Below are 144,179 nucleotides of genomic sequence, written 5' to 3' on the forward strand. Positions count from 1 at the left end.
AGAGTAGAAATTCAAGGTATACAGTGTAGTCATTTAGTTCTGTGTTCTAAAACTGTTTCATTTTGCTTTTCATGTGTCGATAATCTTTGGGCCTGGTAGGTGTTATTACTCCATTTTGAAAGTCCTTCTGCGCATGACCAGCAGCAAAGAAGAGTTGAACTCTGTGTTATTGAAATCCAGCCAAGGACAGTCACAGCCGAGATGCGCCTGGGAAGATGACTTCTGACCCGGCTGGAAGAATCTGAATTGCATACAATGTATTTGTTAATAGAACATCCATTGTTAGTTGAAATGAAGACGTTATGTGAACCTGAATTTGATGGGCGGGAACGTAAATTTGAATAAGAGATGGCAAAATACTAAAATTTGGTATGGTGTTACGACCTCTCCTCCTCTTTTGTCCAATAGAAATTGGGGATCCTTACACTTGCAACATTGGGGGGTGGTACACTGACCTGGAAAATAGTATAACTAGCCTAGGTTTAGCTAGCGAAATTGTCTGACTTGTCCGAATATCTGACCTGTCACTGACCCAACGCACTCAATAGGTGACCAAGAGCAGAGGGCTGCGGAGCACTCTGTCAGAGGTTTTGCTGACCCAATCGGGGTCCGGGAAGCTGAAGTGCTGGCGGAGCACTTTGTTGGTGAAATCGATAAACCAATCGGGGTTCTGACTGTAAGCTGCAGAGAGGGAGTAGCGCAGGCGTTGCAACTGAACTGCGGGAGCTTATCTTAACCTTTGGTGGTCCGGTCCTGATACAAATCTGTTTTATCCTGTCCTGATTCTGATCTGCACCTGCTGGCCTACTGGCAACTGCAACTTTCAGGGGTTTCTGTCCGTGGCCAGAGTTGGTCTTCCCACCATTCTAGGTAAATATATATCCATGTGGGTAATTGTCATTATACTTTGCGTCCTTTTCTTTACCCTCCCTTCATCAATAAAAGCTTTGATCATATATGTTCCTTTTTCTTACCCTTCCCGTTTGAATGAAGAAAATCATTATTTGTTTAATTAGCATGTTCCACTTTTTTACCCTCCTATAGATTATGCTGGAATATTTTCATGATTGCATAGTATATGTTTCTTGATCCCTTTCTAACCCTCCCTTTAGAAATACAGAAAGTTTGGTCAATTGATTAAATAGTGTGTTCCAATTTCTTACCTTCCCTTTAGTCATATGCTAAAATTGTTTTCATGATAGCATTTTGTGTCCCTTTATCTTACCCTCCCTTTAACAATTTCCTGAAGTTGTGATATGTAGTATGTCCCATTTCTTTACCTACCCTTAGACAAATTGTGCAATTCTGTTTTAATTTTCAATAGCATGTTCCCTGTTCTTACTTCCCCTTATATTGCTAAATGATCGGCATAATATTTCTTTTGCATAGCTATGCACTATTTCTAATGTTGGTTATTGATAGTTTGATAGCTTTTAATCTCTGGATTATGACCTTTGATGAAATTTAGATAAAGAGTTTAAAACTTTCCCGAGTCTGTGGTTATTACATGAGTGCAAAGTTATTTGGTATTTGACTGCCTTCTTTACAACTAACTCCCTGATCCATTGTGGTCATAGGTACCATTGACAAGGATTGGTAAGTCAATGGTATAGGAATTAGTGGAATAAAATAGACTGGTAGTAGAGTGTGGGTTACCTGATTGAGTAACTGTGAAAATTGAATTATGGGCCTAGGTGAGTATTGGTAAATTGAAGTCGGGTGACCTGCGCGCTCTATCAACACCGCTATCCATATTAGCATGGGAGCGGAAAAATGCATTTCTATGGCAGTGTTGCCGCCACGGAAAGTCATGCGGAATTCTCTTACAGGGGCCCGCTGCGGGCCACCAGGGTATTGAAGGGGGGTGGGGGTGCACATGGGCGTTACCTGTGGTACCCCCCTTCATTGTCATGGATATGGTGGCAGGCACCTTGCGGTGCCTGTCACCTTGTACATGACAATGCACGCATTGCATTCCCAGAATTGTGGCGGGCGGTGCTGTGAGCATCGCCTGCCACAATGCTGGGATAGGAGGATGCCACCGCCACGGTGGCGGTGGTATCCTAATAACAGGTGCAGGACTGCCACACTACTTGCGGCCTGTCCCAGCACCACTAGGGTGGCGGGCGGACGGAAGCCCGCATGTCATCCTAATGGCCCCCTAGAAGTCAGGAGGGCTTGTGGGCACATCAGCGCACACACACCTATATGATTTGACTCAAAGGATGATCTACAAAAAAAACAGACTGAGATTTGCATTAAAAACAAATGCCTACTTGAAGCAGGCACACATAAAGGAAAATATGTTTGCTTCAAAAAACGAATGCATTGCATGTGTGCTGCTGTGCCAATATTAGCAGAGATGGTTCCATGTTGTGCTATCCCCTTTGAGCATTGCAGCAAAGTTAATATGGATTCCGAATTGAGTTGCATAAAAAGTTTGTAAATCTAGACTTTTGTTTATTTGCACTGGTTATGAGGTAAGCCTTAGAACAATAGAGGGGCTATCTGGTTTAACATGCTGTGTTGACACAAATCCAGAAGTACATGGACTTTTATAGCAGAGACATGAGGTTCGGTGGAGTGAACTGCCACTTTGTTGAGGGATCCAATATAGAGATGCTGAGAAAAACCATGGCACAAACAATGAGCACAACTTAAAAAATCATATAAAGAATAAAGGTGGGTGGTCAAAATGAGTGAAAATGGGTAATAGATTTAAAGGACAAGCTCGAGCTCATGAGTGTTATTGAAATAAATAATCACCACATACTTTAAATAGTAATGACTTGGTTGCGGACGTTTATAGACAACAATAAGATAATTTAATAAATAGCATTTATCCCTTGATATTGTTATCGCTGTTCTTGATAATATGGCCCTTTGTCTCTACATTGAAGGACACCCATTAAAACAAGACCATGGTTTGATTTTTAGGTAGATAATTGCACAGTTCACGTATTAAAAGGCAAAGGTTTACACTGGTGAAATGTAATATTCCTGCTGTAGATTACAACACTGTGGCAAATCAATTGCTAATGAGACTTACCCTTATACTTATCCTTATATCTGTTCAGAGTTATGAGATAATTATAATCCAAAGTTTGAATTTTACTCCCCCTTACTTGAGGAAAAAGATCCTAGGTATGGATGAACTAGCACAATTTATCTTAGGCTAAGGACTGGTTCATATTTGGCAAACAAATATCATATCTGATATTGTAAATATACATACCTAATTAAGTCATATAAGAAAAATCTCACAATGTTATTCTTTTGAGCTTCCTAAGATTTGAAAGCTGTATTAAAAAAGACTCACAACTAAGATTATTTTAGTGTCTAAAGATTTGATATATATTTAAATTTAGAAATAGAAAGTGTATTATTTAAAAAACACTCTCTAGTTTGCTTTTAAGTTTGCCTTAAGCGTGCATTCACTCAGTTAAAACTGTAGATCACTGTTGTGCAATTTACAGAATTGCTATTTATCATTTTGAAATAGCCATCGGTGAGCAATAAAATAATCTTAGGAGAATATTGAGGTTACTTGCTCTAAGGCATTTTTTTCCAAGCCTATTTTTTGGGGCAGGGGAAAACATAGTTATTGCTTGCAGTGTCAGTTGCCAAGCAAGGGAACATGAGGAGCAGATGTTGGAAAATTATGTATCCAATGTTAGAAAAATATTAGAAAAAGTGGAAATGTTACCATACATCAGAGAAACTGCATAACATGATTACATTTATTTTGGACAAATGTCTCAGGTATGGAAATGTTTCTTTGGTTAATATATTCTTTTGGGGCTATTTGTCGGATAAGTACTGGACAATAATATTTAGTTATATTCTGTACATTTTCAAAAAACAGTTTCCATTGAATACAAATATTGCTTCTTCGGGGAGAGTCTTTGGAAAGAAAGGGTCTAACTCTGCAGAGCTTCTGTCAGGATCCGTCCTTCTTCCCTTAGTGATCAACGCCAAAAACGATCGTACAGGCTCAGACACCCATGCTGGAAAACTTCGTTGAGGCTGCTGTTGGCAGAATTGCAGCGCGCAGCCATCTTGGAAAGGCAGCGAAGGTTCCGTTCTCAATGGAGGTCAGCAGTCTAGCTGCCCTCATCACTTCACGAGAGTGTCTGCCCTTTGCGCATGCGCGCACTGAGAACGACGCACTTCAACTGACATTCTTCATAGAGAGAGAGCGTTTCCCTCACGCTCTCTGTTTCAGAAAGCAAAAGAAACTTCGAATTTATCGTTTGGCAGCAGTATTCTGTTTATGAGGGAAGTAAGAATTATGCGCTTGGTGTAAGTGACAAAAGGCGCATTCTAATTACCTTTCTTCCCTCAGGAATTTCGTTTTTGGCAATTTTCACCTGGTGAAGTCTTCATATCCAGAGTCCAGTAAGAAGGAGCAGTCAGAGTCGGGTGTCTTCAGTCAAGAGAAGCCCCGTTGTAGTCAAGTAAGAGTATTTTGCGTAAAAGTAACGGCGCAGACATCAAGTTGAGAGTGTTCGAGTTCAGTTACATGAAGGCAAGAGAAATGCATTTTAAGCCTATGTGAATTTTCAATGAATTGATGAGTTCGTGCAAGGAGCAAGAGACTAAAGTTATTTAGAGAGTTCTTTCTTGAGAAATACAAACCTATGAGGTAACAGACATTCTTTGAGAAACCCACTGAAGAAAATCTTCAAGAAATCTTTGAACTATTGAGTTAATCTACCTGCTGTGGATTAGAGACTTTCTTTGGATGAAGGTTTTGAACTTAACACAAAGAGAAGCTTATAAGCTCATTCCCTCAGTGATTCTTCCAATGACTCAGATGGTAAACTAAACATCAGACAAAGCAGATAGAGAGTGGCTAGCTTCTTAGGGCACATTGGTAAGGCATAGGTTCTGCTTAAGGGGGACACTTAGTATAGATAGTCTGTTTTAGTTTTTAAGAGGTTAACCCTGTTCATTCCTTTTTAGAGCGAGAATTGCCAGATTGACCAGAGGCAGGCTCAGTGCCAGAAGAGAAGCAGTCTCTCTTGTTTTGTCTTCCACTTCCCCTTTCCCTTCCCCGGGCAAATTCTCTGGACTGGAACTTATCAAGACAGTCTTTGGAGTTTGGTTGGTGGGGGTATTGGGGCAAGAGCATCTGTTCCTGAGGGGACCGCTTCAACGTATCCTTTATCTGACAGATTGAAGTGCCTACCTCATAATTGAGGGTTAGGTCCCCTCCCGGACAGAATGGCGGAAGGTTTAGATTTAAAAGCATTAAATAACGTTTTAAGTAACATGCAGGAACAGTTAAATTGTGCCCTAGAAGAGAATAAGGCTTTACGAGAGGAGGTTAGGAGATCCAGTCAGGAGTCAAATCAAACACGTCAGAGGTTAGAGGAGTTGGTAACTGCTGGGTCAGTGCTTAGAGGTAATGTCTCGACAACTCAGCAGCAATCTACGTCAGGTATTTCTACCCAGGTCATTCATTCAATCTCCCCTATCGTTCCCTTAGCTTCTCCCGAAAGATATGGAGGGGATCCCATGAAGGCCCAAATTTTTTTGACGCAATGTTCCCTTCATTTTTTGTGCCGTCCAGTAATTTTTGCAGATGATCAGGCTAAAGTGGCTTTTATACTGTCGTATCTGACGGGGGATGCGGCTGCTTGGTCCATGTCTCTGGTTACCAAGAATGACCCCCTCCTGACTAACTATGCGAATTTCAAGGTGGAGTTTACCCGAATATTTGATCGACGTTCTGCCACGCAGGCTACAGATAATGAGTTGCTAGACTTAAAGCAAGGAAGTCGAGATCTGGTTGGGTATTCAGCCAATTTTAATAAATTGGTAGTAGAAACAGATTGGCCAGAAGAGAAAAGAGCGGCCATCTTCTATAGAGGTCTTCGGGATGATCTTAAGGATGCCTTGGCCCAAATTCCTCGAAGACCCACAGAAATCTCTGAACTCATAGACCTGGTTTTACAATTGGATCATAGATTAAGTGAACGACGGCATGAAAAGAAAAGAGAATTTCGTCCCTTCCCGCCACGATTTGATCGTGTGAAGTTTGACTCTCAAAAAGGTTCAGAGTCTACGTCAGTCGAAGAACCCATGCAAATCGGCTCAGTCAGGGGTCCGTTGACAAAAGAAGAAAAGGAGAGACGAAGAGCGTCCCAGTTGTGTTTGTACTGTGGAGGGTCGGGGCACTTTGTAAAGGAGTGTCCAAAAAGACCAAAGGTTCCCTTGCCAGTAAAAGATCGGCTTCGCCCGTAACTCGAGTTGCACGGGTGGAAGCATTATCCAAGACAACTCATGGCAGACTACACATCATGAACACTTTGCAATCGGCGGCACCGCATTTAATAGCAATGTTTGTGTTAAAGTTTCGAAATAAAGAAGTTAAAGAAGTCTCGGTAATGATAGACTCTGGGGCTACTGGAAATTTTTGCGATCTCAAGTATGCCCGGCAAATTGGAATCCAACCAGTTAAGAAGTTAATTCCAGAGTCAGTACGTGCAGTGGATGGGACCAATTTATCCTCAGGACCCATAACCCATGAAACAGAGTTGGTTCGGTTGACAGGGTTACAGGGACACTCGGAAGTAATAACCTTCAATTTAATTGATGCACCCCAATTCCAGTTAATTCTAGGACTCCCTTGGTTAACGGAACACAACCCAAGAATCGATTGGAGTAAAAGAACAATTGAAATGAATTCTTCCTTTTGTGTCGAAAATTGTTTTGAAAATTCTGAGCATCAGGAGAAAGAGTCACAAGTCAGAAGTTTGGCTTCCATTTATCCAGCTCAAATTTGCACTGTAGAATCCATTAAAATCCCGGAGGAATATCAGGATCTATTGGCAGTATTCGACAAGAAAAAAGCGGAAACATTGCCACCTCATCGGCCCTATGACTGTAAGATTGAAATAGAACCAGGAGCCATCTTGCCTTGTAGTAGAATCTATGCCCTCACAGAAACTGAAAATAAATTTTTAAAGGAATATTTGGACAAATTTTTGGCAAATGGCTTCATTCGACCTTCCCAATCTCCAGTCTCTTCCCCCCTTTTTTTTTATTCCAAAACGAGATGGAGATCTTCGGGCTTGCATTGATTATAGAGCTCTGAATCAAGTAACCGTCAAGAACAGGTATCCACTTCCTCTAATTTCCGTGCTATTAGATCAAGTCAAGAATGCCAAGATCTATACCAAGTTGGACCTCAGAGGGGCTTACCATTTGATCAGGGTGGCCTCTGGAGATGAATGGAAGACGGCATTCAGAACTCGTTATGGATTATTCGAGTATCAAGTGATGCCCTATGGGCTATGCAATGCTCCAGCCGCCTTTCAGCATTTTGTCAATGATGTCCTTGGAGAATTTTTGGATCGGGTGGCAGTGGTCTACATTGATGACATCCTAATCTTTTCTGACAGTTTGGAAGAACACATTCCACACGTGAGAGCCATTTTACTCAAATTAATGGAGAATCATCTTTACGTAAAATTAGAGAAATGTGCTTTTCATGTTACTCAAGTCGAATTTTTGGGATTCGTACTGTCACCAGAGGGAGTGAGTATGGACACCACCAAGGTTAAGGCTGTTCAAGATTGGCCCCCCCCTCAATCTGTAAAAGAGATTCAGAGTTTCCTAGGATTTTCAAATTTTTATAGAAGATTCATTCCAGAGTTTTCTCAAAAGGTAGCTCCGATCACACGATTGCTAAAGAAAGATGTAAAATTTCAATGGACAAAAGAAGCTGAAGATGCCTTTCAATTTCTCAAGAATTCTTTCACTCAAGCTCCAATTTTATTACACCCTAGAATTGAAGACCCCTTTTTTGTGGAAGCGGATGCTTCGGATATAGCCATTGGAGGAATCTTGTCACAACGCCATCCAGAGTCCGGTCAACTACATCCCGTGGCATATCATTCGAGGAAACTGAGTCCACCAGAGTGCAATTATTCAATTGCTGACAAGGAGTTGTTGGCGGTGAAGGAGGCTTTTGTGGAATGGCGTCACTATTTGATGGGAGCAAGACATAAGGTTACGGTGTACACAGACCACAGAAACTTGCAATTTCTTAAGTCCGCTCGTACGCTGACAGCTCGGCAATTGCGATGGTCATTATTCTTCGCAGATTTTGACTTCGTAATCACCTTCCGCCCTGGGAAGAGTAATGTTAAGGCAGACGCATTATCCCGAATTGACTCCATTGCCTCCGAGAAGAAAAAAGAAGAGCAAAGTATAATCCCAGAAGAAAAAATCATTTTGGCCATGGAGACTACTGAAATTACAAGTCAATTAAAAGAAGTCATGCCTTTGCAAGAAATGAAAATTTGGTCTTTGGAGGAAGAAGGTCGAGAAATCAGGAATGGTCTTCCTTATCAGGATCAACGTCTGTATTTACCCACACCAGAGCTTCAGGAAAAGGCCTTGGAATCCTGTCATGATCATTTGTTGGCAGGACATAAAGGAATTCATAAAACGACAGAGTTGGTGGAGAGACATTTTTGGTGGCCAGACATGAAACCGCAGATACGACAGTATGTTACTACTTGTGAAAGATGTTTGAGAGGAAAATCAGATAGGAGACCACCTCAGGGCAAGTTAAAACCATTACCTGTCCCACCACATCCTTGGCATACAGTGTCAATGGATTTAATAGTTGATTTACCCTCAAGTCAAGGATTTACTACAGTGTTAGTATTTGTAGATATGTTCTCTAAGATGGCACATTTCATTCCCTTAAAAAAGGTCCCGGATGCCCCTTTTTTTAGCACAACTATTTTCTCAACACATTGTGCGTTTACATGGAATTCCCAAGATTTTGGTTTCTGACAGGGGCACACAATTTGTTTCCCATTTTTGGAGAGCTTTCACTCGCAAATTGGGAATAGACACTCGCTTTTCCACCAGTTACCATCCAGAAACAGATGGCCAGACAGAAAGAGTGAACCAGGAACTCGAGCAGTACCTCCGACTGTACCTTTTGGACCAAAAGATGGAGTGGTCTGAGATGGTATGGGCGGCAGAGTTTGCTTATAATAATGCGGTTCATTCGTCCACTGGTTATTCTCCATTCTATGTGAATAGTGGTAGACATCCCACTTTAATTGTGGAAAAAGAGGAAAGTCCTGTCCCTGCAGTTGAAAGGTTAGTTTCAGAAGTTCAGAAATCCCTTGTTCAGGTTAAGGAAAATTTGATGAAGGCAAAAGAATCCTATAAAAAGTATGCAGATAAAAAGAGAAGAGTAGATCCAGTCTTTCTTCCGGGGGAAAAGGTGTGGTTATCAACAAAAAAACTGAAATTGAAGGTAAACCGAAAATTTCAACCCCGATTTTTAGGTCCATTCTCTGTAGAAAAGATGTTAGGGCCAGTGACTGTTAAACTGCATTTACCTGCATATTTAAAGATTCATCCCATCTTTCATGTTTCTCTGATAAAGAAAAGTCCACCCAATTTAAGAGTTTGTTTAGTGCCCAAGCCAGTTCAGGTAGATTTGGAGGAAGAGTTTGAGGTACATAAAGTTTTAGATTCAAAGATCAAGAGAGGCACACTGTACTATCTGATTGATTGGAAGAACTTTGGTCCTGAGGAGAGATCGTGGGAGCCTTGTGAAAATGTTCATGCCAAAAGATTACTTAAAGAATTTCATAAGGCAAATCCTACCAAACCCCGGCTGGGGAGAACCTCCTTGGTGGGAGGTACTGTCAGGATCCGTCCTTCTTCCCTTAGTGATCAACGCCAAAAACGATCGTACAGGCTCAGACACCCATGCTGGAAAACTTCGTTGAGGCTGCTGTTGGCAGAATTGCAGCGCGCAGCCATCTTGGAAAGGCAGCGAAGGTTCCGTTCTCAATGGAGGTCAGCAGTCTAGCTGCCCTCATCATTTCACGAGAGTGTCTGCCCTTTGCGCATGCGCGCACTGAGAACGACGCACTTCAACTGACATTCTTCATAGAGAGAGAGCGTTTCCCTCACGCTCTCTGTTTCAGAAAGCAAAAGAAACTTCGAATTTATCGTTTGGCAGCAGTATTCTGTTTATGAGGGAAGTAAGAATTATGCGCTTGGTGTAAGTGAGAAAAGGCGCATTCTAATTACCTTTCTTCCCTCAGGAATTTCGTTTTTGGCAATTTTCACCTGGTGAAGTCTTCATATCCAGAGTCCAGTAAGAAGGAGCAGTCAGAGTCGGGTGTCTTCAGTCAAGAGAAGCCCCGTTGTAGTCAAGTAAGAGTATTTTGGGTAAAAGTAACGGCGCAGACATCAAGTTGAGAGTGTTCGAGTTCAGTTACATGAAGGCAAGAGAAATGCATTTTAAGCCTATGTGAATTTTCAATGAATTGATGAGTTCGTGCAAGGAGCAAGAGACTAAAGTTATTTAGAGAGTTCTTTCTTGAGAAATACAAACCTATGAGGTAACAGACATTCTTTGAGAAACCCACTGAAGAAAATCTTCAAGAAATCTTTGAACTATTGAGTTAATCTACCTGCTGTGGATTAGAGACTTTCTTTGGATGAAGGTTTTGAACTTAACACAAAGAGAAGCTTATAAGCTCATTCCCTCAGTGATTCTTCCAATGACTCAGATGGTAAACTAAACATCAGACAAAGCAGATAGAGAGTGGCTAGCTTCTTAGGGCACATTGGTAAGGCATAGGTTCTGCTTAAGGGGGACACTTAGTATAGATAGTCTGTTTTAGTTTTTAAGAGGTTAACCCTGTTCATTCCTTTTTAGAGCAAGAATTGCCAGATTGACCAGAGGCAGGCTCAGTGCCAGAAGAGAAGCAGTCTCTCTTGTTTTGTCTTCCACTTCCCCTTTCCCTTCCCCGGGCAAATTCTCTGGACTGGAACTTATCAAGACAGTCTTTGGAGTTTGGTTGGTGGGGGTATTGGGGCAAGAGCATCTGTTCCTGAGGGGACCGCTTCAACGTATCCTTTATCTGACAGCTTCCCACAAAAATAGATTTCTGCCTACAACTAGTCATAAATCTCTACTTAAATGCAATCCAGATACTTCAGGTGGTGCCTAGCAATAAGAGTATGCATTTTCACGCCCTTATGGGGTGGGGATATGTCCAACTCAAAATATACATGTAAAGTCACTATGAATAACTTTATGGGTGTACTTTAGATGTAAATCTGCCACACATAGTTTTACAAAATGTAGGTAAAAATGTACACCCAAGCTAATAAGAAGTTTAAATCATAAGGTTTGGGGAAGCAGGAATCACCTGAACTAAATAACATATACCTGCAAACATTAGTATAAGGAATTCATCAATATAGCCTATACCCTAGACTCAGCTCTCTTCTCCTTGTGCAAGAAATGATCTATAGCCATCATGGTGCAGATTATCATACTAAAGAGGAATAGGAATTTCAAAATGGAGGAGATTGAAACTGCGATCAACTAACTAATGAACCACTAGTGGGAACTACCTCCCTACTCCCTCAGTGGAGCTGATAGTCCAGCCATGTGGTATGAGGTCACTAACAGAGTGAATATTTTGAGAGTGATGTAAGCACTGTAGATGGCGGCGTTCAAAGAGCGACTGGACAACAACACCAGCAACAGCAAAGAACTCTTCAACATCGTTAAGGAGCTCTCCAACCCCACAACGACATCGCACCATCGCAAGACCTCTGCAATTCCCTCGCCACATTTTTCTACCGCAAGATCGCAGACATACACGACTGCTTCAGCACCCAGACCCCTCCTCCAGCCACCGAACCGACAATCAGTCCCAACACCCTCAGCGCCTGGACCTCCATCAGCACTGAAGACACCACCCAAGTCATGAACTCCATCCACTCTGGCTCTCCCTCGGACCCATGCCCTCATCACATTTTCAACAAAGCCGACGCAATCATCACACCCCACCTCCGGAACATCATTAACAACTCCTTCGCGTCAGCCACCTTCCCAGAAAGCTGGAAGCACGCAGAGATCAACGCCTTTCTAAAGAAACCCACAGCCGACCCAAAAGACCTCAAGAACTTCTGCCCCATCTCTCTCCTTCCCTTACCGGCTAAAGTCATCGAGAAGACCGTCAACAAACAACTGACTGCATTACTCGAAACAAACAACGCACGCGACCAATCACAATCCGGATTTCGAGCCAACCACAGCACCGAGACCGCCCTCATCTCAGCCACCGACGACATCAGAACCCGGATGGACAACGGGGAAACAACCGCTCTCATCGTCCTAGACCTCTCGGCCGCCTTCGACACCGTCTGCCACCGCACCCTAATAACCCGCCTACACAACACTGGAATCCATGGAAAAGCCCTGGACTGGATCACCTCGTTCCTCTCCAACAGAACCCAGAGAGTCCACCTCCCCCCATTCCGCTCCACAGCCACCAAGATCATCTGCGGCGTACCCAAAGGCTCCTCGCTCAGCCCTTCAATATCTATCGCTCAGCTCTTCAATATCTACATGAGCCCACTCGCCGCCATGGCACGCGAACACAACCTCAACATCATCTCCTATGCCGACGACACCCAGCTGATACTCTCCCTCACCAAAGACCCAGCCACCGCCAAAACCAACCTCCAGGAAGGAATGAAGGACGTCGCGGAATGGATGAAGCTCAGCCATCTGAAACTGAACTCAGACAAAACGGAAGTCCTCATCCTCAGACAATCCCCATCTGCCTGGGACAACTCCTGGTGGCCCACAACGCTGGGCACCGCACATACACCCACAGACCACGCACGCAACCTGGGATTCATCCTGGACTCCTCCCTCACGATGACCAAACAAGTCAACGCCATCTCCTCTTCATGTTTCAACACCCTGCGCATGCTCCGAAAGATCTTCATGTGGATCCCCACCGAAACCAGAAAGACCGTCACCCAGGCCCTCGTCACCAGCCGACTGGACTACGGGAATGCCCTGTACGCAGGAACCACAGCCAAACTCCAGAAACGACTGCAGCGAATACAGAACGCTTCTTCACGACTCATCCTTAACATCCCTCGCCACAGCCACATAACTCCCACCTGAGAAACCTGCACTGGCTCCCCGTCAGCAAGAGGATCACGTTCAGGCTCCTCACCCACGCACACAAAGCGCTCAACAACATGGGCCCCGAATACCTCAACAACCGCCTCTCATTCTACACTCCCACCCGCCAGCTCCGCTCTGCTGGCCTCGCCCTCGCCATCGAACCGCGGATCTGCAAAACCACAACCGGAGGAAGATCGTTCTCCTACCTGGCCACCAAGACATGGAACTCCCTCCCCGCACACCTTCGACTGACCCAAGACCATCTCACCTTCAGGAAGCACCTCAAGACCTGACTATTTGAGCAGTAAACAACCCCCCCCCCCCTTCAGCGCCTTGAGACCCTCACGGGGGAGCAGCGCGCTCTATAAATGTGTTGATTGATTGATTGATAGAAAACATCAAGAAGAAAAGTGAGGTAGAGAGGAACAGGTAAAGGACAAGTTTGCCCAGACAGACGTGGCAAATGGTCTGACTTGTGGTAGAACTAGATCCTCCATCTGTCTCCCTCGGTAAGAGTATTGTATATAGCATATAATCTGGTCTGCTGTATGGCCTACCTGCTCCTGGGTACCCAAACATTAAGCTAGGTAAAAGCAACACAACTCTATGTTTCATGCACCTTAAAGCAACTTGTGGCCTACATCTAACCACACCCACCTTCGTGTTCCAGTGTGCAACCTGTTTTTTAACCTATTGTTGACCCAGTGTTGCATAGCCTGGGGTGTGGACAACGCTCCTGTTGATGTGGACAGCAGCCAATATCTCCATGAACAATCCAATCGCCATTCATTCTCCTATTCTCACGCATCTGAACCGTACATATGTGTCAATCCATCCCACCACCATAAATGTTTTTTTACAACTTCCCTGCACATACCTTTCTGCAAAGTTCTACCTCATATTTACCAGTATCTAAAGATGGGAGTATTTTATAAATTAAATGTAATGTGTGTAATGAATTATGTGCCCCAATCCTGGTAATGTACTAATTACCCTTAGGGTATCACATACATCTATTAGCAGGTATTTTCATATAGAATACACACAAAAAAACAAAGTAAATTAAGACTTTGAAAGGAAGTATCTTTAGAGAAAGCAATACAAAATCAAATGAAAAAACAATGCTAAAAGAGAAACTTGAAACATAATTGTAAATCCAACTACAAGGGGTCTGAAATAGGTGGTGAGGGTTGTAAGAAATCTGTCCTGGAGGATGGAAACACCTAAATGAACTTTATTCCATGAGTTAACTTGTAGGGTAGGGCAAACAAAGGTAACAACATAGGAGTGAGGAACAGTTAATTAATATGGTCCAAAAGAAACAAAGTATGTAAATTAACCCCGGGCAGAGCTGGCGCAGTGCCACTATGCGGAGGTCCACGGAGTTGGGAAGAAACTCAGTGGAACTCCACTTCGCCACCCGCATCCACCCCCCAATAAAAAATACTTAAAAAGTAATTTAAAAAGAAATAAGGTCACTTACTTGTACAGCGGCGTCCCCGGGCTACCCTCCTCCTCCGAAGTTCTCACAAGATGTACGGTGAAGAGAAGAAAGGTAGCATGGGGATGCCTTAGTACATCTAAGTGACTTTCTTTTTTTTTTATTACTTTTAAGTATTTTTTATTGAGGGTTGGAGGCGGGGAGCCAATTTAGCAAGGGGGGGCTGGCTAACTTCGCTCTGCTGCGGAGTCTGAGTTTTGCCCTATACTCCGCGTTCTCAGCGGCGTAGGCAAATCTCTGTACACTTAGCTGGCAGAGTGGAGTTCTCTACCCGCCCTTAATGTAAATTAAACACAATCATCAAAATGAGATGTCCAAACAGTATTCCAAAATAAAAGTCAATTGAAAGCAACATTTCTAAATTGTCCAAATCAAAGTAGGAGACCATCTGAAATAAGCTTTCCTTGCCAATGTCTGAGGTTGGGGTCACAAGCACCTGCCTATCCTTTTTGATGCAGGTTGGGTCACTTTGTCCCTCCTCCTTAGCAGGAGGCGCTATAGGTAGTGGTGTTAGACCTGACACCTCAAGCGTACCTTGACACAATTGATGAAAGGAAAGGGCATGGCTGGTCACCAAGCAGGGGTTGACAATGGCAGTGGATGGGGAGAAATGGAATGGATAAAGATAAAACTGGTTTGGTGTCCAGGAGAAAATCAGGTAGGTGGGTTTTTGGTAGTGAATTAGCTGGTCATTTCACAGGACCTTCAGTACATCAACACTGCTTTGACCTGCAGGCCCTGTGAGGTAGTCTGCTGCCCAGACTCCACCCACTTTATGATCTCCTAAATTCCTCTAGAGGCTCACAAGTTAAGGACTGTAGAAGGAGAACATGTGATGTGTTAGGGATGTTGGAGGCAAAGCGTTCTCACTGCTGCTGTTGTTGTTCTGGGAGGCCACTCTGAGTGCGGAAGAGTAATGGGAGAGTAAGGGCCAGATGTACAAAGAATCAGGTTTGTGATTATCTAATAACGTTTGTGTGCAATTTGCTATTATGTAATCGCAAACAACTAAGTAAAATGGTGTGTTTACACTGTTTGCAATTCCCAGTAGTTCGCAAATTGACCTAACGCACCAATATTCATGAGCTAGGTCTCCATTTGCGACCCATTGGGAATCGCTAAAATCACATAGATGGTGGCCTGATGGGGTCAGCAGACCACCATGTCTGTGATTGCTTTTAAATAATGCTATGGTTTTTTTTTATTTCAATACAGCCCATTTTTCTTAAAGGAAAATGGGATGTGTTTCAAAAACAACAATGAAACGTTTTCTTTTCATTGTTTAAGAGTAAGGATTGGTCTGTCGGACCACTGCCTGCTCTTAAAAAAACATTTTTTGACCATTCACAAAGGGGGCGGATCCCTTCAGGATCCCTTACTGTTTGCGAATGGGTTACCACCTACTTGAGGTAGGTGGTAAATTGCAAATGTTTTGCAATCACATTTCAGTTGCAAAACATTCACACATAGCACCACAATTCGCTTTTGGGAAGGGACATCTTTAACACACCCTAATACTGAATCGCTAACCCATTTTGAAGTTACCAAATCATAAAATAGGGTTTGTTACATGGGAAAATGCTATTTTCTGGTCACAAAGGGCCCAATCTAAGTCTCAAGCCCTGATGTTAGAGAGGTTAGGTCAGTGGACCTGGGTTGGTCTCAGAACCCTAGTTTTGAAGTGGGCCCATACTTCAGACTCCACAATTTCTTCATCCTAATCGGAAGGACCACCATCATCAGACTCCTCCCAGCATGCTAAGTTGTTGTAGCATCCATCCAGAATCTATTTGATTGGGAACATGTCTTTCTCCGATTTGACCCACTCTCACAATCAGTAGAATAATTCCCCCTTCTTCTCTGTGGTAGTTCATTTACATACCAACCTTGTATCTGTGGTCCATCTTCTCCTCTTCCCAGACTCCTGTTGCTCCACATCAAGGTTCTGGTTGCCCACTGTCAAAGGATAGGAAGGTCATAGAAAACTGCTGAGTTAAATTGTTCGTTTCTTCAAGGGCATCAAAGATTATGATGTTAAATTCACTTTAATTCATATGACTTTGACTCCTATTCTACACTCCTCTGTGCTCTGCAATGGTGGATTTCTTATATGTCCCATTTTTCAGTATATATCATTGGACAAGGTTCAACAGAGCAGTTGTTACACAGTTTTTCCACCTCCTACATTGCCATGTAAAAAGCGTCAACATGAGCAAAAGTCAAACTGGCAAATAAAATTGATCACTCAAGCCATGTCACACATGGTTTTCCTACCTCCTACATAACCATGAACAAAGTGTCAAAATTAGCAATAGTCAAACTGGCAAATAGAATTGATCACTTAAGCCATGTCACACTTACATACTATTATGATAGCACAAAGAATTGTAGGCTTACTTAGAGGTTTATATAACGCAACAGAAGATAGTTGAATGCCATACTGTTTGCTTCACATGCAACACACGTTTTGAATGAGACACCAGTATGACCTATTTGTGATTTACTTGTCATAGATTGATTGCTGACTTCTGAAATCATAGGTATTCTATTTATGCGATTTGTGCACAACTAAAGTTAAATGACTGTCATCTTGACTGGACTGGACTGTAGTGCAGGATGTCATGGTGACACTGTTCTAATCAAGACATACTCTGCGGACACCAGTCTTCTCTGTGCAACCATCACTTTGGCGAAAAATCATCTAAACTAAAGTAGTACACCACATGCTTCTGCTAACTACTCGGCTATTCTGACAATTCATACATTACACTCTGGCTTCATGACAATATGGACATAAAAAAAAACTGAGTGTTGGACTTTGCCCTTTATGCAGGGTCATCCCCAAACCTTTTGCCTCCATCCTCTGATGTTCTGAACCCATTTTCGTTAGCTTTTAGGACTCCGCACACTTTACCACTTCTAACCAGGGCTAAAGTGCTTGTGCTCTCACCCTAAAACATGATAGAAATGGTTTATACACAACTGGCATATTAATTTACTTGTAAGTCCCTAATAAATTGACATTTCATGTGCCCAGGGTCTGTACATTAGATGCTTCTATCGGGCCTGCAGCACTGATAGTGCCACCCACGTATGTAGCCCACAGATGCCAGAGAGATTTATTCCTCGAATGCACTGGGAGTGCTATTTGGCCAATTTGTTTCCCTTGTACTAAGTTAACTTGGGAGTTAATTTAATCCATTTCCACTATCTGGGGGCAATCGCTTGTTACTGAAACTGTTTGGCATCTGCTCTTGTGATTATTTAATTCATACATTCTCTGATGGTAGAGCATCTCATCTCTCTCGAGGTTTCATATTGGCCTTTTCATCTTGAAATCATTTGCACTTGTCTTGGTGACCCACTGAGCTTTCCCATGATATACACCTATACACACCAGCGTTAGTCTCTCGCTGTTCCCTGTAATACCTTTAGGCAGCAATCTTTCTTTTTGTATTGATATTGTCCTGCGGATGACGTCCATTCATGAAGGTCGAAATGCCCTCGACACTTGCCAGCGAATTTATGAATCTTAAATGATGACATGATTTTGTGAAAATATTATTGTATCTACAATATTCATGCATAATAATTAACTAAATATTAACTGCTTCTTTATTTTCCCACTTACGTGTTTCACTTGTGCCGTTTATTAATCCCCCATAAGCATTATATGTTCAGTTTGCACGTAACACACACTCTTTATTCAATACTGATGTTTCTTTTCAAAATTGTTATTTTTGCCTTTTGACAAAATACAATTGATTGATGAAAGTTTGGGGCAGTATGTTGTTGCTTCTTCCATAATTAAGCTACTATCAATCTTTGCCTTGTCCAGTGTTACCCATTGAGACATTGTTGCTTCATACTATTACAGGGATACTCAAAGAACAGCCCAAGGGCCGCATGCGGACCTCCTGACCTTTACTTGCTGACCCTTGGTGAACAGCAGCACTGCGCTACTGATCACTTGACAGGGCAGGAGCATTCAGGCAGCTGTGAAATGGGCATCATTATTTAGACGTAAAGTAAAGATAAGGAAACAACAAAGTTGGACAACTTATCTTTAGTAACACCTTTAGTTGTAAAGACATCTTGCACTAAGCATGTACACTCTCTGCAAACCTCAAAAAGGTATATTTTATTGACATGAATGAGCTTTTTACCTGGGTAGAACTGATTATATCTCTGCAGTGAGAGGCCTTTATTAGCAGTGATAGTTTTCAAAAATGATCTTGGAAACAATCATGCTACTCCCTTTCTGAAAACAATGCTATTAGTGAACCAAGTGGCAAGTCATTTGTCAGTTGCACCTTGGCTGTAGCCTAGGTTCTTATGTAATTGGAACATTATAGATTATTAAATAAAACACAAGATAATGCTTTGTACATCACCCCCCCTGAACTTGTACATTTTAATGGGCACTCATAAGTGGTAATGAAGAAAAATGAGGCAAAGTAAAATTAACCAATTGCCTAGGATCACACAATTTGGTCAAGTGGGGAAGCCAGACTGATATAAGGTTTTCTGCTTTCACATTTTCCAATTCAGCCACCAAATGACTATCTCTTTTTCTCTCACGTTTTACATTCGAAGTTAATGTTTTATTTAATTTTTGGTGCATGAGAATTTATTCTTGGTGGCACACAAAAACGTCACATGAAGGATTGGGTCGTTGTTCACACCATGCATGTCCCCCTATACCCATCTTTCCTCGCCCGACTCTCGCCCTGCTTGCATAGGTATGTCATAAACAGTTCTTTGTGGCCCCAGGTGAATTGTTTGCGAGTACCCATGTCCTATAATTACCAAGGTCTCAACTGAGAGACACCTACTTAAGTAGCTCTTTAAACATGTCTCAGGCCTGCCATTGCAGCCTGTGTGTGCAGTATTAAAGTGCAATTTCTACCTAACAAACTAATTCATCTTCCATGCCAAAACGTTCCCTTTTTATACATATACTTTACCACTAGGGTAGCCCCCCGGAGAGCCCAAGATGCAATGTATTTCAAAGGTAGGACATGTACTTTTACTTTTTACTGGTAGTGAAAAAACTCATAACTACATTTTTCACTACTGCAAAGCATACCTCTCCCATTGAATAACATTGGAGTTACCTTACTACATTTTTTAAGTGTAATTTCATTTTTTTATATCTATTATTAAGAATTGGAGCGGTACAGCCCATACAAATTTAAAACATTCAGTAATACAATCAATGAAATGTTCACTGGAATAGCAAGCCAGTATACAAAAATAGAAAAAAAAGAAGAAAAAAGAAAGGCAAAGGGCTAGGGGGCCATCATTTTCAAACTATACATTACCTTTCCATCGCTAGACATTACTCGTTAAGATATCACCAGGAGAATGTAACCAAATGTTAATCAGGTAAAGATAGGGACACCAGAGATTCTACGGACTTCACTTCCCAGTACCCCCTTGGGCCGCGCACACTGCTGACGTCGTCCCACAGCGCCCGGAGGTGCTTAAATCATTGCGGCGCCTCCCGCGGCGCAGGACGCTACACGCAGTTTATATGGTCAACCTGTTGCTGTTCCTGGGGTGTTTAACGGCTGCTGGGCTCTTGGAAGCTGCATAATTCACCCGGTTTTGGTGATATATAACTGCCGAGGGTGTTGGCTGATTCGGACACCAGAGATTCTACGGACTTCACTACCCAGTATCCCCTTGGGCTGTGCACACTGCTGACGTCATCCCACAGCACCCGGAGGCACTTAAATCATCGCGGCGCCTCCCGTCCTTCGTAGCCAGTAGGAGGCAGGGCGTGGCCACCCCCTTTTCAAAGCTGCAGAGGTGCCCCCAAAGACTTGGTTAGTGATCTTGAATCTTTTTTACATGGTGACTTTGATTTATAACTGTTAGATTTTGGATACATCTACTCGCTTTTATTTAGTAGCCTTGACCTGAGGGAGCCTATTGGCAAATTTGTTGTATGATATTTATTCTTGGGGTCTTATTTGTTCAAGTTAAGCCGAGGTCACTATTCTTGTGCACCAATGATGGGGAGGCGCAATACACAGGCAAATCAGGATGGGGTTCTGGGTAATGCAAGAGTAACTGTGACCACTATCGATGCCTTCCTGTCCAGAGCTGCGACAGTGATAGACAGGGAGATTGAGTTGGTAAATAGACGCCTTTCTAGATCACCAACTGGCGGCTCCTTACCGCTTCTGGAGGGGGATATAATCGAATCAATTATCTGTACAGATGAGACTGTGAGCACCATTCTTACACAGGGGTTGGGGAATGGTATCCTTGACTCGGTTGTGCTCTCCCCAGTTTTGGAGGCCCAGCAGGACATTTTTAGCTATGCCCCTATTTACTGTTGTTACTGTGATAAATAAGCAGGGGCTGTCCTTCCAGATCTTGGCAGAAAGGGTGTTGAAAAAAGTCCGACCCCTACCACTCGCAGCAATACTCAAGCTGCTAATAAATCTAATTCACTGCAACAACTGGGGGGGGGCACGTCGCTCAACTAGTAGTACTAATAGAAAAGGAAAAGAAATATGCAGACAAGCAAAAAAGTCAAAATCTATTGCACCATCGATAGCAGCATCAGTAATTGGGTCAATCCCGCCTGCGATTGATATTCCATTAATAGAAGTGTTTAAATCTACTCTATGCAGCATATTGGACGATAAATTACGCCCAATCATGATCAAATTACATAATATTGAACAAAGTATAGCAGTTCAGCAAAATATTATACAATCCTTTTTAAAACCGTAGTTGTACAGCAGCAGCAGCCCCTACTGTTTCAAATATTGAATTGTCGAAGGCGCCTATTGAGGGGAAGGTTGGAGTCCCCTGTCCATTAAATAACTGTGCTCCATATGTCACAGATTCGATTACTAGTAGTGCTGGGGGGCTGAATGATAAGACTCCTGATTGTTTGCCAATAGACGGAACTCATGCAGTAGAGAAACCTGGTGTAGTTCTCAATGTTGTGGGAAAGAAAGGGGGCATGTTGCAGGATTACACCAATGATGTACAACAGAACTTACCAGTTATTGATTTACCCCCACAATCAACCCCGCTGGTGGTAATTTTAGGGACTGTGCCTTCTCTCCCAGTTGGAACAAAGGAGGATTATGCCCAACTTAAAAATAAGGTAACTCACTGGTTGTCCTGCAATACTGTTGCTGGCCCAATGTCCGTACATAACATCATTATGGTCCGTCGTGTTGCCTGGTTGGGAAGTTCCAGGAAAACAAGGAGGGGGGATTGCATTGTGGTGAATTTTAGCAACCCACTGCCCGTAGAGAGAATCTTCAGAGAGGTCAATGCTGGTCTGGCATATAGGGGCCAAGGTATTCAGATACTGCCCTTGGGATTCTTTTATAAGGCGGAGAACCCTAGACAGAATAATCTGAATTTAGAGCATTATACTTGGCCCCATAAGCCTGTGGAACAGTGTAGGAACGGTATTTTTAACCCCTGGGTAGAAAGGGATAATCCTTAGGGTGACTGTCATCTCTCCTCCTTTGCTCAGGGGCAAAATAGATTTGCAGGTCTCTCAGGGTTGAATGACTGTGACTGACTGAGTAAAAATGAAGCTCACTTGCAGCAAATAGCCCAGATGTCTGCGCCTGTTGATTTAGTTTTGTCGGGTGCTGGGTTCTCAACTGAAACGCCAACAGTGTTATCAAATGCAGAGTCATTAGAGGTCATAATAGGCGAAGAGCCAATGGAACAGGAGCTGCCAGGAATACCACTTGTTGTTCCACCGCAGGATCTACCTATTGTACGCCCTGAGGACCAACTTAAGATCCAGGATCATAATGTGCTGTCCTGGAATATTGCGGGGTTGGCAGAGAAGATTGTAGACCCATTATGGGTGCAGTTTGTTAGTCACTTTCCTGTGATATGTCTCCAGGAGACATGGTTGGTTAACTGTAATCTTTTATTTGAGGGGCATAAAGCTTTTTTTGTCCCTGCAACTCCAGCATTTAGTGGAAGAGCAAGGGGTGGCCTGGTTATTTTTATTTCCTTGTCCCTGAAATGCAGGATTAAGGATATCTCCTCTGCTTATAGTGATTTTCAAGCAATCGTTTTAATGCGAGGAAACTTTAGTCTGTGTCTGATCAATTTTTATAACGCAGTACACAAACAAGGGGTATGTAAGATAACCCAGCTGGACAACTTTGTCAAGCAGTATTGTGGCCCCTTTAGAAATAGCCTTATGATTGTAGGAGACTTTAACCCTCACCGGTGTGGGGATCCTGAATCTACTAACATGGGTGATTTGGGATGTCCAAGGATCCGGGGCCTCTATTTTGAGCACTCTCCACAGGGAGATGTTCTTAACGATTTGCTCAATGAATATGACCAGTTTTCATCCATGAGCTTTGTATCGCCATCTAGTAAACAAAAGGTCCCGTCTTTTAAAGGTCGCAGTGATGGATCCTTTATAGATCACGTTCTGATCTCTACAAGCGTTCAGCCCCTCCTATTGGGGTTCACAATATTAGCGAGTGCTTTTAGTGACCATAATCCTGTGTGTGTGTGCTTGGGGGGGGAGTATTTTGAAAAAGCAGGACATGGTGATAGGTCCAGGTACGCTGAAGCTTACTGATGGTAGGCGACGCCTTAAATGGGCCCAAGTAACACCGTCCCTTTTTTATGAAAAGCTTTATGAATCCTGTGCGGCACAATTTTCCTACTGTGTGAAATCTCATTCTACTGCTAGGGGTATTGTTAATGCTTTCAATGGGATCATCTCCAAAGTGGGGATACTGTTATCTGCCCCGGCCCAAAGAAGGATTATCGGTGACTCTAAGTGGTTTAACCCATTATGCTCCAAAGCTGCCAGAGAACTAAAGGCAGCTTTGAAAGCAAACCCTAGGGATCAATCGCAGATTCGTATTCTTCGCACTAACTATAAAAAGATACTGGCCAATCGCAAAATGGAATTGAAGGAGGCCACATGGCAGGAACTTTTAGATCCTTCTACTCTATCTAGTAGTTCCAGATTTTGGAGCCTTATTATCAGACCACTTTTTGAAAGGGAGAGAGCTGAGGATTTTGGCACTAATATAACGGAAGAGGAATGGGTGTCTCACTTCAGTATTATATTTAAAAGCGCTTCAACCTTACCCCGGTTGCAAGCGAGAACCCAGAATAAGGACATAGTTGTATTTACCCAAAGAGAAGTGGAGGAAGGCATCACCAGTCTCTCATGTAAGAAGACACCAGGTCCGGTATTCAACCGGACCTTTTTAAATCTAATCCCTCCCTCTGGGCATCAATTCTGGTGGTGGTGCTTAATGCCGCCGCCAAGGAAGGGTGTCCAGAGTCATGGGGTGTCTCCACAATTGTTCCAGTGTTTAAAAAGGGAGATCGTAACAGCACCATGAATTACAGAACAATCTCCCTTATCGACTCCGTGGTTAAGGTTGTAGGCGGAGTCGTATTAAATAGATTGAAAATATGATTATTTCTGATATCCAGTATGGGTTCCGCCCAGGTCACTCTACCATGGCACAATGCCTTAATTTCTATCTGATCCTCGGAAAGTACACCGTTGCCCGCCAGGGGACAATCTACATGGCCTTCATGGATTTCTCCTCAACTTTTGACGGTGTCAATCGGGGGAAGTTGTGGCGGTAAACAACCTTTACAATGCAACTTTTACATCGCAGAGCCTTTACAACGCAACCATTACAACGCAAACTATTACAACGCATTGCTCTGGGGGGCGCTCTAGGATAGGGAATAGGTTAATTTACTATCCAATAACCTTCCCTAGTGTCCACGGGGACTGGAGTTGGAATAGTAAATTAAACTATTCACTATCCAGCACCCCAAAGCACTATGCGTTGTAATGGACTGCGTTGTAATACTTGCGTTGTGAAGGCATGCGATGTAAAAGCATGCGTTGTAATGTCATACATCCGTTGTGGCAGTCCATGAGGGCCATGGGGGTGGAGGCAAATTTGGTGGACTTTCTGTTGGACTTACATAGAGATACTAGGGCAAACATTAGATACACCCAGGATCTGAGGGTCACCAGGGATTTTAACACATAAAGGGGCGTACGGCAGGGGTGTATATTAGCCCCTTTTCTCTTTAACCTCTACATCAATGACTTAGATAAGACCTTGTTGGAAACTGGGGCTCACTTTCCGTGTGTGGGACGCAGGAGCCTGCCCGTCTTGCTATATGCTGATGATGCGGTTCTCCTGGCACGTACCCCTAAAAGCTTACAGATCCTGCTTGACACCTTTTGTAGGTTCATGGCCGATCGAGATCTGGCCATAAATAATTGGAAATCCTACACAATGCAGGTCGGGCTGCGGCCCCAAGAGGCAGCACACCTTTAAGGTGAACGGAGAAAGAGTGCCAATAACCTCGACCTTCTCCTATTTGGGTGTCCTACTGGATGATCGTCTGGATTGGGGCGCTCTACTTAAGAAGAAAAGGGGAGAGGTGACCAGGTCCAATGCAGGGATTTTTAACTTCGCAACTAAAATGGTCAAGCGCCCAATAGCTGCAATGTTAAAGATCTATCAAGCCAAGAGTGTATCAATTGCTAGCTATGGCAGCGAATTGTGGGGATATACAGGTCTGGAGGGTATCCAGGTGACAGAAAACTATTTTTTAAAGCAGTTGCTGGGGCTTCCTAAAGGGACCGCGAATTTAATAGTTCATGAAGAAACTGGCCTTACATTCATCTGCGATATTCTGGCTATATGCCCATTGCTTTTTTGGCTCAAATGCTGCCTGAACGAAGATCTTACCCTTACACAAGAGTTATTGAAAGAGATTTTGAGCCTGGACCACATGACCGATATACCGTGGTTAAAGTACCTTAAGGGGTGCTTTAGAGAGTTGGGGCGTCCGGGCCTTTTTTTAATACCTAACCGTATTACCAGGGCAGACGTGGCTTTTGTTAAACAATCTTTTATCATGCGTAAGAAAGCAAAAAGAGAGGAGGTGGAACTGTCGGAAAATAGTGTCCGTAAGCACATGATGCTTAAATCCTCTCTTGATATGGAGCCATATCTCTCGTGGCCTTTGTCGGCTCACGAGCGCTTCCTACTGATCAGGTTCAGATTGGATTATTTCCATATTTTATTAGCCGTACCAAAGGGGAGTCACAAAGGACAAGTGTTAGCATCCTGTGGCTGCGACAGTATATCTCCACAGGATCTGCTGCACTTTGTGTTCTTTTGTAATTTTTATGAAGCCCCTCAGAGGCTCTTTTTAAAATCTCTTTTAAAAAAGTTACATTTTTACAGGTTTGCCCTGCCCTCTTTTTTTTTGCAAGTATTAAAGCCAGAATGTATTCCGTTTGTGGTTGGCTTTCTGAAATGTTCCCTAAGGTACATAAACTGTCTGGAACCCTAAAAGATTTGGTTGCTGTATTTTATGAATTCATTTTTAAATTGAAACAATGTGATGTCCTCTTTATTCTATAATCTTTGTATATAAATTGGAATATTTGTATTGTACGTCCAGTCATGTATTTATGTGCTTTGTACATTTTTTGATGAATTGTAACTTTTATGTTTTTTTATTATGTAAACCGAATAAAGTATATTATTAAAAAAAAGGTAAAGATAGGTGCAATGTATTTCAAAGGTAGGACATGTACTTTTACTTTTTACATGTCCTGGTAGTGAAAAACTCTTAACTACATTTTTCACTACTGCAAAGCCTACCCCTCTCATGGAATAACATTGGAGTTAACTTATTACATTTTTTAAGTGTAATTTCCTTTTTTTTACATTTTTTCTATTAATAAGAATTGGAGCCGTTACAGTCAATACAAATTTAATTCATCTTCCATGCCAAAACGTTCCTTTTTTATACATATACTTTACCACTAGGGTAGCCCCCCGGAGAGCCCGAGATGCAATGTATTTCAAAGGTAGGACATGTACTTACTGGTAGTGAAAAAACTCATAACTACATTTTTCACTACTGCAAAGCATACCTCTCCCATTGAATAACATTGGAGTTACCTTACTACATTTTTTAAGTGTAATTTCATTTTTTTTATATCTATTATTAAGAATTGGAGCGGTACAGCCCATACAAATTTAAAACATTCAGTAATACAGTCAATCAAATGTTCACTGGAATAGCAAGCCAGTATACAAAGATAGAAAAAAAGATGAAAAAAGAAAGGCAAAGGGCTAGGGGGCCATCATCTTCAAACTATACATTACCTTTCCATCTCTAGACATTATTCAGTAAGGTATCACTAGTAGAATGTAACCAAACGTTAATCAGGCAAATATAGGAGCCCAAAACTGAACTATACTTCTAGCCCCTTGTTTTTGCCCTAAGACGAAGGATTGCCACCTGTCTCATATATCTGGCTGAAAAATACCTACCACTGATAGACTGCGAAAGGCATTGAAGTTGTCCAGTCCTTTGCGATAAATACACTTTTGGGCTGTTACAATAGAATAGAGATTATTGTGGAAATATGTCTACCCGCTTTCCGTTTATAGCCCAGCATAACATTCCCTAAATTAAATTGCAATCATCACTGGAAATTTTGAGACAGAAGATAAGCTATGTCCTTTCAATACTGTGCAAGGTGCGGGCAGCTAACAAAAAAGTTCACAATATCTGGAGCATATAGACCACATCGAGGACGGCTGCTCCTATTACTAACTTGGTTCCTATCTCATTTGTCTATATTCTTTGGGATATAATATAACATACATAGGTTTTTAAATTGTTGTCATTTTGGATTGACCAAGGTCACAGATGGATCAATAGCCTCAAAAACCTGTTGGGGTCCTGTAAAAATGTAATTTTCATTTTCAAATGGGAGCATGTAATCAGTTAATAATTGGTGTCTTTGAAATTGCAAAGAAAAATCCTAACTCATAGTGAAGTCAGATTTTAAATTGTAATTTTGAAAATGCCACTTTTAAAAAGTTACAGGAACAATTGGCATTTTCCTGCCTTTGCCATTAGGAGCCTTCAGCTTGTCTCTGGGTCACATGACTGGGTGCAGTTGACAGTTACAATTTGTGTATTCCTCCTAGACAGCCATACATAATGGGGGGCATAGGTGTGACAGTACGGGCCATCCCTGGCAGGATGAGGGGAGGAGCTAGGCCCAACTTCACTTACACTTGAACAGGCTGTGTCCTGCCTGCACACACCCCTGTAGTCTGGAGCTAGGACCAGGAAGGCATTATACCTGTTCACTTCGAAGGCATGCCTCTAGAGGTTTCTCCCCAACTCAAAGCACAACTAGGTGTAAAAACTGGCTCGCAGACACCAACTCTTCTGTACACTTCTGGAACTGTTGATACTCAGCCAGGAAGAAGAACTGCTGAGCTGCTGATAGGACTGCCACTCTGCTGGTCTGCTGCTCTGAAGGAACTGCAAGCTCTGCTGTACCGAGGTGCTGCCTTCTTCCCTGAGTGAGAATGACTGAACCCAGAACCCAGAGTGACACCAAGGGGCTAGTTGGCTGGCCTCCTGTTCTGCAGCCTCAGATAAACAACAAGCACCCAACAACCTGGCACTGGCACCTTGACTCTGCCATCTGTCTACCCTGCCAAGTGATCCCACCCCCGTCCTGGACCATTGGAAGCGAGATTACGGTGCGCTACCAGCTTCTGTGGATCCAGTGGAAGAGACATATCACCTCTGCTGTGCAGTAACAATCCAAGCAAAACTGATGCATTGCTGCTGCTGCTGTGTGAATTGGGCCTGTCGCAAAATCTTGCATTGCCTTCGCTGCCCCATCTGAACTGCAGCTTCTTGACACATCCTCAGCACAAGCCCTTTCATCCCTCGTCAACAGCAGCCACAACAATGATAATGGACTCCACAAAGGCTGAACCACAGCTGGCACTACCTCAGGGATGCTACACCTGCAGTCTAACTAGTGAGTTCATTGCAGACTGTGAAAACAACATCTTTAAAATCTTGCCAAATTGCAGCTTTACTCTATCAGGACTGCTTTTTTACTGCCCCCTCCCCGACCCTTCAAAAATTTCATGGAAGCCCTCATCAATTTAATCGCCATTTTTGTAGCTAAGTCTGATAACTTTAACATTGTGGGGGACTTGAACCTCCATTTGGAGGCTAGTCAAGTTGAGCAGAGCACTATTTTCTGGATGGATCTCATAGCCTGCCAACTCTCACAATGTGTCTGTAATCCAACACATTCAGCTGCTCACCTGTTAAACCCGGTTTCTCCAATTTACCAACCCTAAACGTTCTTTGCCCCTCCCCATGGACTGGACCAACATTTTCCTTGTGTATATGACGCTCCAGGGGCCTACTCCACCATTGCGCGCCCACCTCAAGTCTAGGCTGAAATGACCCGGGCACAAGTTAGATGCCATTCTTTTTCGTAATACTTTATAACTCAGATGCCTCTATTGCCTGCTGACATTGAAGCAGCTGATAGCCTCTTCCAGAATTGGCACACGCTTTACCTTGACAAATGCATCCCTAAGAAATACACACATAGTCGTAGAACAAAGTCCTGCCCCTGGTTTAATGAAGCTTTAACTCCAATGAAAAACAATTGCAAAGTTTTAGAACGTACTTGGAGATGTCGACATGACCCTACCCTCAAAATGCAATGCTGTCTAGCTATTAAAGCTTATCATAAATCTTTACGTAAATCGCAAGCTGATGACTTCACTGAAAAAAATCAAAAATAGCAGCAATGCAGCTCAAAGTATTTTCTCTCTGTTGAATGATATTAGGAACCCCCACTCAGAATGCACATAGGTAACATCTAATGCTCAATGTGAAACTTTAGCCACTTTCTTTGTTAAAAACATTGAAAACATCTACTCTTTTCCCCTCTTCACTAACACTCTAGGTGTCGCAAATCTGTCTAGCTGCTCTGATACCATGCTATCAATCTTCCCGGCCCCATCCTGTGACGTTTTAAGCACCTTGTGCAACAAACTCATATCTGGATCTCCAGCTGATCCACTTAAACCTGATCAGCTGCTGAAATTCTTACCTCAGCTCCTCCATACTATCTGCGAGTTGATAAATCTGTATTTGGTATCAGCTGAAGTACCAGCTTCTTGTAAACATGCCAAGGTTATTCCTTTACTAAAAAAACCCACCTAGGATGCATCTAAACCTGAAAACGTCCAACCTATTTCTCTGCTCCCTTTCGTGTGCAAATCACTGAGTCCTACATCAATTCTATCTTGACCAAGTTTGTCGAGTCCAGTGGTTTCTTGGACCCCAATCAAAATGGCTTTAGAGCCAGCCACAGCACTCAGTCAGCTTGATTGGCAGTCATGAAACGCTGTTGCAACGTTTACTGGATCGGCCTGGATGGCGCCACTCTAAACTGGTTTGTATCCTTCTTTTCAGATAGATCCTGTCAAGTGATCACCCCACCCTATGATTCACAGGTATACTTTGCATAACATGGGTCCTGCAGGGCTCGGCTTTGGGCAAGACTCGATTCAATATATATATATAACCCCTAGGAGGAGTCTCAAAAAACAGGGGCCTTCACATGGTCTCCTATGCTTATGATACTCAGCTTATGATACCTCTCTCGAATATCTCGAATATCTCAGAACAACATAGTTTCAAAACAACATGAAAGCCATCGCTGATTGGATTGCTGCTAATTGCCTACAGTTGCATGCAAGTCAATCCGAGATTCTCCTTATGGGCAGAGACAAACATCTATGGAGCGATAGTTGGTAGCATGCCCCCACCCCTTAACAAAACCGTAAGAAATCTGGGCGTCTGGGTCAACTGTGCCTTGACTTTTCAGACACAGACTAAAGCTGTGGCTGGTACACCCAGACTTAGGACGATACTTGGGTTCTTTGATGCCCAGACCCGGCAGACTATTAGCCAGTCTACTATACTATTCATATTGGATTACTATAATTCTCTCTATCTTGCGGCCAACACAGCTGATAATATTACTCGCCTTCAGAGAGCACAGAATGCTGCAGCCTGGACTCTCCTTTCCCTCCCTAAACGTTGCCCTACTTCCAAATCTCTTCGTAAGCTACAATGGCTCCCCGTCGTGAAGAGTATTCAATTCAAGACTCTGTGCATTTCTCATAGAATTCTTCATGCCCAAGACCCTCCTATCTTAGCCAACCATCTTAACCCTTATGTTCTGAAATGCGCCTTGTGCTTCTTGAACCACTTGGCCACTGTTCCCTGTGTTAAAAGAGCACGGGACGGTGGTCCGTCATTCCGTGCTCTAGCCTCTTCTTTCTGGTACTCCCTTCTTTGCACCACCAGAAGTTTACAAAATCATGGGGCTTTCACGGAGACAGTAGGGACCTGGTTCTTCCCTGCCTAGCCTCTGCTTCACTCCCCCTCTTCTGTCCCGTTATCGATGGAATCAGCGCTGGGTCGCGCCATTGCTGGGGCAGCCATGCGTTATGCAAATCCGATAACATAACTTAACAATGAGGACTCTTAGCTCCTCTGAACCAACACATCGCCGTGACTCAGCAGCGGGCTTTACATCACAAGCCCCATTGATGAAATCCTGAATGATGATGCAAGCCCTCATACGCCATTAGATGTTCCCAGAGCCATGATTGTTTGTTCTCCACAGCCCCCCTTTTAATTGATTGGAGCCAGCAAGAGGGCTCTGATCTGCATGGATGTGCTTTACACAGAACCTCTTGCATCAGTCTGTTCAATTCTTCTATCTGGCTGACCCCTTGAAGTGACTTGAGTGGTAAAGTAAGTCTGTGAAAAGGCATAATCATTGAACAGATGGATCTCGGGTATTAATGACTGTCAAGACACCTCATACATGGGATCCAGAAATCTTTTTTCCTCTTCCGGGTAGCCCTATCTAATTTCAGCGTATACTTAATCGAGTTTACCCAGTCTAAAAAGGTCGGAGGAGTACTCTTGATCCAATATTTACAAATTTCTCTCCTGACGAGGAGGATTAAATAGAGAGATAGCTCACTTCTGAGGCGGAAGCCTGGAGCGCTAGGCGTGTTGTATTTTAAAATTGAAAGTCACTTGATTACTTTGTGTTTTTAACCTCACGTTATTCAAGCCTACTCTTGAGGCAGAAGCCCTCACTTTGCCAACTCGCACAGCCGATGTAAACACTGTTGCGGACTTTAGTCAAAACTAACCTTAGCTGCCGCCATCGCCGGCGTGCACCCTGGCCACGCCCCTTCGAGGCCACGCCCCCCGCCCAGCTTAAAAAGGTCGCTGAAAACTAGCGTCTAATTGGAAACTCACTCCTGAGGCGGAAGCCGGGAGCGCTAGGCGTGTTCTATTTTAAAATTGAAAGTCACTTGATTACTTTGTGTTTTTAACCTCACGTTATTCAAGCCTACTCTTGGGGCAGAAGCCCTCACTTTGCCAACTCGCACAGCCGATGTAAACACTGTTGCGGACTTTAGTCAAAACTAACCTTAGCTGCCGCCATCGCCGGCGTGCAGCCTGGCCACGCCCCTTCGAGGCCACGCCCCCCCCACCCAGCTTAAAAAGGTCGCTGAAAACTAGCGTCTAATTGGAAACTCACTCCTGAGGCGGAAGCCGGGAGCGCTAGGCGTGTTGTATTTTAAAATTGAAAGTCACTTGATTACTTTGTGTTTTTAACCTCACGTTATTCAAGCCTACTCTTGGGGCAGAAGCCCTCACTTTGCCAACTCGCACAGCCGATGTAAACACTGTTGCGGACTTTAGTCAAAGCTAACCTTAGCTGCCGCCATCGCCGGCGTGCACCCTGGCCCCGCCCCTTCGAGGCCACGCCCCCCCCCCGCCCTCCTCCCTTCTACGATAAAATGTGCATCTATCGGAAGCGCAGCGGACGAGCGCAGCGGGAGCGCCATTTGCGCACCCAAGGCGCGCCTAAGGCAAGCCCGTCTGCGCCCGTCCGCGTCCGGCCGGGGACAGGGGCCACCCCCCCTGATCCTTCTCACTGGATGCAATACAACTCTGCCACCCTTTTCACATTAAAACCCCCCTCGAAGGACTGCTGCCTCCACCGATATTACCCCCTTAACCTTCCCACTTATTGCCAACACTGTAATGCGGCCCTAAAAATGACTCCATCTAAGCAGCTACAGCAAAACTTTACCCTATTGCTTCTAAATTGCAGGTCTATGCCAAAGCATAAAATAGAAATCTCACTTCTTCTAGATGAATTATCCCCTGATGTCCTCTTTTTAACCGAAACCTGGTTAACCCTAGACTGCGACCCAGATATAATTCAAGCCCTGCCATCGAACTATCGAATCGAACGCCGGGACCGCCCATGCGGGAAAGGAGGAGGCATCGCCATTATCTATAAATCCACCTATCAATGCCATTGCACCTCTGACCCAATCCCGGACTGTGAAAGTTTGTCCTTCTGCCTCAAGCTCACTCCTAACGACAGCTTAACAGGGGTTCTTATCTACCGCCCGCCAGGCCCGTTGAACAACTTTCCCTCCTTTTTACCTTCGTTCGCTGCAGAAACTGCCATGTCCGCCTCAAACTTCACGCTGTTGGGCGACCTCAATATTCACTTTGATGTCCGCACCGACTGCATCGCCAGCGAGCTCCCTTCTAGTCTAGCCGCGATCCAACTACAACAACTATTAAAGGCGCCTACTCACGACAAAGGTCACTTACTTGACCCAGTCTTTACCAACTGCCCCACTCTAACAGTCGGCTCCATTACTCCCCTATCATGGACAGATCACCATCTAATCCTCCTTAACTGGTCCACAGAGAAAGCCACCCCGCCCCCCCGCTCCCACAACACGGAAGATGTGAAATTGGTCGAAACTTCCGCTAGAGTCGTGGTCTGGCCTTCTCTCTAATTCCAAACCTATCCTTTCCAATAACTCTGAACAAAATAACATAACCTTCAACAAAGGGTTGGAGGACTCCATTGACACCATCCTCCCCGTGAGAAAAACCAAATTAAAAAGAGCCTGAGAAACCGCCCCTTGGTACTCGGACAAACTCAGGGAATTAAAACGACAGTGCAGAAAAATGGAGAGAAAGTGGTGCCTGGGATACGCCTACAACGACAAAAAAAGATACAGAGAAAATATCAGAGCCTATAAAACAGAAATAAACGCCGCGCAATCCATCTACTATAATGAGGAAAATCGTGGCAGCTAGGTCCAAACCTAAAGAAATTTATCAGGTAGTTAAAACCCTTTCCAAAATCCCCCCACCTACATTCACAGCCCACGATTCCATCTCCCATTGCAACGAATTAGCTGAGTTCTTCTTTCAATAAATAAATAAAATATACTCTTCATTTGCAACCCCCAACTCAGAAGCTGTCTCACTACAACCCGCATGCGCCACCGAACATCCTGCGCAAGTTCACCTGAATGAATTCCCATTATTACACCTGGAATCACTCAAATCTCTTGTACTCCAGGTAAAATCTGGTTCCCCCCTCGACCCTGCACCCCCTAAGATGATGAATATGGTCAACCCGATCATTCTTCCTACTCTCCTGGACTTACTCAACAGTTCCATTTCATCAGGGGTGGTCCCCCCGCCTGGAAAAAAGCAATGGTGAAAGCATTGTTAAAAAAAACGACTCTCCCCCCATCAGACCCTAATAACTACCGCCCAATCTCCCTGCTACCATGGGCAAGCAAAATCTTAGAGAAGCACGTCAACCTCCATCTTACCAACTACCTTGAGGAGAACCTCCTACTGGACGCCTCCCAAACAGGGTTTCGCCCTAGACACGTCACAGAAGAAGCCAGGAAGATCTTGGATCGAGGGGGGGACAGTGGCAGTGGTCCTCCTCGATCTAAGCGCGGCATTCGACACAGTATGCCACAAAACCCTGCTATCCCGACTCTTCGATCTCGGCATCTCAGGAAACGCCCTAGACTGGCTGAGCTCATTTCTCAATAACAGAACCTTCCAGGTCTTTGATGGCGATCCCTACTCAAAAAGCCGTCCCTAAACTGCGGCGTGCCCCAGGGCTCTTCACTGAGCCCCACGCTGTTTAACGTGTACATGAGGCCACTGGCTGGGGTCGTCCAAAAATACGGTATCAAAATCATATCGTACGCGGACGACACCCAGCTGGTGGTCTCCCTGACACAAAAAAGCAGCATGCTCCCCCTATCCGATCTGGCAGCTTGCATAGAGGATGTCAAAAGATGGATTACAATGTCATCCTTAAAACTCAACGGTGATAAGACCGAGATTATGATCCTCGGCCCTTCTCCTCCCACCACCCATGACCAGCTGTGGCCCGCAAGCTTGGGACCAATGCCAACTCCGAAGGAAAATATAAAAATGCTAGGAGTATGGCTAGACAACAAACTCACTTTAAACACTCAGGCAACAAAAACAGCTGCAACCTGCTTCGGGATTATCCGAATGTTGAAAAAAATCCTGCCATTACTACCCTTTGAAGCCATGCAGGTGGTCATCCAGGGCCTTGTACAATCTAGGCTGGACTTCAACAATGCTCTATACTTAGGAGCCCCAGAGTATGTGTTGGAAAAACTGCAAAGAACACAGAACTGTGCTGCCCGCACTCTCCTCCAGATCCCTCGCAGACAGTCAGTCAAGGCAGGGATCAGATCTCTCCACTGGCTCCCCGTGAGAGAAAGAATAAAGTTCAAAGCTCTATGCATATCGCATCAAGCATTTCACAGAGCGAGCCCGGAAATTAATCACTCACTTCTCTCCCCCTACTGTCCCGGTAAAACCCTTCGCTCCATGAATGCATTTCTCGCCGTAGTCCAAAGAATTAAAAAAGCTAGAGCAGGAGGTAGGTCTTTTTCTCTGAACGCCGCTAAACTCTGGAACTCTCTCCCCTTCTCACTTAGATCCAACCCTACCCTCCTGCACTTCCGCAAAGAACTTAAAACACTTTTATTCAGAATCTAATCCCCCCCTGCTCCCTCTTACCATTCCCCTCCTGTTCCCTCCTTTTTCCTTTTCCTCTCCTCAGAGTCTTTTTCCAATACCAGCGCTTGGACGCCCTCAGGCAGCAGACGCGCTCTATAAAATCCCCTTCACTTCACTTCACATATCTGGAGACAATAACTCATAGTTCGGGAAAATTCCCCAAAATACCAAAGCTATGCTAACCTGGATTTCCAAAACCAAACGTAGCTTCCATGCCTTCAACAACCACTCCCCAGAACTGCTGCAGGATTGGGCAGCTTAAAAACATGTGAGCATCGTCTGATTTTTCCTGCTGACACTTCGGGGAGAAGGGGTAGATCCCCTTGCAAATGTAGAAAGCCTGAGAGGAGACCAGTATTTCCTATGGCGAGAGAAGAGATGATTTCTCTTTAAATTGGCAGTATATACTGTAGAGTATAGTAAATCATAAGATACTTGCCAGATTTCTTCTGTACTGTAACCAGGCAAGCATTTTCCCCACAGCTGTGATGGTAAGATGGTAAGATGAAGTCGCCATCCACGAGATCGGTCAAGTTCCAATACAGGATAGCTGTCTCCTTCTTGTTCCGCTTGCTCGTGTTCAAAGCCGTCTCCAGTTCGTTTGAGGCACCCACTTCTTTTCCGATTGCTTGAGTCCAGCTTTTTATTTGTAGATATTTAAATTTTGTTAGCCCAGTTTCCGTCAAGTTGCTTATTTCTTCCCATGATCAAAGGGAACCCTCTGGGCCAAGTTGGGCCCAGCACTGTATCCCGGGCCAATTTTAGCATAGTTGTCAATGAATCTTTAATCCACTTTGGTGAGCCTGGGAGTCCCAAATAGGTACCGTGGCACTATAGTCACTGATTTTTAAAGGTTTTTCGATTTTGAACCAGTTTGTGTCCATAACTTTTAGAGACTTAAACCGTACCTTCCTATAAAAGCGTAGATCTCCAAATTTGTATATGAAATTTTTATCTCCCGAAGCATCTCTTTAAACATTTTACCTATATCTTAGTCATCTGGTGAGCCCATAAACACTTTCCCTGCTCTCTTTAAAAACACCCATTCATAGTAATTTAGATCGGGCGCACATAAGCCTCTCTTATTTTTCTTTCTTCGTAATCTTTTCAAAGAGATTCTTATACCCTTGGATGCCCATACAAAAGCGTTGATTTTTGCCTGGATTTTCCTTAGGCCATCCTCCTTAAAACATAGTGGGATATTTTGGAATAAAAATATAGGTTCAGGTAAGAGCATCATTTTCACTATGTTGACTCTTCCTATTAATGTCAGTGGCAAATAAGCACACCCCTTTAAAGAGTTAGACAATTCCTTATCAATCCTACACAGATTTGTATAAGTTATATCTTCAATGTTTTGTATGATTCTGATGGCCAAATACCTTATCTCCTTTTAAAGTATGGGAAGACTATCATTCAAATTCCAAGCCATACATTCAGTTTTTGACTTATTAATCCTGAGATTAAGCCAAATTGTTGTGCTGCACTATATATTATTGGAATTGACTTGACTAGATCAGCCGTATATATGTAATAGACCTCCTATAACCCCATTTAATCTCTCTGCTAAGATCTTAGCAAAGAATTTATAATCTAAATTGAGCCAAGAGATTGGTCAATATGAGTCGCACTACTTAGGTGACTTTGATGGTTTTAAAATCAGTACAACAGTAGCTTCGTTCCAGGAGGGGGCAGATTCCCATCCTTTTTCTAATATTTGAGAAAATAGCTTACCCATCACAGGGCAAGCACCTCCACCAGAGATCTATACAGCTCAGCCGGTAGGACATCGGGTCCCAGTGCCTTGCACTTTTTCCCTGTCTTGATTGCCTTTTTTTTTCATTTAGGCTTATCGAGCTATTGAGATTGTTAGAACTTACTTTGTCGATTTTATTTGGTGGAAATTCATCAAGCCAGGCCTCCATCATTTTGGCTTGTGGGATAAGACCATCTCTATAAACCTTTTCGAAATGGTTTTGAAAAGCTGCTTTAATATCTGTGGGGCTCTCAACTAACTTCCCAGTGGCATCACAAACTATTTCTCTTATGTTACTTTTTTACTAATTCCTGTTTGGTTTTCCAGGCTAGAAGCTTCCCACTGTTTTCCCCATATTCAAAATGAGACAACTTACTAGCCTCCCACCTTTTCTTCAATCTTGTATCCAGCACTGCCATCAGATCTGTTTTGCTGGATAGCAAATTCTCCTCCAGCATTATGTCTCCCTGAATAGTGAGCTCATGTACTAATTTCTTTATTTACTCTCAATTTCTCCCACCTCTGCCCTATATCTCCTCTGCCTAGCAATTTGGATGAATGTTATGTATCTTCTCAGTAAAGCCTCATAGAGATCCCGTACAATTTCTATTGAGGCGAACTCCAAATGAATCTAGAGGAAGTTCTCTGTTTCTGCTGTTAATTGTTCTATTAATTCTTCCTCTAACAAGATTGTATGATCTAAGGTCCATCTCTTATTCGCTGTTTTACTTGGAAGTTTCAGAACTAACGATACTGCCAAATGGTCAGACAGGTGGCCGCCTAAGTGTTTCGTATCTTTCACACATCTCTTCAGGTCTATGCTAATTAAAAAGAAGTCTAACCGGAATTTATGTTATGAAAGGTATGCCCCCTTCTTCTTCCCAGTCCGTTCATCCATATATCTATCCAATCCAACTGTTTCATTGCACTTATTAAAGAGGATTACATTTTACAGTTTTGTGCTGATCTACTGTTATAAGTTCTATCTAGCAGAGGGTCTAAAACCAAGTTAAACTCTCCTGCCACTATTAAAGGGTCACTAAATATTAGCAGCTCTGCAAAGAGTTCCTTTAGCTGTGCTGGAGCTCCGTAATAGCCTGCCACTGTAAATGTATGCATATGAAATCTAATACTCACTATAACCCATCTACCTATCTTGTCGACTTTGAAGCTGGCCACCAATAGGGCAGAGTTTGTTTGATAACTATAGCCACCCCCTTTGCAGTTGTCTGTTGTGTAGTGCAAATAACATCCTGAATCCATCTTTTGTTTTTACACAAAGTCCTCATCTCCTTCGCTTTTAAGTGTGTCTCCTGAAGAATGAGAATCTGTTCAGGAGTATCTTTTAGGTATTGGAGAATTCTCTCTATCCTATGTTTCACCCTCAACCCATTTAAATTCCATTACAAGGCCTTCAGATATATTGCCTGCTCAATTGTGTCTTTCGTCATTTCTTAATATTTGGAAGGTATATAGTTTGAAGAATTTGTTTAGACTGCTTCGGCAAATTGGATTTTTTTTCTTTATCTCCCTATGCTCCCCACCCCATGACCCCCCGCTCCCCCTCTCACTCACCCTTGTGCTCCCCTGGAGAAGCCCCACTCTTTTCCTATGGCCCTACCCCGGACTTGAGGCTTCCCTCTAGGCGTTCAGGATGGTAAGGAAATATACGCTTTAAAAAACAAAAATTAAACACTGCTTACTATATCTAATCGGAAGATCCTCTTCCAATCCTATAAAAAAAAATTTACTTAATATATAAAGACAGAGGAAGGGCTAGTCATGGTGACAAACTATTGCTCCAGAAGCAGGTCCTGCAATTGACTGTTGGAAACTTTCCTCCTCTTCCACCTGCTTGAAAACCCAAATTTTGGTATTAAACATTACTTTTAATGTAGCGGGAAATTTTAGCTGAGCAGCTGCACCTAGCTGCCTGAATGGATCTAATAACTGACCTAGTTCCTGTTGTTTAGAGGCAGTTATCGATGAAAGATACGATCTAATTTGGAAAGTTACCGTGTCTACCCTCAATACATTCCTCCTAAGAGCTTTGTTTAGCATTTAATCTTTCAGACTATGAGTCAAGAAGTGGACCAGAATTTTTCTGGGTCTAGTTTTGTTAGGGTTTAATCTAAATGGATCTCTGTGGACCCTCTGGGTGTCAGTCAGAAGGATTTTCTCTGAGATATCAATTTGAGTTGATTGTTTAATCAATTTAACCACAAACTCCTTGATGTTGTTTCCTTCCGCTCCCTCCTGTACTTTAAGTATACAAAGCTTATTCCTTCTGTGGGAGTTTTCAATGAACTTAAGCTTCTCCTGGAAACCAATTTCACGTTCCTTTAGTCTAGAAAGTTCTTTTTTATTTTCCTCGGTTTTAGCTGTCAGCTCTGCCACTGGGGTTTCCAAAACTGTAGCTCTGGCTGCCAGAGAGTCAAGCTTATTTTTCATTTTCTCTCAATTTTTTCTATTTCCGCTTGATTTTTTTCAGAAACAAGGAATCTACTCTTCATCTCCTCTGTTAAAGATTGCAACAAGTATGGACTGATAGAGGTGTTGGTATATTCTCTAAACTCTTGCTTGATCTGACTGTGTTCTCTATCTTCTTAAGCATAGTTTGATTTGTCTTAGATGCTATCCCCTCATTAATCCGTGTAGCTGTGTTTGGTATTTTGGTATATTGTCTCCTGCGTTTGACATCTCGAGATATACTGGTCCACCTACTTCTGTCTCTCCCTCAAATAGTTGAAAGCTATTAGGGCTTATTATGCCCTCTGGATACTGGGGTAGCACCTCTAGACTGGCCCCTTGATTATTTGCCATGCAATCCACTGGCTTTAGTACCAGGGTGGTAGGCACCACTTAGTGAGGGCGAAGGTCTTGTTTTCGATTTGTTTTGTTGTATTTGGGGAATCGCTTTTTATTTTCTATTTCTCTCAGGCTTAACCTTAGACTTTCTAGCTTGACTTGATTCCTATTGGCTAGACCCTAGGACTCCAACTTCTCTGAAATGGCCAGCCCATCTAATAGTAAAATTTGAAGATGATCAACTGAAGTGGGGCTGCAGAAAAATCAAAGATCTAGTGTGAAATGACACGTTCAAAGTACCTCAGTTTGAGTTTTTACAGCACATTCTAGTCTAATAAAATGAATAGGATTTGAAAGAATAGTTCAGAAGGATATTCTTACTTTGATTAGTTGTGTATCGCCACCTTGACAGGTCATGGCAATACAGCATAATTTAGAGATTCTGGAGTATGGCCTCCTGAATGTTGGAAAACCCTCATGGAGAGCGGTAATGTAGCCAACTGAAAAGCATTCATGTTGGAACCTGGGCCACAAAAGAGCATTAATGCAGTTCTTGTCAGTGTTCATCTTTATAAATATTTTAATGTTCTGCTTAGTCTACATCAATTTTGTAATGTATCTTCATCAGGGGGAGCTAAATTATGGTGTGTGAAAATATGATGTGGCTTGGAAGAAACGGCAGATAGACTGAGGGAATTGAATACAATTGAAGGAATACAGAGAAGTGAGGAAAAGAGGAGTGCAACAATAAAGGAGGGGGGTTGAGAGACCCAGAAAAGAAGAGAATTTTTGGAGGATGTAGTTAGAGAGTAAAATTATCAGGGAATGGGGAAGTGTGCTTACAGTTTCATTATACGCCCCAAACATTTAATTCAATTGACCTATAGATTTTATGGGTGAGCAAAGGCTTTCCCACATCACAGTCAAACACATGGTTCACAGTATGCCTTCTATTACTCTGCCCATTGCCATGTTAAAACATGGCAGTAGCTTGGTTAATGTTAATGTTATTGCCATTTCTAAAGCACAAACTGCTACCCGAAGGTGTCCTGGTGCTGATTGAAATCCTACCTGGGCCCCACAAGGGAAGACAAGGGGGTAGCACAAAGATTGAGTTTAGCCCGCAAACAGCCATGTCTTCAAAGCCTTCCTGAATGTCAGCAGGCTTGGCAAGGCTCCAAGATGCTTCGGGAGGCCATTCCACGCCTTAGCAGCTCCCACCACAAAGCTTCTTCCCCCCCATTTAGCTTTTTTTGCAAAAGGTACCGCAAACAGTTTAGCATCTAAAGAACGTAGATTTCTAGTTGGTGTGTACCATTGAAATGGCTTTTAGGGCCAGTTCTATAGAGTAACTTGTGTACTCTACACAGAGCCTTAAACTGAACCCGTTTTCGCACTGGCAACCAGTGGAGCCTTCTGATTTCTGATGAAATAGAGACATGTTTGGGAGTGCCTGACAGCAGTCTAGCTGCTGCGTTCTGCAGGAGTTACAATTTGTTCAATAGTCCTTCCTGGATGTTGACACATAAACTGTTACAGTAATCCAGTCTGGACATTACCGGCGCCGTGATGATAAATTGATGACTTTCTTGGGCAGGATTGGCAGGATTTTCCTACAGGCTTTTAGGATGTAAGAGGTGGAAGAGACCACTGTGTTCACCTGATCCTTAGGCTTAGTTTGTTGTCTATTCAGACTACCAAGTGTTTTGCCTCTTTGACAGGAGTAGGAAGGGGTGCTGGTGTGTCTGGCCACCATTCCGGGGTCCAGAAGTTGATATCATTACAGAATAAAACCACCTCCGTCTTACTAGAATTCAGCTTCAAGCAGTTTTGGGCCATCCAGCTACCTACTGCTATCATGGGTCTGCATCCCACATGCCTTATGAATCACACAGTGCAAAGACTCGCAATGTCCGACGACTGAAATTTAAATCCTATTATATCCAATGGGATTTATATTTGGGGGGACGGGATTGTCCATTGTCTTTGTGATGAAGTAACCCGTCCTCCAAGATCATAATCAGGCCTTTAGTCTTATTTTCTGCAGGAACTTTCTCATTAGCATAGCATGCTGCTGACTGGAGCCAACAGAGGGCACAACAGCTTCAATATGCTGCCCTGTGAAATTGTCACTTATACATTTTTCTGGAAGTCGAGCTGCTTACATTGGGGCAAACCAGCAAGTTAATGCCAACTGGCTGCTGTGTTTCGTGGTAGACAGTGGTTCTTTTATGAACATGTTACAAAAAACTTTCTAAGTGTCCCCTTTTGCAATCTTGAGGGAGAAAAAGTACAATCTAACACCAGCCAAAGACCTATCACCTCTTTGTGAGTCAGGACTCAACCTCCCAGAAGCCATAAACAGGGTCAAGGACAACTTCATTTACAACAGGTCAGCTAAGCTCTTTTGGTAGCAGAATTCCTACAGATTTTGTGTTCCTGCATCTTAACAGGAGGTAATCCAGTTAGCCCTTGGAATCCACTGTTTTGTCCTGGATTCAAGTGGGAGCAGGTCCTGCCCCTGGGGTTTCGCTCCACAGTTAAAACAAAAGGCTTTTTCCACAGGCCCAGCAATGTTCTGAGGTAGGAAAAGATGGGTGCCACTTTTATACCTGGCACTAGCTTGTGGTTGGGTAAAATTCCCTGGCCAAGAGGAGTACAATTCCTACAAGCAACAGTATCCACTCTAAACTTCTTGGGGCTTTGGCACTAAACAGTCCCACAGTGCACCTCTCTGACCAAATACAAGATGTCAGAATCGTCTTTCACTGGGGCAGAGCTGTGGCTACATCTCTGAGGTTTCTAGGGAAATGAGGAACTCTTATGTAAAACCAATTCTGGGACACTGTTTCCTCCTGAAATTTTGGTTATTTAGACTATAGCAGGGGGTAGGCCTACATGTAATTTAAGATGGCCTATGACAGGGCCTTTACCTTTGAAGCTTGCAAATTTGGCAGTCACATCCTTCTGGACATCCTGTTATGTTATGTTATGTTATTTATTTTCTTCTATAGCGCACGGCTACTCAAAAGAGCATCCCGGCGCTTTGGCGAAGAGAACTAAGTGCAGAGTGACAACACAACAGCTAAAAACTGAGGAAAAACCAAAACTACTATTAAGCAAAAAGCCAAGTTTTCAGTTCTTTCCTGAAAGCTAGAAGGCTGTTAGCCTTTCTTAAGGACAGAGGTAGCTCGTTCCAGCCCCGCGGAGCCAGATACCGGAATGACCGGCCTCCTATTCTAGAACGCTTGATGGCAAGCACAACCACTTTAGCCAAAGAAGCTGACCGCAAAGCCCTACTAGGCAGGTAGAAAGATAGGCGTTTCCCAATATACTTGGGACCTACACCGTGAAGGGCTTTAAAGACCAAGGTCAGGCTTTTAAATAAAATTCTCTTGGAGATGGGCAGCCAATGTAATGCTTTGAGTAACTCAGCGGCGCTGGCCCATCTCGGGAGCCCAAAGATGGCTCGAGCCGCGGAGTTCTGCACCACTTGCAGGCGGGTCAAAAGATATTTAGGTAGACCCAAGTAGAGGGCGTTCGCATAATCCAAACGCGACCCTATCAGAGCCTGCACAATGTTTTTTTTGTGGTGGAGTGATAGCAAAGGAAAAAACTTCCTAAGCATCCTGAGAATGCCAAAGCATTTCCCTGAAAGCCCGATGATATGGGGTCTGAAAGATAAGTCACAGTCAATCAGAATTCCAAGGTTTTTCGCCTTGAGAGGGACATTGTCCGGGGGAAACATATCCTGTGGCCACCAGGCCTTCCAACTGGGATCAGGGGTACAGCCCAAAAAAAGTAGCTCCGATTTGTCGGAGTTGCATTTTAGGCCATGCCGCCGGAACCACTCGAAGACAGCACCTAGACAGTCCCTAATCCGAGTGCCGTTGAAAGCCCCGCCCCTGTCACACGTGAACTGAAGCGGGGTATCGTCAGCATAAGATATGATCTGGGCGCCAAAGGATTCCGCCACCACCGCCAGAGGGGCCATAAAGATGTTAAAAAGCATGGGGCTAAGAATGGAACCCTGAGGCACCCCCACCTCTAGCAGCGACATATCGGCGGAATAAGGGGGCGCCCAGATCATTTGCCGGTGGCCGGTAAGAAAAGATTTAAACCAGCTCAACACCGTCCACGTAAGCCAATTTCCCAGAGTCTTAAAAGGAGGCCTTCGTGGGGAACGGTGTCGAACGCCGCCGACAAATCAAGCATAACCAACATGGCCTTACCTCCGGAATCAAAACCTCCCTGATGGCGTCGGTGACCTCGAGAAGGGCAGTCTCCATGCTAAAATTAGCACGGAAGCCCGATTGAGACATGTGTAGGAGGTCGTTCTCCTCGATGAAATTGGAAATCGACCGATGCACATGCTTCTCGGTCACTTTCGCCAGCGCAGGGAGGAGAGAGATCGGCCTGTAGTTCGCATGAATGAGGGGATCAAGGTTAGGCTTTTTAATCAGCGGTAAGATCAAGGCACATTTCCAGGCCTGAGGGACCACACCAGTGGACAAAGAGGAATTAAGAAGTGGGTTCAGTAAGGTGTTAAGAACTGGCGCCACTCTCCCCAGACACTTCGCCGGGCAAGGATCCAGCGGCGAGCCAGACTTCAACCGAGACAAAAGGTCTAAAGAGATGGTAGGGGACATAGGGGGAAATTCGCAAAAAAAGGGACAATTCCCATCTAGAGAAGGCAGGGAAGACAGACAGCTGACGTCCGGCAAGGGACAGGTAGGAGGAAAGGAATCCTGAATGGATTTGATTTTATGCACAAACAACTCAGCTAGTTGATTTATCCAGATCTCAGAGTGCATGTGAGAAGGAGTATTTAGGGAGGGAGAGATAAAATCCTTTACAATTCTAAAAATCTCTTTACTAGCGTTTTCGGCCTCATCTATTCTGTGCTCCAGATAAGCTTTTTTCCCAACCCAGATCTGCCTGTGGTATGATCTCGTCACCACTCTATAATGCAGTCTCTCAGCTGGATCATAGGCTCGTCGCCAGGCCCTTTCGCCTTCTTGCACTCCTGAGGTAAGGCCCTCAGATGAGGAGTAAACCATGGGGCGGAGCTACGCCTTTCAGTGGATTTAGCCCTCCTCTCAGGAGCCAACACCTCCAGTCTGGCCGTAAGCCATTTCTGGAAGAGAGTAAGATTCTCCTCTAGGTTGCCAGAAAGTTGACAAGGGAAACTATGGAGGGCTTCAGATAACATGTCAACAGAGATCAGGTGAAAAGACCGAGAGGCCCTCGTGGTGTCTCTTAGAGGCCTCGTCCGTGTTGTAGCAGTGGAAAGCAGCCCAAAATAATTAAAAAATGGTCGGACCACAGGACAGGCTGCGGAGGAGACACAATAAGCGGTCTCGTAGAGAAGACCAGGTCCAAGGTGTGACCTTTGTTATGAGTCGGCCCCTAAATAAAAGGGAACAGCCCTAACGGAGCCGAAATATCGACAAGGTTTATAACATCTGGGTCCAGATTATTATCCATGTGCAAATTAAGTTCACCTAGTAAAATACACTGTTCTGACCTAAGACACGGCACAGAAAGTGCCACTTGAAGTTCGTTGAAGAAAGACCCAAGAGGTCCCGGCGCTCTGTAGAGAAGAATCCCAGTGCAAGCTTGTGAGGGAGAAAGGAAAAAGGTAAAACCTAAGGACTCACAACCCTGAATATTATCTACAGGAAAGGTCGTGCAGGAAATGTGATTGTCCACGATCAACGCCACTCCTCCACCTCTACCAGTCACTCTGTCCCTCCTGAAGATATTATAATTAGGAGGTAAGGCATTAGCCAAATCAGGGGCAGAGCCTTCCCCCAACCAAGTCTCGGTGAGGAATAAACAAGATGTGTTAGACTCCCGCAACAGATTCCAAATGTTAAGGGAGTGACAACTCAATGACCTAGTGTTGAGAAGGAGACAGTGGTAGTGGAGCGAAGGAATATCCGGCGAAGAGCCCGACCCCCCGGAAAAACATGATGACAAGTGCCGCGTAAACCACGCAGAGAAAGGAGGTCCGCCGAGGAATAGGAGAGCATACTTACCTCGGCAGCAGGTAGCGACGTGAAGCCAATAGAATAAGATAAGCCAGCCGTCCCACTCCTACTGCCTCCGAGACGCTGACGAGCGCAGACGGGCAGGACTCTGGCACGACTCAGGCGCAGGGAAGGCGCGCCCGCTGCGCGTCACCGCTGCACGTCACCGCTGCGCGTCGGGAGGTGGAGCTTTAAGTAGGCCGACGCTGCCTGAATGCACGAGCGCCGAACCGCTCCAAGATGGTGGCAGATAGCTTCAAATACTATCCTAAGATGGCGCTCCCCCACACCTCCCCGGAACCGGACCCGCAAAGCTGCGGTGGGTTTAAGGATGGATTATGGTGCAAGTGAGGGGCCGATGCGGCGCTTTAAAAACAAGGGAAATGAAACACAAAATAAACAAAATATAAAACAGGCAATTAAAAAAGTTACAGGTAAGCGCTCTAAATGCGCGCGACTAGTCAGCAATAGCGCAGAGCACCACTCTGACCGAGGACACCTTCTCCAGGCTGACCTCGCAGAAAGTTCCGCCTTAAGTAGGCCGACGCTGCCTGAATGCACGAGCGCCGAACCGCTCCAAGATGGTGGCAGATAGCTTCAAATACTATCCTAAGATGGCGCTCCCCCACACCTCCCCGGAACCGGACCCGCAAAGCTGCGGTGGGTTTAAGGATGGATTATGGTGCAAGTGAGGGGCCGATGCGGCGCTTTAAAAACAAGAGAAATGAAACACAAAATAAACAAAATATAAAACAGGCAATTTAAAAAGTTACAGGTAAGCGCTCTAAATGCGCGCGACTAGTCAGCAATAGCGCAGAGCACCACTCTGACCGAGGACACCTTCTCCTCCTGTCAGGAGGAGGTCACACGTCCTCCCAGCCAAGGCCCATTTTTTCCCTTTCCAGTTCACCCCTCCCGGCAGGCTGCCAGGCAACACCTTGGGATTATCTCTAAAAGGTTCACTTGAACTTTAGGCAAAAAAGTGACACATTTCTAAAAATAGCATTTTCAAAATAATAACTTTAAATATGATTTACCATCAGTTTGGACTTTAAATTACTCTTAATTTGAATACTTGCACCATGGTTTCAGCTATTCCCAAACAGTGGTTATATATTAATAAGTGTTATAATGTAACTCAGTGGAGAGCCAGCCATGCCACATGGAAAAATGAGAGTGTTCATTGTAAGGACATGTACAAATTACACAAACAAGTCCCACTTTTACTTTTGCTACCTTGTGGGCGCTTATGGCATACCTTATGAAGGACATATAGATCCCTGTGTTCACTTTGTCACTGTAGTGGTGGCAAAATCTGTGCTGCAGTCCACTCATGACATTTAGCTTACAAGCTCTAGGCACATAGAGTATCATATACAAGTGACATATTGGTAAGTTAAATATGCCAATCAGCCAATTGCACATATACTTTAGGGGTCAAAGCACATACACTGGATGATAGATGTCAGCATCCCAATGTTCAGAAGCAGTAACTACCAAAAAGTAGGGCCAAAATGTCGGGGTGATCCTGCAAAAAGGGAATGTCTAAATAATTCTTTACTTGGTATCCCTCACCTGGTTCCCCAGACAGCACCATAGCTGTGGTGCACTTCTCATTAATGCCCCATGCTGTACTACTGACTATTGTTCCATGCAGCGCATGTCTACAGAGCTTAAGATTCTGTATGACCCGCAGCATAACTGATTAAAACAGGAATAGACAGCAATGTCTGCACTGGAGTAAGTGGCACCATTCTTGCTATTAGTCGCCTGGCACAAGACACAACCACCTTTTCTCCCCACACTGCTAAGTGTCAGCAGCATCTCAGCTAGATGCGGCTTACATGTGTGGTAAAGCAGTAGTCGCTGTGGTGCTGCTGAAATTGTTGGAGCTAAAACATGAGCTCACAACAAAAGAAATCCTTAGAAGGAGCAAACTGTTACATCCTAACATTGCATGTCACGTTCAAATTATCCTGATTTGCAGCAAAACTCTCTAGAAAGAGAAGCACCTTTTCAGAGATACATTTTTTTTATGTACAAAAAGGGTGTATTTAGTTACACAACCTGAACTGGTTCTTTCTGATTCCGTATGTAAGATTTATAGCAGGAACATCCTTAATGTGAAAAGTAATGATTGGTTACATTGGCACATCTCAAATGCTCTTCCACAGCATGTGCTTCTTTACGTGTGGTAGATAGTGGGATTGGATTTCCTTCCACAGTCCGAATCTGACACTGTAACAATGAGGCCATTTTGTGTTGCAATATTGTGCAGAATGGCACCTGTAGCTACAATTTTGCAGCTGATCTCTGGACAATATTGCAGGGCACCACCGCTCTTGTGCAGACATCTAAAATTACTTTTTAGTGTTCAAAATGTGCATTCTATAATGCCTCTATGATGCCTCTGGTTCTATGGTGAGCCTCATTTTAGCAAACATTCTTTGGGAGTTGTAGGGACAGATATGGTTTAATTAGCCATGGCTGTAAAACAAATACACAATCACTTACAAATAGAAAAAACATATTTAGCTATGGAATCAAAATTTAATTTAAGCTCTCTGAGACATACGTGTATGTGTATTTACGCAATAAATATCTGTCATCAAAATCTCCCCTTTGTAGCTTTGGGAAATTCTACTATGTCAGAATATGAAAGAGCTGTGAGTGCTGCCTGGAAACTGGGCAACTAAATCTGTTGTGAATTTTTTTTCATGACGCACAACTTAATTGTTCACTGAACGTGTAGTTTGCTTATTCCTGAATACTCAATGTCAGATGGTGTGAATATAGGCACATGTGTACCATCTATACATCTCATGACATACCCTCACTAGAACCCCCTGCTGCTGGTCAGTGCCTCTTCCTCCTGTGCTGCTAGGCTGCTACTGCCAAGCTGGGAGAGCCGAGGTAGGCGGCCTGACAACCAGTTCATAGCCTCCTATGCTGCCAGTCACAGACTTTAGGCTTGCCCTTAGGTTCCTATGCTCATGCTTTTGCCCACTTGCTCGCCGGCCGCTTACCCACTTCCAACCACTCGCTTCCCACCCACTTCCCACCACTGGTTTCCTGCCACCCACCTCCTCAGCGTCCCTCCCCCTCCTCTTCCCAGGTCCTACTTCATGGAGCCAGCGGCACGGCCCCATTGAGCAAGTACTCACCAGCTCCCCCTGCTGCCTGTCAGTGCCTCTTCTTCCCATACTGCTATCCTGTTCCTGCCCTGCTGAGAAAGCCTAGGTAGGAAGGTTGACATCCTGCTCGTAGCCTTTTCCGCTCCCAGTCACAGCCCTTAGGTTCAGCCCTTAGGACCCAGTGCCCAGGCTATTGCCCACTCGCTCACCATTTTCCAACTTCAAGCCACCAGTTTCCTGCTGCCCTCCTCCCCAGCGCCCCTCCCAGGACATACTTAATAGAGGCTGCAGCACAGCCACACCACTGGTGCACCAAAGGTAAACATGTCTGCACCCATCCATGCCTGGACCAAGCCTCACACCAGGAACACTGGCTCTTTGGACAGCCACAGGTATTCCACTGCAGATCTCTAAGCCCTGGATGCCACAACTACTGCTTCCTCGCATCTCCTCACTCCACAGCAGGGCCATTCTCCTGCAACCATTATCTCATCTGCAACCTAGTACTCTCTGTTCTCACAGACACCTGCACTGTGCGCACACCGCAGATCGATGCCTCCCCTCAACCACTCCATTGTCTATTGATCAATGCCAGATCACTCTGCAAAAACACCACGGACATCCGGTACACCATTTCCACCCCTGCCCCTGAGGTAACCTTCATCAAAGAAACTTGGCTCAACCCCTACTCTGCCCCCAACAACTCCACCGCCATGCACCATGGCCAAAAGATGACCCACGAGGACTGCACCACAACACCATCACAGACTTCATCGCCCCTCTTGCCATCGAAACCAGGCACTGCATCTTCCTCAATATCTCAACATCCACCTGGACGACTCCACAGATACAAACTCTGACAGCCTCTTGGAATAAATGGACAGCATCGTCCTCACCCAGCTGGTCACAGACCCCAGAAACAGGGCAGGACACACACTGGACCTTATATTCACATCCAGCAACTGAGTCAAATACAAGCATACCATGGAACTCATCTGGACGGACCACTCCATCATCTACATCACCATCACAGGAGCACCTTGCACCACCCCAATCCTCCCAGCACCCCCTTCCACAGCTGTAGCAAAGCGACACTGACCCGATGGATGGACACAATCAACACCCCCAGTCCAATGCCGCAAGCAGGCTGAAACGGGCAGTAGAAAACTTCAACACCTAGATCACCAAAGCTGCAGACCGAGTAGCCATCATGAAACCAGCCAAAACCCGCAGAAGCACCAAACAAGCCAGCTGGCACACACCGGAACTCAGCACAGTTCAGCATAGCTACAAACAACTAGAAAGAAGATGTTGTACCAGCAGAGATGACTCAGAACAAGCCAACTTCAGGTCAGCCCTCAATAGATACCACCAATGGCTCAAAGACGCAAAAGAGGACGCCCTTGCAGTCCCACCCAGGCTAGTGTCAATTACACCTCGGAACCCTTCACTTTAGTCAGAGAGTTCTTCTGCGCTACACCAACTGAGAACACAATCCTTCCATTGCAAGAACTCTGCGACACACTAGCAAATAACTTCCTCAACAACATATCCACCATCTACTGGAACTTCGACCCCAACCCACTGACCTTCTAAGCCCCCTCACTCCAACTAAAGCCTCTCCAGACCAACTACTCAACATATGGGAACAGCTCGCTACACCAGACACCACAGACATGGTGAATTCCATCCACTCGAGAGCACCCAAAGATGCCTGCACCCTCCACCTCTTCGTCCTAGGATGCAACAAGATCAGCCACCAGCTTATCACCGTCCTCAATGCATCTATCACCAAAGCCACTTTGCTCCGCACATGTAAACACTCAGATGTGAAACCTCTCTACAAAAAACCCTCCGCAGACCCCAGTGAACAGCAGATCTACTGCCCTTTATCACTGATCCCGTTTACCACCAAGTCTTCCAGCACTGTATCCCGGGCCAATTTTAGCATAGTTGTCAATGAATCTTTAATCCACTCTGGTGAGCCTGGGAGTCCCAAATAGGTACCGTGGCACTATCTATAGTCACTGATTTTTAAAAGTTTTTCGATTTTGAACCAGTTTGTGGCCATATCTTTTAGAGACTTAAACCGTACCTTCCTATAAAAGCGTAGATCTCCAAATTTGTATATGAAATTTTTATCTCCCGAAGCATCTCTTTAAACATTTTACCTATATCTTAGTCATCTGGTGAGCCCATAAACACTTTCCCTGCTCTCTTTAAAAACACCCATTCATAGTAATTTAGATCGGGCGCACATAAGCCTCTCTTATTTTTCTTTCTTCGTAATCTTTTCAAAGAGATTCTTATACCCTTGGATGCCCATACAAAAGCGTTGATTTTTGCCTGGATTTTCCTTAGGCCATCCTCCTTAAAACATAGTGGGATATTTTGGAATAAAAATATAGGTTCAGGTAAGAGCATCATTTTCACTATGTTGACTCTTCCTATTAATGTCAGTGGCAAATAAGCACACCCCTTTAAAGAGTTAGACAATTCCTTATCAATCCTACACAGATTTGTATAAGTTATATCTTCAATGGTTTGTATGATTCTGATGGCCAAATACCTTATCTCCTTTTTTAGTATGGGAAGACTATCATTCAAATTCCAAGCCATACATTCAGTTTTTGACTTATTAATCTCATACCCTGAGAGTAAGCCAAATTGTTGTGCTGCACTATATATTATTGGAATTGACTTGACTAGATCAGTCGTATATATGTAATAGACCTCCTATAACCCCATTTAATCTCTCTGCTAAGATCTTAGCAAAGAATTTATAATCTAAATTGAGCCAAGAGATTGGTCAATATGAGTCGCACTACTTAGGTGACTTTGATGGTTTTAAAATCAGTACAACAGTAGCTTCGTTCCAGGAGGGGGCAGATTCCCACCTTTTTCTAATATTTGAGAAAATAGCTTACCCATCACAGGGCAAGCACCTCCACCAGAGATCTATACAGCTCAGCCGGTAGGACATCAGGTCCCAGTGCCTTGCACTTTTTCCCTGTCTTGATTGCCTTTTTTTTCATTTAGGCTTATCGAGCTATTGAGATTGTTAGAACTTACTTTGTCGATTTTATTTGGTGGAAATTCATCAAGCCAGGCCTCCATCATTTTGGCTTGTGGGATAAGACCATCTCTATAAACCTTTTCGAAATGGTTTTGAAAAGCTGCTTTAATATCTGTGGGGCTCTCAACTAACTTCCCAGTGGCATCACAAACTATTTCTCTTATGTTACTTTTTTACTAATTCCTGTTTGGTTTTCCAGGCTAGAAGCTTCCCACTGTTTTCCCCATATTCAAAATGAGCCAACTTACTAGCCTCCCACCTTTTCTTCAATCTTGTATCCAGCACTGCCATCAGATCTGTTTTGCTGGATAGCAAATTCTCCTCCAGCATTATGTCTCCCTGAATAGTGAGCTCATGTTCTAATTTCTTAATTTTAGTCTCAATTTCTCCCACCTCTGCCCTATATCTCCTCTGCCTAGCAATTTGGATGAATGTTATGTATCTTCTCAGTAAAGCCTCATAGAGATCCCGTACAATTTCTATTGAGGCGAACTCCAAATGAATCTAGAGGAAGTTCTCTGTTTCTGCTGTTAATTGTTCTATTAATTCTTCCTCTAACAAGATTGTATGATCTAAGGTCCATCTCTTATTCGCTGCTTTACTTGGAAGTTTCAGAACTAACGATACTGCCAAATGGTCAGACAGGTGGCCGCCTAAGTGTTTCGTATCTTTCACACATCTCTTCAGGTCTATGCTAATTAAAAAGAAGTCTAACCGGAATTTATGTTATGAAAGGTATGCCCCCTTCTTCTTCCCAGTCCGTTCATCCATATATCTATCCAATCCAACTGTTTCATTGCACTTATTAAAGAGGATTACATTTTACAGTTTTGTGCTGATCTACTGTTATAAGTTCTATCTAGCAGAGGGTCTAAAACCAAGTTAAATTCTCCTGCCACTATTAAAGGGTCACTAAATATTAGCAGCTCTGCAAAGAGTTCCTTTAGCTGTGCTGGAGCTCCGTAATAGCCTGCCACTGTAAATGTATGCATATGAAATCTAATACTCACTATAACCCATCTACCTTTCTTGTCGACTTTGAAGCTGGCCACCAATAGGGCAGAGTTTGTTTGATAACTATAGCCACCCCCTTTGCAGTTGTCTGTTGTGTAGTGCAAATAACATCCTGAATCCATCTTTTGTTTTTACACAAAGTCATCATCTCCTTCGCTTTTAAGTGTTTCTCCTGAAGAATGAGAATCTGTTCAGGAGTATCTTTTAGGTATTGGAGAATTCTCTCTATCCTATGTTTCACCCTCAACCCATTTAAATTCCATTACAAGGCCTTCAGATATATTGCCTGCTCAATTGTGTCTTTCGTCATTTCTTAATATTTGGAAGATATATAGTTTGAAGAATTTGTTTAGACTGCTTCGGCAAATTTGATTTTTTTTCTTTATCTCCCTATGCTCCCCACCCCATGACCCCCCGCTCCCCCTCTCACTCACCCTTGTGCTCCCCTGGAGAAGCCCCACTCTCTTCCTATGGCCCTACCCCGGACTTGAGGCTTCCCTCTAGGCGTTCAGGACGGTAAGGAAATATACGCTTTAAAAAAAAAAATTAAACACTGCTTACTATATCTAATCGGAAGATCCTCTTCCAATCCTATAAAAAAAACATTTACTTAATATATAAAGACAGAGGAAGGGCTAGTCATGGTGACAAACTATTGCTCCAGAAGTAGGTCCTGCAATTGACTGTAGGAAACTTTCCTCCTCTTCCACCTGCTTGAAAAACCAAATCTTGTTATTAAACATTACTTTTAATGTAGCGGGAAATTTTAGCTGAGCAGCTGCACCTAGCTGCCTGAATGGATCTAATAACTGACCTAGTTCCTGTTGTTTAGAGGCAGTTATCGATGAAAGATCCTATCTAATTTGGAAAGTTACCGTGTCTACCCTCAATACATTCCTCCTAAGAGCTTTGTTTAGCATTTAATCTTTCAGACTATGAGTCAAGAAGTGGACCAGAATTTTTCTGGGTCTAGTTTTGTTAGGGTTTAATCTAAATGGATCTCTGTGGACCCTCTGGGTGTCAGTCAGAAGGATTTTCTCTGAGATATCAATTTGAGTTGATTGTTTAATCAATTTAACCACAAACTCCTTGATGTGGTTTCCTTCCGCTCCCTCCTGTACTTTAAGTATACAAAGCTTATTCCTTCTGTGGGAGTTTTCAATGAACTTAAGCTTCTCCTGGAAACCAATTTCACGTTCCTTTAGTCTAGAAAGTTCTTTTTTATTTTCCTCGGTTTTAGCTGTCAGCTCTGCCACTGGGGTTTCCAAAACTGTAGCTCTGGCTGCCAGAGAGTCAAGCTTATTTTCCATTTTCTCTCAATTTTTTCTATTTCCGCTTGATTTTTTTCAGAAACAAGGAATCTACTCTTCATCTCCTCTGTTAAAGATTGCAACAAGTATGGACTGATAGAGGTGTTGGTATATCCTCTAAACTCTTGCTTGATCTGACTGTGTTCTCTATCTTCTTAAGCATAGTTTGATTTGTCTTAGATGCTATCCCCTCATTAATGCGTGTAGCTGTGTTTGGTATGTTTGGTATATTGTCTCCTGCGTTTGACATCTCGAGATATTCTGGTCCACCTACTTCTGTCTCTCCCTCAAGTAGTTGAAAGCTATTAGGGCTTATTATGCCCTCTGGATACTGGGGTAGCACCTCTAAACTGGCCCCTTGATTATTTGCCATGCAATCCACTGGCTTTAGTACCAGGGTGGTAGGCACCACTTTAAAATAGTTTCTTAGTGAGGGCGAAGGTCTTGTTTTCGATTTGTTTTGTTGTATTTGGGGAATCGCTTTTTATTTTCTATTTCTCTCAGGCTTAACCTTAGACTTTCTAGCTTGACTTGATTCCTATTGGCTAGACCCTAGGACTCCAACTTCTCTGAAATGGCCAGCCCATCTAATAGTAAAATTTGAAGATGATCAACTGAAGTGGGGCTGCAGAAAAATCAAAGATCTAGTGTGAAATGACACGTTCAAAATACCTCAGTTTGAGTTTTTACAGCACATTCTAGTCTAGTAAAATGAATAGGATTTGAAAGAATAGTTCAGAAGGATATTCTTGCTTTGATTAGTTTTGTATCGCCACCTTAACAGGTCATGGCAATACAGCATAATTTAGAGATTCTGGAGTATGGCCTCCTGAATGTTGGAAACCCCTCATGGAGAGCGGTAATGTAGCCAACTGAAAAGCATTCATGTTGGAACCTGGGCCACAAAAGAGCATTAATGCAGTTCTTGTCAGGGTTCATCTTTATAAATATTTTAATGTTCTGCTTAGTCTACATCAATTTTGTAATGTATCTTCATCAGGGGGAGCTAAATTATGGTGTGTGAAAATATGATGTGGCTTGGAAGAAACGGCAGATAGACTGAGGGAATTGAATACAATTGAAGGAATACAGAGAAGTGAGGAAAAGAGGAGTGCAACAATAAAGGAGGGGGGTTGAGAGACCCAGAAAAGAATAGAATTTTTGGAGGATGTAGTTAGAGAGTAAAATTCTCAGTGAATGGTGAAGTGTGCTTACAGTTTCATTATACGCCCCAAACATTTAATTCAATTGACCTATAGATTTTATGGTTGAGCAAAGGCTTTCCCACATCATAGTCAAACACATGGTTCACAGTATGCCTTCTATTACTCTGCCCATTGCCATGTTAAAAACATGGCAGTAGCTTGGTTAATGTTAATGTTATTGCCATTTCTAAAGCGCGAACTGCTACCCGAAGGTGTCCTGGTGCTGATTGAAATCCTACCTGGGCCCCACAAGGGAAGACAAGGGGGTAGCACAAAGATTGAGTTTAGCCCGCAAACAGCCATGTCTTCAAAGCCTTCCTGAATGTCAGCAGGCTTGGCAAGGCTCCAAGATGCTTCGGGAGGCCATTCCACGCCTTAGCAGCTCCCACCACAAAGCTTCTTCCCCCCCATTTAGCTTTTTTTGCAAAAGGTATCGCAAACAGTTTAGCATCTAAAGAACGTAGATTTCTAGTTGGTGTGTACCATTGAAATTGCTTTTAGGGCCAGTTCTATAGAGTAACTTGTGTACTGTACACAGAGCCTTAAACTGAACCCGTTTTCGCACTGGCAACCAGTGGAGCCTTCTGATTTCTGATGAAATAGAGACATGTTTGGGAGTGCCTGACAGCAGTCTAGCTGCTGCGTTCTGCAGGAGTTGCAATTTGTTCAATAGTCCTTCCTGGATGTTGACACATAAACTGTTGCAGTAATCCAGTCTGGACATTACCGGCGCCATGATGATAAATTGATGACTTTCTTGGGCAGGATTGGCAGGATTTTCCTACAGGCTTTTAGGATGTAAGAGGTGGAAGAGACCACTGTGTTCACCTGATCCTTAGGCTTAGTTTGTTGTCTATTCAGACTACCAAGTGTTTTGCCTCTTTGACAGGAGTAGGAAGGGGTGCTGGTGTGTCTGGCCACCATTCCGGGGTCCAGAAGTTGATATCATTACAGAATAAAACCACCTCCGTCTTACTAGAATTCAGCTTCAAGCAGTTTTGGGCCATCCAGCTACCTACTGCTATCATGGGTCTGCATCCCACATGCCTTATGAATCACACAGTGCAAAGACTCGCAATGTCCGACGACTGAAATTTAAATCCTATTATATCCAATGGGATTTATATTTGGGGGGACGGGATTGTCCATTGTCTTTGTGATGAAGTAACCCGTCCTCCAAGATCATAATCAGGCCTTTAGTCTTATTTTCTGCAGGAACTTTCTCATTAGCATAGCATGCTGCTGACTGGAGCCAACAGAGGGCACAACAGCTTCAATATGCTGCCCTGTGAAATTGTCACTTATACATTTTTCTGGAAGTCGAGCTGCTTACATTGGGGCAAACTAGCAAGTTAATGCCAACTGGCTGCTGTGTTTCGTGGTAGACAGTGGTTCTTTTATGAACATGTTACAAAAAACTTTCTAAGTGTCCCCTTTTGCAATCTTGAGGGTGAAAAAGGAAAATCTAACACCAGCCAAAGAGCTATCACCTCTTTGTGAGTCAGGACTCAACCTCCCAGAAGCCATAAACAGGGTCAAGGACAACTTCATTTACAACAGGTCAGCTAAGCTCTTTTGGTAGCAGAATTCCTACAGATTTTGTGTTCCTGCATCTTAACAGGAGGCAATCCAGTTAGCCCTTGGAATCCACTGTTTTGTCCTGGATTCAAGTGGGAGCAGGTCCTGCCCCTGGGGTTTCGCTCCACAGTTAAAACAAAAGGCTTTTTCCACAGGCCCAGCAATGTTCTGAGGTAGGAAAAGATGGGTGCCACTTTTATACCTGGCACTAGCTTGTGGTTGGGTAAAATTCCCTGGCCAAGAGGAGTACAATTCCTACAAGCAACAGTATCCACTCTAAACTTCTTGGGGCTTTGGCACTAAACAGTCCCACAGTGCACCTCTCTGACCAAATACAAGATGTCAGAATCGTCTTTCACTGGGGCAGAGCTGTGGCCACATCTCTGAGGTTTCTAGGGAAATGAGGAACTCTTATGTAAAACCAATTCTGGGACACTGTTTCCTCCTGAAATTTTGGTTATTTAGACTATAGCAGGGGGTAGGCCTACGTGTAATTTAAGATGGCCTATGACAGGGCCTTTACCTTTGAAGCTTGCAAATTTGGCAGTCACATCCTTCTTGACATCCTGTTATGTTATGTTATGTTATGTTATTTATTTTCTTCTATAGCGCACGGCTACTCAATAGAGCATCCCGGCGCTTTGGCGAAGAGAACTAACTGCAGAGTGACAACACAACAGCTAAAAACTGAGGAAAAACCAAAACTACTATTAAGCAAAAAGCCAAGTTTTCAGTTCTTTCCTGAAAGCTAGAAGGCTGTTAGCCTTTCTTAAGGACAGAGGTAGCTCGTTCCAGCCCCGCGGAGCCAGATACCGGAATGACCGGCCTCCTATTCTAGAACGCTTGATGGCAAGCACAACCACTTTAGCCAAAGAAGCTGACCGCAAAGCCCTACTAGGCAGGTAGAAAGATAGGCGTTTCCCAATATACTTGGGACCTACACCGTGAAGGGCTTTAAAGACCAATGTCAGGCTTTTAAATAAAATTCTCTTGGAGATGGGCAGCCAATGTAATGCTTTGAGTAACTCAGCGGCGCTGGCCCATCTCGGGAGCCCAAAGATGGCTCGAGCCGTGGAGTTCTGCACCACTTGCAGGCGGGTCAAAAGATATTTAGGTAGACCCAAGTAGAGGGCGTTCGCATAATCCAAACGCGACCTTATCAGAGCCTGCACGATGGTTTTTTTGTGGTGGAGTGATAGCAAAGGAAGAAACTTCCTAAGCATCCTGAGAATGCCAAAGCATTTCCCTGAAAGCCCGATGATATGGGGTCTGAAAGATAAGTCACAGTCAATCAGAATTCCAAGGTTTTTCGCCTTGAGGGGGACATTGTCCGGGGGAAACATATCCTGTGGCCACCAGGCCTTCCAACTGGGATCAGGGGTACAGCCAAAAAAAAGCAGCTCCGATTTGTCGGAGTTGCATTTTAGGCCATGCCGCCGGAACCACTCGAAGACAGCACCTAGACAGTCCCTAATCCGAGTGCCGTTGAAAGCCCCGCCACTGTCACACGTGAACAGAAGCTGGGTATCGTCAGCATAAGATATGATCTGGGCGCCAAAGGATTCCGCCACCACCGCCAGAGGGGCCATAAAGATGTTAAAAAGCATGGGGCTAAGAATGGAACCCTGAGGCACCCCCACCTCTAGCAGCGACATATCGGCGGAATAAGGGGGCGCCCAGATCATTTGCCGGTGGCCGGTAAGAAAAGATTTAAACCAGCTCAACAGCGTCCCACGTAAGCCAATTTCCCAGAGTCTTAAAAGGAGGCCTTCGTGGGGAACGGTGTCGAACGCCGCCGACAAATCAAGCATAACCAACATGGCCTTACCTCCGGAATCTAAAACCTCCCTGATGGCGTCGGTGACCTCGAGAAGGGCAGTCTCCGTGCTAAAATTAGCACGGAAGCCAGATTGAGACATGTGTAGGAGGTCGTTCTCCTCGATGAAATTGGAGATCGACCGATGCACATGCTTCTCGGTCACTTTCGCCAGCGCAGGGAGGAGAGAGATCGGCCAGTAGTTCGCATGAATGAGGGGATCAAGGTTAGGCTTTTTAATCAGCGGTAAGATCAAGGCACATTTCCAGGCCTGAGGGACCACACCAGTGGACAAAGAGGAATTAAGAAGTGGGTTCAGTAAGGTGTTAAGAACTGGCGCCACTCTCCCCAGACACTTCGCCGGGCAAGGATCCAGCGGCGAGCCAGACTTCAACCGAGACAAAAGAGATGGTAGGGGACATAGGGGGAAATTCGCAAAAAAAGGGACCATTCCCATCCAGAGAAGGCAGGGAAGACAGACAGCTGACGTCCGGCAAGTGGCAGGTAGGAGGAAAGGAATCCTGAATGGATTTGATTTTATGCACAAAAAACTCAGCTAGTTGATTTATCCAGATCTCAGAGTGCATGTGAGAAGGAGTATTTAGGGAGGGAGAGATAAAATCCTTTACAATTCTAAAAATCTCTTTACTAGCGTTTTGAGCCTCATCTATTCTGTGCTCCAGATAAGCTTTTTTCCCAACCCGGATCTGCCTGTGATATGATCTCGTCACCACTCTATAATGCAGTCTCTCAGCTGGATCATAGGCTCGTCGCCAGGCCCTTTCCGCCTTCTTGCACTCCTGACGTAAGGCCCTCAGATGAGGAGTAAACCATGGGGCGGAGCTTCGCCTTTCAGTGGATTTAGCCCTCCTCTCAGGAGCCAACACCTCCAGTCTGGCCGTAAGCCATTTCTGGAAGAGAGTAAGATTCTCCTCTAGGTTGCCAGAAAGTTGACAAGGGAAACTATGGAGGGCTTCAGATAACATGTCAACAGAGATCAGGTGAAAAGACCGAGAGGCCCTCGTGGTGTCTCTTAGAGGCCTCGTCCGTGTTGTAGCAGTGGAAAGCAGCCCAAAATTAATTAAAAAATGGTCGGACCACAGGACAGGCTGCGGAGGAGACACACTAAGCGGTCTCGTAGAAAAGACCTGGTCCAAGGTGTGACCTTTGTTATGAGTCGGCCCCTAAATAAAAGGGAACAGCCCTAACGGAGCCGTAATATCGACAAGTTTTATAACATCTGGGTCCAGATTATTATCCATGTGAAAATTAAGGTCACCTAGTAAAATACACTGTTCTGACCTAAGACACGGCACAGAAAGTGCCTCTTGAAGTTCGTTGAAGAAAGACCCAAGAGGCGCTCTGTAGAGAAGAATCCCAGTGCAAGCTTGTGAGGGAGAAAGGAAAAAGGTAAAACCTAAGGACTCACAACCCTGAATATTATCTACAGGAAAGGTCGTGCAGGAAATGTGATTGTCCACGATCAACGCCACTCCTCCACCTCTACCAGTCACTCTGTCCCTCCTGAAGATATTATAATTAGGAAGTAAGGCATTAGCCAAATCAGGGGCAGAGCCTTCCCCCAACCAAGTCTCGGTGAGGAATAAACAAGATGTGTTAGACTCCTGCAACAGATTCCAAATGTTAAGGGAGTGACAACTCAATGACCTAGTGTTGAGAAGGAGACAGTGGTAGTGGAGTGAAGGAATATCCGGCGAAGAGCCCGACCCCCGGAAAAACATGATGACAAGTGCCGCGTAAACCACGCAGAGAAAGGAGGTCCGCCGAGGAGTAGGAGAGCATACTTACCTCGGCAGCAGGTAGCGACGTGAAGCCAATAGAAAAAGATAAGCCAGCCGTCCCGCTCCTACTGCCTCCGAGACGCTGACGAGTGCAGACGGGCAGGACTCTGGCACGACTCAGGCGCAGGGAAGGCGCGCCCGCTGCGCGTCACCGCTGCGCGTCGGGAGGTGGAGCTTTAAGTAGGTCGACGCTGCCTGAATGCACGAGCGCCGAACCGCTCCAAGATGGTGGCAGATAGCTTCAAATACTATCCTAAGATGGCGCTCCCGCACACCTCCCCGGAACCGGACCCGCAAAGCTGCGGTGGGTTTAAGGATGGATTATGGTGCAAGTGAGGGGCCGATGCGGCGCTTTAAAAACAAGGGAAATGAAACACAAAATAAACAAAATATAAAACAGGCAATTTAAAAAGTTACAGGTAAGCGCTCTAAATGCGCGCGACTAGTCAGCAATAGCGCAGAGCACCACTCTGACCGAGGACACCTTCTCCAGGCTGACCTCGCAGAAAGTTCCGCCTTAAGTAGGCCGACGCTGCCTGAATGCACGAGCGCCGAACCGCTCCAAGATGGTGGCAGATAGCTTCAAATACTATCCTAAGATGGCGCTCCCCCACACCTCCCCGGAACCGGACCCGCAAAGCTGCGGTGGGTTTAAGGATGGATTATGGTGCAAGTGAGGGGCCGATGCGGCGCTTTAAAAACAAGGGAAATGAAACACAAAATAAACAAAATATAAAACAGGCAATTTAAAAAGTTACAGGTAAGCGCTCTAAATGCGCGCGACTAGTCAGCAATAGCGCAGAGCACCACTCTGACCGAGGACACCTTCTCCTCCTGTCAGGAGGAGGTCACACGTCCTCCCAGCCAAGGCCCATTTTTTCCCTTTCCAGTTCACCCCTCCCGGCAGGCTGCCAGGCATCACCTTGGGATTATCTCTAAAAGGTTCACTTGAACTTTAGGCAAAAAAGTGACACATTTCTAAAAATAGCATTTTCAAAATAATAACTTTAAATATGATTTACCATCAGTTTGGACTTTAAATTACTCTTAATTTGAATACTTGCACCATGGTTTCAGCTATTCCCAAACAGTGGTTATATATTAATAAGTGTTATAATGTAACCCAGTGCTTTTTTATGGGAGAGCCAGCCATGCCACATGGAAAAATGAGAGTGTTCATTGTAAGGACATGTACAAATTACACAAACAAGTCCCACTTTTACTTTTGCTACCTTGTGGGCACTTATGGCATACCTTATGAATGACATATAGATCCCTGTGTTCACTTTGTCACTGTGGTGGTGGCAAAATCTGTGCTGCAGTCCACTCATGACATTTAGCTTACAAGCTCTAGGCACATAGAGTATCATATACAAGTGACATATTGGTAAGTTAAATATGCCAATCAGCCAATTGCACATATACTTTAGGGGTCAAAGCACATACACTGGAAGATAGATGTCAGCATCCCAATGTTCAGAAGCAGTAACTACCAAAAAGTGGGGCCAAAATGTAGGGGTGATCATGCAAAAAGGGAATGTCTCAATAATTCTTTACTTGGTATCCCTCACCTGGTTCCCCAGACAGCACCATAGCTGTGGTGCACTTCTCATTAATGCCCCATGCTGTACTACTGACTATTGTTCCATGCAGCGCATGTCTACAGAGCTTAAGATTCTGTATGACCCGCAGCATAACTGATTAAAACAGGAATAGACAGCAATGTCTGCACTGGAGTAAGTGGCACCATTCTTGCTATTAGTCGCCTGGCACAAGACACAACCACCTTTTCTCCCCACACTGCTAAGTGTCAGCAGCATCTCAGCTAGATGCGGCTTACATGTGTGGTAAAGCAGTAGTCGCTGTGGTGCTGCTGAAATTGTTGGAGCTAAAACATGAGCTCACAACAACAAAAATCCTTAGAAGGAGCAAACTGTTACATCCTAACATTGCATGTCACGTTCAAATTATCCTGATTTGCAGCAAAACTCTCTAGAAAGAGAAGCACCTTTTCAGAGATACATTTTTTTTATGTACAAAAAGGGTGTATTTAGTTACACAACCTGAACTGGTTCTTTCTGATTCCGTATGTAAGATTTATAGCAGGAACATCCTTAATGTGAAAAGTAATGATTGGTTACATTGGTACATCTCAAATGCTCTTCCACAGCATGTGCTTCTTTACGTGTGGTAGGTAGTGGGATTGGATTTCCTTCAACAGTCCGAATCTGACACTGTAACAATGAGGCCATTTTGTGTTGCAATATTGTGCAGAATGGCACCTGTAGCTACAATTTTGCAGCTGATCTCTGGACAATATTGCAGGGCACCACCGCTCTTGTGCAGACATCTAAAATTACTTTTTAGTGTTCAAAATGTGCATTCTATAATGCCTCTATGATGCCTCTGGTTCTATGGTGAGCCTCATTTTAGCAAACATTCTTTGGGAGTTGTAGGGACAGATATGGTTTAATTATCCATGGCTGTAAAACAAATACACAATCACTTACAAATAGAAAAAACATATTTAGCTATGGAATCAAAATTTAATTTAAGCTCTCTGAGACATACGTGTATGTGTATTTACGCAATAAATATCTGTCATCAAAATCTCCCCTTTGTAGCTTTGGGAAATTCTACTATGTCAGAATATGAAAGAGCTGTGAGTGCTGCCTGGAAACTGGGCAACTAAATCTGTTGTGAATTTTTTTTCATGACGCACAACGTAATTGTTCACTGAACGTGTAGTTTGCTTATTCCTGAATACTCAATGTCAGATGGTGTGAATATAGGCACATGTGTACCATCTATACATCTCATGACATACCCTCACTAGAACCCCCTGCTGCTGTTCAGTGCCTCTTCCTCCTGTGCGGCTAGGCTGCTACTGCCAAGCTGGGAGAGCCGAGGTAGGCGGCCTGACAACCAGTTCATAGCCTCCTATGCTGCCAGTCACAGACTTTAGGCTTGCCCTTAGGTTCCTATGCTCATGCTTTTGCCCACTTGCTCGCCGGCCGCTTACCCACTTCCAACCACTCGCTTCCCACCCACTTCCCACCACTGGTTTCCTGCCACCCACCTCCTCAGCGTCCCTCCCCCTCCTCTTCCCAGGTCCTACTTCATGGAGCCAGCTGCCCGGCCCCATTGAGCAAGTACTCACCAGCTCCCCTTTCTGCCTGTCAGTGCCTCTTCTTCCCATACTGCTATCCTGTTCCTGCCCTGCTGAGAAAGCCTAGGTAGGAAGGTTGACATCCTGCTCGTAGCCTTTTCCGCTCCCAGTCACAGCCCTTAGGTTCAGCCCTCAGGACCCAGTGCCCAGGCTATTGCCCACTCGCTCACCATTTTCCAACTTCAAGCCACCAGTTTCCTGCTGCCCTCCTCCCCAGCGCCCCTCCCAGGACATACTTAATAGAGGCTGCAGCACAGCCACACCACTGGTGCACCAAAGGTAAACATGTCTGCACCCATCCATGCCTGGACCAAGCCTCACACCAGGAACACTGGCTCTTTGGACAGCCACAGGTATTCCACTGCAGATCTCTAAGCCCTGGATGCCACAACTACTGCTTCCTCGCATCTCCTCACTCCACAGCAGGGCCATTCTCCTGCAACCATTATCTCATCTGCAACCTAGTACTCTCTGTTCTCACAGACACCTGCACTGTGCGCACACCGCCGATCGATGCCTCCCCTCAACCACTCCATTGTCTATTGATCAATGCCAGATCACTCTGCAAAAACACCACGGACATCCGGTACACCATTTCCACCCCTGCCCCTGAGGTAACCTTCATCAAAGAAACTTGGCTCAACCCCTACTCTGCCCCCAACAACTCCACCGCCATGCACCATGGCCAAAAGATGACCCACGAGGACTGCACCACAACACCATCACAGACTTCATCGCCCCTCTTGCCATCGAAACCAGGCACTGCATCTTCCTCAATATCTCAACATCCACCTGGACGACTCCACAGATACAAACTCTGACAGCCTCTTGGAATAAATGGACAGCATCGTCCTCACCCAGCTGGTCACAGACCCCAGAAACAGGGCAGGACACACACTGGACCCTATATTCACATCCAGCAACTGAGTCAAATACAAGCATACCATGGAACTCATCTGGACGGACCACTCCATCATCTACATCACCATCACAGGAGCACCTTGCACCACCCCAATCCTCCCAGCACCCCCTTCCACAGCTGTAGCAAAGCGACACTGACCCGATGGATGGACACAATCAACACCCCCAGTCCAATGCCGCAAGCAGGCTGAAACAGGCAGTAGAAAACTTCAACACCTAGATCACCAAAGCTGCAGACCGAGTAGCCGTCATCAAACCAGCCAAAACCCGCAGAAGCGCCAAACAAGCCAGCTGGCACACACCAGAACTCAGCACAGTGCAGCATAGCTACAAACAACTAGAAAGAAGATGTTGTACCAGCAGAGATGACTCAGAACAAGCCAACTTCAGGTCAGCCCTCAATAGATACCACCAATGGCTCAAAGACGCAAAAGAGGACGCCCTTGCAGTCCCACCCAGGCTAGTGTCAATTACACCTCGGAACCCTTCACTTTAGTCAGAGAGTTCTCCTGCGCTACACCAACTGAGAACACAATCCTTCCATTGCAAGAACTCTGCGACACACTAGCAAATAACTTCCTCAACAACATATCCACCATCTACTGGAACTTCGACCCCAACCCACTGACCTTTTAAGCCCCCTCACTCCAACTAAAGCCTCTCCAGACCAACTACTCAACATATGGGAACAGCTCGCTACACCAGACACCACAGACATGGTGAATTCCATCCACTCGAGAGCACCCAAAGATGCCTGCACCCTCCACCTCTTCGTCCTAGGATGCAACAAGATCAGCCACCAGCTTATCACCGTCCTCAATGCATCTATCATCAAAGCCACTTTGCTCCGCACATGTAAACACTCAGATGTGAAACCTCTCTACAAGAAACCCTCCGCAGACCCCAGTGAACAGCAGATCTACTGCCCTTTATCACTGATCCTGTTTACCACCATAGTCCTCAAGAAAGCTCACTGAACACCTCGAGGAAAACAACCTGCTAGATGCCTCCCAATCCAGTTTCTGAACCAACCACTGCACAGAGACCGCCATGATCGCCACCACAGTAGACATCCGGGCCCTACTCGACAGAGGAGAATGAGCCGCCCTTTTCCTTCCCAACTTCGTCGCAGCCTTCAATACCATCTCTCACCACACACTCATCAAGAGACTTTACCAGATAGGATTCAAGGGAGACACACTCAGAAGGATTAAATCATTCCTCACAGGATGACCACAGAAACTCTGCCTCCCCCCTTTCACCTCAGAATCCACAAACGCCATTTCCGCCATTCCTCAAGGCTTATCACTCAGCCCCACACTCTTCAACACCTACATGATGCTTCTAACTGACATCGTCCGAACCCACTATATCAACATCATATCATACACTGACAACACCCAGTCCAACCTATCAGCAGACCTTGCAACCAAAAAGACCAACTTCCACAACTGCATGAAGAATGTCCCAGTCTGGATGAAGGACAACTGTATGAAGCTCAACATAGACAAGACCTAATTACTGATCTCTGGCAATTAGGCCTCCCTCTGGAATGACACCTGGTGGAAGGTGGAGCTCAGACCCAACACAGCAAAAGACCACACCGGCAACCTCTGCATCATCCTTGACTGCAAACTCTCCATGAAACAACAGTTCAAATTTGGAACCTGAAATCCAAGTGAATAGAATCCCATTACAAACCTCATATTATTGAATATGCACTACAGAAAATGCAAAGAAATCAATTAAATCAGTGGGCAAACGTGCATATTAGAGTTTGGGTGTAGGCTCACAAAAGTACCACAGGATTTGAGACTCACTGAGTCTCTTTAATGAGATAGGATCCACCTACGTGATTGCGGTACACCAGTGCAGAGCGTCGCCAAAAAGTCAATTCTGTTGCCGTGCAATTGATTGCATTGCATTTTTTGTAGTGCACATTCAACACTATGAGGTTTATAATGTGATTCTATACACTTGGATTTTGCGATTGCTTGGCTTGAGTTGCCACGCACCAAGTACCTTCAGGTGATCTGATCTTGAATCTGTACCTTTTCTGAAATGACATACTGTAAATCAGACAAACCCCTGGTAGTTTGCTATTCATTGAGTGTACCATTAAGAAGTCAACCTACATACTGGTTCTTGTTCCACAGCCATTGGACCATTATTGGACCCTTCCTCTATTTAATGGATTCTTTTATTTATTTTACGGTTCCGTGAGCTATTGCCTGTGGATGCTTTTCTGAATTTAACGTTGGGCATTTGCTGCAGGAATACTCTACAATTAGTGTTTCCCTTCCTCCGTCCTAATGATAATCCTGTACAAAGAACACTAGAGGCTTAGAATGTTGACATTATAATAATGTATTGTATGATTACAATTCAGGAGCCTTCAACTCTGTATTAGAGTATAGATTGAACAACTATGCAACCTCCACAGTCACTGTAATGTACATATAATTTAAAGCACTAGCGCAACTCTCACTCACTTAGTTCACACTCACTGCACAGTTGGGTTGTTTGGAAACTACTGCGCTAATTACAAACTGTACATGTTATGAGCGCTCTAGGAGTTTGCCTTCCGACAACTGTACATAATTTGTATTTTAGTAGTGTTTCTGTGGAAGTTGAGGTTTATGCTTCCACCCTTTAGGGAGCATTGTTTCCTCTATCATTGAACTCTTGGGTAACCCTATTTAATGTAAAGTACTGTTGACAATTTTCCATCACAGGATTTTCCCTGTACCACCTCGAGTCACGAGTGTTCTCACAACTTTGAGAAAATATCACTCTTCTGGGTATGAAAAATATGACAGATATGAGACTCCATAAATGGCACTAAGCAGCATATGATCCACGGGCGAGAAATGATGTGACAGACCTAGGAGACAATGACCCGCATTCACATCTCATTGCAGAGATCAACTTCCTGATCGTCATAAATAGGCTCTGAAGTGCTCAACTATATGTTGACACTTTAAAAATTAATAAACTGAAACAAATGTGCAAATACCTTTCGATCAATATATGTATTTCATTTTCTTTGTTAAAATTTTTGTACCCATCAAATTTATAGGCCAACCTTGCATTCTGCATTTGTCATACAAGCGCTCACATATAAACATATAAAACACAAACATTTAGCATATGTCACAAGGAAAGATTTATCGTAAGATCGGAAACAAGGCCGGACTGGCCTCACCGGGTCTTGAGCGTTTCCCCAGGAGGCTGAAAGGGTGGGGGGTTTGTTACTGAGGACCGGTTTTGTAGCAATGCAGCAGTTTTAAAAGGACCCTCTGCAGAATTCCTTATAGATCCAGCATTTTCCTGGCAACAATAAAAGTGTTAAGATTACACTGGTGATTAATGTACCTGCTAGAGAGAGATATGAGTTTTGTCTAGTGGCTGTTTTGACACATCTAAGGTAAGGAAAGAACATGTGCCATGCACATCAAAGAATAGTATTTTATGTGCAGAGCTTAGTTGGTTACTGCATTTATTACGAAGATCCTCTTGTTACTGTGCAGTTCATAAGTTAGGATCGTATTCAAGCCCAGTGAGCTTTGATCTGCCTTCAAAGAGTTGCATCCAAACTGCATGGCACACGTTAGAAAGTCATGCTTCTCCCCATTCTTTATTTATCCTAATGTTGCTACAAAAGAGTTTGTTTGGGTAGAAATAGACTCTTACTAGTAATGCCAACCCGAGCTACTGTTTTTTTGTTCTAAATCCTGAGTTTGTGCTTTTCCAAACCAAGTACTCTTAAAAGATGCCCACATGTATGAATAACGTGTGAATCCTACACCTTGTAGTCCTCTTTGTCTTAAGTCACATTTTCTAAACACGTAGGGGCAGATTTATGATAACTGGCGCATCCCCAGGGATGAGCCAGTTATCTTGCGCCGCTGCTCCGCCACCCATGGTGCACCGCATTTACAATGCGGCGCACCATGGGGCAAAAACGGCACAGATTCGTGACGCATCTGTGCCGTTAAGGTGGCGCATTGCTGGAGTTGCGTCGCAAGCGCGACGCAGCTCCAGCAAGGCTCGGGGGTGCCCCATCTTTGCAAGGCTGCATCAAGACCTACGCCTGCTTCAAGCAGGCGCAGGGTTTTGACGCAGCATTGGCCTGAAAGTGACTGAGTGAAATCTTATAGATTTCACTCAGCCACTTTTGCGAGGCGCACTTGCCCCGGAACTCCCACCCTGCGCCGGAACGCCCACAAGCGGCACAGGGCTTTACAACGTGACGCATCTGCCTAGATGCGTCACGTTGTAAATCGGTCGTATGGATGCGCCACGTTTACGCCGCCTTGCGTGACACAACAGCTGCGTAAACGTGGCGCAAGGGCCTCATAAATCTGCCCCGTATTATTCATTGTCTCTGCATATGTGTGTGATGTAATAAGTTCAAACGCCCTACGCTGGTATGAGCAGCCATATAAAACAAATAAAATACATGTGAGAGGGAGGCTATGGAGAGAGGAGAGGCACTGTTGGAGGATGATAGTGAGGGAACCATTGAAGAGCCCCAACAGAGATTGGCATATCATTGTACACTGTAAGGTCATCATTTGCTATGCTTTAAAATCTAATACAATTGAATATGTAATAAAAACTGTGTTTTTACCCAAATGTTCTTGGAGGGTGAACACCCCCACCCCACATGTGGTATACAGGTTCACTGGCTTATCACCATACTGGAGCTCATCTGACGAATTTGCCAGCACTGCTGTGGGTTCCCAGTCTAGCCCTGAATGGAAAACAAAAAACACTTCCAGGAACTATGCATTTATTTCAAAGAAATCTGCTTCCCTCTGATAACCAACAGACTGCAATTTATGAAAATAGTTGACATGATAGCTTCGGCCCCAGTGTAAAATCTTTTTAGTATAAGAGGTTAACTCTACATGCACAGTATCTAAGAGTAAAATGTGACCCAATATAACATTAATAGCATTGCCACAAGGAAAGGAAAAAGGATGAACAAGAACAGTTTGTACTTTGGGCCATGAAAGACTGCATTCCAAAATACATGCTGTTAGCTTCAGACTACCTAAGTTGCCCTCCAGTCTAATAACAAAAGGAAAGGAGAAGGGAGATGAAAATAAAGCTCTACCCAGTGTTATACTGCAGTCTCGGGAGACTATACTAAGTCTTTATGCTAAAGGGGAAATCTTTAGCCACAAAGAAGATGCAGGCAAGAAAAATTATTTTTGAAGTGTATTTTTTCATCTCCAGCAAGGAGCCCATCTGTTAAGACCAAAACCGATATTTCTTCAGAACAGCGAGAAAAGAACAAAGGTTGCATTGACAAGCTGACTGGTTCTCACTCTTTTATGCTCCAATCTGTTAATAAATATGTACTATATTTCAAATTACTTCTGATGATACCATTTTATTTAGCACAATTGAAATTTAAACTGTAAAATTCTATAGATAGGCTAACTTAATGCAAAGGGTTGAGCATCAGTATTTGTGATATTGTATAGATGATGAATAAGGTTATATATTTATGAAGACTAAAATAGTTTCTTGAAATAATGCAAATATAGGGCAATATCAGGACATAGGGACTGACTTAGAGCTTGGCGTTATATCCTAATGCACTTGTAATAGGGTGGATGGGATATCTGTCATATCTGTGATGAGGTACTGTCTGCCAAACTGCTGATAATGTTTTAACAGTTTGAGGCATATCAAGCAAAAATTCTATTGCTATCCACTGTGATGATACAGTCACATTGTAGAGTATATTTACAAACATTTATTGTTTTTCATAATAATCTGGTATTTCCTGATTACCAACACATTTGCATCACCATAGTCACTCATGAAAGCAATTACAATGATCCAAAGAGAGCATAAATCAAACAAAATGGACTAACACATAAATCATAAGTGTACATTGACGTGAACACGGGCACGAGGTAGATCACATCAAAATCATATTTATTACACCTTCCAATCAAAATATGAGCACACATAATTCAATTTGCACAGACACCTAGATAACGCATAGGTGTCATTATGAGCAAAGTAAATACAGGTAGTAAAACCGTTAAATAAATGAATACAGCATACCAAGATGGCAGCTCAGGCCTGATCTTTGGAGGATGCAGAAAGCCTCTGTGAAGTATTCATGACCATACAATGGCGATCTGATCCCATGTGTGTGTGCCGGCTCTAGCGGCATTTGGCGGAGGGAGCGATGGAATTAAAGAGGATTACCAGCAGTCTCCGCAGGCGATAGTGGCAATGACTCACCTATGAGATGGCTGACCCAGTACTAATGGTGGCAAAAATGGTTACTTTCCTGAGTGCTGGGTGGAGGATGCCAACCCCAGCACAGAGGAGCGAGGCTGACAAACTGGCAGTGTCAGCACAAGTCTACTATCTGTTGGCGTGGGTGTCAGTATTCAGCTCTAGGAAACCTGAAGAGCCTAAAGTGTCTCCTTGCATCACATAATTTCTAGAAATATATGGGTCAATTTTTTGGACTCACACACGTTTTGGTTAAATGGGTTGTTCCAACAAGGAAGAAAAAGAGCTTAGCCTGGCTAATGATTGCTTGGAATAAGGGGATCAACCAGCTTTTTACTGGAGCGTTCATTCCTCCAAAGGATAGAGTCTTTGGGGGGGAGCACTGGTCGCAGTGCCTCTGCAAGGTGTTCCTTGCATACACATAGTGCTGGGGAAGGAGAGCTAGCATTCAGAGAATGATTGGCTCCAGCATGGTGGAGAAGGTAGAAAGACAAAGTACTCCAGTGCATTAGCTGACTTGCCCATGACTGTTCCCCTCTTAGAGCTGCCAAAGTGGAAGATTGCAGTAGTTTGCAGAGCATAAAAGGCAGACCCCCATTCAGGAACGTAGAGCAACCCAGTTGTCTCAGATATCTCAGACACTCGTAGTGAGCACTAACTCACTATCCCTTTCTCTGTAAACTATGGATGAATGTAATGCTCCAATATCATGGTATTAGCAGTGGGTCTGAGTGGGGTTGAGACTTTGACGAACAATCTAAAAGTGTTCATTCTGAGAGAGCTGGAGCTTCAGCCTTTCAATTCATTCTGGCTCTTGGTCTGGGAGTTACTACAGTGCCTTCACTCAAGGAGGATGTATATGTGGAGAAGGCCAAACCTTATGGCTGCAGGTGCCTCTCATGAGGATATTGGGAGTTTTACTGGTGTTGTCTGACTCAGACTTGATACTGGATGGGGGTGAGCCCTATGACCTTTTTTAGTCAGTAGGCATTTAACTCAGTGCCTGTGGAGAATATGGAGAAGACACCAGGAGGATATCTATACATGTGACATTTAACAGGACTCTGAGAGTGGCTTCATCTATCAGACAGGTTCCAACCCACAGGAAACTGTTGAGGCTTTTTACTCACTTTCAGAGGTAGGCAGCCTGCCTGGTGTTGATGATTGGGAGCCTGGCTCAGGCGTGGAAGGGGATTATGCAGAATCTCACCCTGGCTCTACCCTGGTTGGTAATGTAGCTATCAGTAGTGAGCCAAAATATATCAGGAGTAGGCCTTTTTCTTATTTGGAGTTTTATATAGTGCAAAATTGACCCAAAGGTATCAGGTATCAGAGTCATTTTAATGGGCAGCAGTTGCATTACACAAGGACACATGCATTTTTGTTAGGGAAACAGAAAATAATGATTTGCCCAGAATCACAGAAAGTTAAGCATTGCTGGGGAGACTTGAACTTTGTTCCCCAGACTTGAGGTTGACCTCCCTAGTCATTACACCACATTCTTTCCCCTTTGACAGCAATGCAGGTGGAGGATTTGGTCACTAAGGTTTTTGCCATTGGAGAACTGGGATGTCTCTATTATAAGGAGTCAGAAGAGCTGCCAGAGGGTCTGGAACTCACACCAATGAACTCCTCACACTCTCATTTCTACAGGTAATGTCTGTATCCTTCCAACCTAGCGTTCTGGGGGATTGTGTTGGTTGACCTTGATCTAGCACCCTCTGGATGATGAGATTTAACACTAAAGAGGTAGCAGGTGGAAACGCATTAAGTTCAGCTCCTGCCCCCACTATACCAGCTATCTATGGTCTTTTTCAGCTTCATAGGTAGGAGTATAGAAAGGACTGTCTCTACCTTAAAATGGAACATCTGAAGATGCTGAGAATGTTATCCAGAAATATGGACACTCTCCATATCCATCTTGGGGATCTGGAAGGATCTCCAGGAGGCTGATAGAAAGACTGAGGTAGGTGTTCAAAAGCGCGAAACCAAGTTGGATGTTTTTTCTTCCAAACTAGAAGATGCAGAAAACAGATCTCAGAATACAATAAACAACTTACCTCTGACACCATATATACAATAAACAATTATTTTCCCAAACGATTTTTTATTTAGCGTTGGGTTGTGCGTATCACATTTTTACTTCTTTTTACTTTTTTAGCAGTTGCAAAACAACACGGCCCATCAAAAGGACCCCGCAATTGACCAAAAATCTAACTGTTTTTTCAGACAAGATGCAGTGTGCCCGTGAATTATATACAGTGCAGTATTAAATACTCAAGTATTATGTACATTTCTAAAGTGAAATAAATATATACATTAAATCGAGAGGTACATAAACACTGAAAACGTTATATTCAGAAGGGGAGAAGTCCTATTATTTTTTATATATATATCAAGGCAGTGTATTGTATTGGACTGTCCTCAAAGCTGTCTGACTTTTTCTTTGCCAAGTGAGAGGTCTTAGGGAATTTTTCTCCGAGCACGAAATAAACACCGTTCGTTTGAGAAATGGTTTGGTCCAATTAAGGACCTAATTCCAATTCGGCTCGGCTGAGAGCCTCTCTCCAAAGAGCCAACGCGTTTCGACCTTCTTATTGGCATGTTTTTTGTGAAGGACTTCGTCAGGGAGAATATGTTTTCCAAACCAGGACTTGTGTACCTTGCTCTTTCTTGTAGTGCCGCCATGGATCCTCAGGGGGTGAATTCTTGATGTTACTCATGTGTGCTCACTGAGTCAGGGAGTTATCTTCTTTTCTTTACGGGTTTCGGCGGAGGCTCACTACTCGTCTCCGGGTCTGCGAAGTTGCTCCCGGTCACAGATCTCAGAGCATGAATCTGAGAGAAGTGAGGGAGACTATCCTTGAAGTTATTTTGACCATCTCTTCAGAGAAACCTTCCCTTCGTTGAGTGACTGGGACATCGATTCCATGATCCAGAGGGCATGTAATTTTTCATTCCAGCTTTCAAAGAAGGAAAGAGCTTTTTGAAGCCCTTTGGCAATCTTAATCTATCTAGAAAACTTTATTCTGTGGCAGTCGATCTTAAGGGTGCCCCATCCCTGATCTCTGATTAGATCTTGTGTCATGGAGTTCTTTGTCCAGTCTGATTTCAGTCATGAGATGTAAGCTTATTGCTGGAGGCTCAATGAGCCAATACTGCTGCTTCAAAATATTGGGGCAATGATCTCACTGATGGAGCCTTCAAATTTGAGAACTAACTTCAAAGTCATATCTACTTTTGCGAGGATGCATCTTAAGTTCTAAAACTGCAAAAACAATTGGGTACGGGATAAATGATTCATCATTCAATTAAGAGGTTATATATCTGGATTTAAGATGTAATTGGTATATATGTTGAGTTTCTTCTGGCAATCCTATTTTTAATTGTGTTAACTTCCTACACTCTAGTATGTGTTAACCGTAACAATACCAGAAGGCTTAGCAATCTCAGAAGGCACCTCGGGTAGCTTCATGGGTTTAGCGCTTATAGTCATTTGAGTAGGTCTCATTAGACTAGTTGTCATTGCAGTTATGTTTTTTTTTCTTTTTGTTGTGTATTGTCTTTATTTTTTTTCTAGGTTCAAGCTTAGTGGGTCTTTTGATAACAGGGCCATGAGTCTATTTGTGGCATTATTACTGGTTCAGGGGCGGTTTATGTGTTCAAATCATGATTTAGCGAGTGTTTTCCCAGTGGTATGCAGGGATGTTGGTCCAGTGTCTGGACCCAGAAGGTGGAGGGAGAGTTTGTATTGTGGGAGGGTGGGTGTTGTGGATGTTGAGGGGCAGTTTTCAGGGTGGAGGATCAAGGAGAATTTGCATGTCTTACAATGACTTTTAATACACTGGGAGAGAAAAGAAGGAAACAATTTGGAATAAAAGTGTGGAAGTAGGTGAAGCTTACCCAAAACAACAAAGAAGGTATTATTATTATTATTATTAAATGAAATTTGTGGAGCGCGTTAACACCATGGGTTTCCTGGCGCTAAGGGACATCGAATTCTTACAGCTGAGGATCGGTGCAGGTTAGCAAGGTGGGGGAAAAAGAAAAGTTTTAAGCAACTTCCTAAAATGGAGAAGGGAGCTGCTTGATTTGATGTTCAAGGGAAGGGAATTCCAGAATTTCGGAGCCAGAGAGGCAAACCTTCGACCATCAAATTTGTTGGTTCTGATTTTGGGTGTAATAAGTGATTTAAGGTGGGCAGAGCGGAGGTTGCGGTTTGGACAGTAGGGAGTGATAAGGGAGATCAGGAAGGCGGGGCTGGGGCAATTGAGGGCTTTGTACGTGAGGCAGCCCAACTTGAAGGCCACCCTTTGCTCTATTGGTAGCCAGTGAAGTTTGTACATCATGGGTTTAGCCGACTGCCACTTTGGAGATTTAAAGATGATCCGGGCTGCCTGGTTTTGGACCACCTGAAGACGGTGGAGAAGGGTTTTGGGAAGTCCATGATAAATACAGTTGGAAAAATCCAGGCGGGAAAGCACAAGGGAAATGATGACCTGAGTCAAGGCAGGTGTGGGAAGCAAGTGGCTGACCTTCCGGATTTTTCTGAGCTGGAAGGAGCAGGATGAGATTACGGAGCCGATATGAGGTCAGAGGGAAAGTTCGGCATCAATTATTACGCCAAGGCTTTTTACGGAGGTGGAAGGGGTCGGCGGGGGGCCCAGTTCGGGAGGCCAGAACTGGGAACCCCAGGAAGAGAGGCTAGAGCCTGGGAGAAGGAGCTCAGTCTTCCCGGGGTTTAGCTTCAGTTGGTTGGAATTCATCCAATCTTGGATATGAAGCATAGCAGAGTGAAAATTATCTATTGCATTGGGGGAGTTGAGTGGAAAGATGATCTGCAAATCGTCTGCATAGTTAAAGACTGTGATGTCCCAGTTACGGAGTGAATGAAGTAGGGGCCGGAGGTAGAGGTTGAACAGGAGAGGTGATAGGGAGGAGCCCTGGGGGACTCTGCAGGTTGTGGGGGTCTTGGGTGCTGTATATGGGCCCAGGCGGACGGCTTGGGATCTGTCAGACAGGAAAGACCGGATCCAGTTGAGGGCAGAGTCCTGGATGCCAGCCTGTTCGACACGGTTGAGCAAGATGTTGTGGTCAACCGTGTCGAACGCCGCCGAGAGGTCCAGGAGGACGAGAGCATGGGGGGTTCCTGAGTCAGCATTTCTCCTCAGCATGTCGAGGACAGCTAGGATGACGGCTTCAGTAGAGAATGAAGGCCTGAAGCCGGCCTGATTGGGCTCCAAATAGCAGGAGGACTCAATGAAATTGGAGAGGCATCTGGTGACATGTGCTTTGAGGAGTTTTGAAAAGTAAGGCAGAAGCGATATGGGGCGGTAGTTGGAGAGTTCCGCTGGGTCCACGCCAGGTTTTTTTTGTAGCGGGACAAGAATGGCTTCTTTGAAGGATCTGGGGACAGTACCTGTGCTAAGTGAGCTGTTCAAGAGAGGTAAAATACATTCAGGTAAGGAGTGACATACTCTTCGCAGGACTGAGGGTGGGCAGTCGTCGTTCGGGGAACCTGATGTTATCCGGGATGCAAGCTGTACTAGGGAGATAGGGTTGATGGGGGGGAATTCGGTGAAAACAGAAGAGTTATTAGAGAGAGGTTCCGGGGTGGTGATCTGAGGGACGATGGAGATCGATGCCTTAATTTTATTGATTTTTTCAACGAAAAAAAGGTTGAGGGCGTCACAAGTTTCTTGGGTGGGAGTCTGGCCTGGGAGGGTTCTCTCGTCAGATGTCAGTTCGTTCATGATTTTAAAAATGTCTTTAGATTTGTTGTCCAAGGAGGAGATTCTGTCTGGAAAGTGAGTAGATTTGGCAGAGACTATGGCAGTTTTATAGTCTCTGCGAGCTGAGATGTATTGTGATCTAGCTAATTCGGAGTAATTACGTCTCCATACCCTTTCTGATTGACGTACCTTCAGTTTCAGTTTTTTGAGGTCGTCCGAGAACCATCTATGAGAATTTTGATGTCTAGTTGGGGGGAATTTAATAAGGAGGGCGAATTTGTCACTGGCTGACTGCAGCCAGGCGGAAATGTCATTGTCTAGTTCATCCACATTAGGTACAAGGGACGTTATACCTGCATGAGGGAATATTGCCTCATGATAGTGTGATGAGTGTGGCCGGAACATTCATATCTTATCTGTGGAATATCAATGGCATGAAATTGATAAATAAGACGTTCTTCAAGGGCGAACTCCATACCCTCAAACCACCCATCTTGTGCCTCCAGGAGACAAAGTCCTATCTAAAGTACCTCATTTACAGAAACTGGGCTATGGAGTTCTGGTCTATTCTAGTGTAATCCCACATAACAGGGGGTTGCCTGTTAGTGTGGAATAAAATGTAGGTGGTATTAAATGCAGAGGTGGACACAGGAGGGGAGTGGTGGCTAATAGTTGTAATAAAGAAGTGGTACATTCAACTCACTGTTTGCCAAGTTTACAGACCAAATGAGGATGGCTAATCAATGTTTGATTATCTTCCAGGGGAACTTCATCAATGGTCAGAGCCGTCTTTATTATGTGAGGACTTTAATGTTGCATTACATCCTTGTCCTGTCACTGCATCAGAGGGTTAACAATTCTTACAGCAGGAAAAAATCTTCGGGATGCCCTGAAACTAAATTGATTTTTGGCGTAGCTGTAGACCACAAGAGAATGGCTCTACCTTCTATTCAACCCCCATAAATCTCTTTCATGAATAGAATTGTTTTTGATATCCACTCACTTCAGTCTTTTGTTCATATTCAATTAAATGCAAAAATAATTTATGATCATAAAAATTAGTTTAAGTTAATTTGTAAATATTGAAATTGTGGGAAATAGGTTGGTTGAGCCAAGAACTAATACTATTCACAATTAACATGTTCTGCACATTGGTGAAGTAAGTAATAGTAGTACTGTCAAACATATGTTTTCTACATTTATGATTTTACTTGCACATGAGCACTTTAAATACTGGGTACAGCATGGCACTCTGCTGTGTAGTGAAGGCAGTGCACACAGCTGAAGCACGTCACACCAGACTCTGTGAATAATAAAAAAGAGCTAAACACAACTAGTGGTGTTGGTTCCTTTTGGGACAAAAATCAGGAAGATTTGCATATTTTAAGAGGAGCGGGCTGACTCCTTTTCTGGTCACACCCCCCTCCGATCAGGAGCACAGCGATTGTTCAGCCGCAATGAGAATTACCGACTGGCTCATAATCTTTGTTTATTTAGCCAGATTGGTGCAGACAGCTTTCCACTCCATGTCGCTGGACCTTTTGGGACGTTGCTGTAAGACAACTAGCATATCCGAGAAACAGAGGATGAGATAGGAGATGTGAGACAATGGGTTCTGTTCATCTAATCCACCTGGATTCTATGCTTTTTAATCACCTGGTTTTTGACATTTTACTGTGTTGGAGCACCTATGACTCACCCACGGTAATCGCATGGCAAATGGACTGTGTATGTTTACCTCCTGTTTCGGCCTTTTAAGATAAGATAACACAGCAAATTCAAGAGGCACCTAGGTGCTTACATGTGATAACAGCTGTGCCAACGCGTGTACACACCTGTGAGGGCTTCACATAGGAGACTCCTGTCATGGAAAGCACAGTAACTGCACACAGGTAGCCTAGTGCAGAAGGAACTCTGCAGGATTGGATATTGACATGAAGGAGGCAGCATATTCTTAGGGTACACTCTTAAAGAAAGTCATTGTGATTTACTGTCTTCTCAGCAGGGACATTCCATTATGCACCTATGGGGAGTGCTGCATAAGAGTGCATCTTAGCTTCCCATTGGCCTACAGAGACCAGTGACACCTCGAATTGGGGTGTAACCCATGAGAGAAATTCAATTATGTAAGTTACAAAACAATATCTGTACAGCTTATTGGTCATCAAAGAATGTCATATTTCTATCGCTCAACTCAGGAGCAGAGCCCATGGCTTTTGTCACCCTGCTGTGCTAAGCTAATTATATTTCTATCCAGTGGCAGGAACAATGGCCTCTCCACGCAAAGGAAGCACTTAACATTACTTGACTCATATCCTGAAAGGAAAGGAGTGTGTATGAAGGGTTTACATTATTCAAGCCGCTGTTACATTGTACCAGGGATGGGCCTGCCCAAGCTCAGTAAACAAAGGAGGAAGCTCGGATCTCTGGAACCAACACAGAAGGGAACTCCTGTCGAAGATTTTCTGGGAAAAGACCTGGCAGTGATGTCAGTGAGGGTTATAGCTGAGGCCCCATGAGCAGGCGTGGTAAGTGACTCCTGAGTGACATCCTTTTCGGAATGTCCCAGCAGGCTGTGCAGTAAGGTTGGCACCGGGGCGAAGACATAATGTGGCACCCCAAGATAGGTCAGAGGTGCCTCACTGCTATCCAAGTGGGCGAGCTTTTTTCTCCCTTATGATTTCTCTATGCTTTGCTGCTGGACCCTAGGACCACTATGGAGAAATGGAAGAAGGACCTCCCTGATGCCCAGAAGGACTAAGGACTCTGCCTAGTTGACCACAGGACCAGTGGTCCCTCCAAGGACCAGTGAGGCTAACATGACTGATTTATGTCATTTTAAAGTTTGGGGACCTTTCTCTGACAATAGAGTGTGTGGAGCTCAAGTGCTTCACAACAAATTACCCCCACAGTCGGCCAGAGCCAGGTAGTCAGCACAGAATGTATTTCATTAATTTAATCACAGAGGGGGTGTGCATGAGGCACCCTCCCTGGACACTCCGCTCGCACGGGAACCCCATCCCCTGGGCATTTTTTCACAGAAAGGGGGCTGGGACTCACTCCTGATAACTATGACGTGTCTAGGGAGAGAGGAGTGGCCACTGCCGCAGAATGTACCCTGTTCCCCGGAGCTGATATGAAGAGAAATGCTGCAGGCTGAGGCTCCCGTGGGCGCACACCCAGGTGTAGTTGTGAGGGAGTAGGCAAGTCCAACAGGGGTGAGCTGCTGATGTTCTCCCAATGAAGGAGGCATGTGGGGTTTCTCAGGTGGCACCGGGCACCCCAGGATCAAGTTAAACACACAAGAAAAGACATGCAGGCTTCCGGCATGGGAGACCCACTGGTATAATGGTCATTGCTCTGGCTGAAGCGCCCCATTAACTTGAGGGGCTTTATCATGTATTCATGTTTTTTCTTTCATGGTAGCCCCAGGATGACAAGGGCAACACCAAGAAAATGCAGGATGTGTGTGGGGTGTGGGGGGGTTGCAGGAATGCAGCAGCTCCCCCCTAAACAGTGTTTTTAAAGTACTGACAATATGTAGATGGAGGCTAGTAATCAAGGACCCCCATAGAATTTTCAGTAATGTTTCTAACACTCCCAGGGTGTGAGCTTTGCTTCTCAGCTGGGATTGCAACACCCTCTAGGGGCTTACTTCATGTTTGCACTTATTGTGCCCTAAAAGTGTATAAAGGTGACACATGGAATGAAGTGCCCTCTAGTGGTAAAGTTTATCATTACAGTATAATGTAATTAAATTGTGATCGCATCTAGGTGCTGCTTGCATTATTGAATTTTTATGGTTGGTAAGTCTATAAAAATTATACTGACGCCTATTTTACTCAATTCAAATGCTTTATTGAGATACTGTTATTGATAATGATTTTTTCACAAAGTGAATATGTATTATTAACAAGAATTAGGTTATTTACATATGTTTATTATTATTAAGAAATGCATTTGGGCACAAAATAATGCCTTTTATATGTGGTTTGCTTAACTTGAACTTTTGACCAAGCCACTAGACTTACAGTATATATTTGTGTGACCCCTTTTGGGGGGTCAAAGGTGATTATGCACTGCCATCTATGGTGTTTTCCATCTACCAGTGTAAATATGTGTAAATGACTGCATAGTATTGACTAGTGAGTGTAATAAATGTACTTTTCCTTTTTCAAAAGACAAGCACAAACTGGACAATTATTTTTTGAGTGTTATTATTGCGTGCCAGTGAACAGTGATTACTATTCCCCACCACCTCCCTTGAGTAGGCCTTGGACTGCTCTGCTCCTCTACCCTGAAAGAGTCAAGCGCTACAGTAGGGTGTTTGGTTCCCAGGGGAGGACAAATCTGGACCCATTTGTTGTTCTGGTCACACTATTAAAGACCTGTTTCCTTACAGGGGCATATTTAGATACAAAGGTTTGGCATCTACAACTTCAGTTTAGGACGCATATAAGGCCTAATACAGAAGACAGACTCTGTGTTTTACTATTCAAGTACAGACACTAGGGAGCCTAGCCGAAACTCACTTACGGCTTGTCCTTAGTTAGATTGGGGCAGGTTTAGCATGCAGTATATTTGAAAAAGAGCCGTTCAAACTAGCCATGGCCTTGGATAAGCAGGTGGTCTTACAAACCACCTCAAACAAAACTATGTGGGATAGAGCTAATAAGAAGAATGCAATTGTCATGATTTGAGGATAATGAGGAGGTGGGTTGGTTGTTGCCTTTATAAATTAAAGCAAGAAACAAGTAGTAACATCATCCAAAAGATTGTAAAGGATAGGGGGTAGCAAATGACGGAATATTCTGAAATTGAAGTGGAGTTTTAAGAAATGTTATCTGAATCTTTTAAGTGATGATTGTCTATCCTCTGTAAAATCTATACAAAACTATGTAGAGAGATTCCAACAGCTGACACAGAGACATCAAGAGAGACTAGAGGTAATTGTGACCTTGGCAGATTTTGAGATGGCTATTGGATAGAGGATAAGTTGTAAGGTATCTGGATCTGATAAAATTCCATTAGAATTTTGCAAGACTTTTGTAAGGGCACTTACACCAATCCTCAGATATTTGTTAAATTCTTCTAAATTTTTCTGTGGGGTCCCTAGCTACTACTGAAATTTTCCCCCAAAAAGGCAAGGATCCCACAAGTTGTAGTTCCTATGAGCTAATATCCTTGATTGATGCATATTCAAAGATATATATGAGGATATTGGTCAACTAGGTATCTGCAGTAATCTCTGACCTGGTGAATTCAAATCAACATGTGTTCATTCTGGGCAGTGATACAACCTTAAATGTCAACACAGCTGTAAATGCATATTTTTTTGATTGCCTTATAAAATGATCTTAGAGGCCGATATTGAAGGGAAAGCCGATATATTCCAACTTAGAGCACATAAATGGAGTAGACACTTGGTGCCAACGTAGCATACGAATAAATCAGTAATTGCAATATTTATGCATAGACGGTTGTGATTTTTTTTTATATTAAGGTGCACAAGTTTATATTTCTGCATGATCTTTATTATATCCCATACCTTCTGTGCAAAATGAGGATAAGGAAAGATGGAAAATGCTTTAGGTGTGGGGATGAGGAGTCCTAAGAGGTACATATCTTTGCCACTTGTTCAAGGATGGATAGGTATTGGAATTACATCTTCCAAAAAGTGTATGGGGAAACTGCAAACTGATGTTGTGTGGGATTATAAAACATTCATATTCAGGTATTAATCCTCTATTTCTGCAGGTGTTACTGTGAATAGTTTTTTTCACTGTTGTGCTTGCCAGATTTGTATTGGCACGACACTGGTTGATAAGCAAGACACCGCACCCACAGTTATGGTGGCATGAATTTGTAAAAGCCTGTGCTTTTGAAATGTCTATCCTGGAAAGCGGTGTTCGGCATTCCAGACTGATGCTCATTTGGTACCTGAACCAGCAGTGGTCGGCGCAGGTAAGCATGGTGGGGTGGGGTGGGGATGGGGCGGTGTGGGATAGGAGGAGGGGCATTCGGCAGCTGACGGAATAGGTAAAATTAAATGAATAAATAATACCTATTCCATTGTCATATCGACTTCCCCTGAGCCCTCCACCACTCCACTGTGCCTACCTGCACCAGCAATGACTTACTCGATCAGCGCTAGTATGTCTGAGGTTTTATATGATATGAAATTTGTTGACTAGATCCATTTTTCAATTGCAAGTTCTGCGCAGTATATGATGCACTTTTTTCTTAGTATTTTTTATATCATTAATTGGATTTTCTGTGTGTCATTGCTTTGCTCTATGAATTTGTATATTGTTATGTACCTTCAGTTGCTGAATTTAAAAGAAAATAGTGCACTGAAGAAAAGTGAAAGAGGAAGGGGCAAATGCCAGCAAAATGGAGACACCGGTTTCATCACAATAAATGCGTTAGAGCTTACTACATGGCATGCATGTGGGAGATACCGGCAAATTACATAAAGGCATGAACAAAGATATGAACACTCTTGTTAGCATAATCTCAGTTTCACACACACATGTAGCTCAGAGTGGCACATACAAAATGGAAACTCTTACGATGAAAACACACAGTAACATTAAAATCATATATTTAAACTCCTGAAACAAATAGACGAGGAATGCAAACAAAACTGATATCCTGCAATGCCATGATCATCTACCACACATTTCATTTCAGTGCCCACAATATAGCCATAAAACAGATCCCATCCATGACTTCAGAAACAAACCTCATTGTTTCTCTATAGCCCTGTTCCACTATGCATTTCTGCAGACATACATGATTTCTCACCTTCATTCATCCACAGGATTGCATTACAGGTCACTGGTGCACTAAATCCCCCAGAATGTTGTTAACTGGATAATATATAGCCAAACTCCAAACTTCATTCTGCAAAACATTTCATACATGTATTACTTTCAACTTCTAACCAATACTTTTTTTGACACACATATAATAGGGGTACACAACAGCAAAAACTTCCGAATGTCGTGAAACATCAAGTGGGCAATTTGGTGCTCACAAAATTATATGTATGCCTGCATCCTTAAATATGTCATGAAGAGCAATAGAGTGCAAAGAAGATAAGCAGGTCTCTCTAATACACCATAACATTACAGTGAACGCTAAGGTGTCCCTCGCTGCACAAAAACAATCATGTTAACAATGCAGGCACCCTTGCACTATGGTGCAGGGGTGCCTGAGTTGACACTAGGCAGCCCATTGTGGGTCAGCACTGGGGAATGATAGGCATGCACCATATATTGTTAAATATAGCACATTCCTGCCCTTTCTCTATCAAATGCAAAAATAACAATTGATGGATGGAGCACTAAAGAATGTCAAACTCTCACCCCCTGTCTATAGATCTGGGACTAAAGCCATTGTTTGTTTACTCACCACGCCACCCCAGTTTGGACCCGGATTGCCACTGGATTGAAGCTAACTTCACTGATGAGGGGTGGTACCCTGAAACCGGTCCCATGCTTGTTTTTGTTCCAGGCAGGACCTGGCTTGACAGTTTGGCTGGACTGTTCCTATGGGGAGCAGGGGAAAGACTGATTTGAATATGGCTGGGTCCAAACTGGAATGGCCTGGCAAGCAAAAAAGCAATGGATTTAACCCAGATCTGTGACTGGAGTGAATATTTGATTTGTTCAGCTTTCCGTCCATTATCTGTTCTTTTTGCCCATTTCCCTATCTTGCAGCTCAAAAAGGTGACTTGCTGCGCTGCATGATAAGCTGATGAATATACCACCTAATATGCAGCTATTTGTGCTAATCTTACATACAGATTTAAATAATGGTGTTATTACATGAACAGGTCTTTTTCTCTGTGGCTCAGCATGGCTGGCTTGTTGCGTTTGCCTCCATTTTGGCCCTTGTTTCAGTCTGAGATAAAATCAATGGGCCTTATTTATGAAGGCCTTGCGCCGCCGGTGCGCCACTTTTAAAATGGGAAAAAGTGGCGCACCGGCGGCGCAAGGCCTTCATAAATAAGGCCCAATATTGTTATGTGAAACAGAGCAGTAAATAATATGCGTCTCCTACATTGTCCTTGTTTCGTACCCAGCTGATAGAGGAAGAAAAGAAAATGTCTTAATTGTTAACAGTAATCTTCATTGCTCTGATTCCTTAATCCTCATCCCAGTCTTATACACGGAGGCGGCAATGCCTTACAAAGGTCACATCTTCTGAAGCACCCCACACTCATGCATATATATTTTACAAGAACCACCTGCTTAAGTATTTAAAACGGATGTCCCCTTTAAGTCATGCTCTTGTTCGAACAACCTATAGTCAAGGTGTAAATGTGAATACTGCGATGAGGAATAACAAAAGGTCTTAAGATATCTTAGCAGAACGCAAATGTTTGTACCAATACCTAGCTCAGACTCTTGTACCAAATGTAACCTGTAGTGATGAATGAAGACTTACTACCCTAATTGGCCTAGCCAATATTGGTGAACAGATGTTCACATTTTCAGATCCAGTCAATCTTTTAAGATAACGCTTGACTGGTCTGATGATATCCATCTAATACAACAGCTGATCTGTCAGAGAGTTAGTACGTAAAACTGAAATAATTATTGAGACTTATACAAAATAGAATTTCTGTTTGGTACAAATTTGGAGGCTTATTTACAAGCCCCATGCGCCACCGGTATGTCATGTTGTGTGTCCTTATACACTCTTTTTAACCTCCAAACTTCCAATTTGAGATGGATGACAGAGGCGTAAAATGGACTAAGAAGTATTGATCTAGAGGGAGAAACTAATTCTGCTCCGCAAGAATTTTCTTTAAAAAAGGAGGCCATTGCTTCCTAGGCCAATAGAGACACACTAAAATTACAACTGCCCCTCTCTCCGAGTTTGAGCCGTGGAATTAGAGAAATAGGAGAGAATGCATATGAGAGAGATTTTATGTATTCATCAAAAATGTATCCTGTGCTGAGCAAGTAATCTACACTCCAGTTCGCATCTGTACATGGGTGTGATGCTATTGCTTTTCAAATCCTCTTAATAGTTCCTGCTAAAGTGCATTTTCCTGACTTATGCTAACTAGGACTCAGCTACACATTGATGCCAGGTTGTTCAGAATAGATGTCACATTCACTGTTTATTATTTCTGCTGCACGTAGTCAAGCAAGTCATGTTTGTTTATTTCTGAATGACACTGTTCTCGAAGAAGACTCTCTAGCATTAGCTCACATGTAGCATTTCTTCTTTCACTTGTACGCAGTAATACATTCATTCACAATGGTTCACAGTTGTTTATGCAATTTGATTTTCTGACACCTCCTGTGACATTAGGTCAGAAGCTCTAAATCAATAATCATGTAGTGGATAATGGTTAGTCGGCAGGGTTGTATGACGACTTTGAATTCTGTATTCTGATGAGTTGACAATGTATTTCTTTGCTCACACCATGATAATTCTTAGTTTTCATACTGATAAACGTTCTTATATAACCCCCTCGATTTTGAGGGTAAATCCATGTTTTTTCAATGCTTCTAGGGATGCTGTCCAATTTCGTATGATTTTGCTGCATATTTGGGAATTGGTCTGTTTTTGATTTAGCTCTTAATTTAATATACTTACTTGTGCCTCATCTTAGAGACACATTGCCTCATGAAACCGAGGTTAACACCATCCCCAATACTCCCAAACAGTGGGTGTGTTTCTGATGTGTAGGATGTTAGGGGGTATAGCGCACCCACACATACAACAGAGTCATGAGCCATTAACAAGTAAATGCACCCACCCCATGCCTGGTGGGTTGTGAAACCTGCAAAAGAACCGAGGAAGGAGATCATTCAGATGAGCTGCAAATGAATCAGCTCTGAACCTCATTTAAAATTCCCGTATGATGTGTCCGGCTATACTGAGATTCTGCAAAGAGGCAAAACCACTACTACATTGTTCTTCTCCTGAATATGAGTAATTATGAAAGACAACAATGTGGCTTCTTCCCAATCTTCAATTGTTTGTGACAGAAGACTTCCATTAGCTCTCACCGGTTTGAGGACTGTAAACTACCCTTACTTGCCCAGTCAACTCTTTCTGACATCCAATTTAAGTACTGAGTTATTTGGCTTCAAATAAACCCCTGTTGTTCAAGTTTTGACATTTCAACTTCCACTAAAGTTGTACTGCCAGTTTCCCCGGCACCTGAAGCACTCAAACGAAGTTCTAGGAAGCCTGTTCCCAATAGCGCAGTATATGATAAACCAGTGAACTCAAATTAAGACATGTTAATGGAACTGCAAATAGGCATGCTGCTTCAAAAAGAAAGAAAGAAAAAAAGAAAGAAAGAAACAAACAAAGAAAGAAAGAAAGAAAGGAGAATCATTCTATGGGCATTATTTCAAGTTTGGCGGTCCATGGACTGCCATCACGCTGGTGGAGGTCTGAAGGCAGTGAGCCATCCGACATATTACGAGTTGTGCAGATTGCCTTTGTCGGGTCGGGGGAGGGCAGCTACCATTGGGCTGTACAGAGTTGCAAGACCACCGTCTGTATCACGAGTTGGCTTCCCAACGAGCAGACCTTGACTTAAGGTCAGCAGAGACAAAGAATTTGGGTTACATACTCACCCCTTTCCAGTTCTTCCCAGGAGATTTTGATGTGGATTCCTTTTCCATGTCCCTACTACACAGGAGGATCTTCACCCTGAGGAAAATACAGGTATGTGCTTTGGTACTATGCACCTATTACTGTGACTGCCCACATATGGGTCGGGCTTCGGCAATGGGTAGGTGCCATTGTTACACATATATCATGCATATTTCTGCACTAGACAGATATGCTGTCAGAATGTACACATAGGCATTGATATATAGGTAAATACATTGCCTTCTGTCACTAGACCACCACAGCCACACCACCAGCCCCTCGTGAAACTCATAATTTGGCAGTCGGCAGGCCACAGGCACAGCAGTCTCCTATCAGCCGTGGACACTGTCCTTCAGCGGTCAGACCGCCAAACTCAAATTAAAACCCTGAGGGGTATATTCCCTAGAACGTGTGCTAAATATCACCCAAAAATGCTAACACACCTTTACGCATCGCAGCCGGTCACGGGGAAAAAAACAGTGTTAACTTGGAATTCACAAAAAGACGGTAGCATGCGATAGTCTGCCAAAACTGCGGCCAATGTCCGCGATACAACCACCTCGAACGTGATAAAAACACAAACCTCAAGGCAAAAAAACATGCGATGGGCCAAAGCGTGATGAGGAAGTGAGGCCTTTACCTGCAGAAGTCCAAAATCTCCTAGGAGAAGCAGCTTCCAACTCCCTGGCCAGCAAACCTTGTGTGAGGTCGTTGGGACCTTATATGGTCTGCTAGTGGTTGGCACATTTATACGCTGATTGATGGTTGTATCTGATGTTTCTATTGGATTAGGGTTAATGTCCTCATTGGTTTGGTATTTGAGTGTTCTGATTGGTTTCTGGTTCTGTGATTCAATCAATGAAGGGTTGAGACTAGGGCTAGGGTTAGGATTTCTGTTGGACTAGTGTTTCCTGTGTTCTTGGTTGTTGGGATTAGGGTGGGACTAGCGCTAGGGTTAGACCTATAATTGAAAGTAGCGATTAGGGCTTCTGGTGTGATTGGTTGCTGGACTAGTTGTGGGACTAAGTGTAGGGTTAGGCTTTTTATTGGAAGTAGGGACTAGGGCTTCCTGTGGCATTGGTTGCTTGGACTTGGGTTGGGACTACTAGTAGGGCTAGGGCCTCTAGTGGACGTAGAGATCAGGGTTTTTGAACTTATTGGGTGCTTGGACTAGGGCTAAGAGTGGCTGTGAGTTCCTGGTCTCCTATTGGTTCTAGATTTTTAGGGCTAGTGTTGTGAATGGATAGTGTTAGGGCTAAGGTTCCAATTGGCTGCCGGGGTCACCTGATTACTAGGGCTATAAAAGGCGAGTGTTAGGGCATCTCAGCCCGGGCGTCGAGGCTAAGGGCGGAGAGGACAATGGCAGTTGCCTGTTTGAGCCTGTTAAGGGCAGAGAGGACAAGGGCAGTTGCCTGTTTGAGTCTGTTAAGGGCAGAGAGGACAAGGGCAGTTGCCTGTTTGAGCCTGTTCAAGATTGACCAGGACCAGGGCCAAAAATGCTGCACAATACACCTACCTCCTTTATAAATCTATATACTTTCTTTTTTTTAAAAATATCTTTATTAGTCTTTTCCAAATTTACACAGTCCCCCTTCCCCCTTATGACCATTATCCATGTCCGAACAGAACATAACACAGATTTTGCATACATGATTCTGCAATATGATCCATTAGGTGCAAAAGGTGTAGCATAATTACATAAGGTAAGTACATTACAGTTTAAAAATAAACACACTTCTTATTTCATTGCTATTTTTCAATACATATCCAGGTATCTACAAAGAATATCAATTGATCCGATGTATGCCTTTGAGTCCACTGAAGCAGTGGGTCCCAAATCATCACGCCTCTTTTGCGTTTATTATGTACTTTGCTTTTAGATATGGCTACCTCAAGGCTACATATTGGGAGCACTGTAGCCCTCCATTGCAGAAAGGCTGGTGGATTTGGATCCAACCATGATGAGGCTATCCATAGCCGAAAAAGGCTATTGCCACTAAGATCAGTCCTTGCGTATGTTTAGGCCAACTTTCATTTGCCACGCCTAATATGATCTCTGCCGTAGAAATGCTCACTCTTGTTTGATATATTTCAGTTAAAAAGCTGGATATTTCTGTGATCAGATTTGACAGTGCATTGCAAGAGGCAAACGTGTACAATATCGGCCACAAACAATGTGCAGCGAGGACAAGTGGTGCCCTTCCCGGTCCCCCATTTTGCTATGTATGAGGTATAATATAATGAGAAAAAAGGCTTATAGAATTGAGCTTGTAGTTTTGTTGACATCAGGCAAGTCCGAGATGGCCATCTGTTTGTCTATGTCGTCTGGTAATAAAAAGATCAGAGTCTCATATAACTCCCCAATCTTTAGTGTAGATTTTTTACAGAGATTCTCTATCTTGCTTGAAATTTTACCCGACCACCCCCCCTTTTTTGAGAGAAAATCTCTGATTTGTAAAAAAATTTACAAATCCCTATGGCTACCGTACACCATCCGTAGTTCGTCAAAGGTTTTTAACCCAGTCAATGAATAAAAACAACCGAGCTGGACCACCCCTGCTTGGATCCATCCGCTCATACAGTTATCACTGAAAATCTCTGGGAGATCATCATTATTGCACACGGGGTATAGTGAGAATATCGGCCAAGTCCCAGTGATTTCCGAACATTCCCCCACACCTTGTAGATACCAGAAATGGTCTTGAATTTGACTTTTTTGAAATAACTATCATTAATATGTCGCCAGAGGCATCCTTCACAACCCTTCCCCAGGATAAGTTCCTGTGAGGTAGGTATACTACCGCTTTTAGGTTCTACAGAGATGAGTGCCGTACAGTATTTTAATATGGAACCCCAATAATATAGCTTAAAGTTGGGCATTGCTAAACCCCCTCTGTCCTTTGGCAGAATGATCCATCTGCGGGCCCGATGAGGCTTCTTATATCCCCATATAAACATAGAGAACATAGACTTGATAGTTTTAAATAACTGTGGAGAAAATTCCTGACATATTGACCTAAAAAAATATAAAAATCTAGGTAGAAAAAACATTTAGACTACGTTGCATCTGCTACCTATAGTTAGATGCAGATTGTTCAGTCGGACCAGTTCTTTTTTTGTGCGTTGGATCAGTGGGTCAACATTATTGTTAACTATGTTTTGTATTTTGGCTGTTATACTAACCCCCAGGTAAGTGGCTTTATCTGTAACTCTTGTATCGCTCATTTTGATTTTGTCATTAAGCACAATCTGAGTTTTGCCTGAGTTCAATTTATACCCGGAGACTACTCCGAACCTCAAAGCCTCTTCCTCTATCACGTTTATGGCCCTGATGGGGTCGCTGGTGACAAGAGCGATGTCGTCCGCATATACCAATATTTTTGTATCATGATTGCTTGCCCGGATGGGAGGTATTAACAAGTTTTTTCCAACCTGCGGACAAATGGGTCGATGTAGATCGCAAATAGAAGAGGGGAGCAGGGGCACCCCTGCCTTGTCCCCCTAGTAATGGTGAATCTTTCAGATAAAACCCCACTGATCAGGACACTAGCTCCTGGATTAACGTATAGCATTTGGATAGCTTTTAATGTAATGTAATGTAATGTAATGTATTGTATTGTATTGTATTGTAATTGCATTTATATAGCGCTTACTACCCCTGACGAGGCGTCGAAGCGCTTTTTCGGCGGGTAGCACGCTACTCCGGGACCCACAGAGGATTAGTGTTGAATTAGCATAGTGAAACATGCAAGTACATTTTAAGTGGTGGATAGGTTAGTCAGTTATTTGGATTTGGAATTATAGCAGAAGGATAGATGAAATATGAGGTAATTTCAGTGGTGTATATCAGTCTGTTACTTGGAGTGAGAAGGATAGCGGATGGATAAAAGGAGAAGAAAGATTTGCATTCATATAGCACTTGTTACCCCTGATGGGTGTTGAAGCGCTTTTTGGCGAGTAGCACGCCACTCCGGAACCCATAAAGGATTAGTGTGGAAAATTAGTATAGTATAAATATGAAGTAATTTGAGTAGTAGATAGATATGTTATTCAGTTATTTGGGCAGTATAGTTGAATATGGAACATGGAATTTGAGAAGTGAACATGTTAGTCTGTTAATTTTTATAGAAAAAAAGGATAGTGGAGGGATAGAAGAGTGAAGGGGTTTTTTTTTTATGAGAAAAAGGGCAGCATTTCCGTCCCTAGTCCCGATCAGTCTCGAACAGGCCCAAACAGGCAACTACCCTTGTCCTCTCCACCCTTAGCCTCGACGCCCGGGCTGAGACGCTCTAAGCCTGGCTTTTTTTGTAGCCCTAGTAATCAGGTGACCCCTTCAGCCAATGGGAACCCTAGCCCTAACATTATCCAATCACAACATTAGCCCTAACTTCTAGAACCAATAGGAGACCAGGACCTTGCAGCCAATCTTAACCCTAGTCCAAGCACCCAATCAGTTCGAAAACCCTGATCTCTACGTCCAGTAAAGGCCCGAGCCCTACCACTAGTCCCAATCCAAGTCCAAGCAGCCAATGGTACAGGTAGCCCTAGTCCCTACTTCCAATAGCAAGCCTAACCCTACTCTTAGTCCCACACCTGGTCCAACAACCAATCACACCAGAAGCACTAAATAGCTACTTCCAATTGAAGGTCTAACCCTAGCCCTAGTCCCACCCTACTCCCAACAACCAATAACATAGGAAGCCCTAGTCCCTACTTCCTATAGAAATCCGAACCCTAGCCCTAGTCCCAACCCTGCAATGATTGAATCACAGACCGAGAAACCAGTCAGAACCCTCAAATACCCAACCAATGAGGACATTAACCCTAACCCAATAGAAACACAAGATACAACCACCCATCAGTGTACACATGTGCCAACCACCAGCACACCATATAAGGTCCCAGCAACCTCAGACAAGGTTTGCTGGCCAGGGAGTTAGAAGCTGCTTGCTCCTGTTCCGAATCTCCTAGGAGACAGACAGGCTCAATCCACAACTTTGGACTTCAGCAGGTAAAGGCTTCACTAACTCGAAATCTAACAATACTGTTTGAATAAAGCTTTACTCCCCCTGCTGGCCAAAAAAACGAAGTGCACAGGCCCCAGTAAATACAGCTCACAGAAGCACCCTCTGATGTAGAAAATCCCTGTAGCTAGGGGGGGGGGGCAGGGGGGCTGGCCTCACTGGCTTGTGAACACAAAATGGTGGCGGGGTGCACTGTTTGAGCACACAGGCCTAAGCACAGAGCAAAGGAGAAATTTGAAGGGAAAACAGATTTGTCACCAAGGAATTAGAGGGACAAACTACAGAGGTTAGACTGCAAATCCCACAATTCAACACACTAAATGAAGGCAATCATGGGCAGGGAAAACCACACATTTAAAACACAACACAGGTGATAAAATATGAAATTACAGGCAGGATAAAACTACAATTTTTAACTGTAACAACCACAGGCATAGACAGTAAACACAGAAAGTGAAAATCGTTTTTTAAACAACTTTTTGTCTTGGGAAGAGACAGCACTAGTCTGTCTCCTTACCACTTCCTGGACTCTGCTCAAAGCAATCTGGGGCACATGTGGGCTGCAACTCACAAGATGGAGGAGAATGATTTGGGGTGCACCCAGCAAGGCCTTCAGGGGCCTGGGCAGGTGTGAGAGGAGGGCTCAGACTTGCCTGGTAGCTGAATAGCCAATGGTCTGCTGGCCTGGGGGTGGGGTTTGGGCAGCTGCTTGCTCCTGTTCAGAATCTCCTAGGAGACAGACAGGCTCAATCCACAACTTTGGACTTCAGCAGGTAAAGGCTTCACTAACTCGAAATCTAACAATACTGTTTGAATAAAGCTTTACTCCCCCTGCTGGCCAAAAAACGAAGTGCACAGGCCCCAGTAAATACAGCTCACAGAAGCACCCTCTGATGTAGAAAATCCCTGTAGCTAGGGGGGGGGGGCAAGGGGGCTGGCCTCACTGGCTTGTGAACACAAAATGGTGGCGGGGGTGCACTGTTTGAACACACAGGCCTAAGCACAGAGCAAAGGAGAAATTTGGAGGGAAAACAGATTTGTCACCAAGGAATTAGAGGGACAAACTACAGAGGTTGGACTGCAAATCCCACAATTCAACACACTAAATGAAGGCAATCATGGGCAGGGAAAACCACACATTTAAAACACAACACAGGTGATAAAATATGCAAATACAGGCAGGATAAAACTACTTTTCTTAACTGTAACAACCACAGGCATAGACAGTAAACACAGAAAGTGAAAATCGTTTTTTAAACAACTTTTTGTCTTAGGAAGAGACATCTCTAGTCTGTCTCCTTACCACTTCCTCGACTCTGCTCAAAGCAATCTGGGGCACATGTGGGCTGCAACTCACAAGATGGAGGAGAATGATTTGGGGTGCACCCAGCAAGGCCTTCAGGGGCCTGGGCAGGTGTGAGAGGAGGGCTCAGACTTGCCTGGTAGCTGAATAGCCAATGGTCTGCTGGCCTGGGGGTGGGGTTTGGGCAGCTGCTTGCTCCTGTTCAGAATCTCCTAGGAGACAGACAGGCTCAATCCACAACTTTGTACTTCAGCAGGTAAAGGCTTCACTAACTCGAAATCTAACAATACTGTTTGAATAAAGCTTTACTCCCCCTGCTGGCCAAAAAACGAAGTGCACAGGCCCCAGTAAATACAGCTCACAGAAGCACCCTCTGATGTAGAAAATCCCTGTAGCTAGGGGGGGGGGCAGGGGGGCTGGCCTTACTGGCTTGTGAACACAAAATGGTGGCGGGGGGTGCACTGTTTGAGCACACATGCCTAAGCACAGAGCAAAGGAGAAATTTGGAGGGAAAACAGATTTGTCACCAAGGAATTAGAGGGACAAACTACAGAGGTTGGACTGCAAATCCCACAATTCAACACCCTAAATGAAGGCAATCATGGGCAGGGAAAACCACACATTTAAAACACAACACAGGTGATAAAATATGCAATTACAGGCAGGATAAAACTACAATTTTTAACTGTAACAACCACAGGCATAGACAGTAAACACAGAAAGTGAAAATCGTTTTTTAAACAACTTTTTGTCTTGGGAAGAGACAGCACTAGTCTGTCTCCTTACCACTTCCTGGACTCTGCTCAAAGCAATCTGGGGCACATGTGGGCTGCAACTCACAAGATGGAGGATAATGTGTATACTTGTAAAGCGCACTGTTGCCAGCCGGCGTCCTGGCGCTGTATACCGCTGGGGAACCCGTCCTGGCTTTCCCTGTGGGATGGTCCCTGCTGGGAATCCCCAAGGTGGAGCCAGGCATCCCCGGTGTTGATGGGGCTATTGTGGAGATTAGGCAAGCTAATGCCCAGAGTTGCAGAGTGGGACCCCTGGTTAGAGTAGGCACCGAGACGAGAATTATTGAGTCCGCTGACCCTGGTCCACGACCCTGCCGCGTCGGGAATTGAACCCTGGTCCCGGGCCGACTTCTGCTTCCGGGTCTGCCACCTCTAACCAGTGAGCCACACCACTCCACTGAATCTTTCACTAATTCCATTGTGTAACATAACATGGCTGCCCACAGAAATTTGCAGGAGACCCTATTGAATGCTTTTTCAGCGTCGAGTAATATAAGCGCCATAGGGTCTCCTGTTGTCTCAGTGTAATCAAAGAGAGAAATTACCCTTTGAACATGGTCAGTTGTAGATCTCCCAGGAATAAACCCGTGCTGGCGGTCAGAGACGATTTAATGTATAACTGGCGCCAGTCGAGTAGCTAATACTTTAGAATAAATCTTCGAATCCCTGTTTATTAATGTAATAGGGCGCATTGACCCTATTTCCACAGGTTCCTTGTTCTTTTGTAAAAATACCGCATTTTAGCGAATGACCATGAGGCAGGCGGCTTCCCCCCTCAAAAATATGAACATATAGTTCCAGGATTATCTCTTTGAGCTGGGGTGCAAACTTGACATAAAACTCTGTTGGGATCCCGTCTATACCTGCTGCTTTCCCCCTAGCCAGGATACTCATAGCGAGAAAGATCTCCTCCCAGTAAAGAGGGGATGTCTAGACTGTCTTGATCATCTTTCTCCAAACTGACAGCTGTATTTAGTTCTAGATATGCTTCAGGATTTCCCTGATCACTTTCACATCCTCATATAGCTCCTGAAATGCAGCTCTTAGTTCAGAGGATTCATATCTCAGCCCGTGTTCTAGATGTTTAATTTCTTTCACTAAGTTCACTGTTGTTTCTTCTCGAGTACGAATCGACAATTGATGACCCACTTGTTCACTTTCTTCATACATTTTTTCCTTATAGCTTGTTGCTTTAGCTACAGCTCTCTCCGTTAATATTTCAGAAATATAGTTTTTAGCGATTGCCACCAGACTCAGTTCATTATCCATTACCCGCCCCTCCTGGATAGCTTTAATCAGATCCTTCTCAGCCCTAGCTAGATTCTGCTGTAAAATCGCCATCTTTTGTTTGCCCTCTTTATTAGCATTAAAAGAAAATTGCATTGTTTCCCCTATGATACCTGCCTTTAGGGTGTCCCATACTACATCAATTGTGGCTCTACCCATGTTATCCGCCAGAAAACCCGGGATCCACTTCCTCATGTCCTGGCAATATTTCTCATTCCCTAATAATGCTCTTTCAAATGTCCATGTCCTTACGATTATGGTCCGATAGGACTCTTGGTAGATTTTCTATTGCACAAGTAGATCTAAGGGCATTAGAAATGAGTATATAGCATGTCGTGAGTAAGGATGAGAAAAATATATGAATCCTGGGTCCCCAGAATGTTTTAGTTGCCACCCATCACTCAATCCAGGTAGCATACAGAGATCTTTTAGTGCCTGAAAAACGTTTGGTTTCCTGCCTTGGTATTTAAAATCTGTACCTAGAGACAAATTGCTAGGTAAGTGTAAGTTAAGATCCCCACAAACAATCAGAGGGAGGGGCCAATGCACTAGTTCATTAGCAACGCTGACCAATACACCTGGATCATCACTAATATTGCCATAGATGGTACACAACCTCACCGTACTTTCCCCATTATCATTATGGCATTCAGCAATTGCCCATCGTCCAAATTTATCGGCTAGTGATCGTGTGAATTGTAGCCCCCCCTTTTGCCAAAATGGCCACTCCTTTTGTTCGTGCCCCCTGTGTCGAAGCCATGATGAGCCGATACCCAAGTGTTTTAAGCAGGTATTGTTGCGACCCCTCGATATGAGTCTCTTGTAGACAAATAATGTTGGCATCCGTCATCCTTAGCCCTAACGCTACTCTCTGCCTTTTCTTTAAATCATTAGGGCCACATATATTATTTGAGACAATTCTTAGCCTAGTCATCTGATGTTTGTTTAGCCCATCGAACCTTTACTGTATTAGTATTTTTTAATTTAATTATGCTGCTCTTACCGAAACGCACCTCCCACCTTGTACCTTTCAAATATATCTTGTGTTTGAGAAGCTCTTTGGTCTTACCCTCCCACCTTACCCCCACCCCCCACCATTATCAAAGCCGCCAGCGTCTAACCAACCTCACCCACTCTCCACACTACCTTCCCCCATGATCATAAAACAAAGAAAAATAAAACATGTGTTGCCCTGGTTATTTACCCGGCTGTCCCTCTCCCCTGTTAGAGTGGGGGGAAAAAAAACATCAAAAACATGCAGTACTCATGGGTAATCACACAGAAGTATCTAGGTGCTACCACAGCAGTCTACAACAGTCCATCATATCAAAGATAGAAAAGAAAAGAAAAAAATAGAGAAAATAAGCCTATTGATTATTCCCAGAGGCCCCAGTTTTCCCAGCAATAATATCTTTCAGGGTCTGTTCTGCTTGTATCTCAGAGGTAAAAAACAGGGTGCGGCCCTGAGAGATCACTTTCAGTTTGGCGAGGTTCTGGAGAAAGGCGACAGCCCCGGCTTTCTGGAAGGGTATAATCAGCTGTCGGAGTCTCCATCGTCTCTCCACCGTGGCATGTGCAAAAACCAGTTTAGGAAAGAATGAAAAGCTTTCCCAATTCCATCTTTTATTTGGCCTAGCAAGGTCGTATACTGCCTGTTGCAGTAAAAAGTTGCCAAAAAATACTAAAATTACTCTGGGGAATGCTTGATCTTTGCGAGGGTGCTTGGGGATTGAGAACAGTAATCTGTGCACGCGTTGGATTTCTCTGTCCCAATCCCAATGCACCAGTTCAGGAAACACGTTCTTGAAGAGATTTATGGTGAATGTAGGTATATTGTTTCCTTCGCTATTATCAGGGATCCCAAGAATCCGTAGATTATTCCAGCGTTGACAATTTTCTGCCTCTTCGCGTTTCCACATAATATCATTCACCTGAGATTTCAAAGTGTCTACTGTGGTTTCCAATGCTTCCGTCCGATTCTCCACCATGCTCATTCTTTCAGATATTTCCGTGCATGTCTTCCCAATTTTGCGAACTGAGCCTTGTAGTTTTCTTGCGGCAACTCGAGCGAGTCGATTTTCTGACTTGACCTCGCTCTGAAAGGCGCTTAACGATTGTAAAATCATCCCTAGAGTGGGTTTGGGCATCTGCATGGGATCCCTATTGGCACCCATGCCCTCTTGGCACCCAGTGGGGGTAGTGGCTGTATGTCCGAATATTCCCACCCGAGTTCGGGCTCATCCTCTGTGTCTGTCTTGTGATCGCTCTTTCTCCAGACTCTTCTTGCTCCCCTGTTGGCTACTGTTGCTTACCGATGTGTCTGCACACCCATCATCGCTGCTACTGTGTGAATCCATTATTTACAACAAGGGGTGGTGATGGACAGAGTCTCTGAATTAAGCAGAGTACTCTCACCCAGTCAAGAGATCAGGGCTAGATCCAACACCGTTTTTTAGCTCATTGCACCATCCCAGTTTCAGAACCTGGCTGTATGCAAATTAGTCTGTCCCTGGCCCAGTGCATCATGGGAACAGGGCAGACCAGACTACAAAAGCCAATTCTTACACTGGGAAGGAAACAAGCTTCCGGGGACCGGTTTCTGCCATTTCAGGCGTCTTCGGCCCGGCTTGCTTGAATCCTGATGGTGCAATGAGCAAGGGACTCACATCTGAGTATACCCTTCCACGCTTAGGGTGGACAAAATTATTTACAACAAGGGGTGGTGATGGACAGAGTCTCTGAATTAAGCAGAGTACTCTCACCCAGTCAAGAGATCAGGGCTAGATCCAACACCGTTTTTTAGCTCATTGCACCATCCCAGTTTCAGAACCTGGCTGTATGCAAATTAGTCTGTCCCTGGCCCAGTGCATCATGGGAACAGGGCAGACCAGACTACAAAAGCCAATTCTTACACTGGGAAGGAAACAAGCTTCCGGGGACCGGTTTCTGCCATTTCAGGCGTCTTCGGCCCGGCTTGCTTGAATCCTGATGGTGCAATGAGCAAGGGACTCACATCTGAGTATACCCTTCCACGCTTAGGGTGGACAAAATTATTTACAACAAGGGGTGGTGATGGACAGAGTCTCTGAATTAAGCAGAGTACTCTCACCCAGTCAAGAGATCAGGGCTAGATCCAACACCGTTTTTTAGCTCATTGCACCATCCCAGTTTCAGAACCTGGCTGTATGCAAATTAGTCTGTCCCTGGCCCAGTGCATCATGGGAACAGGGCAGACCAGACTACAAAAGCCAATTCTTACACTGGGAAGGAAACAAGCTTCCGGGGACCGGTTTCTGCCATTTCAGGCGTCTTCGGCCCGGCTTGCTTGAATCCTGATGGTGCAATGAGCAAGGGACTCACATCTGAGTATACCCTTCCACGCTTAGGGTGGACAAAATTATTTACAACAAGGGGTGGTGATGGACAGAGTCTCTGAATTAAGCAGAGTACTCTCACCCAGTCAAGAGATCAGGGCTAGATCCAACACCGTTTTTTAGCTCATTGCACCATCCCAGTTTCAGAACCTGGCTGTATGCAAATTAGTCTGTCCCTGGCCCAGTGCATCATGGGAACAGGGCAGACCAGACTACAAAAGCCAATTCTTACACTGGGAAGGAAACAAGCTTCCGGGGACCGGTTTCTGCCATTTCAGGCGTCTTCGGCCCGGCTTGCTTGAATCCTGATGGTGCAATGAGCAAGGGACTCACATCTGAGTATACCCTTCCACGCTTAGGGTGGACAAAATTATTTACAACAAGGGGTGGTGATGGACAGAGTCTCTGAATTAAGCAGAGTACTCTCACCCAGTCAAGAGATCAGGGCTAGATCCAGCACCGTTTTTTAGCTCATTGCACCATCCCAGTTTCAGAACCTGGCTGTATGCAAATTAGTCTGTCCCTGGCCCAGTGCATCATGGGAACAGGGCAGACCAGACTACAAAAGCCAATTCTTACACTGGGAAGGAAACAAGCTTCCGGGGACCGGTTTCTGCCATTTCAGGCGTCTTCGGCCCGGCTTGCTTGAATCCTGATGGTGCAATGAGCAAGGGACTCACATCTGAGTATACCCTTCCACGCTTAGGGTGGACAAAATTATTTACAACAAGGGGTGGTGATGGACAGAGTCTCTGAATTAAGCAGAGTACTCTCACCCAGTCAAGAGATCAGGGCTAGATCCAACACCGTTTTTTAGCTCATTGCACCATCCCAGTTTCAGAACCTGGCTGTATGCAAATTAGTCTGTCCCTGGCCCAGTGCATCATGGGAACAGGGCAGACCAGACTACAAAAGCCAATTCTTACACTGGGAAGGAAACAAGCTTCCGGGGACCGGTTTCTGCCATTTCAGGCGTCTTCGGCCCGGCTTGCTTGAATCCTGATGGTGCAATGAGCAAGGGACTCACATCTGAGTATACCCTTCCACGCTTAGGGTGGACAAAATTATTTACAACAAGGGGTGGTGATGGACAGAGTCTCTGAATTAAGCAGAGTACTCTCACCCAGTCAAGAGATCAGGGCTAGATCCAACACCGTTTTTTAGCTCATTGCACCATCCCAGTTTCAGAACCTGGCTGTATGCAAATTAGTCTGTCCCTGGCCCAGTGCATCATGGGAACAGGGCAGACCAGACTACAAAAGCCAATTCTTACACTGGGAAGGAAACAAGCTTCCGGGGACCGGTTTCTGCCATTTCAGGCGTCTTCGGCCCGGCTTGCTTGAATCCTGATGGTGCAATGAGCAAGGGACTCACATCCGAGTATACCCTTCCACGCTTAGGGTGGACAAAATTATTTACAACAAGGGGTGGTGATGGACAGAGTCTCTGAATTAAGCAGAGTACTCTCACCCAGTCAAGAGATCAGGGCTAGATCCAACACCGTTTTTTAGCTCATTGCACCATCCCAGTTTCAGAACCTGGCTGTATGCAAATTAGTCTGTCCCTGGCCCAGTGCATCATGGGAACAGGGCAGACCAGACTACAAAAGCCAATTCTTCCACTGGGAAGGAAACAAGCTTCCGGGGACCGGTTTCTGCCATTTCAGGCGTCTTCGGCCCGGCTTGCTTGAATCCTGATGGTGCAATGAGCATTCAGCAATTGCCCATCGTCCAAATTTATCGGCTAGTGATCGTGTGAATTGTAGCCCCCCCTTTTGCCAAAATGGCCACTCCTTTTGTTCGTGCCCCCTGTGTCAAAGCCATGATGAGCCGATACCCAAGTGTTTTAAGCAGGTATTGTTGCGACCCCTCGATATGAGTCTCTTGTAGACAAATAATGTTGGCATCCGTCATCTTTAGCCCTAACGCTACTCTCTGCCTTTTCTTTAAATCATTAGGGCCACATATATTATTTGAGACAATTCTTAGCCTAGTCATCTGATGTTTGTTTAGCCCATCGAACCTTTACTGTATTAGTATTTTTTAATTTAATTATGCTGCTCTTACCGAAACGCACCTCCCACCTTGTACCTTTCAAATATATCTTGTGTTTGAGAAGCTCTTTGGTCTTACCCTCCCACCTTACCCCTACCCCCCACCATTATCAAAGCTGCCAGCGTCTAACCAACCTCACCCACTCTCCACACTACCTTCCCCCATGATCATAAAACAAAGAAAAATAAAACACGTGTTGCCCTGGTTATTTACCCGGCTGTCCCTCTCCCCTGTTAGAGTGGGGGGAAAAAAAACATCAAAAACATGCAGTACTCATGGGTAATCACACAGAAGTATCTAGGTGCTACCACAGCAGTCTACAACAGTCCATCATATCAAAGATAGAAAAGAAAAGAAAAAAAATAGAGAAAATAAGCCTATTGATTATTCCCAGAGGCCCCAGTTTTCCCAGCAATAATATCTTTCAGGGTCTGTTCTGCTTGTATCTCAGAGGTAAAAAACAGGGTGCGGCCCTGAGAGATCACTTTCAGTTTGGCGAGGTTCTGGAGAAAGGCGACAGCCCCGGCTTTCTGGAAGGGTATAATCAGCTGTCGGAGTCTCCATCGTCTCTCCACCGTGGCATGTGCAAAAACCAGTTTAGCAAAGAATGAAAAGCTTTCCCAATTCCATCTTTTATTTGGCCTAGCAAGGTCGTATACTGCCTGTTGCAGTAAAAAGTTGCCAAAAAATACTAAAATTACTCTGGGGAATGCTTGATCTTTGCGAGGGTGCTTGGGGATTGAGAACAGTAATCTGTGCACGCGTTGGATTTCTCTGTCCCAATCCCAATGCACCAGTTCAGGAAACACGTTCTTGAAGAGATTTATGGTGAATGTAGGTATATTGTTTCCTTCGCTATTATCAGGGATCCCAAGAATCCGTAGATTATTCCAGCGTTGACAATTTTCTGCCTCTTCGCGTTTCCACATAATATCATTCACCTGAGATTTCAAAGTGTCTACTGTGGTTTCCAATGCTTCCGTCCGATTCTCCACCATGCTCATTCTTTCAGATATTTCCGTGCATGTCTTCCCAATTTTGCGAACTGAGCCTTGTAGTTTTCTTGCGGCAACTCGAGCGAGTCGATTTTCTGACTTGACCTCGCTCTGAAAGGCGCTTAACGATTGTAAAATCATCCCTAGAGTGGGTTTGGGCATCTGCATGGGATCCCTATTGGCACCCATGCCCTCTTGGCACCCAGTGGGGGTAGTGGCTGTATGTCCGAATATTCCCACCCGAGTTCGGGCTCATCCTCTGTGTCTGTCTTGTGATCGCTCTTTCTCCAGACTCTTCTTGCTCCCCTGTTGGCTACTGTTGCTTACCGATGTGTCTGCACACCCATCATCGCTGCTACTGTGTGCATCCATAGCCTCAGAGTCGACGGTTTCCTTATTTAGAGAGAAAAAGTTCTCCGTGGTGTCAGGGGACATGTACCTCAGCTCATTTTTATTCGCCTGGCCGTCATACTCCTCTTCTGTCAGTGTAAGTGGGGGCTGTAAAGCTTCTTGGCTTGCACTGAGTGTATTTATCTCTTTCTCTGTTTCTTTTGTACTTTTAGCTTCTGTGTTCCTCAGATCATTATTAGAAGTAATAGCCTGTGGCCCAGTGTCTTTATCTCTCTGGTCTGTTTGTGATAAATTTACAGCTAAATCACCCATATTCAAAATGGTAGTCTCATTACTGGACCCCAATGACATTCGTGCATCATTAGTTTCAGGTGTATTCTCTGAGGTCCCCCTATGCCCTAGTTCATTATTTATATTCTTACTCTCCTTCCGGGGAATATCTTCCTTACTTAAGTTCTCGCTTTTTTGTGTGAAATAGGCTTGTGATTACTGCCTGTTTCTTATCTCCTGCTGCTGCTGGTAGGCAACCCATTGTAGGAAGTTTAACATTTTTGCCAGTGAGGGTTTTGTGTCTCGTACCCATGATCGGGCCGGACCTGGACTGCTCGTCATCCATTTTCAGGTTGGGTTTCGTCTTCGTGTTGGGCCGTATAGCCATGGAAAAAGACGGTGTTGTAAAGCGCTTTGCCATGCCATTGCCTTCTCCTCGCGCTGCCATTGTGATACTCTTCGTGCACGCTTCCACGTCTCGGTTGCCGAGCAATGCCGGTCGGATCCCATCAGATGCACTCCACCTACGGCCGGAGATTGCCGTAAGCAATGTCCGGGCCAGCGCTTCCCAGCAAGGGCTATAGCCTTGATGATCTGTCCCACAGGTTCCTCGTCTCTCGATCGTCCCCAGCTCTGTCTCATGCCAGCAGTACCAGCACAGACCAGGGTGCATTTTCAGCTGGCAATTCAACGAGGGTCGGAGCAGTGTGGAGGTGAGCTGTAGAAGTCTCACTCAGCCACCATCTTGGCTCGGAGTCCCTCTCCACCGCCTTTCTAGCATCTATATACTTTCAATGTACTTCTAATTTAGCATTTCCAATGCACTTCCCTATTTCTCAGCCTATACTTGGCTCAATATATCTTCTAGCCCAACCTTATGACTCATTTCAAACTTCTTTCTACTACTCTTTCCAATGCACTACCCTATCTCTCATCCTATACATCTATCAATATATCCTCTACATCCACTCTCTCATTTATCCCAAACTCCATACCACTACGATGATCCCGAAAATACCCCCTTTCTAGACTCTCTGCTACTCTACCCCTACTCGCTGAAAAAGCGCTTCAACGCCTCGTCAGGGGTAGTAAGCGCTATATAAATGCAATTACAATACAATACAATTACAATTCATGGCCGGTGGGAAAAATCACTATAAAAGTAGAAAAAACACCCAAACACAAACTGATCAACAACCAAGCACCATGGAGGCAGCCGGAGCAGGTGTAGAGGACGAATGCAACCCCACAAGCACCCAGGGACTACCTGCATGGGACCTCGGGGACAGGGAAGAGCAAGGACAAGAAGAAGAGGAAGACAAAGTTCAGTCAACAGGAAAACAGGATCTTGATTACGGGGGTGATGGAACACCATCAACAACTGTTTGTCACCTCCAACGTGTCATTGGGAACCACAAATGGGATATGGCGGAACATCATGGACAAGGGGAATGCTGTTGGAGTGCACAAGAGGTCAATGGACAAGGCCAAGAGGCGATGGATTAAGATCAAGTGAAATACCAAGGAGAAACTCGCAGCCAACCAGAAGGCAGCAATGCAGACTGGAGATGGGAGGCCAACCACACAGCTCCTGCAGGATGACATGAAGGAGCTGGTGTCGACAGCCGTCAGTGTGGAGACTGTGGCTGGAGTCGGGGGACCGGACACTGCTCGACAGGACACAATACAACCACAACAAGGAGAGTGACCACCAGGTACTGGGGGGATGGGTGGGGAGGGCCCCAATGGCACACATGCACAATCAAGCAGTGCACACCCACAATGACTCTGGATCATGCCCCTGATCTACACACTTTCACAATGTACAATGCCATACTGCCTGAATGTCAACATGTACCATGCAGCTACATACATGTGGACACATGATAATACACCATCTCCCCTTCACATTACCGGAGCACCATCAACACCCCCTTCAGAACAGTCCCTGCCACTTTTCAATAGATCTCAACGTAGGGGCTTCGGAAGGCCTTCTGCGAGGTGCTGACTGACACGAGCCGAGCCCCCCTCACCTTCTCTGCGGGAGCGCCCCTGTCAGAGCCCTTCAGCTGGGAGAGCTTTGCAGGCAGGGTTTCCATGACAACGAAGGAGGCGGGGAGACGCTAGAGGAGTCTGGCTGTGGGCGGGGATCTTCCGGCGTGTGGAGACGGCGAGGAAAAGCCGTCGGGAGAGCTGTCTGACGCACTAAGAACCGGCGGAGCGGAGGCTATAGGATTCCGCTCTGGACAGGAAGGTGAACGAACCCAGCGGGTAGTGAAATCTTCTCCGGTCCCCGGGCAGCGGATCGGACTCGAGGTGGAAGCGGACAGTAAAGTCTACCAGAAGAAAGTAAGCCGGGAGCTCTAGGCTGGAGGGAGTTGAGGAGCGATATTGGGACTGACGCGGGACAGCATTATTGGCCATGAGTTCTCACCCAGGCTTCAGGACATTCCTCCTTTAATAAAATTGCGGCAGTGATACTACACCTTAAGAACGAGACCTACTGATTACAGTGCCTTCCCTAATTAAGCGAGGACATCTGTGGGGGAGAACTGATCGAGTGAAGGTTTAGTTTACCACTAAAGGTAGCCAGGGGAATGGGACTGTTTCAAGGGTACGGTGGAAGCCTATAAGCCCATTGTGATTGTAGAGTAAGCTAAATAACTTTACGAAGTGAAGTAATATCCTGCCTGTCTCTATTCAGTTTAGCAGCTGCTCGCAGTAAAGCATAAGTGTGCCATTATTGGAACTGTTGCTGAGAACCTGCACCATCCTGATTGTAATGTTTTGAGATTTCAGGGGTAATGTACAGCCTCAACTTACTGTAAAGAAGCTTGATAATTGTTCAATACCTAATCTAAAATTGTAGTGTATGTATACTGCTTTCATAAATTGCAGGAGTCATCACTGAGTTGCTTACATTTGAGGGAGAAAGGTATTGTTAATGGCAACTGGAACTTGGTACCAGCTAATAATTGAATGAGAAGTAATGTAATGTACTGAATTGAAATTCTGCTAAAAACCAAAAACATACCAAATAATTTTATAAAACAGACCGTATTTTTCTAAATTGGTGTAGTGTCATCTTTTTGTGGATGGGCGCTGAGTTAGTATGTGAAGTGTGATACAAGCACAGCACAATTGCTCTGGAGATTAGTCTTACCCACTCTGTGCCAGGCTACCCTGTGTGGACTGGTAACCCAGGTCTAACACCAAGTAAGTCAGTAAGAGAGAAAACGAGCAGATACCAAGTAGAAATCAAAGAGAATGTACACTTACCTTGTCTTTTCCTCATTGAGAAACAGTTACATGAATTCCGGCATCTCCTGTGAATAAAAGAAAAGAACCCTCATCAATAAATAGGTTTTAACCATAACATTCAATAGAAGAGAAGAAAGCCCATAGAGGGTTCCTGGTAAGATAAGTTACTTTATTAAAAAATACTGAAGTTGAATGATAAAGTAAGAGTATTATGAAAATGCATTTATTAACAGCTCTATGAGAAGAAAGAAGAAGAAGACAAGGCAGATAACTACAGAAGAATACGGGCAGTCTCTTCTCTTTCCCATTCCCCTTTCCCCCTTGGTGCTTACCTGTAAAGGAGTGTTTCAACCTAACAGGGACGTATTGAGAGGAGAGTTGGGAAAAGGCATCCTTCTGCTCCTGTGCGGCTACAAGGTTACCTAGCCCTGACAGAGAGCCAGAGAAATAGTGGCCTGTAAGATACATTTTGGATGCCTATGATGGAGGAGGGCTCCAAAAGGTCAGATAGCCTGTGGATGAGGTTGCGGTAAAGGCTTAGGGGTATATTCACAAGAACGTGTGCTAAACATCTCCGAAAAATGCACCTCTACACATCACAGCTGATCACGGGAAAATAACCCCAGTTTAACGTGGAATTTACAACAAGGCAGTAGCATGCGATAGTCTGCCGAAACCGTGGCCAATGTCTGCGATACAACCACCGCAAATGAGATAAAACACAAACCACAACGTAGAAAAACAAGCGATGTGCCCAAACGCGATAAAAAAACAGTGACAACCAGCAAGAGGCCAGCAATACCCACACGAAATACGTGAAAAAGCACATGAACAGCAGACGGAAAATGCCACTAAAAAAACAACATCAACTGAGGAGTACCACGGATGCACCCTGACCCACTGCAGAGGACAACATGAACCCCACAATCCCCATGGAGGAACACCCAGGAATACAGGGCATGAGGAAGGCCAATGAAAAGCGGAAGAGGAAGACGGGGTACAGTCACCAGGAAAACCTGTATACTGCCACGGATAAGCCAGAACACCACCACCAACTGTACGTCACCTCCAACGTGTCATTGGCAACCAAGAGGCAAAGATGGCACCCCACCTCGGACCATCTGAATGCCGTCGCATGGGAGTGGAGGCTAATGGTAGAGCACAAGCGGACCTGCACTGATGTGGATGGCAAAACCAAGTAGAAACTCGCTGCCAACATGAAAGCAGCAATGCACCCTGGAAGAGGGGGGTCAGCAGAACACCAGGAGCTGAATGTCATGGAGAAGATGGTGGCCACAGTCACCAGGCAGGAGATGATGACAAGAGTCGGGGATCCGTACACTGTCCAACATGACATGAGACCACATCAACAGGGTGTGCACTGACCAGGGAGTGGGTGGACGGGGAAGACGGGCCCAATGGCACACATGCACAACTAAGCAGTGCACAGTGCACATCCACAGTGGCTCAGGATCATGTCCCTGATCTCACAGGAACACCTCAGCACACACACAACCACCAAGTAGTCCCACGTACACTATGTGCCCTTAGGGGCACTCACACAACACAACAACAAGCACACAACAAACATGCACATGTGAGAAACACAGCATATCCGTCAGCCACACTGACAATGTAAGAGACACCACATGATGAGTAGCATGGCTGCTGTCCAATCACCATGACAATGTACATGGCACAACACTGAGGTGGCAGAGTGCGGACCACAACCGGAATGAAGCAGGTCACACTCGGACACAATCACCTACACAAACAACCCTTGACGTCAACAACACATCTGTGGACAAACTATGCCCAAGATTCACAACTTGACAATGAGCACAAGTAACCCAAATCTACAACATCTCAGCACCATGGAAGCACCTAACTGACAGGTACACCGCATGAAAGTGACCAGTGGCAGACAAATCAGAGCCGCAGGAGCGAATCACCCACCATGCAGAATACTCACATAAGCATGAGTGCACCTTGACATTGAAAACTCCCCGGTACAAACAGCAACACCTCCACAACAGAACACAGGCCATAACTGGTACCGCAAACGTGCACCACATGCCAAATCACATCTGGCCCAGCAGGGAACCGTGACATCACATGTACTAGTACAATCTGTAACCCGCAAATATGTTTTATTCACACATGCTGTATTTTTTTAAATTTTGTACTGTCCCATGATTGCCAGGGACTGCACAATGTCACGTGCTCATGAGAAGTAATTGTCAATGATGGTGTTTCTACAGGCCATTCCTGCCGCTGCTGCAGTGGGATGTGGGCAACCTGCCCCATCATCCCCATCATCGTCCAGGACTTCTGGAACTGGGATCCATGTGGCATTGGTATGTACACAGATGATGTGCAAGGCACAACATGCAACGATCATCTTGCACACGATCTCCGGGCTGTACAGGAGCTTTCCACCTGTGCTGTCCTGGCACCTGAAACGTGACTTCAACACACCAAATGTGCTTTTAACGATGCCCCTGGTGTGTATGTGGGGCACATTGTCCTGCCTCTGGGCGGGTCTGTTCATATGTCTGAGGGGTGTCATCATCCAAGGGCAGGGTGCATATCCTTGATCACCTGTGACAGTCCAGGGAGAAAAGAGTCAATACTTGGTTCGGCAGGATGTGATGGCAGGCCCACTAATCCAGTGACGCCTGTGCTGGCTGTGTGTGGGGTGAGTGTAAGCCAGCCCTCAGGGAGTAGCTGGTGCTGGAAACAACTCCAACAGTCATCAGGCACTCAGACAAGCAATGGCAGGACAACAAGGGGGATGACTTGTGTCGCACGTGGTTAGTGGCCCCGGATGCACAGGGGGCGACACTGGCCAACCGCCACAGGATGCTGACCTGGGGTAGGGTCACAAGTGCAGAGCAGGTTTTCATCTCTGTTGAAGGAGCGTGTCGCGGAGCGACTCGGTGGATAGTGGAAGGTGTACTCCCAGGGCATGATGCAGACGGCACATGCCAGCTGTGTCCTGCAACATGTAGGATTTGAATGACACAGACTCATGCAAGACACCGAAGTCCGTATCTGCCCTTTGCTGATGACAACCCCCAGGCCACAGGCTCAGACACCAAAGATGTTCTGCCGGAGGCTGACGGTCACTTACGGCGCAGAGGGTTAGTGGCACCACGTGTCGCCAGCTTGCATTGAACAGGGTTAGTGGCACCAAATGTCGCTGTAATTTTGCCTGACTGATCAAAGGGAGTCTGGTGCTGTGGCCACTGCCACGGACTTGGGGTCACAGTCATTCAGGACTCAGGACACAGTTCCACTGGGACGAAGGGGACGCTGGTGGATGAGAAAGGAGTAATGTGGGCCAGCATCATGGGGGCCAGTGATGGTCTGCGGAGGCTGCAGATCTTGCAGGACTGGGGCGTAGAGCATGCCTCGGCATGTGGTGGGCCCTCTTTGACACACAACGGTGTCAGCAGGTGAGCAGTGCGGCCTTGGGGCGGAAGTGCGGGAAGGCCTGGTCTGGATATCAGCGTCCTGGGGTGCAGCAGTCACACTGGGTCACAGGCCTGTTGCTCACAACATCGGCCTCATGGCGGACTGCGATGTGCCGCCCTGTCAGTGACATTGGCCTTTTCGAGAGAGAACCATGCTCTGCGCCACATAGTTTTTGTCCACACCCCTGCCCAGCCCTGGCATTCCCAGGACCAACCCACTATGCTCAAGCACACAGGGGGGGATGCAGCGAGCGACATTTCCGCTATCTGAGCATCGGCCTGATGTGACAGGGTTGCGTCCACTTTTCGCTACTCACCAGTCACCGGCAACTGTGGTCTGTATGGACATATCTGTAGTTTGCCTATCCATGTCTGTTCTGCACATCCACGCCTCACTTGTCATTGTGTACATTGCCATTCACTGGTCACTTGAATCCTTCGCACATGGCTGCCTTCCGCATCTACACATGTTGTGTGACTGTGGTGCCATGATATAGCTGTATAGAGTGCAGGGGTAGGCCAGGATCACCATGGAGTGGTGTTGTCGTGTCTGTTAGGTGGGCATGTGGATTGCCATGTACTATGTGCTTGGGTCATGTGTGCATTCCCACAGTTGTGCATTGTGTGATGTGGCTTTGAGGTGTGTGGTGTGTTGATTTGGCACTTACCAACGAGCAGTCTAGTTCCATATGTGCCATCCTGGAAGTGCTGGTTGATGATGGACTGTCGGATGATGTAGGAATCATGCACACTGCCGGAGTAGTTTGCGACAACATTGGTGAAGAATCCTCGGTGGTCCACTAATGCTTGCATATTGATGGAATACTTGTGCTTTCTATTATTGTAGTGGTGTGCTGTATCCACAGGGGGCACAAGTGGGACATGCGTGCAGCCTATTGCCCCAACTCGGCCGGGAATCCGGCTATGGATTAGAAACCTTGGTTGGTATCCTTCTGTTTCTGCGCAGTGTGGGGGAAGTGAAGGTACTGGGGTATGAAGCTGAGGATGGCATCCAGGAAAGATGTGATGAACTTTGATAGGGCTGGCTGTGAGACCCCTCTGGCTCTGGCACTTGTTGATTGGAAGGTACCAGAGGCCAACAGGTGCAGCACAGCCAGCAGCTTTGTCTGCGGAGAGATGTTGGTTCCCCGCTGTGTTGGGACCGACAACCTGTGGGTGAAGTGGGGCATAATGCAGATGATGGTTGTCCTTTTGAGGGTGTAGTGGGCAATTACTTCCTCAGGTGTTAGGTCTGCGAGACTGGGGCGTTTTCAGTCGGTGCACTGCCTCTGTGGTGGTCAGGAGGGGGCGGGTCTGGGTTCTGGGGGATGGTAGTGGTGTGTGTTGTGGCTCTGTTGGGGCTCCGAGCTGCATGATGAGCAGCTTCATGGCGTTGTTTGTTCTGCGGGTGTGGCTGTGTTGCCTACTGCAAGAGGCCGATGTTTAATACCTGCTGCTACCGTGACTTATCGCGTGGTTGTGATTCGCATCGCAGAGCTTGCATTTCGTTGTGAAAGTGGTGATGTGGTCTTTTCGTCTGTTTTTGCATGGTTACACCTACTCTGCATCTCATTAGGGTTAGCTGGTGGTGTCCACCGTGGGGATACATTTTGGGGCAGTTATTGCCGGAATACAGACAAGTCTGCAGTTTGCAACAGCTTGTGAATTGGGGTGTTAAATCTAGCTCCACATTTGTTGCGTTAAGGTGGGGATAAATCGGAGTTGAGTCCTTGTAAATATCCCCCATAGTGTTTTAGCTAGAATTCTCAGAACAGGGAAAATTAGTATTTTGTACTCAAGGAAGGTCCCTTGGTGGCTAGATCGTTTTGATACCTTCGCCATGTCCCAAAAATGTTTTTGCACATAGTTCCTTTATAGAGCCCAGATTCCCCCAGAAGGGCAAGGCAAGCTGTAAAAGAAGACTTGCTGTCACTGCAAGGTCCCGCCAATCCAATGAGAATTTTCTGTAGCAAAAAAGATCAAAGTGAAGTAAAGCTCAATTTTCAGTCCAGTGGCAACACACCATGATCGGATCAGCTCAGCAGTTTTGCCCAAGTCTTCCAAAGGTCTTTGGAGCCAGAAAGTTATCTTGCCCTAGATTTTCAAGGGTGGTAAATAAAAGTCCACTCAGACCCAGTAAAGAGTTTCAGGACCTCATCAGTAGCATGTGGGGTCAGCAATCACTCCAGCAGAGGCCATCATTGAGGTTTAGGGTAAATCCATTTTGAATTGGCCAGCTGTAAATTTGTATGAAAGGCCTCTGGTAGATTGTTGTGTCTCAGTAGTTTAAGCAGCAGGTTGAGCCTTATAACACTCGTGGTGCACTTTATTGTACTGCGTATAAGAGAGAGCAGGTCCAATCCTACAGGATTTTTTTCAAGTCACAGAGAGCAGCTTTAGTCCGCTTATGATCTCCCTCATGCTCTAGTGTTCTGAGGAGGCTATGGGAACTCCACATTTATGCCTGCCACCAGGTTGTGGGTGGTGGTGACACCTGGTCCTCCCTAATGAATAAGTTTAATTTTGCCAGTTAGCTACCCCCTTTTGCAGCCTTTCCTGTGTGCCTTACTGCAATTCCAACAGATTGCCTCTCTCTGCCTAAATCCATCTACACTTGTGCAGGGTTTGTGTGCTCACCCCGGAGGTGTGACCTGAGAAATGAGTAGCTCCTCCTCTGTGATCACTCTAAAGCAGTTCTTATTGAGATTGGTTCCTGCCTGAGCGGGGAAACAAAAAAAGCAGCTTTTTCAGGTGTCATCAGCCTTGGTCACATGACATTACATTGCATGCTATTACAACGGATACCATTACAACGACTTACTATTACAAAGCAAACTTTTGCCACGCATATGCCTTTAAAACGTATGCCTTTACAATGAATTTCTTTTACTAGCATGATTGGTAAAGGCATATGTGTGATCAAGGTAGCATTTGTAAATGTAAGTATTTCATAGGTAAGTATATATATATAATGTATGAAGGATTTGTAAAGCGCATGGCTGCCCTTAGGCTTCCCTTAGGCTTCCCAGCGCTGCACGACTAAATACTGAAATTAGACAGGTAGACCCTATGGATATTGCATGAACAGCCATGTTTTTACCTTTTTGCGGAATTGTAGCTCCACCTCTATTAACCTCAGTTCCAGTGGGAGGGAGTTCCAAAGTTTAGGGGCCAAATGAGAAAAGGATCTTCCTCCCCATTTTTCCCTACAGATCCTGGTTTGAGCTAACCTCTCTTCTGCGCTAGAGCGCAGCTGTCTTTGGGATGTAGGACGAGATCAGATTTCTTATTTTTTTGGGGCCTTTCCTATGTCGTGCTCTGTGGACAATGATCAAGGTTTTAAACTTTATTCTAGCCTCTACTGGAAGACACTGAAGTTTCCTCAGATGCTTTTTCTCTGATTCCCGCAAAGGGATGTTGCACAGCAGTCTTGCAGCTGCATTTTGAGCTATCTGCAGCTTCTGGATGACATATTTGGGTGCCCCTAGGTAGAGTGAATTTCCGTAATCCATTCGCGAGGAGACCAGCGAGTGGATCACTGTCTTCCTTAGTTGAGTAGGTATTCTGTCTAGAATTTTCCTTAGGCTTCTAAGAAGCCCGAAACAGATTGCCATGACTTTATTGGCTTTTGCAGTCATGGAAAGGTTTGTATCTAGCCAGAACCCCACATTTTTCACTGTATATGCTGGGATAGGTGGTTTGCCCAGTCAGGCTGGCCAGTTTATTATTGGTCTATGTATTGCCTTATTTCCGATAAGTAGCAGCTCTGTTTTTTCACCATTTAACTATAGACAGCTTGCTGTCATCCATTCTTTGACTTTAATCAGGCATGAAGACAGCCTCTCCCATTCCCCACTATTTTTGGGATTCAGGGAAATGACCAGCTGCGTATCATAAGCATACGAGGTCATGGAGATATTGAATTCCTGTCTAAACTTGGCAAGTGGCTCCACATAAACATTAAAAAGTGTGGGGCTCAGGGAGGAGCCCTGAGGAACTCCACACTTAAGTGACATAGTTTTGGAGCAGATATTATTTTCCTGTACTTGGAATGACCGTCCGTCCAGGAATGAAGTTAGCCACTTAAGTGCCACACCTTTTATTCCCTTATCTGACAGCCTTCTACACAATATACAGTGATTTACCGTATCGAAGGCTCCACTTAAATCTTATAAGATCAGTGCCGCTGGTTTTCCTGTGTCTAGTGACGGTTTTAACTATTCAACCACTACCAACTGAGCAGATTCGGTGCTATGTTGTGTCCTGAAACCCATCTGTGAGGGGTGGAGGCAGTGGTTGGTCTCCAGGAAATCTGTCAAGTTCTTATTGACATGTTTTTCCAGTAACGTGCCTGCATATGGTAGTAAGGAGATAGGGCGGTAATTTTCTGGTAGTGATTGGTCCGCATTGGCTTTTTTTAGTAAAGGTTTTATCACAGCGTGTTTCCAAGCCCTTGGGACTATACCAGTGTCAAGGGATTGATTCATAATCTTTCTAAGGGTGGGTGCCACAATTGATGCTACTGTTTTGAGGATATGGGGTGGTGCTGGGTCCAGAGGTGAACCCGACTTCACTATGTCTAGTAAGGATTCAATGTCCTTTTGTTCCATGTTGGGAAAGTTAGTGATGACCTGTTGTGAGGGTGCCCCTGCATGTTCTTCCTCCTTATCTAATTGGTGGTCATTATTTGATTCAAAACCACTGTAAATATCTGTCACCTTTGAGAGGAAGTATGAGGCTAGGGTATTACACCGGTCCTCTGATGATTCGGGAGGGCCACTATCGTGGGATGGATTAGTGAAGGACTTAATTATTGCAAACAGTTCTCTAGTAGAGTTCTGTGCCTCCCTGATTTTCTCCTCAAAAAAACTTTGCTTGGTTCAACTTGATGTTGTTGCGATAGTTCCTCATGGCCACTTTATATTTTGTTTTGAGTTTGGAATCATAACACTTTCTCCACTCTCTTTCGATCTTTTTACATTCCTTTTTTTGCTCCAATAGTTGGGAGTTGAACCATCCTTCTGCTCTATGTCTGACTCTATGCTTGTGAATGGTCTTGGGTGCTAGTATATCTAGTGATTGTGTGATCCAGGATTCCCATTAAGAGTAGACTTCTTCGACTGAGCCTGGTGTTTCCAATTGTGGCTTTACTGCCTCTGTCAGAATATCCCCCCAATTGTCAGTGTTATTTTCCTATGCCAGCACCTTATAAGCACCTCGTTATTCCTTGTAATGTTTTAGTGTTCGTTTCCAGTCTTTTGTAGCCTAAAAGGTACAAAGTAGTGGTCTGACCAAGGCATTGGAATGGGGGAGGTGAGCGTTAAATCAGGGACATTGGAGATTACTACGTTCAAGATGTGGTCTTTAATGTGTGTAGCTGTTTCTATCAATTGAGCCAAGTGTAAGCTCTCTAGATCTGATAATAGTCTCATTGTGTTCGGGTAGCTTTTATCCTCCATATGAAGATTCAGATCTCCAGGTATTATAATATGATCTTTTTTTAGAAGCAGACTAGCCATTGCATTGGACACTTCTTCAAAAAACATCCCAAGGGGGCCCTGTGGTCGGTATATTAGTAGGCCTGAGAGCGTAAAGGTTGGGGGCAGTTGTATTGCAAACTGTAGACATTCACAGTCCTCCAAGATAAATTGTTCTGTGATATACTTGTGTTCCACCTTCACAATAATAGCTAGTCCTCCTCCTGTGTTGCCCATCCTATCTAGTCTATGCAGTTCGTAGCCTGGTGGGACCGCCATAACTATATCAGTAGAGGAGTGTTCTTTGAGCAAGCTTTCAGTTACAAATAGGACGTCTAGTTTAGTGTCCTCCAGTAATATGTGTATCTCCATTGTGTGTTTAGGTAGGGATCTGCTAATAATTAGTTTGCATTCCCACTTCTGGCTTGTTTGAGATTGTCTTAGTGTCGTGTCTGAAATTCCTATGGTGTGTGGGGTTAACCATCTTTGTTTGCAGTAACTGTCTATTGGCTTGTCTGCTGTGAAATCCCACTTCATGTCACAATTTTCCTCTTTATATGGCTTGTATCTCTCTAAATCTTCTGTGGAGTATCATAGTTTCATAATGTTTTTTCCAGGGGTCTCGGCCCCTGGACCCGGATGGGCAAGGACGGGCGCAGACGGGCTTGCCTTTGGCGCACCTTAGGGCTGCGTGTCTGGGCCGCCATTGCTGTTTTTTGATCTTTGCCCTGGAGTATCGGCTGACTGGCCCGCTAACCCCTTCCTCCCAATATGGCGCCTGCGTCGAAACGTGAGTTGGGCCCAAGTCTACCTCCGCTCAAACGGGAGCACCCGCGGCGGACCAAGGAGCAAAGGGCATATATAAATATAAATATAGATATATATATATATATTCACTGAAAAAACCATAGGTTATACACCATATATAGTTAGGAATTAGCATTTAAAAAACCTTATTTTACTCACACAAAACCATTGAAATTCCATATATAGTTAGTTGCACTAACTATATATCGCGCACCCGCAATCCACTGCTGATGATGTCACATATTACATCATTCATGACATGGTCAGTGACATCACTGATGACATCACTGATGACATCTCAAATGACATGATGCCGCGAAATAGACCGCGAGCATATAAACGTTTCTTTACCGCAACTGCCGCGTTAGAAAACAACATCATCACGCCTCCCGTCCGCATGACGTTTCGCGTTGTCGTGTGATACGTCATATGACGTGCTACGTTAGCGAACTGGTACGCTTACCGAGTCGCAAAGCACAGGTTTCTGGAAGCAAACCGGGAGGCCCTGCAAAGCGCGTAACGTAAACACAGCAGGTCATGTGACTTGGTAATAACACTTTTCATTGGTTCATTTCACTTTTGGTTTCCTAATGATGTAAGAAGCTTCCCGTTAGCTCAATTTGATGCCGCGACCCGGTCCGCGAACCGGTAAACGTTCCGTTAGCGCAACTGCCACGTTACAAATCATTATCGTGACGCGTCGCGGAAGCGTGACGTATCACGTTGTCGTGTAATGCGTCTTATGACGCGCCGCGTTAGCGCACCCGGAAGTGCTCCTGGGCGCGGACCGAGGCGCGAAACGCAGCTCCCCGGAAGCGATCCGCGGCGCGTCGCGTAAGCGCGACGTATCGCGTTACCACGTAATGCGTCTTATGACGTACCGCGTTAGCGCACCCGGAAGTGCTCCGGGGCGCGGACCAAGGCGCGAAGCGCAGCGACCCGGAAGCTATCCGGGGCGCGTTCCGCAGCGCGTAACATAAGCGTGAGAGGTCATGTGACTTGTTAATAACACTTTTCATTGGTTCATTTCACTTTTGGTTTCATAATGTTGTTAGGCTTGGTCATGTGACCTAAAAATAACACTTTTCATTGGTTTAGAACTATTTTTTTTTCTCAAATGATGAAAACCCCTCCTTCTTTTTACCTCATTCTTACTTTCTATTTCCAGAGAGCAAGACCTATTTTTCACAATGGCTTCTGTAATAGCTGCAGCTGGTGCTTCTCAGCAACCACCACCACCACCACCACCAAAAGGACCACCACCAACACTGGACTTTGGTAGAGAGGAAGATAATGAGGACGAAGAGGAGGAGGAGGAGGAAGAGCAAGTAAGGCAGTTCCTGCCAGAAACACCAAGGCAGAGCCATATTAAAGACCACTACATATGGCAATTCTTTAAAATTCCACCTGGACAAAAGAAGGTCAATGCACCCCAGGTGTCTTGTTTGATTTGCAAAAATATACTTTCTCGTGGCAACCCCAACAAGAAATACAGCTTTGGCAATCATACAATGATTCGCCACATGGAGCGATGGCATCCTAATAATCTTTCCCAAGCACAAGTAAGGGATCTTGCTGCCAACCCCCCAGATGTCACCCCCAGCACCAACAGGGGTCAAAGCTCATTCGCCGGACCAGAAGGCCGAGAAATAATCCCCAATATTCAAGCTCCTTTTGCACACTACAAAATAGTTTGTATATATTGTGGAGGAACTATTGCTTATGGAGAGAAGAGTATTACTTTGATTAACCGAGCTGGAGAAAATCATAAATGCTACAAGATGAGAAAACAATGAATCCTTTTTTTATTTTTTTGCTCCTGTTGAGACATGTTCTAACCTTGCTTTTTTGTTATTTCCCCCTTGTTCAGAAAATTCATTAAAAAAAAGAAAAAAAAGAAAAAGAATAAAAAAGCAGTTCTTTTCAGAACTACCTTCCATTTAAAACAAAATTGCCAAAATGTTTATACCCTGTCTTTCTTTTCTCCTCATAGTACGCTCCTCCGACCGCTTCCCGGTACACGTACCGGGCGCTACCCACGCAAAAAAAACAAAATTTTTTTTTTGTTTTTTTGCCCCGCGGGGCCCTTTTAAAGCCTCCACATTGACGCCGCCTCACGTGCCAACGTATTTTCTCCGCATTTTACACCCTATGCCGCATAACAGGTCATGTGACTTGTTTATAAAACTTTTCATTGGTTCATTTTACTTTTGGTTTCCTAATGATGGAAGGCATGATCATGTGACCTAAAAACAACACTTTTCATAGGATGAAAACTTTTTTTTTTTCCCAAACGATGAAAGCCCCACCTTGTTTCTGGATGTTTCAGACTGAAGCTGGCGTCAGCATGAAAGCACCACCATCTCGTAGCTCAGTCGTGGTCATTCCGCGAGCAATCATGGCAGCCGCTCCCCACCAGAAGCCTGCAGGAGTCGGAGCCCCCAAAACTTTTGATGAATTCTCAAGGCGGAGGGGATGCTTTCGAGAATGGGGTCCAAGACCTAGCAGACAAGCGTCCGATTTCCAAGGTGTCCCAGGGCCATTTCAGTGGACCAGGCCCAAAAAGGAAACAGCCTGCCGCCATTTTGAGAGTCCTGTGACAGCCGCCTATCGCTGCACCGCAAGAGTGGGCGCAACTCAGCTGAATTGCGGCTTTTGACACAGTGGACCAAAAACGGACGGAATGGCAACTGAAACGGTAAAGGGGCGCCCCACTACAACAGATGACACTCCACCTGGAGAGGCCCGTTCACGCCGCCTCCCCCGGGGCGCTCCACGCCGTTATTCGGAGCAGCATTGTAGGATACCAAAACCAGTGCGGCAACTTACTGGACATCACCTTGGTGCCATCGTTCTGCTGCCTTGGAACTATTCGCGCAACAGTTTGCTACTGATGACCCACCCCCCGCGACGCCCCATGCCGTTATTTGCTGGGTGGCAACTTACTAGACATGACTTTCGTGTCATCTAGATTTCGGCGCGTTCTGCTGCCTTGGAACTATTCGCACAACAGTTTGCTACTGATGACCCACCCCCCGCGACACCCCACGCCGGAAATCTGGACGTTGTGCTGCGTTGGGACTATTCGCACAGCCGACCGCTACTTCGTTGTTTTTCCCTAAAAATGTTTATATGTTATTACTATTTTTGTTTTCTTGTATATATTTATAAATTATTAAAGTTTTATAATCTTACTACTTTGTCGGAGTGCTATATATTTTTAATGTGACACATAATTGTAAAAACTTTGATGTACAAACAGTCATCCCTGGAATCTTCCGCTTCAGGCTCGGTCCCCTCCCCAATCACAATACAGGATGGTTTTCAGATAATAGCAACGCTTCTGCTGTGACGGTTCTCATCGAGTGTGGGCCTTGATCTACTATAACTCCTTTGAAGAGGGGTGATTCTTTACAGCTGTGGCCATAAACTACATCTGCAGGGCTAGCTGATACCCTAGGACCAGCCTGGACAATCGGACACAGAGGAAAAGGAGTGTCAGAGGGTGCGGTAGTGAATAGGGCGAAAGGGAGGTGTCGGGCGGGCACAGGGTGTGATTCTCAGGGAACAGCAGCGCAGATGGGGGAGGTTTATTACCCATGCATAAGACAGAGAGCGGGGGTGACCACTGCCTGGGGGAGATGCTTGCGAGGGTGGGGAGCCATGCTAAGGATCGACAGCGTGCACAGAGTGGGTCTGGTCAAGGCATCTAAAATGGCTGCCGTGCACGACAAAAGTGTGGCATTTGAAAAAAGACAAGATGGCGCAGACAATGTTTTTCAACACTTCCTGATTTCCTTCGAATCGAACGTTAACAGACGTTGGGGCATATTACCAAAGTTAAGCGATATTTATCCCTAACGATGCTTAGCAACGATTTTTTTACCGTCAGAAATTATGGCAGATAAACCTTGCTATTATCAAAGTTTATCGGAAATACGATAAAAAACGACCGCAATGCATTAATATCGCTGAAAACTCAGCGATATTCATGCATTACCGAGCTAATGCTCTTAGCCATGTTATCCACCTCCCATTGGATAACATGGCTAAGAACTGCTCAGGGCAGGTGGTAGCTTTTGGAGATATTCGCCCTTATCTCGAATATTTCCAAAAGTTGATAATAGGAGATAGCGATGTTAGCGACTGTTTCCAGTCGCTAACATCTTGGCATGCCCACTTTGCATGTCATTAGTGATAAATATCACTCACATGCAAAGTGGGGCCCAAGATGGTCGCTATCTTCTACTAGCCGTCGCTAACTGGTGTTAGCAACAGCTAGGTAATACACATATAATTTTATCTCCGCGAAGCGGAGCGCTGTTACAGATATATATCTTGTTTCTGAACGTTAATTTCTCAAAATGCACTGAAGCACATATATTGAGACCTAGCAAAGGCACATCGGGCTACCAGTCCCTACAATTTTGCCAAGTTTCGTGCAAATCCATTCAGCTGTTCGATCCTACCGAGAGACAAGATGGCGGCCGCTACGGACTGTTTGGAATGTTTACAGACACCGGAGAGCCAATCAGCTTCGCTTCGCAAAGCTCCGTAACGCGAAAAGTACGCGAAGCGGTGCGCTGTTACAGATATATACCTTTTTTTGAACGTTAATTTCTCAAAATCCACTGGAGCACATATATTGAGATCTAGCAAAGGCACATCGGGCTACCAGTCCCTACAATTTTGCCAAGTTTCGTGCAAATCCATTCAGCTGTTCGATTATTATTATTTTTATTTTTTTTTGCCCCGCGGGGCCCTTTTAAAACCTCCACATCAAACCTAGGGGGTGAGCGACAATGTACTATGCCCCCTTATGGTCATTTGCCCCTTCGCTTTGGCCTCCTCTTGTCTCTCGATCCTACCGAGAGACAAGATGGCGGCCGCTACGGACTGTTTGGAATGTTGACAGACGCCGGAGAACCAATCAGCTTCGCTTCACAAAGCTCCGTTGCGCGAAAAGTACGCGTAGCGGAGCGCTGCCCAGTCCGCTGTTACAGATATATATCTTTTTTTGAACATTAATTTCTCAAAATCCACTGAAGCACATATATTGAGACCTACAAAAGGCACATCGGGCTACCAGTCCCTACAATTTTGCCAAGTTTCGTGCAAATCCATTCAGCCGTTCGGGCTAAAAGTGAGGCCAACCGCCCTATGGAAATTAACATGGGAAAAACGCGTTTTGGGACCCCCCTTTTTTCTCGGCCCCCCCTTGACGAACCCCCCCATAATTTTCAGGGGCTGCTCAGAAACAAAATGTGCCATTTTCCTGAAAATTTCAGCCAATTCCGTCCACAAACGCCAAAGTTATTAGACATAGAATTTTCAAAAACCCATAGAGAAAAAATCCTAACTATATATACCTAGGACTGTTTGGAATGTTGACAGACGCCGGAGAACCAATCAGCTTCGCTTCACAAAGCTCCGTTGCGCGAAAAGTACGCGTAGCGGAGCGCTGCCCAGTCCGCTGTTACAGATATATATCTTTTTTTGAACATTAATTTCTCAAAATCCACTGAAGCACATATATTGAGACCTACAAAAGGCACATCGGGCTACCAGTCCCTACAATTTTGCCAAGTTTCATGCAAATCCATTCAGCCGTTCGGGCTAAAAGTGAGGCCAACCGCCCTATGGAAATTAACATGGGAAAAACGCGTTTTGGGACCCCCCTTTTTTCTCGGCCCCCCCTTGACGAACCCCCCCAAAATTTTCAGGGGCTGCTCAGAAACAAAATGTGCCATTTTCCTGAAAATTTCAGCCAATTCGGTCCACAAACGCCAAAGTTATTAGACATAGAATTTTCAAAAAACCCATAGAGAAAAAATCCTAACTATATATACCTACTGGCGACCGCCAGTAGGTAATATATATATTCACTGAAAAAACCATAGGTTTCAGGCCTGATATAGTTAGGAATTAGCATTTAAAAAACCTTAGAAATTCACAGAAAAAACTGTAGATTTTAGGGGTGTTAGAGTTAGGTGGACAGTTCACTCATACAAAACCATTGAAATTCCTCCGATATAGTTAGTTGTACTAACTATATCTCGCGCGCCCGCAATCCACTGCTGATGATGTCACATATTACATCATTCATGATATGGTCAGTGACATTACTGATGACATCACTGATGACATCATCCAGTGAATGTGGTTTACTTCGTTATTTAAATATGTATTATATAAATAGCAATTTGCATTGAAGAATGAGTGGATATATAAATATAAATATCTGGATGGGGGATTAAGTAGCGGTGTGATTGACTGTTTACTTGACTAATTTAACCCGTTGGCTGCGCTGCCCGTTTTGCGGAAGTGCGGCACTTCTGCAAAACGGGTCGAGCCGCATCGGTCAATGGCCGACGGCAGCACCAGCGAGGTAGTGCTGCCGTCGGCCAATGGCCGACGGCAGCATGTATAGGGTTAAAGTGTCTCTCTTTCTTTCTTTCTGCTCCTTCACTCGTTTTTCTCCCCTTTCTATCTTTCACCTTTCTGCACCTCTGCTCTTTTGCGCCTTATTTCTGCCCATTTCCCTTTCTCTCCCTCTGCTCCTTCACTTGTTTCACTCGTTTTTTTCCCCTTTCTATCTTTCACCTTTCTGCACCTCTGCTCTTTTGTGCCTTATTTCTGCCCATTTTCCCTTTCTCTCCCTCTGCTCCTTCACTCGTTTTCACTCGTTTTTTTACCCTTTCTATCTTTCACCTTTCTGCTCTTTTCTGCATCTCTGCTCTTCTGTGCCTTATTTCTGCTTATTTTCCCTTTTTTCTTTATCCCTTCCTTCCTCCCTTTACCTTTCCCCGCCGCTGTTGCCCCCGCGGCCCCTCCCCCCCAGCACGACCAGCCCAATCCAGCTCCCCTCCCCGCTCCCGCCTCCCAGCTGTCCAGCCCTCCCCGACCCCTACCTAATGGCGGCCACTGCGGGGACAGGCGAGCGAGACCACTGACTCATTGTCAGTGAAATTGCTCTCCCACCCTCGCAGCTCCACCATTAAGTGAGGTGCCCCTGCCCCTGCACTCTTGAGTGTTGGTGATCGAGACCCTCCTCCACCCGCAGGTTTCCCTGCGCCTCATCCCTGGTGGTCCAGTGGACCTCTGTCTCCTTTCTTTCTTTCTGCTCCTTCACTCGTTTTTCTCCCCTTTCTATCTTTCACCTTTCTGCACCTCTGCTCTTTTGCGCCTTATTTCTGCCCATTTCCCTTTCTCTCCCTCTGCTCCTTCACTCGTTTTCACTCGTTTTTTTCCCCTTTCTATCTTTCACCTTTCTGCACCTCTGCTCTTTTGTGCCTTATTTCTGCCCATTTTCCCTTTCTCTCCCTCTGCTCCTTCACTCGTTTTCACTCGTTTTTTACCCTTTCTATCTTTCACCTTTCTGCTCTTTTCTGCATCTCTGCTCTTCTGTGCCTTATTTCTGCTTATTTTCCCTTTTTTCTTTATCCCTTCTTTCCTCCCTTTACCTTTCCCCGCCCCTGCTGCCCCCGCGGCCCCTCCCCCCCAGCACGACCAGCCCAATCCAGCTCCCCTCCCCGCTCCTGCCTCCCAGCTGTCCAGCCCTCCCCGACCCCTACTTAATGGCGGCCACTGCGGGGACAGGCGAGCAAGACCACTGACTCATTGTCAGTGAAATTGCTCTCCCACCCTCGCAGCTCCACCATTAAGTGAGGTGCCCCTGCCCCTGCACTCTTGAGTGTTGGTGATCGAGACCCTCCTCCACCCGCAGGTTTCCCTGCGCCTCATCCCTGGTGGTCCAGTGGACCTCTGTCTCCTTTCTTTCTTTCTGCTCCTTCACTCGTTTTTCTCCCCTTTCTATCTTTCACCTTTCTGCACCTCTGCTCTTTTGCGCCTTATTTCTGCCCATTTCCCTTTCTCTCCCTCTGCTCCTTCACTCGTTTTCACTCGTTTTTTTCCCCTTTCTATCTTTCACCTTTCTGCACCTCTGCTCTTTTGTGCCTTATTTCTGCCCATTTTCCCTTTCTCTCCCTCTGCTCCTTCACTCGTTTTCACTCGTTTTTTACCCTTTCTATCTTTCACCTTTCTGCTCTTTTCTGCATCTCTGCTCTTCTGTGCCTTATTTCTGCTTATTTTCCCTTTTTTCTTTATCCCTTCTTTCCTCCCTTTACCTTTCCCCGCCCCTGCTGCCCCCGCGGCCCCTCCCCCCCAGCACGACCAGCCCAATCCAGCTCCCCTCCCCGCTCCCGCCTCCCAGCTGTCCAGCCCTCCCCGACCCCTACTTAATGGCGGCCACTGCGGGGACAGGCGAGCAAGACCACTGACTCATTGTCAGTGAAATTGCTCTCCCACCCTCGCAGCTCCACCATTAAGTGAGGTGCCCCTGCCCCTGCACTCTTGAGTGTTGGTGATCGAGGCCCTCCTCCACCCGCAGGTTTCCCTGCGCCTCATCCCTGGTGGTCCAGTGGACCTCTGTCTCCTTTCTTTCTTTCTGCTCCTTCACTCGTTTTTCTCCCCTTTCTATCTTTCACCTTTCTGCACCTCTGCTCTTTTGCGCCTTATTTCTGCCCATTTCCCTTTCTCTCCCTCTGCTCCTTCACTCGTTTTCACTCGTTTTTTTCCCCTTTCTATCTTTCACCTTTCTGCACCTCTGCTCTTTTGTGCCTTATTTCTGCCCATTTTCCCTTTCTCTCCCTCTGCTCCTTCACTCGTTTTCACTCGTTTTTTTGCCCTTTCTATCTTTCACCTTTCTGCTCTTTTCTGCATCTCTGCTCTTCTGTGCCTTAGTTCTGCTTATTTTCCCTTTTTTCTTTATCCCTTCTTTCCTCCCTTTACCTTTCCCCGCCGCTGCTGCCCCCGTGGTCCCTCCCCCCCAGCACGACCGGCCCAATCCAGCTCCCCTCCCCGCTCCCGCCTCCCAGCTGTGCAGCCCTCCCCGACCCCTACTTAATGGCGGCCGCGGGCTGCGGGCGCGCCGCTGGTGCACCGAAGGCACGTCAAAGGCAAGCACGTCTGCGCCCGTCTGCGACCCGTCCGCGACCAGCACCAGGAACCCTGGACCTCCGCCCCGCCAACGCTACGACCCAGCAGCACTCCACGCACTCAACCCAGGCTGCAACAACAACTGCAAGCTAGCATCACCAGCCGACACCCATGGACCCTTCAGCTGTCACCGCTGCCGGCACACCTGCAGTACCGCCAAGAACACGGATCCAGCACAACCCGCCCACAAGAACACAACCGAACCGAAGACCCTGCAATGCATCCTCCTCAACGTCCGATCCCTCCACAAACACGCCACAGATATCTGGGACCTCCTCGACAGCACAACCCCAGACGTAGCATTCTTCACCGAAACCTGGACCAACACCACCTCGGGACCGGACATCGCCATCGCCATCCCCCAAGGATACAAGATTTCCAGGAAGGACCGCCCCATCCACCCAGGAGGAGGAATCGCCATCGTCCACAAATCCAGCCTCCGCCTGAGCACACTTCCTGACGAGTCCACAGAACTGATGGAACACCTTCACTTCAAGATACTGGCCAGCCCCACCGCAGCCCTCCGAGGAACCCTCATCTACCGACCCCCTGGACCCCGCGGACCCTTCGCCAACTCCATCACGGACATTATCTCCCCGCAGGCCATCGCATCCACCAACTACACCCTGCTGGGAGACCTCAACTTCCACCTCGACAATCAACTGGACCCCAACACCACATCCCTCCTGGACAACCTCCACAACATTGGACTCCGCCAGATCGTGACCGAGCCCACGCACTCAGCAGGACACACCCTCGACCCCCTCTTCACTACAGGAAACTCCATCACCTTCAGCCACACCACCGAACTCCCATGGACCGAACATCGTTGCGTCCACTTCACCTTCAGAACACCCACCATCCACAGACATCAGCACCTGCTTCCACAAAGAAACTGGACCAAAATCACTGATGACCAGCTCTCCTCCTCACTCAACAACTCCACCCCAACCATCGCGGAAAACAACGACCCCAACACCGCAGCCCGAACCCTGCATAGATGGATCTCGGACAGCACCAACACCATAGCCCCCCTCAAGAAAAACAACAATACCCGTGCCAAGAAAGCCAGATGGTTTACCACCGAACTTCGAGAGTTCAGGCGCACATGCCGCCGCCTCGAAAAGGCCTGGAGAAACACCAAATCCACAGAAGCCCACAACAACTTCAGAGCCGCCACCAACGCCCACCATCAACTCATCAGAGAAACGAGGAAAAAAGCGATTGAAGACAGAATCTCCACCGACGCACACAACAGCAAGGAACTCTTCAGCATCATCAAGGAGTTCGCCCAACCCACCAGCGAGTCTACCGACATCCCTCCCTCACAAGACCTCTGCGACAAACTCAGCATCTTTTTCCACCACAAAATCAAGAGCATCTACGACAACTTCGACGAAGACAACCAACACACTGAACCCTCACCAACCACCCCGACACCCGGAAACCAGCGATTGATGACTGGACAGCCCTCACCACCGAAGACACACTGAAGACAATGAAGTCAATCCACTCAGGGGCCCCCACGGACCCCTGCCCCCACCACATCTTCAACAGAGCCGCCAACACCATCGCACCCAAGCTCCGCCAAACCATCAACCTCTCCCTGGTGACCGCCTCATTCCCCGACGACTGGAAACACGCCGAGGTCAACCCCCTCCTAAAGAAACCCTCAGCAGACCCCACCGACCTCAAAAACTACAGACCCATCTCCCTGCTCCCGTTCCCAGCGAAAGTCATCGAGAAAGCCATCAACAGCCAACTCGCCACATTCATTAAAGAACACAACATCCTCGACTCCTCCCAATCTGGCTTCAGAAAAAACCACAGTACAGAAACCGCCCTCCTCGCCGCAACAGACGACATCCACACCTTACTGGACAAAGGAGAAACAGTAGCCCTCATCCTCCTCGACCTATCAGCGGCGTTCGACACAGTCTCCCACCGCACCCTAATACGCAGACTCTACGATGCAGGAATCCAGGACAAGGCCCTCGACTGGATCTGCTCCTTCCTCTCCAGCAGGACGCAGCGGGTCAGACTCCCCCCTTTCCTCTCGGACCCCACACCTATCACCTGCGGAGTCCCCCAGGGCTCCTCCCTCAGCCCAACGCTTTTCAACGTCTACATGGCTCCACTTGCCCCCATCGTCAGAACCTACGGACTCAACATCGTGTCATATGCAGACGACACCCAGCTCATCCTCTCCCTATCCAACGAGCCCAACACCGCCAGACGCAACTTTCGAGAAGGCATGGAAGCCGTCGCCAACTGGATGAAAAACAGCTGCCTACAACTAAACACCAACAAAACAGAAGTACTCATCATGGGCCCAAACCCCGACGCCTGGAGTGACACCTGGTGGCCCACCACCCTCGGAAACCCGCCAACCCCCACAGACCACGCACGCAACCTGGGAATCATCCTGCACTCCGAGCTCAAAATGGACCGCCAGATCAACTCTGTCTCATCTTCCTGCTTCCACACCCTCCGCCTCCTTCGTAAGACCTTCAAATGGATCCCCCTCGAACACCGAAAGACAGTCACTCACGCCCTGGTCACCAGCAGACTCGACTACGGCAACGCACTCTACGCCGGAATAAACAAAAACCTCATCCGCAAGCTACAGAACATCCAGAACGCCGCCGCAAGACTGGTCCTCAACCTGCCAAAACACTGCCACATCTCCCAGCACCTGCGCACACTCCACTGGCTCCCCGTCGAGGCGAGAATCACCTTTAAGATGCTCACCCACGCACACAAGGCCCTCCACGGCACCGGACCAGCATACCTGAACAGCCGACTCAAATTCCACGCACCCCAAAGGACCCTACGATCAGCCCAGCTTTCCTACGCTGTGGTCCCCCGCACCAGAAAGACCAGATCGGGAGGCCGCTCCTTCTCCTTCCTCGCGGCCAAAGCATGGAACGCCCTTCCGCTCCACCTCAGACAGACAACATCGCTCCCCATCGTCGCAAGAAACCTCAAAACCTGGCTCTTCGACAGACCCCCTCCTTGATGGAATGGAACCTGCACCCCCCCAACTCCCCCCCCCACCCCTAGTGCCTTGAGACCCTTACGGGTGAGTAGTCGCGCTTTAACAAACTCCTGATTGATTGATTGATAAATATATTGGATAGTGACTAAACTGTGTGAACATCTGTATCACTTTGTCAGTTGTTGTAAAAACTACTTCTCCTGTTGGTTACTAGCTATTTGAAAGTCTATATTAGTTATTGATTGGTTAACTAAGTATTTGTATGGGAGAGTGAATGTGTGTGTGGTTCGGTGGGAGGTGTGTGACTGCCCAAAGATGTATGAATTGTTGATTTAGTAGGTATATGACGTTAAGACTACATGTTATAAGAGTTGTTTGGGTGAGTGAATATCTTTATGGGTGTGGTGATGAGCAAATATCTCTCTTAATGGTACATGTCCAACAAAGTAGAAAAATAAAAGGCAATGTATGTGTCAGTTGTTGTTTATAAATGAGTATACGTAAGACTCACTGATTGTATGCATGACTGTATAGATAACTGTATACTTGTAATAGTGATTTTATAACACACTAAGTATAATTTACTATCTATATGAATAGATAGAGTGGTGTTTGTATAAGTGTATAGCTAAGTAAATGTAAGTATGATCCATTGTTTGCATAAGTGAATAGGATGACTATATAAGTGAATAGGATGTGTGCTGGTGTGTAATGTCGATATAGGTGTACAAGTATATTTGATAGTGTTCTATTGATCATTGACTGCATGTATGAGTGAATCTGTAGGTAAGTGATTAGATGTGTGTATAGATCTAGGAATAACTGAGTGTGTCAATGGATTTAAATATGGTACTCTGTATTTTACAGGGAGTGACGAAAGGTTAAACTAGTGTATGATGAGGTGTATCGTCACGTGGATGATGTCATCAGTGATGTCATTTGAGATGTCATCAGTGATGTCACTGACCATGTCATGAATGTTGTAATATGTGACATCATCAGCAGAGGATTGCGGGCGCGCGAGATATAGTTATTACAACTAACTATATCGGAGGAATTTTAATGGTTTTGTATGAGTGAAATGTCCAGCTAACTATAACACCCCTAAAATCTACAGTTTTTTCAGTGAATTTCTAAGGTTTTTAAAATGCTAATTCCTAACTATATCAGGCCTGAAACCTATGGTTTTTTTCAGTGTATTTCAAAGGTTTTTTAAATGCTAATTCCTAACTATATCAGGCCTGAAACCTATGTTTTTTTCTGTGAATTTGCAAGGCTTTTTAGATGCTAATTCCTAATTATGATGTGTGTGAAACCTATGTTTTTTTGTGAATTTCTAAGGTTTTTTCAATGTTAATTCCTAACTATAAAGTGTGTGAAATCTATGTTTTTTTTCAGTGAATTTCCAAGGTTTTTAATCTTGTATCAATCTTTATATTTTTTATATATTTATTTTCCAACAAACTGCCTTTGTATATTGTAATACATTGACTGTATCCTGTAATATGCAATGGCACAGCTAGTTTTTATGATTTGGATAAAGTTAAACATTATAGTCTACATCTTCAATCAAAATATAAACAGTCAAATTTGTAAATTATTTTCTTTCAACGTGCGCGCAACGTGTGCGCACCTTGTGATTTAAAAAAAAAAATTACATTATTTTTTCCCCTTCGGGGCCCTTCAGAGACCCCCTGAGAAGGCCTAGGGAGTTAGGGAGTCTCTACCCTGCCCCCTTTTCACGTTCTCCACTATTGTTTTTGACTCAGTTCTGCCTCAAGGGTGCGAGCAACGTGTGCGCACCTCGCAATTTTATTTAAAAAAAAAATGTTTTTTTTGCCTTCCGGGGTCCTTCATGGACCCCATGAGAAGGCCTAAGGGGTCTGGGAGTCTCTTCCCTGCCTCCTTTTCATGTTTTTAAAAGCTTTTACGAAATTCGGGTAAAACTTCATTGATATGCGACGGTCGCGCAACGTGCACGCATGCGTGCGCACACGTTGCGAGCACGTAAAGTCATGACATGAAAACAACACTTTTGATTGGTTTATAGTAGTTTCTTTTCCAGAATCTTGAAAAACCCCACCCACTTCCCTCACTATCTCTTTTGGTTTCCTGAGAGAAGGATCTCTGCTTTGTTCCAGCTTTTTTCATATCAAAATGGCAGAACATCAGCCACAGGATTCTTCTGAGTTTGTGTGTGAGTAACTCTATAGATGAGTGTCCGTGTGTAATAAGATGTATAGGTGTCTGAGTACATATGATGAGTGAGTATATGTATGAGTGCCCATATAGAACTGTTAGTGAATGACTGGATGTGTATGTAGATTTTGGAATTACTGAATAGGTTGTTCTAACTGGAATTGGTATCTCAATTTTTTGAAAATTTTATTTTTTATTTTTGAATGTGTTTATCAAGGGTTATATTACGCTGAGAGGAGGTCTACCACTCTTTCACAAGGATGATGTCATCAGTGATGTCATTTGAGATGTCATCAGTGATGTCATCAGTGATGTCATGAATGATGTATTATGTGACATCATCAGCAGTGGATTGCGGGCGCGCAAGTTATAGTGAGTACAACTAACTATAACAGGGGAATTTCAAAGGTTTTTTAAATGGTAATTCCTAACTATAACGTGGCTGAAACCTATGATTTTTTTCAGTGAATTTCAATGGTTTTGTAAATGATAATCTTTAAATGTATTAATTGTTATATTTTTTATACTGATTTACTACATTATTTGAAATTATTTATTTTTAGATATTTTATATTTTAAATTACATTATATATTTTTAATATAAATAAAAAAAAAATGCTTTTTCACCTCTCTGCAACGCAGCCCCCTGACGCGTTTGCAGACTGGGGGTCCCAGGGGGCCAACTAGCCCACCAGGAACCTCCAGTATTCCTCAGGGGGCTGCATTGCAGAGAGGTGTATTGAGGCCACACCCTTTTTTACACCTCTCTGCAGCGCAGCCCCCTGGCACGTTTGCAGAGGGGGAACTAATTCCCCTTCCATACTGGGGGTCCCTGGGGGCCAACTAGCCCACCAGGAGCCTCCAGTATGCGCCAGGGGGCTGCGTTGCTTTGCCCCGGGGGACGGCGGTCCCCGGGGCAGTGTGGGGGGGGATTAGGCACCCCCACACTTCTTTATCACTATGCCCCCGCGATTTGGTCCCCCCGGGAGGTAATTTGAAAAAAAAACAGACCAGGTTTTAAAAAAACATTTTTTGGGCCTTGGGGGTCCTTGTGGGACCACCTGGGCAGGCCTAAGGTGTCAGGGTGTTTCTATGCTGCCCCTTTTTTGTGTTCTACTTGTTTGTTTTTCTGATTTCTTGTGCCTCGGTCTACCGAGCACAAGATGGCTGCCAAAACTTCCTGGTTTGAAGTGTTGAAAGGCAATGAGCATGCAGCTCGTGCTGATTGGCTGCCACTGTCTGTCAACACTCCAAAACAGAATTTGTTGGCAGTCATCTTGTGCCTCGGTAGACTTTCAACAAAGTAGTGAAGGCGCTCCGGGTGCCAGGCAAAGACCAGACAAAGTATATAGCCAGACACCTCAATTGCAACACGGAATTTACTGTGTATTGTCAGGTGTGTCCGTGCAACCTACGTTATGTGGGGAGCGCGATACACCAGAAAAAAAGAGGATTTTGGAACACATACATGCTATCAACAAAAAAGACAACAGCTACCCAATGGCCAGAACTTTCGCAGAACACCACAACAGCAAGAGTCAACAGCTGAGATTTTTCTGCATAGACCATGTCCCTCCACCAAAAAGACGGGGAGATAGTGTAAGAATGTTGAGGCAGCTAGAGTCCAAATACATAGGGGAACTCCGCACCTTCACCCTACATGGTCTGAACTGAGAAGAATAATTGTGGGTGCATGTAGGTTAAAGCATCACAATGTACATGATGTGTTATATTTCAGAACATTACTATACTTCTGAGTACGGCATACCTACTAACCATGTAACTAGAACAGTAGATTTGAGTCTTAGGATATATGTGTCAGCTGATACATGCACTAAGGGGAGATAGTTTAAACATAACGGAATAGTCCTATGTGTTTAGCATGTCTCTTATACACCATAGGTTTTGCAATGATTTTCCCTCACAATCTTTCTTTACCGTATGTAATGAATTTGCCCCGCCGCTCCCCCAACTTTGTCTTTCTGACACCTCTTTCATATCTTTTCCCACAACCTGACTTAGAATAAGATAGAGTAGTATAAGTAATATATACTGATATAAAATACAAATAAATATACAAAAAAGTTCAGATATAAATGGATAAGTAATTCTCAACAAAGTGATTGAAAAGGAAAAATCGCAAATCTTTTGTTTGAAAAATCTCTTCTTCCTGTCAGTGGTTCTTTCTATTAATTCCTGACTCTTCTTTTTTATGATATATTTTTCTAATGAATTGATGCCATTACTTTGAAAAGTGATTATTATATGAATTGTAAATCGAAGATAAAGTAAAACAGTGACATAAAGTGATTCCAACAAGCCCATCATGGGCATTTTTAATTCGATGGATATCCGACAATGAGTCATATTGTGAATTAGCCCATTCAGGGCTTGATTTGAAAGGTGATGAGGTATAATTCTATCTACCTAAATCCAGGGTTTAATATTGTATATATTAGAATTTTGATACAATTTATCAATAATTGTCGATATTTATAAATTTATTGGGTTTTTATTGATATGTAAGGGAAACCATTGATACTTATTGGTATTTAAGGTCTTGTATTAATATCGATCGATATATCTGTCGGCATGGCATTGATTCATGATTGGAGGGGAAGAATACCATTGAATACATCACATGTATATATATATATATATATATGTATATATATATATATATATATATTACCTACGGGCGGTCGCCAGTAGGTAGTTATAGTTAGGACCTAGTTTCCATAGGAAATCCACAACATTCTATTTGGAATAACTTTGGCGCCGGTGGACGAATCGTCGTGAATTTTTCGAAGAAAAGGGCCTGCTCCGTTCCGCTCCTTCCCTGAAAGTTTGGGGGTGATTCGTCACGTGGGGGTATGAAAAAAAAGGGGGGTCCCAAAACATGTTTTCCCCATTCCATTTTCCATAGGGACCTTTAGCCAGGGCTACAGCGAGGCAGAGAGGTAGAGTTCTGTTTGCAGATTGTTCTTTTTGTTAAATGGTCTAAATCTGTTTAGTAGTTTCTGAGAAAATTGCAAGTAAAATCATAGCAATATCTAGAGACGGAGTTCAGCACGCGTACTGAAATCTGTTCAATTACGAGCGCGAGCTGCATGCTGATTGGCTGTGAACTGTCTGCCAACACTTGAAACCAGGAAGTGTTGGCGGCCATCTTGTGCCTCGCTAGCACCGAATCACAAGAAAACAGTAAAACAAAGTTCAGAAATAAGGGAAGGGGGTAGGGTAGAGACATTTTAACCCTCTAAGCTTGCTCAGGGGGTCGTACATGGATGTTTAGGCTCTATTTTATTCATTTATTTTTTTTAAAGAAAAATCGCGGCGTACACGTATGGAAATTCGTAGAATTACGAGCAGGAGGTGCATGCTGATTGGCTGTCAATACTCCAAACCAGGAATTGTTGGCAGCCATGTTGTTTGTCGGGAGAGCAGAGTCAGAAGATAACAGTAAAAAAAGTTGAAAAATAAGGAAACGGGTCATAAGCGTACACAAAGCCATGTGACTTTAAAAGCAGAGATTTGATTGGTTCATAACTTTTCCTATTGCGACTTTTGAAAGTTCCGTCCCATTATAATTATTCGACTTTGACTTTCAAAGAAGAAGCATTTGTTCTGAGAATCTTCTCAATAGAAGGAAGATCACAATAATAAGAGCAATGGACTCATCTTCCAGCAGTTCTTCAGAGGGAGATTTCATTCCTGAAGAACGTCCAAAGAAGAGGAAAGAAGATCTAATTTGGAAGTTTTCACTTTTCCAGAAGGTCAAAAAAAGGTCAATGCTCCAAAAGTATCCTGTAAAATTTGCTAAACCACTCTTTCAAGGGGTGATCCATGTAAAAAATACTCCTTCGGCACAGCAAAAATGGTGCGACACGTGAAGAACTTGCACCCCAAGAAATTTGCTCGAGCTGCAAGACGGAGGTTGCACCAGAATCCACCTGCTACTGCACCAAGCACATCAACTGCGGCATCAGCATTTTCAGCAAGCAGTCCACACCCACATATTGATTCTGACTTTGCTAAAGTTGAAATTCTATGCATTTATTGCGATAAACTTTTGTGTTATGGGGAACATTCTATAGACTTGATGAAACGCAGGATGCAGGATCATTGCTGTCCTCGACATTAGTTGTTCTTTTTTTCATTTTTTTGTTCCGCTTGGAATTTGTTGAGAAAACACAAACAAATACAAAAGAAAAAAAACAGTTCTTTTCAGAACTACCTTCACTGGTCAAAGAAAGAACTATATTTCTATGGTAGTGTGTAAAAGTTTGTTAGAATGAATGTGTAGTTCATAAATGAATGAATGAATATGTTACTAGTGTATGGAGAATGTGAAAGTGCAGAACTATAAGGAACTGCTACAGCATAAATCTATAAGGTGTTTATCTATAATATACTGTAGTATGTCAGAAGCACTTGAATGTATCATATGTACATGAATATGTTACAAGTGTATGCTTCAATTTGCGCTGCTGGTGAAAGTGCCTGGGTGAATTAGTATGTGTTAGGGGTGGATTTACAATCCCCTTGTGCCTCTTTTACACATCCGTTGCGTCACTTTTGTGACACAGCGGTGGTGCAAAAGATGTGCCATGGTGTGTGCTATTAACAATGTGATGCATCTGGAGGGTGTATTACATTGTAAAGTGCTGCGCCAGAAGAGGCTTTCTTGTGCAGAAGGGGGTGCAGCAAGTCCTCGTAAAAGTGACTGAATGAAATGTATAACATTTATTTCAGTGAGTTTTGATCTTATGCTGCGTCAAAACCTTGCATGTGCTTGAAGCAGGTATAAAGATTGATACAGCATTGTGAGCATAGGGCCCCAAGAGAATTGCTGGAGCTTCGTTATACTTGCAACCGACATCAAACAATAATTCATCCAAAAATTACTTAGCAATTTAGTTTTGTTATTATTTAATAATAAGAATCTGAAATATAATCTAAAAAATAAAATAAATATAAATATTTATATTAAAAATGTAAGAAATTAGTATAAAAAGAAAGACATAATAATTAATACATTTATAAATTATCATTTACAAAACCTTTGAAATTCACTGAAAAAACCATAGGTTTTACACACGTTATTGTTAGGGATTAGCATTTAAAAAACCTTGCAAATTCATTGAAAAAAACATAGGTTTCACACACATTATAGTTAGGACTTAGCATTTAAAAAACTATGCAAATTAATTGAAAAAACGATAGGTTTCACACGTTATAGTTAGCAGAACAAGTCTCTCACACAAAACCTTTGAAATTCCTCCATTATAGTTAGCTCAGCTAACTATAACTTGCGCGCCCGCAATGCACTGCTGATGACGTCACATATTACATCACTTATGACATGGTCAGTGACATCACTGATGACATCTCAAATTACATCCCTGATGACATCACTGATGACATCATGCTTGTGGCAGACCTCCTTTTACTGTAATATAACCTTTGATACACACGATCAAAAATAGAAACTAAAAGTTTCAAAAAAATGGAGATACCAATTTCAGTTAGAACAACCTATTGAGTAATCGCAAAATCTACATACACATCCACTCATTCACCAACAGTTCTATATAGTCACTCATACATGTACTCACTCATCATATGTACTCATACACCTATATATCCTGTTATACACCGACACTCATCTATAGAGTTACTCACACACATACTCACACATGCAAATAAACTATCAAATATCCATTTACTTGCATATACAGCTATACACTCACCACTACACTAACTTCTACAGAATCGTAGACATACTTACTCTCTTAAACAATCACTTATAGAAACACATTCTTATTTATACGAGAAATCTCTCGCTCTCATATATACTCACTTGTATACTTCAATACTCACATATACTAGTTTAAAACATATGTAGTTACTCATAAAGATACTATTGAGATAGTCATTCACTCACTAACACACCCATACACACACTCTTCCACCCATACAGTCCTACACACATACTGTCTTCAAAACACATACAAACAGTGAGTCAGTCATTCATGCATCTGTGCACTAAGTAATACTCCCCACCGAACCGTACAAACACTCATTTTGGTACTCAAAAAACCAACTAATAACCCATATACACACTCATGTAGCTACTCACCAACCCAGGCAGCCACTTATATACAAAGTGAGACACTGATACAGATATTTAAATTTTTAAAGATTACTCGCTAGTACACCTATTCATTAAGATATACTTAATAAGTCAGTTATACAATCCATTTTACACAAAAAAATCCATTTAGACACTTATTTACCCATTTATTCTTCCATCGACCTTTAGATATACATATATAAAAATAATTATTTTTCAGAGACACATATTTACTGGATGATGTCATCAGGGAAGTCATTTGAGATTTCATCAGTGATGTCATGAGTGATGTCACTGACCATGTCATGAGTGATGTAATATGTGACGTCATCAGCAGTGCATTGCGGGCGCGCAAGTTATAGTTAGCTGAGCTAACTATAACGGAGGAATTTCAAAGGTTTTGTATGAGAGAAATGTTCAGCTAACTATAACGTGTGAAACCTATGGTTTTTTCAATGAATTTGCATAGTTTTTTAAATGCTAATTCCTAACTATAACGTGTGTGAAACCTATGTTTTTTTCAATGAATATATATATATATATATATATATATATATATATATATATATATATATTCACTGAAAAAAACCATAGGTTAGAGACCATATATAGTTAGCTGGACATTTTATTGATATAGAACCAATGAAATTCCAAATATAGTTAGTTGCACTAACTATATATTTCGCGCATCCGCAATCCAATGCTGATGATGTCACATATTACATCATTCATGACATGGTCAGTGACATCACTGATGACATCACTGATGACATCATCCAGTGTCTCTGTGTTTTTTTAAAGTTTAAATATGTTTTACATATTGAAGAATGAGTGGATGTATAAGAGTATGGATGAAGGATTTGATTGTATAAGTGAGTAAGTATGTGTTAGTATATCTGTGAAAATGTAAGCTGTTCTGTGTTTAACTGTGTTTAACTGTCTAGATGAAGAAATGAAAGTGTGATTGATTCTTTACAGGACTGACTAGGTGTGTGAGTAACTCCATGGATGAGTGGCAGTGTGTGAGTGTCTGCATAGGTGTATGAGTGCATATGATAGTGTTGTAATGATGAGTGACTGTTTGTATGGGTGAATGAGTGAATGTGTGTGTAGACGTAGGAATCAATGAGTGCGTATGTAGTAAATGGTATTCGTGTGTCAATGGTTTCAAAAATGATACTCTGTATTTTACACTAGGTGTAACAGAGGTTATATTAGAGTGTAAGGAGGTGCATTGTATTATCACATGAAGTATATCATCAGTGGTGTGATCATTGATGTTAAATGAGATGTCATCAGTGATGTCATCAGTGATGTCATTTGAGATGTCATCAGTGATGTCACTGACCATGTCATGAATGATGTAATATGTGACATCATCAGCATTGGATTGCGGATGCGCGAAATATATAGTTAGTGCAACTAACTATATTTGGAATTTCATTGGTTTTATATCAATAAAATGTCCAGCTAACTATATATGGTCTCTAACCTATGGTTTTTTTCAGTGAATTTCATTGATTTTTGAAAAGCTAATATCTATAGCTGTAAAATATATTCTTTATTACGTGACGTATCACGTAGCCACGTGAGACGCCTCATGACACGTCGCATAACCGTGACGTGTCGGCTCTGCAGCGCAAACAAAACCCGTAACGTAAGCGCGCCGGAGCACGCTTACAGATATATATCTTTTTTTTAACCTTAATTAGACAAAATCCACATGTGCACATATCTTGAGGCCTTGCAAAGGCACATCAAACAAACAGTCCCAACAATTTTGCCAAGTTTGGTGGAAATCTATCCCCGTAAATTTTTTTTTACTGTTTCTCTTGGTTTTTTCCCTTGTTACGCTTACCGGGACGCTACCCGGTACGCGAACCGGACCCTCCAAAAACACAAGATGGCGGACTCCCGTTACGCTGCCGGTTAGCTGCCCGGTGCGCGTACCGGGAAGCGCCTCTACCGCGAAAAATCGCAAACATTTATTTTTTATTTTTTGCCCCGCGGGGCACTTTAATATCCCCCTCATCAATCCTAGGGGGTCAGGAGGGGTCTACCTTGCCCCCTTTCCTTCATTTCCCCCTTCGTTTTTCACCACATCTTGTCTCTCGATCCTACCGAGAGACAAGATGGCGGCCGCTCCGGACTGTTTAGAATGTTGACAGACACCGGAGAGCCAATCTGCTTCGCTTCGCGAAGTTCCGTTACTCGTCCGGTACGCAAACCGGGGCGCTAACCGGAGCGCTGTCACAGATATATATATTTTTTAAAACGTTAATTTCTCAAAATCCACTGGAGCACATATATTGAGACATAGCAAAGGCACGTCGGGCAAACCATATCTACATTTTTGCCAAGTTTCGTGTAAATCCATTCAGCCGTTCGAGCTAAAAGTGAGTCCAACCGCCCTATGGAAAAATGAATGGGAAAAACGCGTTTTGGGACCCCCCTTTTTTCTCGCCCCCCCCTTGACGAAACCCCCCCAAATTTCCAGGGGCTGCTCAGAAACAAAACGTGCAATGTTCCTGAAAAATACAGCCAATTCCGTCCACAAACGCCAAAGTTATTCGACATAGAAATTTCAGAAATCCCATAGGAAAAAAATCCTAACTATATATACCTACTGGCTATCGCCAGTAGGTAATATATACACACACTCCTTCTTTACCAGATGGAAAGAAGCACGCCGACCAGGCATCAAGATTCAAGGTACCGGTTTATTCAGGCAAAGTGGCAGCACTGTATGCAAATGTCTATTCCACTCGTTTGGGCTTTGGTCTGCCAGGAAAGCACTTCATGAAAGGGATCATAGGCACAATGTCCAGACGCGTTTCGAGAACTCCTCGTTCTCTTTCTCAATGGCGTTAGTGCTGACTAGATTTCGTGTTCCCACCCATTCACTTTAAAGGTCCTGCCCCGAAGTGGGCGTGGCGCATTGCATCTTGGGACCTGTAGTGCAGGGTCTGTCACACTCACCGTTAATCCGTCGAACTCTAGCACAATGTCTTATTTCAACACCCAGTGGTTACACGTTAAGGCTTATCTTGCAGCATGTCGACCAATGTCCTGAAATTTGCATCCATTTCACGCTTGTTCCCTTTTGGAAAAACGCTTGTCTGCCTTCAGCCAAGTGTGAGCCGGTGCCTTTGAATTGATGCTGAACGTGTCGCACGCTTGTGCTCCACCTTCCCTCACCCACAACTTGCACTGGGGCGCATTAATATTTGGAAAAACTCCGTGCTCGCTGGTAAACTCCGTGCCGCTTACCAGGCAAGTGCAGGCGGGTCCTGTTTTCAAAGAAATTTGCCACACGTTTGTTCGCAAAACAGGACACAGGTAAGGGCGGTCAAGGCGCTGGGGGCGAACACCTCCATTGAACATACACACACTCCTTCTTTACCAGATGGAAAGAAGCACGCCGACCAGGCATCAAGATTCAAGGTACCGGTTTATTCAGGCAAAGTGGCAGCACTGTATGCAAATGTCTATTCCACTCGTTTGGGCTTTGGTCTGCCAGGTAAGCACTTCATGAAAGGGATCATAGGCACAATGTCCAGACGCGTTTCGAGAACTCCTCGTTCTCTTTCTCAATGGCGTTAGTGCTGACTAGAGTTCGTGTTGCCACCCATTCACTTTAAAGGTCCTGCCCCGAAGTGGGCGTGGCGCATTGCATCTTGGGACCTGTAGTGCAGGGTCTGTCACACTCACCGTTAATCCGTCGAACTCTAGCACAATGTCTTATTTCAACACCCAGTGGTTACACGTTAAGGCTTATCTTGCAGCATGTCGACGAATGTCCTGAAATTTGCATCCATTTCACGCTTGTTCCCTTTTGGAAAAACGCTCGTCTGCCTTCAGCCAAGTGTGAACCGGTGCCTTTGAATTGATGCTGAACGTGTCGCACGCTTGTGCTCCACCTTCCCTCGCCCACAACTTGCACTGGGGCGCATTAATATTTGGAAAAACTCCGTGCTCGCTGGTAAACTCCGTGCCGCTTACCAGGCAAGTGCAGGCGGGTCCTGTTTTCATAGAAATTTGCCACACGTTTGTTCGCAAAACAGTTGTTGGTGGTGGCTTTATATAAAGTTGTGACATGCGTTGTACAATTTTCTGTGGTAACGTTTCCATTTAACATGGTTGGACAAGAGCCACTATTAAACCTGTTTATGATTATCCAGAAACGTCTTGCGTTTTTGTTTTGACATGCAATGAACAATTCGATCTGGAGTGAATCATCATATTCTTGCATAGCTTGCCACATTTGTTTTTTGTAGTAGCTATGCAAAGCTTCGACCTCGGAGTGTAAGGTGGGATTTGACTGTGTTTTGAGTGATCGTGCCTTTTTGTTCAGTGTTCTTTTTAGCATCCTCAGAGTTTTTGGGTACCATGGTTTAGTGTTCATGATTTTTGTGCAAAAGGTGCCTTGTTGACTACTGGCCAGGGCGGGGACTAGCATTTGTTTTAGTGTTTTCCAGTCACTGAAAGCGAATCTAGGGTCTGACCTGATCAGATCATAGCATTATCCAATTAACATATTTTGTGTCAACTTCCGAACACCATTTGACCCATCTCCAGTTGTGTTTTGCTTCTTTTGAGCCAATGCCTGTTAATGTGGTGTTGGCGTTGATTGGGTTTTTCTTGACCAAGCCTGTGGCATGTGGTCACTTTCGCAACTCATCTGGATGGAGTAAGTGTGAATGGTGCTAAAAAGGGTGACTGAGCTAACATGTAAACTTAACTGCTGACCTTTTTGGGCAGTAATGGGTCGGGCGAGTGGGTTGTTTTTCAAAAAATCACCCATTCAACGCTTGCAGTGACAAGGCCTCTAAGGCTGCAAACAGTGTACGTCCCAGGGTGTCTGCTCTTGTAGAACGTAGGAGCTGTGATAGAATCAGTCACTGGTTATCTGCTGTTTTTTTCTGTGATGCTTCGATGGGGAGGATGTAGGAAATTGAAGTTGAAATCTCTGGTTAGAAGGAAGTGAGCATTCATGTGATTGTGCCTGATATCCATTATCAGTTGTTCTAGCTTCTTCATACTCTGCTGTTTCTCTGCGGCTGCTGGGTGTATATAGACATGTATTAAGAATAGATTGCAGATTGTATGCTTTTGTTGCCAGTTTTTGATTTCAACATATTGTAGGTTCTTGTGACCGGTGACAAGCTCTGTGGCTCCAAAATCCCAGCGAACTGAAAGCCCCTCAGTTGCATGTCCCTTGGTTTGTGATTTTGTTGCCGGGGAATAAAACTTGCAGTATGTTTCTATTGATGCCTCTATCTCTCGACAACACTCATGAATGCAAAAAGGCCATTGTCTCAGAATCATCAAGGAGGATATTAAGGCCTGCAACATTCCAGGAGACCATGGACATTGTTGGAGCCTTTGTTGTTTTCCTGATTTGAGCTTGCTGCAGGCTCTTTGTGCATGTCAGTGATGTTTTGAGATGGCCAATGTATGCGCAACCCAGCCCCAATTCTCACAGGTTCTTTCAGCTGGTGATGCAGCTAAAGTACACTGTCTTCCAAAAGTATTAGTTGTGGAGATGATTAATGGTTGTTGGCTGATTAATGGAATTGATCGCAATGGTCCAGTTGCATTTCTTAGAAGTGACATTCGTTGTGGTTGGATTCTCTGTCTTGGCATCAGTAGATGTTTTCATCCTTGGTGAATGATGGGCGAGAGTCGAGATTATGTTTCTTCTTCAAAATGCTACTGGGTAGCCTGTTTATTTTGGAAGAGAAATCAGGATTCCCCATTCATTGAGTGTCTTTTGTTTTTCCTAGATGGTATTTACTGCAGCACGGGATGACCATGTTAACTCTTTGTTAGCTAAGATGTCTTCCAGACAAATTGAATCGCTATTATGTCTGTGGATTTCAGATCACAAAGCTTTGAATGCTGCTAGAAGTTTTTTTTTTATTTTGCCTCAATTCAGAGTGTCACCATTACCTTGTGAGACAAAGGGCCCCATTCCGATCTCGCTAGGAAAGCCCTCCGTACAAGTCTGAATTTGAAGGCTTTCCAAGGAAAACGTACTCCGGAAGTCTGAACGAGCGAGTACGATGCAGCTGTATGCGCACAGACTCGGTTCACTCGGACTCCCATTGGACTCTATGTGAGTATGTTTACAGATGCGTACACAGGCTTCCATAGCAAAAAGGGGTGGGTGGGGAAAAGCATACACCCTGTGTATGCCTGGATCAGGGGGGCCATGGGCACACCCCGTGACAGTTTCTGAGGTCCCCAGGTAAAGGGGGTCCTGCTACGGGTCCCCGAAGTACGATTGCAACAGTTGTTTCATTCCGCTGACACGGAGGCGAAGCAGCTGTCTGAAAAGTGCATCATACTCGCTCGGTTGGAATGTGGCTCCATAACACTGCATGATTCAGCTACAAGCGAGTCATACAGACAGGTTTGGGTCCCGGAAACTATTCGGTCGATGTGTACGCGATCTTCACATCGTACTTGGTCTTTCAGACCTGTGTACGATTCTTTCTTAAACAAGGGCTACGAATCGGAATCGTGAAAGCCAAATCCGAGTCGGAGGCCTTCTGAACGACATCGGAATCGGGCCCATAGTTGGGCTGCCATATATTTCTTAGCGCCGAGTCTTCTTGTGTGGTCATTTGATAAAAGGAGTCTGGGTTGACAGCGGGTGAAGTTGGCACAACTCCATATGTTTGAGAATTGCCTATTCCTGTTTTAAAGTTAGCAGAAAAATATTGTGAGTCTTGGGTGCTATTAGGCGAAAGCTTAGCTTGAATTAATACAGAATGGAGTGGTGAGTTTGATGGCTTTGTGGGGCTAACTGGGGTGCCCTGAGGTAATCGTTTGTCATGTGATATTCAAATAGTTCTTTTAGTTGCATACTTGAATTATGTGGGCTCCTCTCATTCAAGTATGTCATAGATTTTCTGTTGGGGAGGCTAGCTGTTCTACTTATCCTTCTTAGAATTGCTAACGGATATGTATTGTCGTTGTTAGATATTGTGGTTTTAATTGAAGTTGTCTAATTTGGAGTGAGCATGCAGAGAGTCTCTATTGATAATTTTGCTTTCCTGTGTTGAAATTATTTTTGGTCTTTCACTGTGGCTTTGCCAGCTACAGGATGATCAGGTACCTGAAAGTTGATGGGACCTAATATCCCCATTATTTATTGGGGGGAGCTCACGGTCTGTGGCTGTTCTGGTATGTGTTGTTTGTGCTGTTAGGAAGAATGACGGGTTTAAGCCCGCAATCGTTTTAGAGGCTGCAGTAGTAGATGAACAGATGGGAGTGTGTGATCTTTGAATGGTACTACAAATCTGAGGGGTGGTGCTGTAGTCTGGATTTGCCGTGTTTGAGTTATCAGTGGATTTTTGCCCTGTGGCTGTTGCCTGATTATTAGTGTAGAAGTGGGTATTTAATGTCATTATCCAACTTGCTGTAGCTTGGCCAGTTTTTTATTCAGTTTCCTAAGTCGCTTCTTATTATGCTGTGATAGCTGTTCTAATGGGGTGTGACACAATGTACCTAAAGTGGCAGAGGGATTTGGAATGTTATTTGTTTGCCTTGTATTTGTTTCTTCGTATCCGATAAGTTCATTGTTATTGGTGTTTATATGTTTGGTTGTTTGAGTGTTCAGTGTCCCCGGGTGCTGAATGAATCTCTACATTGACTACCATGATAATATTCTTAGTCTTTAAATGACTGAGAGCAGTGTGATTTTCAGACTGTTCTGATCTTTTTAGAGCTGTTGGCGTTTGAGTAGCTGTGATTTGGGAA

This window comes from Lissotriton helveticus, chromosome 6, assembly GCF_964261635.1.
Source record: "Lissotriton helveticus chromosome 6, aLisHel1.1, whole genome shotgun sequence".
Classification (NCBI taxonomy): domain Eukaryota; kingdom Metazoa; phylum Chordata; class Amphibia; order Caudata; family Salamandridae; genus Lissotriton; species Lissotriton helveticus.